This window comes from Gordionus sp. m RMFG-2023, chromosome 4, assembly GCF_954871325.1.
Source record: "Gordionus sp. m RMFG-2023 chromosome 4, tfGorSpeb1-WG-v2, whole genome shotgun sequence".
NCBI lineage: Eukaryota > Metazoa > Nematomorpha > Gordioida > Chordodea > Parachordodidae > Gordionus > Gordionus sp. m RMFG-2023.
Window position 1 is genome coordinate 14,512,476 of NC_088778.1, and position 133,421 is coordinate 14,645,896.

The 133,421-nt window shown below is 27.5% G+C and overlaps 3 protein-coding genes across 7 annotated transcripts; all 3 read right to left on the reverse strand.

Annotated features, from left to right (window-relative positions):
• Positions 1–14,045: 14,045 nt before the first annotated feature.
• LOC135927903 (uncharacterized) lies at positions 14,046–58,134 on the reverse strand. 4 transcript variants are annotated; one of them, XM_065464148.1, is made up of 16 exons: positions 58,051–58,134; positions 50,213–50,284; positions 50,044–50,110; positions 48,173–48,420; positions 43,683–43,751; positions 42,044–42,065; positions 40,788–40,964; positions 40,258–40,400; positions 39,507–39,629; positions 35,572–35,638; positions 35,303–35,347; positions 35,017–35,172; positions 31,799–32,197; positions 30,368–30,695; positions 25,163–25,291; positions 14,057–14,257 (listed from the first exon to the last, which is right to left on the reverse strand). In XM_065464148.1, exons 2-16 carry the CDS (start codon positions 50,246–50,248, stop codon positions 14,188–14,190), a joined length of 2,079 nt encoding a protein of 692 aa, XP_065320220.1. In that variant the 5' UTR covers positions 50,249–50,284; positions 58,051–58,134; the 3' UTR covers positions 14,057–14,187. The 4 variants fall into 4 exon arrangements, with proteins under 4 accessions (XP_065320222.1, XP_065320223.1, XP_065320220.1 ...); XM_065464149.1 differs by lacking the exon at positions 14,057–14,257 and adding an exon at positions 23,310–23,383; XM_065464150.1 differs by lacking the exon at positions 25,163–25,291 and having other exon boundaries at positions 14,046–14,257.
• A 5,742-nt stretch (positions 58,135–63,876) lies between these two features.
• On the reverse strand, positions 63,877–64,658 carry LOC135928650 (52 kDa repressor of the inhibitor of the protein kinase-like). Its single transcript, XM_065465106.1, has 2 exons — positions 64,646–64,658; positions 63,877–64,400 (listed from the first exon to the last, which is right to left on the reverse strand). Exons 1-2 carry the CDS (start codon positions 64,656–64,658, stop codon positions 63,877–63,879), a joined length of 537 nt encoding a protein of 178 aa, XP_065321178.1.
• Positions 64,659–101,806: 37,148 nt separating this feature from the next.
• Positions 101,807–109,876, reverse strand: LOC135929105 (putative uncharacterized protein DDB_G0282133). Of its 2 annotated transcripts, XM_065465613.1 has the most exons (7): positions 109,537–109,864; positions 107,974–108,794; positions 107,348–107,370; positions 103,710–103,820; positions 103,365–103,487; positions 102,966–103,022; positions 101,807–102,553 (listed from the first exon to the last, which is right to left on the reverse strand). In XM_065465613.1, the coding sequence occupies exons 1-7, from the start codon at positions 109,648–109,650 to the stop codon at positions 102,471–102,473; spliced, it is 1,332 nt and encodes a 443-aa protein (XP_065321685.1). In that variant the 5' UTR covers positions 109,651–109,864; the 3' UTR covers positions 101,807–102,470. The 2 variants fall into 2 exon arrangements, with proteins under 2 accessions (XP_065321685.1, XP_065321686.1); XM_065465614.1 differs by lacking the exons at positions 101,807–102,553; positions 102,966–103,022 and adding an exon at positions 103,150–103,246 and having other exon boundaries at positions 109,537–109,876.
• Between the last annotated feature and the right edge of the window lie 23,545 nt (positions 109,877–133,421).

Genomic DNA, 133,421 nt, shown 5'->3' on the forward strand with positions numbered 1-133,421 from the left:
ACGTATTTGCATAATCTTTTGCTGATAAAGAAAGCAACTCCCGACCAATTATTGGAAGTGGTGCCAGAACTATACATTTCAAAGTTATTAAAGGTAGCCATATTATTATCTTTTGAGTGGGTCTCCTGTATCGCGATCACATCCACATTATAAATATACCAGTGATATTAGGCGTCGACTTCATGAGGACTGCAGGGTTCATGCCCGCATTGACAAATTACTATAAATGAGGATAGGGGCTGAGTCCTGTTAAAAAAAGTGGAATCATCAATCAAAGATATATATCTTAGACATTCTTTAGACATCAAAATATGCAGAGGTCAATGTGAAATTCGCGATTTTATAGTATTAAAATCAGAGTTGTACATTTGCTCAAAATAAAAAGATCTTCAAAGATCGTAAAATTTGAAGATCTTTTATTTTTTAAAAATTTTGTGTAACGATCTTCAAAGATCTTCATGATATTTATTTTTTTACCCCTTTATTAAAAGCCCAGATGTTTTTCAATTTTATTAATATAATATTTCTTATATGTTTTATACCTCTCCTCCTGCCTTGATGAAAATTGAAAAATATCTGGGCTTTTAATAAAGGGGTAAACAAATAAATATCATGAAGATCTTTGACGATCGTTACACAAAATTTTTAAAAAATAAAAGATCTTCAAATTTTACGATCTTCAAAGATCTTGCTCAAATTTTTGAGCTAGATCTCGCTCAAAAATCTTCAAAGAAGATCTTTTGTACAACTCTGATTAAAATAGTATTTATTTTCGAGATTCTTTCAAACGCATGGAGATATTTCGTTCCAACCTAAAAGAAAGTGATGGTTTGACTTCTTTTCATTATGTCCTACAAGCTGGTGTATTCGTATAATATCGCTAATATCAATAGGAATAATGAAATAATCATTAAACTTTCATTAGTTTATGTTTCGCAGAGTTGTACAAAAGATCTTCTTTGAAGATTTTTGAGCGAGATCTAGCTCAAAAATTTGGGCAAGATCTTTGAAGATCGTAAAATTTGAAGATCTTTTATTTTTTAAAAATTTTGTGTAACGATCTTCAAAAATCTTCATGATATTTATTTTTTTACCCCTTTATTAAAAGCCCAGATGTTTTTCAATTTTCATCAAGGCAGGAGGAGAGGTATAAAACATAAAAGAAATATTATATTAATAAAATTGAAAAACATCTGGGCTTTTAATAAAGGGGTAAAAAAATAAATATCATGAAGATCTTTGAAGATAGTTACACAAAATTTTTAAAAAATAAAAGATCTTCAAATTTTACGTTTTTATTTTGAGCAAATGTACAACTCTGATGTTTCGCAAGGCTGCTACAAAAGCAAAAAATTTATTATACCAAATAAAGCGTTTTAAAACTTATTATTTATTAAATGATGATAGCAAGAAATCCTAATCAAAATTCTTGATGCAATAGGACAAGATGAGAGTTTCTTTAAATTTTGTAAAAGAGTTAAATTAACGGCAAGGAAAAATTTAGATGAGTCTTAAAGTGATAAAAAAAACGCGTTTTTAGAAGATGTTTCGAATTTATCCTACCATTATTTCGGGCCAGATAGTGAATATTATAAATTTTCATACAATTGCAAGAAACGTCTACATGACATGAGCGTGAGGGGTATAACATTTTACAACCAAAACTATTTGAGAGTGGGGTAAGGGGTAGGATTTATGGGTGGTGGATTAGGAGTAGGATAAATTTAATGGGGAGTTATCTATTAAATTTTTTAATAAAATAGGACAAAATGTATTGCTATAAATATTAATACATTTATTATAGACCTATAATAATGCTATATTGCTAAACATCAACCAAATTTATATATGGCACACAATCATAGACATTATTTTCAAAATAAAAATATTTTTAAATGTAATTTTAAAAATTCTATCAGTAAACTAATATTCGTGTCACACAATTTATGACACATTGACCAGAGTTAATGGAATTAATTTCCAAATTTTTTAATATATTTAAAAATATTTGATTTGCAAAATTTGTTAAAACATGTTTATATATTCATATCAATTTTTAGAAGTTAAATAATTTTATTTGCAAACGGATCGTCTATTATATTTTGGATATCCGATTTATAGTATGGTTTTTTTTAATATGCATGTTATAAATAACTCTTCTATTACATACACAATATTTTGATAGCTGGCAGTAGCACAGTAATCATTTAAATTCTTTTTTAAGTTAGTGTGATCAATATGGGGGGGGGGAGTAGGTATAGATTTTTGAGGGGGGGGGGGTTCAGCCAGTGAATATCATTATCATGGTTGCGCTGATTGCAAGTGTAAAACAGCGTTACAACAAACTAATAATGAATGATTTAATTAATATGGAACAATTTAAATTTATAAACTTTAAGGAAATAATCTTTCAATATTCTGAGATTATTTTGAAATGTATTTCTTTGTAAAGATATGTTTTTGGACTACTCGAAGTTGGGAAAATATACATTAAACTCTGTTGTGATGACCAAATTGGCGCTATCTATTAACTAATCGCGATCTATTAAATAAAAGATTTATTTTTTTTATTCTTTATATTAAATTAACTTTAACCTCGCGGACTCGTTTTAAAAATTAACTCAATAATTCGACATAAATTACTTGATAGATTTTGTAAACTATATAACTTAGAATTATTGTACTTACCAGTTAAAAAATATTTTAAAAATAAATTTATTAAATAAAGTTAAATATCTGTTTCTCATTTTTTGCCAACCTTAATAAACTCTTAAGAGGATGTCATGCCATAACCATATTAAAAGAAGGAAAATAAAATTATTTATATTTTTTCAGTTTGTAAAATTTATTAAAAGAAATGTTATCAATAATTTCCGTAAATGCTTGTTTAGCAGCAGAATGATTGTTTTCGCGACTAACACGTCTAAAATCTTATATTCGTTCTACGATGACACAGCAACGACTAAATCATAGAGCAATTATAGATGTTACATAGAAGCAATATAACTTGATTAGATGAGAAAATGAATATTATTAAAAATAAAAATGAAATAAGAAGGAACAAATTACATCTTAAATTATTAACTTGTTTTATATTTCATCATTTACAAATGAAACATGTATTAAATACTATTCAGTAATTTATATTATAAGAAACTTTAAAGGGAAATAAAAGATAAGATTTTCTATAAAAAATTAAAATTACAAGTTTTTTTTCAATTAAATAAAAAATTAGTTGGTTTTTATTTTCAGGTTTCCGCCTCTGGCAATTATTTAAAATTGAAAATATCATCCAGTAATTTTTAAATTTTATATAGGCGCCAATACATTTTCCATTTATTTTTTTCGACGCTTTGTAGCCAAAAAATACCAGTTCTGGGATCACACTTAAAAGATAATTATGGACAAGAATGGTCATCTAAAATCTCATCTTTAAATTCAGTGAAAATTTTTATTATCTCAAAATCAATTAATCTTTTGATTCATTTAGGCATAAAAGTCAAAAGATAACAAATAAAAAAAATCCATGACCTATAAGATTAAAATCGAAACCTAATTATTTGTAAAACAGAAAACTAAAATAAAAATTAAATGATAGTTCAAGTTCAAAGACATAGCTATGGATTCTTCAGAGAATTAAGAAATAATATTTTATTTTATGTTTTTTCCACGTCCTAATAAAACCAAGTTATACTTATATCACTACTCGAACGTTTATCTCATTTAATAATTCTCTTTAAGGGTGAACTTGATATGGATGATCTAAACTGATATAGAATATTTGAAAAACATTTTTATATCGGTATAGAATCTTTATAATTTTCTAAACGTTTAACTAGTGTTGTTAAACGGCTCGTTTTGAGCCAATTTTTCAAAACGGCTAACTCAATTTTTTATCCAGAAAAATATTGCTTAAGCCTCGAGATTTTGATATATATATTTAAACCTTTGTTCCTTCTATGAACAAAATCTTCAGACTTGGGTAATATTTTTCTGGATGAAATATTGAGTTAGCCATTTTTATAAATCGGCTCAAAATGAGTCGTTTAACAACACTATTTTAACAAATTATTTTTTAACAATCTCAATTACTAATCCCTCTTCAGTTATATTGGTTGCCAATAAAGGTTTTAATTTTATTTATGTCTAGAAAACTAAAATGGCTATTTATTATAAATTTGTTAATTAGTTTATACAAAAAAATTGAAAAAATCTTTTAGTCTTATGATTCTCATCTTCTATGTATTCTGCTATTATAATGTTTCTAAAGGTCCCTGTATACAAGAACTTTCATCCAGTTAGTAAAACCCGTTTTGGTATAGATTTGATTCACCATTCTTTAAGCTATAGATCTTACAAGGAAAGCAAAATCTGCATCAACTACAATTAATTATTCAACCTTTTATAAAACTTTAAAGAGAATCTTCTTTCATTATTAGTAAGTCATTTTGAGTGATGCTGGTATTGTTGTTAAAAAGTCCAATATGGGTTTTAAAAATGACCCGATTAAGATTTTAGCCAGAATAATATAAGTAAGCCTCGTCATTTGGCAAATAGATGTCTAAACCTTTCTGCCATCTTGGAGCAAAATCTCCAGACTTACATAATATTATTTTGGTTATAATTTTGATTAGCCGGTTTATGGACCCGAATCGGGCTTTATAACACCACTAGATGTTGGCCTATTTGGTGAACCTGATTTAAATCAGTTGTAAAATATTTGCAATAAGAATGCCTTAAAAATCTAATCGATCCATTTTGATTTTGCAAGCTCAGCCTCATTTTTCCTATTCTGAATCTAGACATATTGATCATTTTCATTCTTCCACCAAATTAACATTTCCCTTCCTCATTACAATATGAGGTGCGTTGGCGCTATTAGATATTTTAGCATAATGAATAGTTATATTTAAACTGATGGTGTTTGAACAATAGTTATTTCTCTCCTATTTATCAAAAAATATAAAATATTTAGGGGAGGGGGGGGGGCAGTTTAAATTTTTTGGAGGGGGATAGACACCCCCTAAAGAGGCATAGAATCAGGCCTGTTTCAATGTTAAATATTGTAAATTGTTATCTTGAAGAAAAATTACCCCGTTCTATTTTTATGTCCCATGCTGAGAATTATTGCCTTATAAAGATTAGGAACAATAAATAGAATTAAGGCTTTGCTCTAGCCAGGCCTTTAGTCGGGGAGGGGGGTTGGAAAATAGTGATGCAAAATCGCGTCATTTGAGCTGAGTTTTTAAAACGGCTAACTCAATATTTTTAGGCAGTAAAACATTAACTAAATCTCGAGATTTCACAAATGTCTAAATTACCATCTATAAACAAAATCAGGCTTTCGTAATATTTTTCGTGATAAAATATTGAGTTAGCCGTTTTTAAAAATCATCTCAAATGAAGCGATTTTGCATCATTACAGGGAACATAAAAATGATAAATCATAAATAACGATGAAATTGTGATGGGTCACAAATCAGGAGGACGAATCAGAGTTAAAAAACCATAATATAGGTATGGGACTGCAGAGGCAAATCGAAAAAATATTATCAATATATGTATCCACATAGAATGAATATATGCATTTTCAGTATGACTGAAATAATGCAGAAAAAAATGAAAAATTATACATATATTTTACAAATAAATAAGCATATCATGAAGCTTTATATAAGAAAGGTTCCTTATGAATTGATATAAAATATTATTAAAAGAATGAAAATTACCTACTATTATGTTGTTAAACGGTCAGATTTGTGTCGACTTTTAAAAATGATTAAAATTATAGCCAAAATAATATTATTTAAGCCTGGATATTTTTCTCATAGATGGCAGAAAGATTTAGACCTCTATTTACCAAATCTTGAATTCACAATATTATTTTGCCTAAAATCTTAATCGGACCGTTTTAAAAATCGACCCTAACAACTCATAAATATATCATCCATTTGTGATTTATGCAAAAATAATCAGACATAAAGCATGAATAGAAGGGAATTTTGTTCGGGGAGACCAATTGGCAATTTTCAAAGAGAGGAATAATGTTGAAAAAATTAATTGGCAAGCTTCAAAAATTTTCAATCCAAATAAAATCTCATTTAAATTAAAATAGCGTAAAATGTATATTTTTTGTGTAAGGGAATATTGTTTGGCAAAATGAAATGGTAAGCTTCAAAAAAAGGTAGGAGTCTTAAGAATTTTTTATAAATAAAAATATCTATATATTGTCCTTTCCTCAGTTGTGCAAAATATACAGAAGCAAATCATGAATAGTGGGGGATATTCTTCCCTGAAACCAATTGGCAAGCTTTAAAAAGTAGGATCCTTAAGAATACAATGACATAATTATATGTCATTGGAATAGATATACGATATTACTTAAAAATAACGCATTACGTATTGTCTTAATAATAGATCAATGACATAATTATATGTCATTGGAATAGATATACGATATTACTTAAAAATAGCGCATTACGTATTGTCTTTTGAGTTATGTAAAATATCAGAAGTGAATCACGAATAGTGAGGGATATTGTTCAGAGAGACCAATTGGCAAGTTCAAAAAAGTAAGATCTATAAGAAGTAAAAATATTATTTAAAAAAAATAAAAAAATATATGTATCGTCCTTTCGTGAGTTATACAAAATAATCAGAAGTCAAATGGATGGGGATATTTTTCAGGGATGGGGGGACTATTGGCATGCTTCATAAAAAGCATGATCCTTAAGAATAGAGAAGATATTATTTTTTTAAAAACGTAGGGAAGATAGGGGTTTTCAAATAATTTTATAACTTATAAACACCATAAATATATTTTAATAAGATACTTCATTGGTTCTAAAAATGCTTTGTAGAAATATGTTCATAAAAATTTTTAAATGCAAATTTAAATTTTAACAAGTCAAAAGCAACCTTTCAATTTTTTTACATTTTAACTAAATAATTTTTTTATAAAGGTTACACAGGCTAAATATTAATTATTAATGATAAAGTATTCTTAATTTTATCATGTATAAAAATATTTATGGAAATTTAATATCCTATAAATAAAGTAAATGTGAAGACCTGAGGTGAATTATGGCGGGTATTAGCCATTTTTAAGCAGGGATTTATTTTTAATAAAAAAATAAGAAAACACGAAACCACGAGATAGTCTAGGGTCACAAATGACAATATGTAGATAGCTGACATATTAACAATATTTAAAAAAATTATTTTTTTTAGACTCATTTATGCGTTCAACTAATCGCGTATGTCGGTTAAAACAAAATTCAAACCAATTTTTTAAAACATTAATGTTTAAAAAAATATATAAAATAGCTTATACTTTGAGGATTTAGATCAGGGATGTGAACCCTTCGACAAAAAAAGGGTCCAGGTCCGGGTACAGGAATAAAATTTAAAAGGACCCGGGTCCATGGTTCGGGTTCAGAGAACATAAAAATAATGATTCAAAATAGGATTTTTTTCATCATTTATTACACTGTGTGACAAGAAAAATGGAAGAAGAAAATAAAAACAAGTTTTGGTGCAGAATTTGAAGCTGAGTTCGAATCGGTTTTCCAAATTTTCCCTACACGTCAAGTTTTATAAATATTACCGTATAAAGACAACTTTTCGAAATTGTAAAATTTAGGTCTTTATATGGATATATTTTAAAAAGTATCGAATAAAAATCCCTGAAAATTGGTGATAGTGTTAAACTTATATTTCTTTATAAATTTACTAATTTTTATCGATTGGTTTTTGAGAAAAATGGTAAAGAATTTCGTTTTGGGAGTCTTAAGTTTTCTTAAATTACTATCAAAATTATTAACTTTAGAAGATAAATTTTATATAATTTTGCTTCAAATATGCTCAAGATTATATATTAATTCTAATTATGTTTCAAAAGTACTCTATGCCATGAAAATTCAACAAAAATCTATAAATTAAAAAAGTCGGTACAGATATTTTCGAACTTTTTAATTTGTACACTTTTATTAAATTTTCTCTGCATAAAGCATTTTTAAAGCAAAATTAAGGTAATATTTATCTTTTTTAGTTGTATCTAGTAATATTTTATGTATTTATGATCAATTTATACCAAAATCAGATATATGTACCCACTTTTTTAATTTGTAATCTTTTTGAATTGAGCATTTTTGAAGCAAAATTCATTTAAAATGCAATAATTGGTAATTTTTTCATATTTTTTATTAATATTTATCTTTTTTATATGTATTTAATAATATTTGTTTTTTTAATCAATTTATATCAAAATATATGATTTTCCAATGGAGTACCTTGAACCCGTAGTATGGGCAATAAATAATAATACCAAATAACAAGTAGGAAGAAAGGAGAAGAAATTTTTTTTTTCGCGCTTAATTTTTCATAAACATTTAATTTTTTTCATTAATTTTTTTTTTAAATTGGATTTTAAATATTGTTCAAATTCCCTCCTTATATAATATTCTACAAAAAATTAATGCCGAGGTCCCCTTGTTTAAAGTGTGTCTCTAAATTTTGTTACATCTGTGCGGGCTATATATTGCCCGCACAAAAATGTCCAATTTCTCCAATCATTCAAAGGATTTATGAAATTTATTACAATATTCCACTCTGCAATTTGGATAAACCAATTGCCCCTAATTATATATTTAAACATGTTATAATTCTTTTCATTCATGGGTAAATAAAAAACGGTCATATTTGCTTATTCGAAACCTGCATTTTGGCAGGTAGCAAGAAATCGTGGGATTGTTATTTTTGCTCCATTAGTGCAATTGGGTTTAACAAAAATAATAAGAAGAAAATTTGTTATCCTGAAATTTCGTCTGTTGTTTATCCGGTAAAATATAATATGCATACAACAGTTCCTTTTTTTAATAGTTCGTAGCTGGAAAAATTACGTTGCCAGGACAATGACAATATTAATCTTGAGTATCATCCCGAAGAGGATTCGCCATTTATGTCACAAGAGCAACTAAATGACAACCAAAAATTTACAACTTTCAAAAAGAAAGTCCGAATTTTTAGCCTCAAGGCTTAATGATTTAAAAATTTAAAAAATGGAGTTCGAACTTCATACCGATTCCGTGGAGCATCGTTTAAAATATCTTCTTACGAAAATTTTTTATACTATTCCAACTCTAGGTCCACTTTTTTTACAACTTAATATTGAATTGGTGCCCGATGAATGGCGCTTGTTCATCGATTCAAGCAAAAACAGCTTGAAAGCAGTTTTGTTTCATAACGGAAATTCTAAGCCATCAATTCCCATCGCCTATTCCAACCAGTTAAATGAATCATATGAAATATTTATTGTCAAAAATAAATTATTCCATTTACGAATTTAAGATATGCTGCGATCTCAAAATGATCGCAATCCTGACGAAAGTAAAATATGAGATAGGTTAGCTTAGCATAATATATTTATTTAAATATGAGAAATATAACTATTTCATTTAAAATAAATTGTTTGGGAATCGTACCGTGTGCAGTGTAGCGAAGAGAATGAAAGCCACAATAAATAAATATATTAAATGTAAGCTATATTAAAAAAGATTTTATAAATAAAGGAAAATTTAAAAAATATAGGTTGTTTAAAAATTGAGTAAGGATTTTATAAAAAAAAATGTATAATAATAATAAGGAAGGTTTGCTGCAAAAATTAAGATATTTTTTTATTTGTAGGGATCATTAGAACCGAAGTTATAAACCTTCAAAAAGTGCTAAAAATGACCCTTTTGGCCACTTTAACCTAAAATAAATAAAAAACCTGTCGTGCTAGAAAAAAACTGACAGCGGATTTAGAATATGCATAAAAAACTGTCTTAAAACATATGTATTTTATTTTCTCCCATAAAATCAAGTCGAAATTTGTCACACAGTGTTATTATTCAATATATACATATTCATAATTTACAAATGATTTTAAAATTTTATTCTCGCACAATCATAATATCTTCTAAAATATCATCCTTGAGATTTCCACGTAAAGTAGAAAATATATATTTTAAAGATGAAAATTCACGTTCTACCCTTACCTAAAATAGATAGTTATATTTATAAAATTATCGTACTTATGTTGACGGTACAGCCATGAAGATTCTAGATAAGTTATATAATTCTGGATATATTGAAGAATTTTCTTCCCAGAATTTTAAAATATTTATATCCATATTTATTTTCCTAACTTCTGAGAACTTTACTATTAAAGATGCAATAGGCATTTTTTGATCCTCCTTTCTATCTGATGATAATTTGATTTTTTTTCTCTATCTAAAAGTAAAATTTAAAGATCTTAATGTTCCAATCATTATTATTATCACTACAACCAATAGGTATTGTCGTAGCCTCCAATATATTGTAAATAATGGAGTTTTGCTTATGCCATAAATCCTTAAGATGGTCTTTAGCCATTTGTTTTTGCTCAATACTCAATAAAACTTGATATCGAGGGTCTAAATATATAGAATGTATACAACACTATTTTGCAAATATTGTTGCTCTCGAATTTTCATGTTTTCTAATTTTTCGTATAAAAAGGACTGTAAATTTTTCTAAATCTAATCGGCATCTAATCCATATGTCTTAAAATCAAATAAACATAATTGTTCTGATTGTAATCTTAATATTGTTATTTTTAAAGGAACTACACTAGTAAGGTCCTTTATTTGGCACCTCATTTTCCGACAAAATGACTTCACATGCTCCTATAATAAAATTATTACAGAAATCTTTCAAACTTAATAATCGTTAGCATCATACAAATTGAGGACCAACGTATTGTGCATTATCATTTAAATTAAAATATTATTACTTGTACTACAAAATAATTCACTTTCAAAATAATCAACGTATTTCTATAACATAGCATATTAATAAATTTACATAATAAAATATTATTACAGTGGAAAATAATTTATGATATCAATCTCTAAATAAAATGGAAGTCCAGGAAGAAAATTGAAAGAAAAAGGTGAAGATAAAATAAATGATTCCACAAAAAGTTAATAAAATTTAAAAAAATTATATTATTTTTTATGACACCTAGAACCCTTGGACCCTCCACTTTTAAAAAGGGTCCGGGTTCAACCAAAATACGAGGGTTCAGGGTCCAGGTTCACATCCCTGATTTAGATCAAGAATATGTTCAAATTATTCATATTGTTATAATAGTATGAAACTATTTTTGAACAAAAAGTACCCAATTTGGTCTCCTTTACATGTTTAAATGAATAAGTGACCAAATATAAAAATATAATGTAAGCTTACTTATATACCAAATGATTTACACGTTGGTGAGAATATAAATATATTTAAGCATAATTTATAAATAAAATGAACGTGAAAGAGGTTCCATTATTAAAAATGGGAATTTATTTTTTGGAACTTTTATATAATTTTTTTAATTCGGGACCAGTTTATTTCCTGTAGCTTAAAATTTACTCTAAAAAAATAAGTAGAGGCAGGCAAGAAATTTTTTTTTGGTTTACATAGAAGCATATATTGCCAGTTGTATATTGTATAAAAAATAAGATAATTTTTTGAAATTAGACAAATCGGAAGAAATGGAAAAATAACAACGTTATTTGTTTTAAATAATATAATAAAGGATTTTCAATATATACCCTGGCTGTTGTTCACTATTATTAATAATCTTAATCGAACATTAGGGATGTAACGATATTTTTTTTCGGATCGGGCCGATATTTCATCCATTTTAAAACGTTTATCAGCCAATATTATAAAATTTTCCGATCCGATCAGATAAAAAATGGCGTTTTTAACAAAAATAAAATGTTATAAATTTTTTTAAAAAAGTTAGATCTAAAATCATTTATTTTTATAAATAAAATCGAAATCCATTTTTATGTTTATTTTTTTAATAATAATAATTAATTAATAAACAATCTGCCATATTGTTATTTTTTTTGCGCATTCTGTTTATAAAAGTGTGCGATAATCACTTCAGAATCTGTTTTTAGTGAAGCTGGTGATATTGATGGCTGACCTCTGACAAATTGGAAATTTTGGTATTTCTAAAAATAAATCTTCGATATATTAATGTTAAATATTATTATAAATATTTATTTCAAATTTCATAATATATTTGTTTATTACTTATTATGTATATAGATTAATGTTATTACTTATTATATAAAAGTAATTTAACAATAAAAATATTTTATATACTTTTAGAATTGCAATTGAATTGTATATAAACTATAACTGATCATTATAATATATTTAAATAATATAAGTTATGGTTAGTATAGATGTTTTATACGAATAAAAAGTGTATTAAAAATTAAAACCATTGGTATCTTTACAGAATACAAAATTAGATATGATATCGGGTCGGTAATCGGCCGATATCAATTTAATATCGGGAATATTGTATCGGATCGGCCTCCAAAAAGTAGTATCGGTACACCCCTATAGCTTAATATATGTATCCTTCCAAACACAACGTAATAATGCCCCCCCCCCGGGTCTGAACCCCGCCCGATCCGTTTAGTCGTGTGAAAAATATCGACCGATTTAAAAAATGTATGTGATCTGGTCAATATTAAAAAATGGGTGCATCTTTTTAATTAATATTTTAGCTTATTAGTTCCACATCATATCTTTTTTCAAACTCAAGGTCCTTTTGTAATACATGTCTCCTTTTTTAAAAACAGTGATTTAAAATAAAAATGTTAAGTTAAGTTTTCCATGAATAATATTTATAAAATTTAGTAATGTGAAGGACACAGATCTGATTTGTCGGAACCATTGGTTAATAAGGCCATTATTTTTTAAATAAGGTTATATATTGCCAAAATTTGATAGGAACCCATAGGAAATATCGGATCGGCCTCCAAAAAGTGGTATCGGTACATCCCTATCAAACAATTTCTATGGTTATCGTTATCAGACCTGTGATCGGTCTGCCATTTTTAATGTATAAGATGAATTCTATTGACTGAGAAAAGGTCGGTTAACGTTTATCATCATTAAACTGGAAATGTTTATTATAAGACTTGCTAGCAAATACGTCATAATGGCACTCATAAGAAAGCCGCGTTCATGTTAAGCAGTAATTGTGTTAATACCATTTTGGAATCTTTTAAATCACGAGAATATTTATTACTCTCATTATTATCAATATATTTCTTCATTTCATATATTGCGAGATTTGCATGGAGCATTTCGATTGGATCCACTATTTAAGAACTAATTAAATAAGGGCTAGTTTTTAAATTAAAAATGTACAATTACATTAAAATTACATATTTTATATATAAATATTTCACGATATATAATATTAATAATATTCTAAAACAACATTATAAAATATTTCATATTTTTTGGAAAAAGGTTGCTAAAAAAAATATGAATTGGGAAGGGAAATTACAGCCATGGCCTCATCTCCTAAACGGGTCCGTAAATACACCTCTAAAAATGCGATAATTATAATATTATAGACCTTAAATTAAGATTATTAAGCGAATTAATCTTTTCATAATAAGCAAGGCAATAAATAATTTAAGCAGGGACCGAAAAGGTGGGAGTGAAACTTAATAATAATGAAAAGAGAACAGTTATTCTATTTTTTTTTGATCGGGGAGAAATATTCCATTTTTTAAAAAAAATTTAAAAATATTGCCCATTCTGTATTATAAATTATAATTATTAAGATTATAAAGAAATGTCTTTTTTTAAAACAAATTTAAAATAATTACAATTTATTTAGTTATTTTATTATTTAAAATGTTGAATTACAATGGTAACTTTTGTTATTAAGTTGGTGTTAGGTGTTTTTCTACTTATTAACATCAACCGATAAAATATATGAATTCCTATTATTTAAATCGAAAAATTATTTAATCGTTTTTGAATAGGCCTAGTTGTCAGTTGTATAAACCTAATCGCTGTTATTATTATGAATTTATATAAAAGATGATAAAAATTAAACACAATGAAAACTTATTTAGCGGGTAAAAGGGTTATTTATTAATAAATTCCAAATCTGTGGTAACTATAAAAATTGGGAAAAACCATATAAAGGTAAATATCAAAGTTTATAAAGGATAATATCTCGCACAAAAAATCATGGAAAAATTTTTGAGAATATAAACATTTAATAAATTCAACAATTTTTGCTATCAACTTAAATTCATTTTTTTAAACAAATTTCCAAAGAAAAAATTATTGCCGTCTTGATGCTCCGCCTTTTTTAATTAAGGTTTTGATATAGTCATCGATCTTTTGATTGATCCTAAATAATTTTGTGTAAAATAAAATGTCATAGCAGTTACTTAGGCTCCTTTTAACTTATTATATAAAGATATTATTTATACAGCCCGAGCCGACGGGTTAGGTAATTTATATAAGTATTTTTTGTTGGGCCACCAAAAATAGCTTAATGGACAGGGTTAAAAAATGACGGGTATAAAGGTTTTAACTAGTTAATTCGGGCCGTGTTGATCTCAAATATATAGCGCAAATGATCACCATTTTCTATAAAAATTGCGACTCTATTTTAAAATAAACTTTTTCAATAAGCTGCAATCTTATAACATTTTTGATTTTTTTTATTTAATTCCCTATTTTTATATTCAATATATTAATTTTCATATAACATGATAGTTCATAATAAAATTATATTTATAAAATAACTTTCAAATATGTATACAATACAATTTTAAGTTACAATTCAAGCTAATTTTTTGGATTAAACCATCGACTAGGCTCGAATAATGAAATTCATTATTAAGCAGTAGGTCTATTCAAAAAAAATGAATCGAATTGAATGAATACGAATAATAAATTATTTGTTTTATATTCGAGTAATAAATTGTTTTTAATAAATCTAACATTTGTCATTTCTATTTGTTAACTTGCCAATCTGACAAATGTGATTATAAAAAAGACTAGCACAAATTTAAAAAATCTCTGATGTGAAAATTGAAGCAATAACATTTTTTTATTTGCCATATTTTTTGAATTTCACGAATTTTTTGAATCTCATAATAAATTATATTTAAAAATTGCCCTAACCAAATGTATATAAAAATATTATATATTTCTACAATAAATTATTGTTAGTTAGCCTAATTATGATAGAGGAGAATGCTTCTGATGAAATAGTTCTGCTTGATGTTGAAGTTGACAACATTTCCTCACAAAAAGAGCGATTATATGGGATCAATATCAAATCAATATATACGGTGAAAAGGTTGCTTGCAATCATTGCAAAAGCATTATAAAATGTTATGGCAAAAACAACATCCCCTCTTATTAATCATAATAATAGGTTCCATTCACATCGCAGCAAAAATGTAATAAAATTGACATTTTTTTAAAGCATACATCATCAATTTTTTTATCTAAAAAAATTAATTTTAAAGATAACTTGTTAAAGCTATTTATAAATAATAATATACCTTTTAAAACTGTTAATACAAAAGATTTTATAAGTGATCTTGATTGTTCTGTAAAATCAAAATGCTCCAATATTCTTAAATTACATATGTATAGTACATTTACAGAAAAAGAACAGCTGGTAAAGGAAATAATATCCAAAAATAGAAGTCAGATTAATTTTTCATCTGACATTTAGATTAGTTTAACATAGGTTCCTTTTTGGGCTAACAGTATGGGTGGGACCAATACCAATATATTATTGACTTACAATACTAACCAATACCAATATTAAAAATAGATAAATACATATAATTATTTGGTTTTACCGTTAATGATTATTTTGGTTTTATCGTCGATATCGTGCTACTATAAAATTTTTTTCTCGGTCATGGGTTACTTTATTTGAATATTTACTGACTAAATTTATTAAATCCGATATTTCTTTAGCAAATAAGAAATTTTATGTACTGTGATATCAATATTGGTGTTTTTAATTTATTTTTATATTATTTATAACCCTTCATTAATATTAGTTTCTAGAAAAACACTAAAAATAGAAATTATGAAACATTATCATAGTTCTTTTAACAATCTAAAATCTGTACTTTCTAACATTACATCTAAATTTTCCTTAACAATGGACATATGGTCCTCTCCAAATAAAATACACTTTATGGGCACAACAATTCATTATATTGATAATGATTTTAAATTAAATAATTATTTATTAGATTTTATTCCTTTTAAATCAGCACACAATTCTATTAATATTTATAATTCTGAATTAAAAGTAAAATTTAAAATTGATTTTTTAAAATTATATTAGACAATGCAAGTAATAATTAGTATTTCTAAAAATTTCAAATCAAAAAGATAATTTTAATTTAAATAATGTGTGCAAAGGCTTTTGCCATGTTATACATTTGGCTGTTATGGCCGCCTTGGAAGTCTTAAATAAAATTTTAAATCTAAATACTCGAAAAAATACCTTAAAAAAATTCCAACCTTAAAATTTCATAACCCAATGGTATACCAACACGTTGGAATTTAACATACGATTTACAAAATATCAATGAAGAAAATTATATTAGTGCGTTAGTCTTGAATAATATAGAAATATATCGAGAATTTATGGAACCATTTAATTTCGCTACAGAGATGGCCTCATGTGCAAACACTCCATCAGTTTCAACAATCATTCCCTTTATATTCCAGCATTTGAGTTACAATAATATTCCTAATACTATTTTAAAGAGGGCTTCTTTAGCTGCCTTAGCAAAACTTGATAAATACTATAATTTAATCAACAACCTGTATAATAAACGATTAACCCAGGGTTTAAAATATCAAGTCACCTATTAATGCTATAATAATGCATTCATTGTAAATGAGGGGGTTTTAAATTGATTTCATGATATAAAAAATAACTCTTTTATATTCACAATATTTTGATAGTTGAAAGTAGAGCTAAAATAATTTGTTATTCTTTTTAAAATTTACGAAAGGAGTACCATTATAATTAAAAAGGCGTAATTAATAATGGGAAAACATCGCCGTCGAAGATGTCGATAATTTTTTAGGGAGTAAGCCTAGGTTTTTGAGGGTAGCTTGCATCCAGTGAAAATCCTGTCATGTAGACGCTGAATTAGTCAATGAAGTAATAACTAATAATTCTTCAATAGAAACAAATATCAGAGGTAAACTAAAATGTATAATTAGGGAATGATAGGAGAAATGGGAGGATCTTATAAAAATGAAAGCTATCCTGCCTTTAACTACAAATATGGTATGTGGAGAGAATTATCTTACTTATAATTTGGTCATACCTTATTATATTTTAATTCTTGAACACCTAAAAAAATGGAAAGCCTGATTTACATAAATCTAACAATGGTTTTAAAGCAGCATATGATACATTATTGGACTATTATAATTTAATTAATGATGATGCAATAATAACCACAATATTAGATCCCAGACTTAAAGTGGAATATTTTAAATTAATATTTGCTGATTATGATATTAATATATCCAAGTTAACGGACAAATTTAAAGAGATTTATAACAGCTATACAGGTATTTAAATTATGCCCATTTAAATAAATATGATTTGATTTTATAAGCTGATAATTATAATTGTCAAACAATAAGGATGAAATTCGATAAAGCAGACTAGACATCGTTTTTAAACAAAATAAAATTCAACGGTGTGAAATAAATTTTATCTGAGTGAGCCAACCAAGAGTAATACTGACCCGTGAATGTGGTGGAAGGCAAATGCATAATTCCCATACTCTCGAAATTAGCAAGTGATTACCTTTCTATACAAGGAACATCAAGTGCTCGTGAAAGGCATTTCTCAGTTGGAACTAATTTGTTGTCAAAAAATTGTCATACAAGGAAAAAAATATAAAAACTCTGCTTTAAAAATTTTCTTAGAATTATAAATAAATAATATACATTTTAATTTAGTTTATAACTTGATCACATATTTTTTAATATCAGATTATTGATTACAAATTTTATTATCAACCGATTATTATAATAATTTTTTCTGTTTGTTTAATTTGCAACAAAAACTTTCAAAATATTTGAGGATGGTTTATTTTATCACGAAAATTAATTCCAGTTATTCAAATACAAATAGTAAACGAATCGAATAAGGCACTATTCGATTCGAATTCGTTTTTGAATAGACCTATTTAGCAGGGCTGGATTTTTAAAATTAAATCTTCCAAAAAACAATTACATTTGACTCAACTTGGCTTAATGACACTATTATTCAAAAATGAATCGTTAGATTAGTTTCAAATAGTATTTTTAAATTATCTATCACTTTTTTTAAAAGATTTTATTGCGAACTTAGGTTTCATTTTTAAAATAAATTCAAACCTTAATAAATAAAATATTACAATGCATAAAATAAAATTATTTTGTGATAAACTATTGGCTAAATAATATTAAATTGAAAATAAAATTCAGATAAATAGTTTAATCATTTGTTACCGGGAATGTTTGTAAGATGGAAATGTGTATCTTATAGAATTGTCTGAAATTTCTAAGGTAGATATTTTACAAATGCTGAAATATTTATCTGGAAAAATAGATTTTTCAAATTAAAAAAACTAGATAAATAAGTGGCTTAAAGGAAAAAATAGCAAAATAATTTAATGAGTGCGTTTTAAGTGATTTCGCCTAAAATCCAGAATATATAAAATATCTATCCTATAAATTTTAGGCAATTTCGCCATCAACATATAATTTTTAATTTATAGACTAAAACTACGATAAAATTATATAAATTGACTGAAATATTTTTAAGGCAATACATGCATTAGAGGTCTGCAATGGGCGGGTTTTTAGCGAAAAGCCCGCCCACTCGTTGTCTTGATTTTTTTAACCCACCCGCAAGCTTATAGCTTTTTTAAAAAATTTACCCGTCAGACCGCTCATTTATCTATAAATTTTGTTTAACCCGCCCGCCCAATGCTTAAAAATAATTTTAATAGCATGTTTGGCTTTTTTGGTTTTTTAACCAAACATATATATATATATGCAATATTATTTTTAATAAATTGAAGTATGTTCTGCTCATTTCGCCTGAAAACAATAAAAATTTACCAGTCCGCGCTAGCCCATTATTTTATAATTTTTTTTAACCTATCCAAAGTTGAAAATATTTTTAAAAACCCCGTATTACGCTGGGTGCAAAAATAAAAATCAAACTGATTTTTCAAAATAATTATTAAAATTTATCACTAAATCATTTGACATTTTTCATATGTTTAAAATTTATTGTAATACTACATCTTTTCACCAATTTATTTGATCCTTTATAGCAAACAAATAATACCCAACTCAACTCAATTATATAATTAATATTTATTTTTATGCATTCAATTATAACTTTAACTAACAAACTATTTAAAATAAAAAATTAATTTTCCAGTCTTTTCTAGATCAATATGAATTGAACGGCAAAAGAGGGAAATATTCTTTCATCAGAAGTGGAAGAAGTTAATACACTAAATAGTTTATTTTTTTTAGTATTATTTTTTACAAATAGCATGTGCCCTAGCCTTTATTCGACACAATCTGCTGATATGTTGTATAATTTTTTTGTAATGCATCTAAGAATTTTATGATTAAAGTTAATATTATTAATAGATTATTTTCAAGTTGATATTTATAACTTTTTGTTAATTTATTTTGTCAATATTTTTCAGGCTTCTTAACAAATTTTATATAGTATCGACCATTGACTTAAATATGCTTAAGATATCATCTGTTATGAGTTCTGTATACCCTCACTATATTAGAATCCTTTTGAGAGCAAAATAATTATTCAAATATTCAATATGTGTTCAATTGTATTTTACTAGAAGTATATTTTTAGCAGAGTTGTTAAACCCTACTTTTAAAAATAGCGCGCCACCCATTAAAAAGGTGGCGCGCTATTAGCTACCATTTTTTAAAGTAGCTTTGTCTACCTTTTATAAAAAAAATTATAGAAATAAATTTGATTTATTCTTTGCTTATAATGTAATTGCATAGTATATACTAAATAAAATCATCATTTATATATTCAAATATAGTTAGTTTTAATTATAAAAAAATTTATGTAAAATGATTATGATTTATGCAATAAAAATAATTATTTATGGTAATATTCATTTTTTATTTATTTCTTTAAAATTTAATAATAAAATCATTTCTATACTATGATCCAGGGTTGGCATGTCGGTCAATTGACCAGAGGAGTATTTGACTGGTCAAATACGGTCAAATACTCTAAAATATTAATGGCGAATAAATATTTTGATATAATTAACTAGTATGCATTAAAAGCATGTTTATCAATCTTATTATTTTTTTATTAAAATATAAATATGTAATTTTTCTAAATATAGTAATATTTTTAGATTTTTTTGCCTAATCATTGCCGTTTCTCGCCTTCTTTATTTTTTTCAATTCATTTTTCTTAAAAAAAATAAAAATACCCGATTTATTATAATCATAATATAATTTTTTCATTCTTATTTTTTAATAAATTTAAATTTTATTTAATATTTAGCCGAGTATAAATTATATTAATTCTCATTTGTTTTACTTACACTTGCTATATTTGGTTTTTAAAATTAATTTTCATTTTAATTGTTCTGGTCAGATTTACGGAATATTATTCAATTCTGGTAAAAAGTTTATTATATTATATTTATAATATTAAGAAATTATTGGAATAATTGGTAGATAATTATAAAATAGTTAAGATTGATTAACTTTACAATAATCAAAATCATTTTTTGTTAAATTTTAATATATTAGGGATTATGGTCAAACCAAAGCATCATGTTTGGAAACATTTTCAAGAAGTACGCGATGGTAAATCAGTTAAAGCGGTGTGCAAGTTTTGCAAGATGTCCTATATCACCCACGTTGATAGAATGGTCAAACATTTATTAAGCAGCTGTACTATGTGCCCTGTTATAATTAAGGAAAAATTTTATTCAAATTCCAAAATATCAACCTCTACAAAAAATATCACAAATGTAATTTGTAATACTTCTAAGTCTAACTCTAATGAAGAATTGGGTGAAATTAGTGAGAATGATTATCAAATGAACAATATTTTGTCTTGTGACTCAGGAGAATTTGATTCCCTTATTTCTAATCAATCTACAAGCAAGGCAATTAAATATAAATCTCAATCTTGTATAACCGGTTTCATAGATAGAATTAATCCCAAAGAAAAAAATGAGCTGGATCAATTGTTTGCAAAGGCTGTATATGCGAGCAATTTACCTTTCCACATCACTGAAAATCCCTACATCCAAGAATTTTTTAAAAAAATACGTCCTATTTACACATTACCCAGGAGAAGGCAGCTGGCTGGATATCTTCTAGACAAAGCGTCAGGTGATATGGAGGTGAGAGTTGCAGATATAATAGATAAAGCTCCTTACTTATCAATTGTATCAGATGGCTGGAGCAACATTAGAAACGAGAGTATTATTAATTTTATGGTGATGACGCCTGTTCCAGTGTTCTACAAATTTCTAAATACTGAGGAAAATCGCCATACGGCAGATTATATTGCCCAGGAATTTAAAAATGTAATTCATGAATTGAATCCGGTAAAAGTATATTCTTTAGTTACTGATAATGCCGCTAACATGAAAGCAGCCTGGAGAATTCTAAAATCTGAATCTATTTATAATCATATACAATGTTATGGTTGTGCAGCGCATACATTGCAGTTATTCTTTCACGATTTTGAACGATTGGACGCCTTCAGTGACCATATTTTAATAATTAAAAAAATTGTTAAATTTTTTAAGAATAAACACATACCAGCTGCAGTATTTTCCCGTAATAAGAATCTTCATGGCATACCATCTACATTAAGTACAATTAGCCAAACAAGATGGGCATCGTCAATAAAATGTATGGAGCAAATTCAAATATGCAAGAAAGCTCTAAAAGCATCAGTTGTTGAAGAAGCTGTTTGTGATAATTGTCCCATAGAAATTACCAATAATATATTAAACGAAGAATTTTGGACGAAAAATTTAAAATTTTTAGCTATACTCCAACCTTTAGCTACCTCATTGTTGAAAGTGCAAGGGGATAAATGTACTTTGGCCCAAGTAAAAAACGAGATGCTTAATTTGGAAAAACACATAATACAATCATGCCATGATTCTATATTTTCTCCATCTCAAGAAAAAAAAATTAAGGTTATGTTTGAAAAGAGAAAAACTGATATAAATACATGTGCTCACAATGCTGCTTATTTATTGGACCCCCAATATCAAGGGGAGCATCTTACTAATACTGAATTTGATGAAGCATGTAATATAATACAAGAATTGGGTATTTTACAAGGTGGTGATAATCAAAATATTTTGAGTAATATAGTAAATTTCAGAAGCAAAAGCGGTATATTTAATAGGCATAATATGTGGAAAGTTGTAACTTCCATAAGAAACAATCAAATTTCAGCCTCAAGTTGGTGGAATGCATTTTGCCCACCTTGCCCATTAAGAGAAGTCGCTAATATTTTACTAACATTTCCTAGTTCGACTTCTTCTTCTGAAAGAAATTGGTCGGTTTGGGGCAATATTCACACGAAAAACAGAAATAGATTAAAGGCTTCTACAGCAGGAAAATTAGTAAGAGTGTATCATAATTTAAGATTGATTAAAAATATTAAAGAAAATAATGATATTGAATATGAATCGGAACAAGACTCTGCCACGGAGGGTGAAACATTGACTATAGAATGAATTAAAAAATATTATGATATTTATTATTATACATAGATTTATTATAATATTATATAAATGCAAAATAAAGTTAATATTGGTGTAAAAAACATTTATTTGAATTTGACCATATTTGACAGGTCAAATATCGGTCAATTGACCGAATTGTATTTGACCGGTCAAATGCACAACCCTGCTATGATCCCCAAGTCTAGAGCGAGGACAGAAAGTATAAGTTTCGCCTTACTAATAATCTCTTAACACTAGCACTTGAGCGCAAGGCAGTATTTATTTTATAAAAATATTTATAATATAAGAAAAATTATCAAAAATACTCATTTGTATTTTTAGATTGGGGATTTTATATTATATTACTATCCTTTATTTCGAAAAATTATCAGTGGAGGGTGTTTTTATGGTTCTTACTAAAGCATCTTTGTGTGCTACTCAATCACTAGTGTCTGACGACAAAAAATTGTTGTACCAGTAGATAGAGTTTTAATCATATTGGTAAATGCTGGATTATTAACCAATGACATTGGCTATATCAATTATAAATCGATAATAACTTTTTCAGCCAGTTTCTGGGAAATATTAGCATGTGCAATATTATTAATCAATTTAACTTGAATTGAATTGGTCTTTTTGGATGTAGTCTCCCCTATACCAAAATTATTATGATCCATCTCTTTAAAACTGTTGGCATGAACATTCTTACAAAATAAAAATACTATTAGAAAAGGTGTTTTTGAGGTTATAGCTACTAGATTTATTTTTTTTAGCTTGAACAAATAAATTTGTAGTCACCTTTTGTTTATATTTTCAAATTTTGGAAATGGAAAATTTGTATTTTTGTTACAAAAATATCCATTTTAAATAATTTACACCAGATGATTTAGGTTTATAATACAAATTGAAAATATAAACTTCAATTTCAAAATTAAATAATCAGCCTCATCCCACAAGATGATGAGTTTTAACTTCAGTACTTTTTGTGCCCCCTCTCCTTTTTTTCCTCTTTGTTTTCTTATTATTATTATTAATACAGTGTTGTGAGGATTTAATGACGATTAAATTAAAACCCATCCATATAAAATTAAATAATCACAACACTGTATATGTATATTGTTCATTGTATATTATATGTAATATTATATTATATATAAAAATGTATTTTTATAATAAAGATTTAAGAAAAAAAAAATTATGATATTATATTTAAATTTTCATGTTTATAGTTACATTCATTATATTTTTAAAAAGAAGCTAAGTGGAGCGCTACTTAGTTACTTTCAAAAAAGGAGCACGCTAAAAAAATAAATAATTGAAAAAAGCGCGCTACAAGTCTGATTTTTAGTATATTAAAATATTTCCAAATTATGAATTTATATTAATAATATTTCTCAATTTCAGCATGGTTTGTGCATTATTCATAACTATGCTTATAACCTCTTAATTAAAATCATTTTTGCATTTTATGAGACCTATCTTTTCAAATTATAAATTTAGGTAAGCGGAAGATAATTTCCCCTTTTCTCAGGGGTGAGGGTGATAACCTTAAAATTTTTTTTAGGTTGGTTGGGGAGGAGGGTTTATGTTTCATGAAATTTAATTTTCTTAAAGGGCCTTTTCCCCTGATTAAATAAAAATATGAAGGTATTCTTCTATTTGTCATAAAATTAAGATATCATATAAATAAGATGGAAAAATTTTATTCATAAATCCCCAAGTCCAAGTTTAAAGCTTTGGTGATATAAAAATCCAAACTTGTTTTTTTTTTAAAAAATCCGATTTAATTTTTTCAAAATATCAATGATTTAAATACACCCTGGTATGGCCTGATCACGCACATAGACGGTAACACATATATCTCTATGTATATTAATTCTTTATTTTACATTTAACTATAAATAAAATTTTCAAAAAAATGATTATTTAAATAATTTGTAGGAACACAAAGAGTAAATTATCGATAAGTTTCCAAACAAGACGTTTTTTAAAAGCGATAAAAAAACAAACAGCTAAAGATATATCCAAAAGCCATATTTTTATTGCATATAGTTCTGCATTTTTTTAAATATTAAAATCAAACATATAAAATCTTTAACAAAAACACTTCATGTTAACTAAAGCTTACCTTTTTATCAATAATTTTTTCTAATAATTTTATAAATTAATTAATAGCACTTTTCATTAATTCTTTTAAATTTTAATATTTTTTCTGTTATTAAATTAGTAAAACAATTATGGAAATTTAAAAATAAATGTTCAGGCAAATATTTGTAATTATAATTATGTAGCTAATAATAATATTATAACATAGTAAAAACAATTATTGTATAAATTTTTTTATTCTGTTATTATATTAACGAATGTGAATTTTACTATAAAAAAATATATGTAAATTTAATATAATAGTGTATATCAAATGGTTAATAATAATTTTGATAAAAAAATATATATAAATTTAACAATTAAAATAGTTTTTAAACCTTTCTCTTGAATTAACAAATGAGGAATATGTGTTACTACGGAGTGCCCCTATATATTCAGGAGTTGGCATACTTCCTTTTAAACTATACCATTTTGAATCACATACTTCTGGGCCTGTTCTTAGATATCTTAATAATTTATATATTTTAATAAGTAAATAATATTACTCCAAAACCCTCTGGAGATATAGTAGCCTTTGGGGATAAACTATTATTTAAATTTATGTCACATTATTTATAAATTATTATAATTTAATATTTTAATATATCTCAGTGAAAGAGCGCATTTCCAAGACTATTTTTCCAAAAACACCTGGAGCGACACTATTTTTCAAGACACGGAAGCGGAAGCCGGCTCCATTTTGGTCTGGAGTCGTGGAGTGCCGCTCCTCCGCTCTTTTAATGATTGTATAAATTGTTTAAAAAATAATCCTAATTAATGTATTTATTGAATAAATTAAATATGTAAAATTTATGAAACTATTTAATTATATTAAATGTTGAACCAAATTTTTATATTTTTTTTACTCTCGCCATTTTCTAAATTCAAATTATAAAGCATAATAACCAAAGATGATATCGTTTTAAATAAATACATAGATGAAATAAAATTTTATTTCTATCCTACAAGAAATATTTTTTCGTTTCTAAAAGAGGTGGAATGTTTGAGCTTAAAAGTTTTGAAAATGGATGAAGATTTCAACTTGTGAATATCGATTATATACTAATTAATAGAAAAGAAACTGATTTTTTACCAAAATATTTACCTTGTGTCTGCCATAATATGAATTAAAATAATAGAAAATAGAAGATTTAAAATTATAACCCAAAGCTCATTTCAAAAGCAAAAATATCCACAAATATGGCTGATAATATAATTAAAAAATTGGAGAGATATCAGATATGTTCAAATACTACAAGGAATATATTATGAACTCATGGTGTTCATAGATATAATATTAAGCAAAAAACTCTATGATCTTGATTAGTGAAGGTGACCGATTGGCGGACCGATCTTTTTGTTGAGGACCGTGGTCCGGACCGGTCTTTTATTAATATTTAAGTTTACTTTACTATTCAATTAATATAATTTTTTTGTATATTTTATTTTATGATATTTTTATAGAGGAGTTATTTTAGATTTTGTTAATTTTTTTTTTACAATATGAAAACCATAAGTTTGTCCAAGAAACATTTTACTTATAGTCCTAATAAAAAACATAGAATATGTGTTCGCTGTAATACCAAATTTAACATATCGTCAGCAACAAGTAACAAAATAATTGTTTATAATTTTTTAAGCAATAAATTAATCAAAATAAGCAGTATTATTATTAAAATATTTTGGTTATTATTTATATATCTATTTTTCTTAAGAAACTGTCTGAATAATTTATTGTCAAAATAATTTAACTTTATTCTTAATAAAATAATTAGGTACCTTAAGCAGACATTTGATAAAACATAAAATTTATACTTCTAATAATGAAAATGAAAATATCTCAAAAACACTATCTACTCTTAATTTAAATATGCCCTCCACAAGTACAAAATCACTTTCTTCAATACCATTGGATAAATTCCAAACAGATCATATGAACCAACTCATTATAAAATGGGTAATAATAGACTCTCTGCCAATGAAGACTTTTGAAAGTTCAGGTCTTCATAATTTAATCAAATATTTAAACTCAACTGCTACAATTTGGTCAAAAAACAAAGTTAAAAATTTTTTTACAGCTAATTTTGAGAAACTAAGAAATTCTCTAAAAGATATTTTAAATAAAAATAATTCTTTAAAAAACTTTACCACAGATATGTGGAGCAATATAAATAAAATTTCATTTATAGCCATTACTGCACATTATATTGATTCTTCTTTTACATTAAAAAATATTTTACTTGATATAAATCATATCCCATTTCCTCATACTTCTGAAGAAATATCCTTAGCTATAAAAGAAGTAATTGATGTATATCAATTGGAGGAGAATATACTGGCCTGTACTACAGATAATGCCAATAACATCCTAAAAAGCATGGATATTTTGCAGAATATTTATAAGGAACAAAAATTTAAAGGCTTTAGATGCTGTGCCCATATTCTAAACCTAATATCTCAGAAAGGTTTATCATATATTACAACTATCCTAGAAAAGTGTAGAGACATAGCCTTTTCTATAAATAAATCACCCAAAATAAATCAAGCATATGTACAAATATGTGAAAATAAGGGTATTACAAAATTTAAAATCCCTTCTGATATCCCTATTAGATGGAATAGCTCCTATTTAATGATGAATACAATTTATGAGGTATTTACATTTTTATCCAATTATTTTTAAAAAATATTTAATTTTTAGAACATGGATGCTATAGAAGAAGTACTTTTTTTGAATTACAAACAATTTAAAGAGGTTTTCTTTACTGAGTGTGAAAAAGAAGACCTTAAAGAGGTTGTAGATTTTCTAAAGCCCTTCTATAAAACCACACTTGATTTATCAGGATCCAAATATCCTACAGTTGGGATTTCCATGTTATATATGGAGAATATAAATAATGAAATTTTAAATAATATAAAAAAGGATAATAACAATACAAGAAAAAAAATTCTTAATAACATGCTGGTTATAATGCTGAAATATCTCAAAGAATTATTTTGCTATGAATCATATGTCTCAACATTATTGGATCCGAGATTAAAACAAGTTTACATGCCTAATACTCTTAATAGAATTGAGTATATGACCAAATTTTCAAAATATTTAAGGAAAATAGAAAATAAAAAAAATACAGGAATAACGGATTCTCTGGTATATTTTTAATATTTATTTATTAAATCCTAATTTTCAAACATTTGTGCCAGGAAAAAATCAATGAATTTAGTTTTTTAGAAAGAATTATATCCCAAAAAAGAAATTCAGAAGGGGATTATATATCGGCAGAAATCATTGAAGAAAATATATCAGAACTTCACACCTATTTGAATGAACCTCTTGTTTCATTAAAGGATGACATATTAGTATGGTGGAAAGCCAATAGTGAAAGGTCTTTTATATTTTTTAAATAGTCAATATAGTTTATTATATAGATTTCCAGTCCTCTCATTAGCAGCTAGAAATTTTTTAGCAATTCAAGCAACATCTGTCCCCTGTGAACAAATATTTTCGAAAGCAGGAGATCTTGTCACTATAAAAAGGAATAGGCTTTCAAACAAAACAATACAAGCTTTGATGTGTATGGCTTCTTGGTTAAAGAATGGAATAGATCTACCGCCTCCATTAAGTCCCTCTTCTAATTCCTTCCAAGGAAGTTCTACAAACAAAGACATTAGCATTTATTTAAATTAAATATTTGTATTAATTATTATATTATTCATAATTAATTTTATATTGTTTATATAATACTCTTATATTTAATAAAATGATAAAACAAATTGAATTAGGTTAAAAAAATATGTTTTTTAAACAAATAAAAAGACCGGTCTTTTTATTTAGGAGTACGGTCTGGATCGATCTTTTTTTAAGGACCGTGGTCCGGTCCGAGGGTATCGGTCCAGTCCGGACCGTGACCTTCACTAATTTTGATAATTAGGTGATTATAGAACTTATAGGCTTTAACTATCAGGAACGTAAATTTATTAAATAATATAGCCAAATATCAATATAATCGTTATTTTTCGAAATGATAAATTTCAGGTTATGAAGACTTCGGCATGAAGGCAAGAAACTCCATTTATTTATAGACTCACTTTAAAAATAAATGATTTTGCAGATTTAAAGTTTTGCTAAACCTATCTATTGTAGAGTCTATGCGGCATTGATAAAAGGTTTATAATTTATAAAAATAAGTGACATATTTCTCAATAACTTTGTTGCAGATTTTCATCTGTTTATAATGATAATATCATTGCTGCTATTATCCACTCTGCATTTAAATAGAATTGTGAATGGATAAGCAGGGATAAAAATGAAGAATTAAAATAAAATAATTTCAAAAGAAATCACAAAAATTTACAATTAAACCGAAAATATCCTCCAATTTTTTAGAATATTTTTTTGGGAATCAATCAAATTGAAGGAAGATAATGTACTAGAGAAATTTTTTTAACAAACAATAACAATAAATATATTGTAATTAAATAAGAATTTAAAAAAATATTTCTTCCCACTCGATTGAGCTTTGTTTAGTATTGCTAAACAGGTTTTAAGCGAGAGACGTGACTCTTGCCAGATTCAAATTAAAAAAATTTACTACTAAAAGCAAATAAATGATTATAAATTTTTTTGATGCATCCTTTTCTTTGGTTTAAAATATATCGATAAAAAAAAATTTGTACTATATATTATAAAAATTATAATTCAAAGAAGCGGCGGCGTTCCTTTTTTTAAAATTTGGAGCTGGAGCGGGCTTCTTAACTCAGAAGGGGGGTTGGAAGCTAGCTCCTATCGAAATGACAAGAGTGTGAGCAGGAGCTAGCTCCTTTTAAGAAAAAGCGTTAATAACTCTGATATATCTAAAAAAAATCAGCTGTATAATAAAAATTGTATGTTATTTGGAAATTAAATTTTTTTTAAAGAAACGTGCCATATAAATCTTTTTGGAAAAACGTCTTGTTTGGAAATGGTCTTAAAGGGTTAAGTAAAGGTGAATTTTATTTCATCTTTTTTGGCCTCACTATCAAAATTTATAACTGTTTCCTTTATAAATTTTTAAATAGAGAACAATAAAAATCATAATGAGCCTGTGGCCTCTAATATATGAGCACCATAAATAATCCTTGTTTATAATTATTATATTTGCATTTATTTTTTTTAAAAAAAGAAATACACACATATTTGAAATAAATAAAAATGTTTATTATTTTTCGGGTTTGAAATTTTAATAGTGGGAAATCTTTTGTGATGAAAGCTAATCATGCCAAAAAAATTATATATTCATTCTATACACTATTATAATAAAAAACAAACTAGGTCCCAAGCACTAAAATAGTACAATTTGAATCCGGGTGAGGCTTAAAAATAACAAATTATAACGCGGAGCAAGCAGTCTAAAAATAAGTAATCATAATTTAAAAAATTCGGGCCCGGCTTAAAATTTATTCTCTATAGGTCTTTGAAATTAATTCATCTGTCAATCTTAATAAATCAAATTAAAATGCAACGTCAATATGACACCTATAAAAATAAGGCAATAAATATTAACTGGTTTGCATTGATATTGCGATTTAGGCCGGAGGGTGTTGCTAATTGTGTGTTCGTATTTTTTTGGGTGGCTGATTCCACGAGGTTGTTCATCACGCCCCTCATGAATCGATTATTGGTAGTGTAATATGGATTAGAGATCATTTGCAAAGGAGGCGGAGGATAAGCTCTGCTATGTGCAGGAATGGAACATTCATTTGATGGTAGTGAATTCAAATTCGGTCTTGGATCGTAAATAAAGTCGTGAGTTGCCAAATTCTCACTACGACTGTTGCTTTCAATACGAGAGGGGGCAAATTTAGAAAGAAATTGCTCCATCACGGCATTTGCTATGATTTTCGCAAAAATTTAAATTGGACATAAGGTATATGAACAGATAATAAAATTGTCCTCTTATATAGTGAATTCCCAAAATATTAACTTATAATTTTGGTTATCGAATGTTGGGGTAATTTAAAAAAAGGTGCATGATTTTTTCTAAAATACTAAAAATAATTTCAGAGAAATTCCTTAGTGTAACTTTACTCATTCTATAATTCAACGATAGAATCTCAACTTGTTTAAAAAGGTGGCGTACCTGTTCTGGTAAAAAGTATTTGTCACATTTATAAAATATATCGGATTTTATTTATCTTTTTTTAAATTAATTATTAAATCTAAGTGTTAATATCTTTATAAAAAAATTTTAATATTTATATTTGTGCATTGTGGGCCCTAAAATACTAATTCTGAATCAAAATGGCGGGTTGTGATGACAAAGTTTTCGGATGGCCAGTGGAGTATAAAAGGTTCCCCGTGAACTGGAGTAAATTATGATCACCGTTTCCCAGGTTGTAAAAAGAAACTACAGAGGTTGTTGAAAGGAATGACATCTGATCGTAAAAAATCTATCTGTTCCAAAACCTAATAATTATTATCACCCTATAATGATTGGAAGAAGAAATGCAATATCATGATGGGAGTGCTGGCGGCAGGGCCTCGAGGAATTCCCAAAACCACATAGATGAAAGCGTTAAATTATGTGATGAAAATAATGTTTCAAAAATTGCGATCCTTAGGGAAATTAAATTAGGAGAGCAAATGACTTACTTCAATTTGAGTGTGGGAAAACACCTGAAATCAACTAAATGAGATGGAGAGGTTAATAAAATATAAGCCTAACCCAGTTAAAAGAACCGATTATGTGTCTAATTTATTCAAACAAACCCGATATATTTTTTTTATAGTAATGATTTATATTATATTTAGCCCCTCTTTAAATCAAATAATGAGAAAAGATATTAATCAATTCAAATTTATACTTATATCCCTCTTAATATGTGAATAGTTTAAATATATCATTCTAATGAATCATAAAATGTGTCTGTTGATAAAATACAAAAAAATTATGACTACATCCTGGTTACACTAAAAAAATATTATAATATTAAACTTTGATTCATGTTATTGATATTCTTGCAATTGTTATAAGATTCGTTTGGCTGATCATTATTATAATTACGATGGTATGTATCATTTCTATTCAGATTGATATTATGATTAGGTGTTGTATAATAATCACGAGGAGGAGGAATGCTTCCGGATGGTCCAGCTAATGTATCAAATTTCCTCTTCAACCGTTTATATTGTATATACTCTCTTAATTCTTGTTGATCCACTGCTTCTTCCACCAAAATCGAAGGTATGGGTTGAATAATAGAGGGTAATTTAATTGAAGGCAATTGAGGTAATATATGCCTATTTGCTATTTCAACTTGCCATGACTGAGCAACATTTGAGCGAGAGTTGCGTGATTTTTTTTTGGATTTGATGGGAGACAGAATACGAGAATCTTTGTTGGGGGAATAATTTGAAATAGTATATAATTAAAAATATAATTAATATAAAAAACCAAAGATATACCAGTCAGGCTCACTATTTTGATTCAGTACTAGCCTTCTTATTTGGATCTGGCCGGTTTTATTAAAACCGCATGTACTTTTAAAGACTATATATAATATTTATTTTTAAAATGAGGATTTGCAAATAAAAATATTATTTTTTTAAAAAACAAAGTACTTACAAAACATAAAAAAAGGAAATTTTTTTTAAATTATTTTTTAGAAATATTTTTTACACTATGATGGATGAATCCCTAATTAAATTTACAAACTATGTATAGAGTTAATAAATCTGCTTCAGTATCATCCAATACCAGACCCATCTGGGTAGTGTTGTTAAATGGCTCGATCTGAGCGGGTTTTTAAAAACGGCTAACTCATTTTAGCCAGAAAAATAATAGATGTCCAAATGTACCCCCTATGAGTAAAATCTTCAGGTTTGCATAATATTTTTCTGGATAAAATATTGAGCTATCTGTTTTTAAAAATCAGCATATATTTAAAAAATGCTGGCATGACAAAAGAATTCACATTCAAAAATAACCTGTGCAATTTACGATTGAAAAAAATATAATCATGTTGAAATGTTTTTAAAAAAAAGATAACTAAATCATCATGAACTTTATAGGCATTATTTTTATCATGATTAAATACAAGTCAACATATATAATAAATAAATTGTACCAACATCACTTTTTTATTCAATACCAATATCAACATAATATCGGCCAATATTGATATCAAAAATATTATATTATATTATTTGTAATTGTAATATAGTGTTATTTAATTGAAAAAAAGCTATGATAAAATTCATCAACATTATTTTTTTACATTTATTTATAATTTTTGTAATTAATTTATAAAATTTTAAAAGTAAAAAAATAATTAACATTCATCCTTTCTTGCCGGTTTAAAAATTTGTAGATAATTTTTTATATATACATTTTATATGGATGAAAATTTTTTTTTTAACTTATGAGGGTTAATTATCATTTTCGGTATGGTCACTTGTAGAAATGTAAAGATATGTAAATTTTCAGATTTTCCAAATATAATATTTTATTGCAAAAATTATGATTTATAATTTAATTTATTATATCATAAATTTTAAAATAATTTTTATTTTCCTCATGAGTCTTTAACTTATTTTTTTTATTAGTGCGACTCTTCAAATCTATAATTTTAAAAATACAAAAACAAAGGTAAAATGTTAAACAATATATTCCCATACATATTATTAATATGATGGAAGTTTTGCAAGAAATTGCAATTTCAAGTTTATTTATAGACAAACAAAGAAGGCATTTTATATTGGACAAAGAAGGATACTGGGATAAATTAGAGTCTGTACTGACTTTTTTGAATTTATTTATAACAAAATTATAATAGTAGAATCGGATACAGCAGTATTATCTGACGTACCAGAAATATTTTGGGATATAAAAGATAAACTCAATTCACCAACTTTTACTTTAAATGAAAATGATTTGAAAAGTGTTAAGGTGCATATTAATAAACGAAAGAAATTTTGTTGCCGAGAATATCATTTTGCAACAAATCTTCTGGATCCTAGTTATTAAAGTGTGAAATTCAGACCGCGAATTAATAGTAGCTTTATAATTTAACAAATATTAAAGGCCAAATTAATCTTGATATTGGAAAAATTATGGGTAATTTAGCAGAATATAGTTCAAAACAAGGTTTCTATAAAGGAGTTGACATATGGGAGAAATCCATACCAAACCATTCATATGGTGGAAAGGGTTAAGTACAAATCAACTCCTTTGTCAAGTGGCAGTAAATGTCTTTCGATACCACCCTCAAGTGTTTGGATAAATTCAATCAAAAACGAGAAATAATAAAAGAGTCGAAAAATTAATATCAATCAGACATAACATACATTTAAAGGATCACACAAATACATCATGTTCAGGGTATCATCAAAAGAGTTCAGATTTCGATTTATTAATATCATGATGATATTTCAATTGCATCCTGTTGTGTTTGGACCGATGGGTCCCCCAGTCTGAATGGAAATAATACAGTCCGTGATCGGGGGTCCGGGATGGTCAATGACTGGATCCAGGGGGCCGGGTTTTATCGATTTAGTCATGGAATCACTTGGACAACGTAATTTTCAAAGTTTATTCGAATAAGTGAAATTACAAAAAAAAAGAAATTCAATTTAAAACGCACGAAAAATAATTAATGATTAATGGTGTTTTGTTTTCCACCTTTATAATTTTTAAAACAAAAGGGGGAAAAAAAGTTGTTATTTAATCGCGATATATTCATTCATGAAACTGGTAAGAACCAGTTTCAAATGCAATATAAAAATAAGGTATAATATATTAATTTCATAACAAAATAAAGGAAGATGGGAAAACAAAAGAAACAAAAATAAAAGAAATAAGGGGGGGGGGGATAGAACATAACACATCCCATGAATTTTAAATGATAATACATGCTTCTTGTAATTAAGTTATTCAAAAAAATGAAATGTTTACATTGTATTTTTGTCTTATTTTATTTTCCCTTAGTTCCCCAAATTTAATAAAGTTATTCAATAAAAAAATTGAAAGGTTTATTTACATTAATTTTCCCGAGGAAATTTCCTCTAAACCAATTTTCTAGGGAAATTAACACCTATAGTCAACTGTCTTGGTTAAAATTGAACTGATACCGTTATGAAATATAGGTATCTGTGCTGTGTAATTATGATATAAATGTTATCCACCCAATTAATTGTACAAAAGAAATTAATTACTGTCGATATCCCCATAATTATGAGTGTGATGATGGAATTTTACATCTACAGTTCTATCCTTGGATACTTTGGTTAAGAAATGGTTGACCAAATCTAATTGCTGACTAGGACCATCGTTCTTTTCTTTGTCTAACGTATTATTGCTAGAACTTAACGCTTTAATTCATTATTCATATCAATTAATAATTAAAAAATTAAGAATTCCAAATATCAATAATAGACAATTAATTGATATATACGCAAAAAATATAAGATACCTTTAGCAAAAGGCAGACATAATATTTACTTTGAATCTTCATCTTTTCCGCAGATTTGTTAGGCTGAACCATGCCTATAATATGTTTTTTATAGTTATAGTTAATAATTTTGATATAAATATAGATTAACTATGTTAAAATAGCGAGTATTTTTAACTTTATTTATAAACCCCATTAATGTAATAATAATAATAAAAAAATTAAATTTTATTTTAAGTTTCGCTCGCGGCACCTTAAAATCAATAAATATTTTTTGAAATTAAAATGTGATTTTATTTTAAAAAAAATATACGCTCACCCGAACAATTCATTGCATCTTCGACAGTCAAGAACTTTTTTGTGGGGACCATCATTGATTTTTTTATCTTAAAAAATATATCGATATTTAAATATAAAACTCAAAAATTTAATTAATAAAAATTAGGTATTTTAAGAATACCAGTAACAAAATTATTCATAGCAAAATTCGAATCGAATATGAATTAAGAAAAAAAATTATTTGCCGAATAAAAGTATTTTCTATAGCAGATCGAATTCAAAATTATTTGCAAATATTCGAATTTAAAATGTTGCTTGTGGAACTTTTATTTTATTTTTTCTATGCTATATAATATTTTATGAGAAGATGTTTGTTATATTTTGTCAAATATAAATTTCGATTAATGAGGAATTTTCAGATCAATTAGAATTACTTTACAAGTCATAACCATAGAAATATCTCAATCCCTTTGCCTGGGAAATATTAATGAAGTTCTTCATAATATGATGGGCTTCCATTGGCAGCCTGTAGGAGAGTTATAGCAGGAAAATAATGTTATAGCTAATGAATTATGCTTAGCCCATCATTTTTAGTAGGAAATATGGTTTGTATCCAGGGCTATATTAATGAGGAGTTATTTATTTTTTCCGAATATCGAAATATAGACATGGATTTATGATCTCCATTGTTCGGTATGTTAAAAAATTTTTTTTAAAAATGGCGTTTAACCAAAGTCAATAACTAGAGCAATTCCATCATTTCCATAAAATATTCAGTAATCTTACAAGAATTATTATATGAACTAATTTTTACTATCAAAATTCTTCAAACTTAACCCAAATATCAACCTTCAATTATGTTTATTTACAAGTAAAATATTGAATATTATGGCTGTCCAATCATTATTTTAACTGGTTCGATCCGATACTGAATAAAAAATGTTTGTTAATGTTATTTTGGGCCTTTAAATTTTATTTTAAAACCGTAATTAGATTATTCACTCACTAACTTTTCTTCATGAAATAACTATTCCAAAGTGTTTCTCTTATTTTAATTCTATAATGGTCTCCTCTTAAATTATATTGGGTCAAGGGTTAAGTTAGAAAAAAAATAAACAACTTTTTAATTCATTTCACTTAAAAAAACCATAAATAATCGAATAAAATTAAGATTATCCCATAATTGGGATCATAAATATTTTATCGTTTTTTGGACAAAAAGTAAATAATTTTTGCCTTTTGTGTTAAATTAAGTATAAAAAACCAACTTATTCTTATTTATATTATCTACATCTCTTCCTACGCTCCTTCATTTAAAAAAATATACTGAAAAATAACAAAAATGTTTTATAAAAATGAGTGTACTTGCCAGGAAAGTTCATTAAGCGATTATTCTATTATTTAAAAAATTGGTTGGGATAGGGTTTTAAATGATATCGAGCCCATCCGATTTTTCTCGAAAACCAATATCAGTGCTAATCCGATTCCGATATATAGGACAGCCCTAATAAATATTGAATTTCTAAATAATTTTATAAAAGAAAATAAATGATAGCAGTTAAGAATAGACCTGTACCCATAGACTTTCTTTTGGCCTATACAAATCCGATATTTGCTGATAAAGACTAAAAACAATCCGATATCGATGTTTTATAATTTTTACCTTACTTATTTTAGACGAGTTAAGTCAAGAATAAATAATAATTACGAAGCAATAAATAAATTTTACATACTAAATTTCTAAGTTTGAATACAGTGTCATGCAAATTTCAACTCTTAAATAAATGTCATTTTATAAATATGCTGTATCTGATAAACTCAATATTATATAACCTTCGTTGACCTGATGTAATGTTATTTATCATCAGATATTATATTTTTAAAATTAGATGTGAAAAAATTCTCTTCGAATATGAATACTATTCGAAACGAATAATATTTAGTGTTGTAAACATTTCTAAAAAAATCAAACGCGTTCACGTTCGTTCAAAATTTTATGATAAATTTTTTTGAAAATTTAATTTAATATAAATAAATGTCTTATATTTTTTAACAAATCAATATATTAGACATGTTAAAAAATAATATAGTTTTATTTTGATAATATAATTATAAATACAATATAATATAGCGAATAAAAAGACATTTTTAATTATAAAAATTTTTCTTAACAATTGTTTTAAAAATTTTTATCTGATAGCCAGGAACGCTTGGCAGTTAATACGGCATTAGCTATACTAAAAACGCGCTCTACAGGAGCAGATGAGGGGATTGCGGTATTATACTTAATAAACAACTCTTTTAACGTGGGGAATTTATAAAAAACATTTATTGCTTTGTCCTTTGCTTCAAAAAATTGAGATAAGTTATCCTCCTCCAATCCATTCTCTACTTCCTCGTCAAAAAAAAGGATATCTCATAATTAACAGTTCTTGCATTATCATTTCTAGGTTTTCAATAAATTTTTTCAATAACGCCTTAAGTTTATTTTATAGGTTCGTTCTGTGGAAGTTATATCCATGGCCAATGAAACTTAAATACTGGATGTATAATTAGAGAACTTAATGATCTTCATATATATGTTCAAATTTAAAGAAAATAAAATATATGTATAATTAATTTGATAGCGTTAAGTTAAATACCTTTTATTAATCCCATTTAATACTTCGTCTATCAATGTTTAACCAAATTTTAGCCAACTAATTTTTTTTTTAATTTTAAAATAACTATCGTTATGGCGCAAGTAGCCTAAATGCATTTTTTCTTCAAATTTATTGATTTTACTTAATTATATTATATAAAATAATTAATATTAGAATAAAATGTCGTTTTAAATTGGAACTTGAAAATTTTGAAACTTATATAATTTTTGGGCACATTTTACATATGGTAAGTATTGAATTATTTCCTTCAATATAGAATGTTATGGGCCATAGTGTTAATTCATTGATTTTGAATTTTTAGAATCAGATAATAATGATGATGATGAAATAATAATATTCATGCTTATGCTAATCTATTAAATTAAAATATAAACAATATAATCCAAATTAATAAACTATAATAATGGCGTGTTAAAAAAATTGAAGTGTGAAAAAGGAAAAACAGTTAATTATAAAATATAAGACTTTTTTCTTAGAAAATTCGGATTAATATTAAATTTTTCAAATAAATAAAAATAAAAAGTGTTTTTAAAATTGAATGAACGTTAAATTCGAACGTGTTCGTCATAAAAAAGGAATGTGTTCACGTTCAAAGTTCGTCAAAAATAAGGAACGCCGTTGAACGCGTTTACAACACTAATAATATTCGATTCGTATATATTCTTGTATAGGCCTATTGGGTTTTATATAAAATAAATAGAAATTTTAGAATATTTATAATATTACACCACATTGTTAAAAAATAGAGAAATAATAAATCGAATTCTATAAATAAATGTTAAAAAATCGGTATCAGATCGGTGATTAAGAATAATGTGGGTCATCTGTCATGCATATAATCCAATAAAGGAATAAAGAATATTAAATTTCAGTAATTTACTAAAATACTTCATAAATATAATTTTGCCCTTTATTTTAAAATTATTGAACATTTAAAATAGAATTATTGTTAAATAAATATTTAGATAATTTAAATAATGTTTAATATAAAACATTAAAAAAAAGATGAATTCGGCTTCAAGAAGACCGATTAAACAGAAGAGGAAAAATCAAAAAATTCGTGGGAGAGGAAATAAAAAATTGGAAATACAAGATCAGGTTTAAAAAAATTAAAATACTCAAAAATGGATAGAAAAAGCAAAATAATAATTAAGAAAAATCAAGTTGAAAATAAATATATAATAAAAGCAATAGATGGGTATCTTGAAATTTTTTATATTAAAATATTCATATGTTATTTATAATTAATGACATTAATATTAGAAAAAAATAAATTATTAAATATTTTATAGATTTAAATACTAATTCATACTTTTCTAGAACAGTTTTCTTCTAACTCGATTCTAGTTGAATATTCTTCAATGGCTTCCGTTCTATCTTGCTTTCTTGCTCCATACTCTCGGATTTCGTCAGCATAATAAGTGTATTTCAATTTCTTTATTTAATGATATTACAAAACATCTAATTAAATAACTAGATTAGTAGCTGGCACGGCAAGCCCATGTAAATTTAATAATGAATTTTATAACAAGGTGCAAAGTTTATTTTACATAGTTTGTACTGCACGGCCCGTAATAATTTTTTATAAAGGAAAATGACATAAATTTGCTTTTAACACCCTTTTTAAAACAATTGTTAAGGCTAATGTAAAATTTGTTACAGATCGAAAAAAATATTTAAAATTTATTCAAAAGATTTTTATAAAAAATTATCAATATTAACATTTATAATGATTCGTGGATCATAAATAATAAAGCTTGCTCATTTTTGTTAGTCTTTAAAAGTATGGAATAGGACAGATTGTATATGACCATCCTAATTGATTAGATCACTCTCTAATATAGTAATCATTCTTTTATGTAGGTTTTGTTTTAAATAGAAACATAAATAAATCATCAAAAAATGCAAATATATAAAATGAAGGGAGTTCATTATTTTCATAGACTGGTGTAGACTCAAATTAGTCTGTGCAAGCTCGATCAGTATTTTAATTGGAAATAATGATAGCCAATGTCATCCAATCTTACCATTTACAAAAATTAAGGGTAATTTAATTTAATTACTATATATGACCATCGGTGATTGTATCCGATAATATGAAATTCGAGTGTTCGCATGTCACACTTTTTGTCACACAACTCACAAAAGTATTTGGGCCCACTTGTTATGTCTCCCTCATAATAGTATTCCACTACAAATTGCAAGCCTATATCCCAAAAAATAAATATAATTATTATAGATGTAAAACCCATGGAAATTTTGACAAAAATTTGTAAATTTTTCCTAAAAATGTTAAAAATAAAATTATATAAGTTTCTTATAGATATATATCACATTTTTTTACATTTATATATCATTTCATTTTTATTATTAACATAAAATAATGTATACAATTTATTTTGGGATTAAAATGTGAAATGTTAGGAATCTATTCCAAAATTTAGTTTTATCTCGGTATTGTTCAGAGAATAAGGTTTTTTTATAATCATTTAAAACTTTAAAATTTAAAAACCATCAAGAATTCATATCCATATTAGGATTACTAATAACTATATTTTTAATACTAATTAAAAAAAGGTTCATTAAATCTTACCAATCAAAGGCTGTTCAATTAGGCTCAACTTAGTTTCCATGTTTGGCTGTTCGGCAATTTTCTTTTGTTCTAGTGGGGGGAAATTAACCAAAGACTTAGTGGTATTTTGGTTGGAACCAGATTTTTCTGGAAGCGTTGGAAAATTTAGACATGGTAGTTGTGCCATTGCTAAATTGTCTTACATATTAAGATTAAAGATGTATCGAATTCATATGTTACAGATCAAAATTCTATTAATTTACCAAGTCCGATCCAGTATCAGGTCTTATAAAAAATACTTATTAAGTCTTCTATAATTATAGAATGCATTCGGGATTTATTCATCATAATAAAATAAATATATTTTTAAATAATAAGATAATTTAGGCTTACATAGAAATTGTAATTTTCGGATATATAAAAAAATATACACTTTAATCTAAAAAATATTTTTTTTCTAAACAGCATTGTATTGCCATTGGTTAATGTTGGTTAATAATAAAAAGAGAAGATTTAAAATCATAAATATTTATTATTAAAAATAGATATTCATTTTCAAAAAGGAAGCAAACTGGATGATATTCCTTGCTCACTTGAAAAAAAAATTTTCAAAGTCAGCATTATTTAAGTTTTAATTTTTTATATGGACTTAAGAAGATACGATCCTAAATAAATAATTGACATGAATGCATTTTAGATATAAAAGTGTCTAAACCCATATAATATAGATGCGATATTGAATTTCTTTCAAAGTAATAATTGTGGAAAATTCAAAACAAAACACTTGATGGATTAGATATATATAAGAAATATTTTTAGCCTTATCCACGAAATAAAGCAAACAATTCGAAAATATAAAATGTTTGTAATGAATTAATTTTGGAATAAGATTAGTATTCCTTCTAAACTAATTATTATAACTATTGGATTATTTGCACTGAAGACAGCAGATAGAGGAATTATTAATTGCCTTCCAAAAATTAAAAATACGTTTTAAAACCTATACAATATAAGATTTTATTGAGAGTCAAAAAAATACTGGTATTGTTGCTAGCCCTACATGCAAGTACTGTTTAATTTACACTTTTGTATTAAACAAAATTGAAAATCTTCATGTTTTTTAAATAAATACGTAAACCTATTTACAAAAAAAGCCCGATTTGATATTTCTGTATTTATAAGATGAAAAAACCACAAATCATGATGTAACAATAATTTAGGGGCAAGAATTTTAAAAATGAGAAATTTTAAAAATAACATAATATTAACCAATTTACTTTCTTTCGTCCTTTTCATTTTCTAAAAAAATTAACATAAATTTAAAAAATATAAATTTAATCATATATATAAGCAGGTAGATATACACTACCGGCCATAAATGACTGCCTACCCTGTATTTTTACATAAAAAATTAATAACTTAAAACTTTTTACTTATTTGGTAAAAGCGAATTGATTAATTAATTTAAGATGTCTAGACTTATTTTGAAAACAACATGTCAAAAATGACCAATTTGATATTTTTTTCAGCAACAATTTTAAGTTGCCCATTGTTTTTTGGAAGAAAGTCATTAATCACATACTAATCTGCTTATTAATACCTATTTTTTATTATTTAAAAAAAAATTCCTATATTTTTTTTGTTTTAAATCATTGTTTAAAGAAGCTTTTAGTCTTTTTAAATTTTAAAGAACATTCGATCAAAATGATTAAAAGAAAAGAAATTTCTATTCCAACTAAATGCAGAATAATTAATTTACACAGAAGTGGTAAAAGTAATCGCCGAATTGCCAGAGAATTAACCCTAGCTAGACGAACACTCGATTGTATACTTGAAAGATTACGCAACAATAATACAATATCGAATCCAAAGAGGCCTGGAAAACTCCGCAAAACGATTTAAAGCGATGATAGGTATATAGCAAGGATCAGTAAACGCATTCAACGCCTTGTCGTTTCAAAGATAGCTGCGGAGATTAATCTGATTCGGGAAAACCCGATAAGTGTCAAAATTATGAAAAGGCGCTTTAGGAACTTTGAACTTTATGGTAGGGTAGCGGTTAAAAAGCCACTCTTGAGCAAAAAAATAAACTCAAGCGATTAGACTGGGCACGAAAACATCAATTTTGGATATCTGCCAGCTGGTATCAGGTCTTTTGGAGTGATGAGTCAAATCTCGAAATCTTCGGTTCTAAAAGAAGGCAATATATCAGCCGCTCAGCTGGAGAGAGAATGAGGGATCACTGCATAATTCCTATCGGGGAAGGGTCTCTGTTATGGTGTGGAGGTGCTTTGGTGCCGGGGTAACCGGCGACATTGTCAAAATTAAAGGAATCCTTAACAAGAAGGGATACCGGCAAATCATTGAGGACCAGATTTCATCAGGAAAGCTTTTGATCGGAAATAACTTTTTATTTCAACAAGATAATGACCCAAAGCATACATCCAGGCTATGCAAAGATTATTTACAAAATCTACAACATGGTATTCTCGAGTTGATGACTTGGCTATCCCAATCTCAATCCAATTGAACTTTTATGGGATCACCTTAATCGACAAGCGCGAAAAAGCCCTCCAACCTCTCATTCGCACCTTTGGGAAGTATTACAGAGAAAATGGAACAATAACTTCCGAATATTTAAAAAATCTCATCGAAAGATTACCAAAAATTTGTGCAGCAATTATTAAGAATAATGGTGGTCATATTGATGAGACTAAAATTTGATCTTAATTAATTGCTGTCTTTTATTTTTTGTAATTTTATGCATTAATATGTAAACTTATAAATAAATTTGATAAACCTCATATTGTGTGTTATTTGTATTATTTTAAGAATGTTAAGAAAATGCAGGGTGGGCAATCATTTATGGCCGGTAGTGTATATGAAATATGAGTATTTAATTTAAAAGCATTTAACTTTAAAGTGCTTCGTTCCTTTGGTATGTGCTTCAAAACTTTGCGTGCCATTCATTCTTACGTCACATAACTGCAAGATAAAATATAACAAAATAATTAATTGGTATAATGAATATACCCAACAGGGGCGTCATCTCAGGGGCAGAGACCTTCATGGACCTTAATTTTTTGACTAAGCCCGGCCTAGGCCTGCAGTAAAAAATATTTTTTTAGGCCCAAGCCCGGCCCATATCTAATGTTAAAAAAAATTCCCAAGGCCGTCCCAAGCCCATGATAAGTTTCAAAAAAATTTCCCAAACCCGGCCCAAGCCTATATCCAACAATTTAATTTTTTTTATTTAATAAAAATAAACAATATTTAAATATATTTAAGCAATCATTTTGTTTACAATACTGAAATTTATTATTATTAGAAGAAAAAAAGGCAATATTTCTTTAAATTGGCAACTGTTTTGAATAATCTAAATTTAAAAATTTTAGGCCTAAGCCCATTAAAAAAAATTTTAAAAATCCAGGCCCGCTAGAAAATATAATATGCCCATGAAGGTCTTTGCTCAGGGGGCTTAAAAAATTATTTTCAAAATGACCTTACTTTGGAAATAAAAATATTTTTCTAGGACTCTTCAAATCTTTCAGGGTGCTCGAGCCTCTGCGTCCCCTCTAGCGATGCTGCTGACACAGAACCATTTTATCAATAGGGAAAAAATCTAATGGATATAGTTAGGGCTGAGTAGGCCTATTCAAAAATAATTCGATTCGATTTGAATAATTCGAATATAATCGAATAATTACGAATACGAATAATAAATTATTTGTTTTATCTGAATACGAATAATCATTTATTCGATTCGAATAAAACGAATTATTCGTAATATTTAATAAATTGTTTAATAAATCTAACATTTGTCATAGGAAGAATGGGAGGATCTTATAAAAATTAAAGCTATACTATTGCCTTTATATGAAACTACAAATATGGTATGTGGGGAGAATTATCCTACTTATAATTTGGTTATACCTTATTATATTTTAATTCTTGAACATCTAAAAAATGAAAAACCTGGTTTCCATAAATCCTTTAACAATAGTTTCAAAGTAGCAGTGATAAATTGTGGGGCTATTATAATTTAACTGCCGATGATGCAATAATAACCACAATATTAGATCTCAGGCTTAAAGTAGAATATTTTAAATCAATATCTGTTGATTATGATATTGATATATCCAAGTTAATGGACAAATTTAAAGAGATTTACAATAGATATACAGGTATTTAATTTACCCCCATTTAAATATGATTTTATTTTATAAGCTCATAATTATAACTGTCAAACAAATAAGGATAAAATTCAACAAATCAGGCTATACATTGTTTTTAAACAAAATAATATTCAACTGTGTGAAATAGATTTTTATCTGAGTGAACCAAGAGCAAAGAGTGATATTGACCCGTTAATGTGGTGGAAGGCAAATGCATATCGGATCCCCATACTCTCGAAAATGGCAAGGGATTATCTATCTATACAAGGAACATCAACTGCTTGTGAAAGGCTTTTCTCAGTTGGAACTAATTTATTGTCAAAAAACCGCATGTCATATAAGGAAGAAAATATAAGAAAAACTCTTTGCCTTAAAAATTGGCTTAAATTATAAATTAAATTAATAATATATATTTTAATTTTGTTTATAACTTGATTATATATTATTTATTATCAGATTATTGATTACATATTATTATATTTTTTTCTGTTTAAAATCAAATTTGTAATAAAAAAATTTGTCAATATATTTGAGTATGATTAATTTTATTAAAAAAATTAATTCGAATTATTCGAAAAATTCGAATCGAATACAAATAGTAGATTATATTATTCGCACGAATTCAAATAGTAAATTATTCGATTCGTTTAAACGAATCGAATATGAATAATGCACTATTCGATTCGAATTCGTTTTTGAATAGGCCTAGGGCTGAGTATTTCAAAAAAAACCGAGTTTTTAAAACAAATTATAGGTATATTTAATTCTTCTTTGAGCTGTTCTTTTATTGGTCGATTAGATGTTCTTGAATTATATTAGATTGAGTGAGAACTATTTTTATCTTAAACTAAAAAAGATACATATATTTTTTTTAAATTTAAATTAGGAGTGTATCGATATCACTTTTTGGTATTCTGCATCATTACTTTGAAGGCCAAACGAGAAACGAAATATTTGGTTTCTTTTATGAAAAAATAAGACATCTATGGAGGTGCCATACTCATTCGCAAGATAGGAAAAGAAAGTTTTATTGATGTCTTGACTCGGATCATGGTAAAAATTATTTGATATAAAACTAACGGCAATACTAAAAAAAAGTAACTATGTTATTTACTTTTATGAATATCGTTAGCAGCTCTAGTTACAAATTTTGATAATGGTAGGTTTTAAGGCGCTATTTTTTTGATATATAACCCACTACAATAAAAGTAATGTTTAACAACACTTCTCGTAACATGACTAGGTTGTTTAAGAAAATCATGTTATAAAAACTCGATTTTCAACCCCTCTGATTTTTTAAAATTTTTTTACAAGAGTTTTTATGTATTTTATAACTAAAAAAAAAATTTTAGTCCCTAACTGTCGAAAAAATGTGGCCTTTTGGACAAAATGCACTTCCTTTGATTTTAGAATACCTTTGGCTATAATTAGGCTAGAGGCTTCATTTATATTTCTTAATATAGCTTAATAGTAGGTCTTTTAGATAACATAATACTAAATATCGTTAAGGAATCTAAATGTCAAAAACCGGAAATAATCATAAAATCAAATAGGCATTTTTTTCTCAGTTTAGATATATATTAATTAATAAATATGCAAAATTTTAAAGGTTTAGGAGAAATGGGATTTTAATGGTTAGTCAATTGTAAAATTTTTTAAATAAATATTTAATATTAATCAATAATTGTATACAAGTCAAAAGCTATCAAATATTTTATATTTAAAAACAAAGTATTTAAGATCTGAAAAAATATTTTTTTTGTATGAAAAGAGGGGGGTGGTCAGTCTTTGGTTAATTTATTTGATGAATTTTTCTCCTCATAAATATATTTACGAATACAAATCAATTTTTAATTATATTTTTTGAAGACAAAATTTGTTTTAAAAAAATTTTAATTTATTTATATATATTTTTTTAAATTAAAATGTTTATTTTCAAATTCTAAATTAAAAGGCCACAATAAGATACAATTTTGGTTATAAATATCAAAAATAAAAATATACATATCTAAAAATTATATACCATATATATAAAAAATATATTTAAAAAGTTGTATAGATTTATATATTGATTAAATAATTTTCACAGCCAAATTAAATTCAAAAATCATCACTAAGCATCACACATCCCCAGACTTTATCAATTAGGTGTAGTTGTACCCGATGGATGTGAAGCGCTAGTACATCTTACAAGAATTCATCTTGAAAATAATCCAACAAATGAAGCACTAGTGAAAATCAACTTTCCTAATGCATACAACACACTTTCTCGCAACACCATTTTACTTGCACCCTTTCCCGCACTAAATTTCTTTTTGATTGTTACCAACTTTCCACAATCCATTCAACTCTAAAAAATATTTACAATTGAGGGCATTCAACAAGGTGGCCACCTCGAATCCTTACCTTTAGTCTTGGAATCAATGACATAATAAAATCAATAAATTCTTAATTGAGAAAGGCTGAGGATGTGTGATACTTATTTTCCACAAGAAGTATATTTCTTATATATTAGAAACAAATAACAAATTTTATAATTACGGCATTTATATTCCTAAATGGGTTTGATCTTTTGAACAAAATATATTTTTATATTCATCATCATTTATACATGCATTCCAGTGATATTTGCTTTGCAAAAATTAAATAAATATAAGGTCTTTAATATTAAATTCTCATATGAATGTTGAAGACTAGAACATTTACCATCTTGAACCAATGCCATAAAAAATGATATTTTTTATTTTAAAAAAACATACTAATTTTCACGTATGATTAAGTGTATTATTTTTTTTTTTCTAAGATATGTGTGGTGATGGGAAAATATAATGTTGTTAAATGGTTTGATTGAGTCAATTTTTAAAAACGGAGAAATCGAATTTAAGTGAAATTTTATTACCCAAGCCTCGAAATTTCGTCAATAGATGTCCAAACTTTCTGACATCTGCGGAAATAATCTCCATGCTTGGGAATAAATATTAGCTAAAATATTGAATTGGCTGTTTTTAAAAATCGGCTAAATGGAGCGGTTTAATAATACTAGCTAAAGCTGAATCGTTAGATATTTTAAAACCCTTTTCTTGTTGCTAATAATATAATAAATTTTTTTAGATATTCTATCTTTTAAAATGATTCATTTTGGTTCCTTTTATTATTTCATTACTATTAATTATTCATCTTTAAAGTACCCATAATTAAAATACACCCAATATTATACCATTAATTCGTTACTTGGCAATAAAATTCATTCTTGCCTAGGTCTTTCACCAATTCCGGAATAATATTCGAAGAAACTTTCCTCCTATTATCGACGCTCACGAACTCCCTTTCCTCGTCTTCTCCATAACGACGTCCATCGTATGAGTCACCATAATATTTTTGAATTCTTACAACATTTTTTGGTTTCTGCCTCTGTTCATTTACCCTTTGTTTTTGCTGTCTTTTAGATATAAAATCTGAGGGCAGTCCTAAACCCATATCTATGTTATATAAAAATTAGATGATGTTATTAATTTTAAAAATATTAAATCGAATACACTGAATTAATAATAATTGATAAACCCAAGGTCGGCCAAAAATCATAAGTATAACGAACGAGTTTAGATAGATGATTTAGGGGTGAACAAAGATAGTTTAACATGAAAGCTTAAATATGTAGATGAGGCGCTCAGAAATATGTAACGTAATTCACACCTTTTATTTTATAATTAACCCTCTATTGCGTATATCATATTTGAATACACATACCATAAAAAAGGTATAAATTTTAATATAAACTTTTTTACAGTTTAATACACATATATTTTACTTATTTCTTAATTTTGTCAAAATTGAAAGAGAGCTATCAATATAAATATTCTAAAATACATAAATAGTTGCATTTTTTCCATTTTATAAATTATGTTATTTCTCTTGAACAAATTTTTAAGGAACATAAAGTTAAAAATTAAATAAAAAGAAATGATTTATATATAGATATATTGTTATATTCATTAAGAGTATAAAAAATTTTAAGGTAAGTGTACCCAGATTCATAATGCGCACAAATGCAATATGAATTTGGGCTTTTTTAATTATTTTTTTTATATCATCTAATGTTCTTTATTTGCTATCTAAGTCAAAATGTATTGTATTCCAGAAGATAGTTCTGATTTTAGCTAGCATTTCATCAGATGAGGAAATTCTTGATTCAAGATCAGCAGATGTTGATTCTAGCGGAAATGCGGTATTTCAACTATTGGTACCACTACTTTCAATTTTAAATTGTGTTTTGATAATTGATTCTGTGGTATAGAACTACAAGTATTACTCACCCAAAAGGGTGTTACAGCGAGAGTTAATAGAATTTATACTTGCCAGTTTCCAACTGAAAAAGAATTCTAAAAGATGGAAAGTGGATTCACATAAGATCACGTAAATGGCATCATCGTATTGTATTCCATATACTTGATATGTTGTTCATAAATCTTGGTTAATGTATAGGCGAGATTTTATAGCTTTAAGGTACTAACAGATGCCATTATTAATATTTAAAATTTCAATAGCAGATACTCTGTAAATGTAACAAAAATATGAACGCTATAGCGTAAAAAAACGAATATCAATTGACACCAAATGTAAGGAAAAATCTAGCAAATTGCCGACAAGTCTTATTATGCAGAAAGAAATATGACAGGATTTAATATCACACTGGCTAAGATATAGTAAAAAGGCTGTGTAAATTGGTTACGAAAGTGATTTGTACCAAATATAGTGTATCATTATGTTTTACTATAAAAAACGATTGTTTTAAATTATTTCATGAAAATTAATATAAATTTGTTTTATTACATTATTTATCAAATAATAAAATTATATTTCTTTATTTTGTAATAAGTTTGAAATTGAAAAAATATACTTTTTACACGCATTGTGTAATTAAATACACACACTGAAATTTTTTTTACGGTTTAAATTTTTTTTTTAGTTTATTAAGGGCCCTTTAAAGACAAAAATAAGTTTTTTTAAAAATTATATCATTTATTAATATGTCGCGCAATAGAGGGTTAATAGAAATTTAGTAGTATGTATTTGTTTAAAGTAAAAGTATAAAAATTACATACTGTCATAACTTTCCTTGACTAGTTGGGTTAAAATTGTATGTTTTTTCTCTTTCTCCTCTTCCAGATCCTAAAAAGAGAGAAAAAAAACTCCTTTAATAAATAAATAATACATTTAAAACTTTTTTTTCAAATAAAATATAAAAATAATTTTTTCAATGAAATATTTTACGAATGTTTTGCCTCGTAATTTCTCAATTACATCCATTTTTTGTAGTTCTTTGTCAGCTTTAACATGCAATTCCTTTACGAGAATTAAATAACATTATAAATCCGTTTAATTACAATTTTATGTGCGAAAAAAATAAATATTTTAAAATTTATCAATATGATTAAAGATATTACAAATTGAATAACAATTATTAACATTATGATATGGTTTAAAACCTAAAGAGTTAAGTATGTATAGCTGCAACACAGAGATTTTAAATTGAGATTACAAAAAAACCTATTTTACTTCGGGTATCTTTGTAGCCTCCTATTTTATGTGAAATAATAATTCTGCATTTTTGCTAGAAATTTTTTAAATTTTGACTAAGGCAAATAATCTTATCATATCATTCGGATACTCTTATGTCATAACCAGGGGGGGAGGGGCGAAAAATTTACCTCACCTTCGCAGAATTTTCGTAAATATAATTTTAAGCTAATAAAAAAATTCCCCCCAACATTCTCCTCGCAGCACAAAAAATGAATATATGTCATTATAAACCATATTTTTTTTTTATAAAATAAGTACAAACATTTCTTTTAAATAATAACTATAATAACAATTATTGAGAAAAAATATTATATTTTTAAAAATGTAAACCGACCAAAGTTCAAAGAAGGGACCTAAAAGAATCCCGTAAATCTTATGAAAAAAACATATCCAAGATTTTATCAATGCCGAAAACAATCTTCCTTAAACACGAAATATAGGGTAGTATACATAATAAAGGCATTTACCAGAGATCTGTAAATGTAATATATTTTTAAAAAACCCGGCCAGGCCGAAATTTTTTTTAGCGGCAAATGGTACATTTGCAATAGCTAATAATGGCGATTTAAAATATACGGCGCGGCCCTGGTATTTTAAAAAATAATCTTAGGCTACCCGGGGGCTTAGGGCCGGGCCTAAAGGTCTCTGGCATTTATATATGCGAAGGAATTATCGTTAAATCAATAATAATTTTAGCAAATTTCTTAATGATTTATGATTCGGTTTGTGTGTTTGACTGCAAGTTGAAAGTTTAAAATTACATATTCTTCCATCGGGGAATTATAATATAAAATAAATGGTTTAATGACATCAGAATCTTTTAAAAAGGTAGAAAGAGGTAAAGCGCTTATAGATTTTAATATATTTGCGTTTTCTTGGCAAAATCTTTTTTAAATTCATTTATCATAATATCGAAAATTAGAAAAGACATGACACTTAAAAATTTCCTGCTTGATCCAATATTAGCAGAAACGACGTCATCTATTCATTGAAAATGGTATAAAATTGATTATTTTTCTTAATTTTAACAAATCTAACGGAACCTTTGTTCTTCGGCCTAGAAACAATTCCGAAGGAGTGATACCTCTCGGTTGCGAGAGTTAAGATAATACAACTGAGACATATAAATATGTTTTCCAGCCTTTTTGAGCCAATTTTTAACAATTTCTACCATCCTCGCAGCTTGTCCATTCGAGCTGGGATGATACGGTGGAGCAAGAATGTGTTGTGTCAGTAACTCAGCACAAAACTGTTTGAAATCATCACTTATGAAGGCTGGACCTCCATCAGACACGATTATATCCGGTAAACCGAATCGGGCCCATAATTCCTGTAATTTACTAATAACAATTTTTGTGGTATATCCATGTACCTCTGCATATTCTATCCACTTTAAATATGATTCAAACACGAAAAAGTATTATTTTTTATCGAAATCGAAAAAATCAACGTGGTCCCTTTTCCAAAATCTAATTGATTTGATCCAACTACTGCCTATTAAGGGTCATAGCGGCAGACGAATTACAGGGAATACATTTCTTTGTTTTTTCAATATTATTACTGATACCAGGCAACCATCGAGCCCAAGATTTCATTTTATACCGACCCTGATGTTCGGCATGTAATAAATCTATAGTTTTACTAAGTAATTTAAAAGAACCTCCTGCCCTATTTCCTCGCATAATACAATCATCCACCACGGACAATTCTTTTTCAATTTTTTTTATAAAAAATTTACAGTTATTTTTCCACGGTTTCTCCCCGTTTAGAATAATTTGATCTGGCTCAATTCCTTATCTTTTAAAGTATTGAGTTTAAGATTTTCCCAATTAGTAGAACCGCTTCTTAACATATGGAAAAGAGAACAAACCAATGATTTCTCCTTATTCATTACTTTATTCTTATTTAAATCTAGATCTTCTTCACTCCTTCCCAACCTGGATAAAATATCAGGCAAACAATTTTCTTTGCCTCGACGATATCTAATTTCCACATTAAAATTTTCTACTAATAACAACCAAGGTTGTAATCGTGAAGATAACATTTCGATTATCCTTTTTGAATAATGAATTAATGGTTTATAATCATTACAATTTTTTTATAAGTATTTACGACATTTGATTAAACCAAAAATAACCGTTAACGCTTCCTGTTCAATAACATAATACCTAGTTTCAACTTTATATAAAACTCTTAAAAAAAATTACAAATGCGTTATTAAGATGTGCGAAAAAAGGTGAACGTGCTTCAAATCCATCATGGGTCTCGAATATTGCGAGTAAATTGCCACCGAAATTTATACTTATATCAGGGCCCAGCCATAAACCTGGCTTAAAAATATATCCGGGCCGTGCCACGCAATTGGTACTTCTGCTGGTCTATGACTTATATTATTATAGGCTAAACCAAAAGAGATGGAATTTACCCCTCCCCTCCCACTCCCTTAATACATTTTGAAAGTTTTCTTAAACATTGTTTTTAAAAGCTAATAAAATTATCTAGCTAGTCACCCCCTCCCCTTCTGCCCATTTTCTTTACTCCATAAATGAAGAAAAAATCATGTAATTTTATACAATAATTTTATTAAAAAATAAATATAAATATATATAAGTTAATGATTTGTATATTATATAAATATTATTTATTCGTTTCAAGTAAATAATAAAAATAATAATCATTTTTAATTCTGATAGAGAAATAATAAGAGATTTAATAACAGCCAATGCTATTGATTTAGAGGTGCACATCACCAGGGTCTATTTTTTAAAAATAATTTCGGTTCGGGCCTAATATTTTTTAAAAAAATTTGGGCCGTGTTGGGCTTTAATTTTACATGAAATAATTTGATATATTTTAAAATTCTTGCAAGAAACGAGGCGCTAATATTTCTTTTAAATAAATTCGAGCGAACAAATTTTTTTAAATAAATTTCGGGCCGGAAATTAGGCCTGATTCAGATCACTAATTGATATGTTCGAATCCGATTTTTGCAAAAAATAATAAATATTTACATTGTTAATAATTTTTGAAATATGGAATTGTAAAATAATGTATAAAATTTCCCTAGCTTTAACCCTACTAAAGTCTATATTTTTAGGTATAAATGTAGGAAGGTCCTCGCCTCTACTGTTCCAATATAGGGTTCCCACCGTGTAGAACTCAGGGCATCAATCAATATTTTTACTAATTTTAATAACCGAGTAATCAACTTGTTATGCTATTCAGAATTAGAAAGCATGATGCCTTCTAAAACATTTTAAAAAATTTGGTTGATTGAGGTATGCAGGCAGAGTTCAAGATAATGAGATTATCGCATAGCAATGCACATAACCATTTTATGAATATTGGAGTATATTTCATCGACTCACTCTTGAAAGATGTTCTTTCATAAAACTTGGGTCATCATATGCGCATGAGAGTTGGGCAGTAACGCGAATATTTGTATTTAAAATACTACGTAAAAATACTTTTTTATATCTGAATATTTAAAAAATATTTATATTTTAAATACTAAAAAATAAGAAGCGTACAGTATTTATTACGACTCCTTTATTTTAATACGAATAAAAATATTTTTTCACTATTTATAAGTTGAATTTTAATTGTAAATCAACGATTTACTAATTAAAATGTTAAATTCTTGACCCGAGTCAGCGAAAAAATTAATAACACTCTCATCCGATTGAAAATGAAGGAAAATATATATTCAACCAGTTCGGCGTTTTTTTATTAAACTATTATTTTATAATATATATATTTTTTACAGGGAACCTGTTACAACATCAACATCCTTTTTCTATATGTAATTTAACCATCTTAAAAGGCAATTTTTTTAGAATCACCAGTATAATAAATAATTTAAAGCTAAATGTAATTTATGCTCAACTAAAAATAACACAATAATAAATAAATGGAGCGATTTCATCCTCCATTTAAAAGTATTAAAATAATTATATATATATCCTAAATTTATCTATATTTCCTTCCAATTACTTGCCCATTTATTTTATTCATCAAGTTAAAGTTATGATATAAGGAAGACTGGCATAATAAATACATATGAATGAATATTTTATTTAATATAAATTATAATTTTTTATATTATTGAAGGATAGATAAACTACTTAATATTGTTATATATCATTTTACACATTATTATAACTCTGTGGAGACTATTTTCCTTATAATTTTCTGGTTAAAGATTTTTCAGAACCAAACATAGTTCTGTTTATTTATGTAAGATTAAACAACTTATTCATATGGAGGTAGTAGATAATAATATTTGACACATGAACATGGATATTTAAATTTATAAGCATAATTATTTAATAAGAGTTGTTAAAGTATCTAGATATAAAAATGTGGTATCTGTATCTAGAAAGATTTTTTTATTAAAGTCTCTGTATCACTTTTAAGATATATTTTGATATACTTTTATTTAACGCTTTTTTATATTAGAAATAAAAATACTTGAATGCAAAATTTATTTTCTTTTTTTTTCTTTTTAGATTTCACCTTTTCTGGTGGTAGAATATCTCTCCACTTTATGTTATTCATGCTATATCTTTTATCTAATTAATACTTCTTCATATTGGCTCTAACTTTATGGGCCCATTGTAGTTATGGCCTTCCTCTTTTATGTTTGCCCATCACTTCCAAATCTCTACCTTATTTCCTATATAGTTCATAGGCCTTCTCATTGTGTGCCCATACCACCTAAGTCTGTTCAGCATTATCTTAGTCTTAATAGGCACTACCTTTAAACTTCCTAGTATTCTTGTACTTCGCACCTTATCTTTGATACCCCAGCATTCTCATCTCCATAGTTTGTAAACTTCTCTCATCTAATTCTTTGGTTGGCCATGTTTCCGAACTATATAGAATAGTTGATTGCACTATGGAACTGTAAATTTTCCATTCAATTTGTGCAGGATTCTTTTGACAAAGAGCACTCCAGATAAAGATCTCCACTTTAACCACATTGATTAATTTTACTCTTTATTTCTTTCTCTACTGTGTCGTTTGTTTGTATAGTGGGCCCAAATATTTGCAGCTTTCAAATGCCGATATCTGCCATTCATTTATATCAATGCTCTCTGTTTCATCACCTCCTATCACCATATACTCCATTTTTTCTCTGTTTACTTTTAGTCCGTGCTTTTCTAGGATATTTATCCAATTTACCAACCTTTCTTCCATTTCATCCTTGGATTAGGCAAGTATCACAATTCCATATTCCACGGGACTGTTTGCAGTATAGACTGTGATAATACATCTATTACTGTTATGAAGAGAAGTGGGCTGAGAGCCTACCCTTGATGAACTCCCTCGGCTATTGTGATGCCTGCTGAAGCACCAGTTGTGCTACGGACCATTGTTGTATGACCCATATACATATCCTGTATTATTCTTATATATTTTTCGGGAATCTTTTTGTAGGGTAGCACCCACCATATAAGTTTTCTTGGGATTCTGTCAAAGGCCTTTTCTAGATCGAAAAAGACCATGTGTAACTTTTTGTTCTTTTCCCTGTATTTTTCACATTTGCCTAATTGTGTGGATTGCATCAGTTGTTAATCTTCCAGGCATAAAGCCAAACTGAGTCTCTCCTATTTCGATTATGTCTTTTAACCTTTTTTCTATGATTTTTTCGTAAAGTTTAAGACAGTGTGACATTAGTTTTATGCCCCTGTAATTTTGACAATTGTGTGGATCCCCTTTATTTTTGAAGATAGGAACTAAATAGCTCTGCCTCCATTTTTGAGGAATCTCTTCGTTTCCTAATATTTTATTGTACAGATTTGTGGGAAATGTATTGCCATCTCCTAGTGCTTTAAGGCTTTCTATATGTAGGGGAGTGGGTTGGATTTTCCAAAATTTGAAAATAAAAACAAAAGATGACTACAAATTTATTTGTTCAAACTAAAAAAAATATATCCTCAAATAGTAGCTATAACCTCAAAAAACACCTTTTCTAATAGTATTTTTATTTTATAAGAATGCCAACAGTTTTAAAGAGATGGATCATAATAATTTTGGTATAGGGGAGACTACATCCAAAAGGCCAATTAATTTAAAGTTAAATTGATTAATAATATTACACATGCTAATATTTCCCAGGCTGATAAAGTTATTGTCAATTTGTAATTGATACAGCCAATGTCATTGGTTAATAATCCAAAATTTACCATGATGATTAAAACTCTATCCTCTGGTACAACAATTTTTTTCCGCATAGTGATTGAGATAGCACATACTTTAGTTAGAACCATAAAAACAACTTCCACTAATAATTTTTTTGAAATAAGGGATACTAATATAATAGGATATCTCCTAGACATCTTTTTTAAATCTAAAAATACATATGAGTATTTTTGATAATTTCTAAAATCAAAAATAATATAAAATTAAATATTGCCTTACGCTCAAGTGCTAGAGATTATTTAGTGTAAAATTTATAGTCACTCTAGACTTGGGGATTATATTATAGAAATGATTTTATTATTAAAATGCAACAAAATAAATAAAAAATGAATATTACCATAATAGTTATTTTTATTACATAAATTATAGTCTTTTTACATAAATTTTTTATAATCAAAGCTAACTATATATAAATATGATTATTTTTATGTATTATATACTATGCAATTACATTATAAGCAAAAGATAAAACAAATTTATTTCTAATTTTTTTTATAAAATGTAGCCTAAAAAGAGCTACAAAATACCTTAATAAATTGAATGATAAGAGAGTATTCTGAAATTATTCAAATTGTTATAATTTTGAAGGCTATAAAATATTTTTAAAATAAAAACCTAAAAAGATATCATTATATTTAAAAAAAAACAATTAATATAACTTAAATATTACTATTTTTATACCATTTACTATGCCCAAGGGGTAATCAGATAGTAAAATATAAATAATATATTCAATTCCACTCTATATAATTCATATGATTACTTGATAACAACGATGAATATATATATATAGACAAAAAATCATATAATTAAATTATTTAATTTGTATATAATGGTAAAGTTTATATGCCAAATTATAAAATAATAATAATATTAATTCAAAATATAAGAAATAAAAACAAATTACTGCACAATGAGAATCTATGAGGGTTAAATATAAAAAGTAAATTTTAACAAAATGTATTTAAAACTTTTGTGCCAAATAATAAAGAATCTTTGAAAACTAGAGTATCTTAGAAATAAGTATCTTATTTAAAATTAGATATATATATTGAGTACTGCTCAACAAAATTTTAAATAATTTATTATATTTTTATGAATAATTTACATTTAAAAATAATAATTTCAAAATTAGTTTACTTAATTTTATAAGAAAAAGTTGCCTTTTAACTGTTGCCCATAAACTTTTATAAAATTAATTTCATAATTATTGTTTTTTTTATAACATTGTTTGCTAAATTGTCTAAACATATCTTATTAAAAACATAATAAACATTCTAACTCATGTTTAAAAATTATTCAAATAAAAATAAATTATTAATTACATGAAAAGGTGCTGCAAATATTTTCGATTCCAGTTCAATTTAGAAATATCGAATTCAACAAATCATACGTTTTTATTATTTTACATTTTATAATTGTATAACTCTAACTTAACAGCTGTGCTATATTGCAAAATAAGGATTCGAATGTTATAATTAAATGGTTTGTAATATTCTAATTTTAAACTTAAAAGTTAATTAAAATTTAATTAATAACATCGCAATAAGATTTTTAGATGCATCTAAAAAAATACATATATAATAAAATATATTATTTCATAAATATAATAAATATATTATTTATATGCATATTTTTATTTTAGAATTATACATTCCATTTTATTATTATGTAAAAATTGTTAATTTTTAATAAGGTTATATTATATGTCAAATAAAAGAATTTGAATAGATAATTTTGGCAACGTTAACGTTATGAACAATATTCTTGGTGAGATCATAGTGGAATTAGAATGATTTAAGTCATACATATCAAATTTGAAAAATATAAAATAAATTCTGATTTCATTTGTTATTATAAATGTTAGGAAAGTTTGATAGATTAAAAAAAATTATCCCGTTAGATCCAGAATTAAGGTTTGTTTTTATCCTATTTTGATAATCATATTATAGAAAATATTAAAAAACAAGCTTTTCAACGGAAATTTGTTGATTTTACATTTGTGGAAATAAAACAATATGCGAGAAAACCTATAACTGACAATTCGTTAATAAACAGACTTTACTGGGGGGCCAATTGTAACTATAGTAAGGATGTTGATAAAGTATTGAGAGATTAATCTATGTGCCATAGATTTACCTAATCTTGAAAGAGATGTTTGGGCTCAATGTCAGATGGGTATAGAAGAAAAATATATTTCTTTCCATATTATACTCAAACTTGCCCTTGCGTCAGGAAGCAGATAATAAAATGATAAGGAAGTTGGACTCAAAAGTCGCTATAGTATCAGAACAATATTCTAGTTGCGATAACGGGTATAATAAAAGCAGTAATAATTAAGATAATTATATACCAAGATATTACAATAATAGATTTGAGAAAAGAAAATTATATATAATTAAAAGAGTTAAAAATAGGTTTCTACGTTGTAACAGAATACATGAGGGAAATGATAGTGTCATGCTTTTAAGAGATATGTTTTAAGTGCAACAAGATAGGCCATTATGGCGGATGTTGTAAAGTTATTTTAAATTATGCTAAGGAGGCACAGCATCTACATGGCAAGATTTTCACTGGATGAAAATCTCCCTCAAAAACATATGCTAGAAAATTCCCATCGCCTTCTGCGGCGATATTTCCACATTATTAACTTACTTCACCTTTATAATTATAATGGTACTCCCTTCATAAATTTAAAAAGAATAACTTAAATTTTTTTAGCTTTACTAACCAACTTCAAAATATTCTGAATATAAAAGAGTTCTTATTTAAATCATGAATACAACTAAAAACCACCTCATTTACAATGAATGCCTTATTATAGTATATATATATATATGTTTGGCATGAATATGAGTTTGATGAGAATGTTAAACCCTTTTAAATTACTTCAGTTTTCTTTAGAAAATAATGTCCATGAATGTATGCAATATATAGATTTTGTTGATTATTCAATATATAGATTTGGTCGATGATTATCAATATTTGTAATAAAAGAACTATAACCTTAATATAGTGGAACACCCTGCATTTTTAAATATGATAACAGCGTTACCCGCCCAACCCTTGTATCAATAATATCTAAAGAACAAAATATCATGCTAGCTAAAATAATAACCTGTTTAGCCCAATGACATATAATATACCTAGACTGACGATTCATTCATTAAAATGAATAATAAAGAGTCGTTAAAAGCAAATCAGCTGTACCCACCATTTTGGTAACCTATAATAATTATTTTCATGTTAAAAACTACTGTATATTTTCTAATTTTTTGAAATTAAAACATTTAATTCTTTAATAAAGCTTGCATCAGATATACGAATAAATTAGGCTCTCGTTTAAAATTTTAATAATAATTACTGTAACCAAGATGTCGTCTCCAGATGATTTGCATTGATGTACACTTTTAATAAATAAATCGTCAGTCTAGGTATATTATATGTCATTGGTTTAGCCAAACAAACAATTCTTTGTATAAAAGCAGATTCATGGTCTATTTTTTACATAATTATTGAATCTATCAATTTGTTAAAATATATTATTAGTTCATTTTTAGGCATGACTCTCCACTGGTAGGATTCAGTCACTTTAGAAAGAATATCGACATGTTTAGCTTTCCAACGGCTAAAACATACATTTAATATTTAGAAGAAACAATTTTAACCTTCTCAAGAATTAAAATTACATAAAGTCTTCAACTCTAATCTTTTATAAATTATAATAATGCGCCCATTGATATTAAGTATACAATTTTTTATGGTATTTCCTTTTTAATGAAAAAAAATTCACCTATTTTACAAATTTTTAATTAAATCAATTAACTCGTGGATTTTTTTTCTTACCTATTTATAGAATATACTTACGACTTAATAATATAGGTATATTTATATCTGGATTATAATGGATATACTAATATTTATAAGGTATAGACAAATTAATATTTTAGAAACTGCGATTTTGTTTTCGGTGTCCAACTACTACATGCCATAATTCAAGTTTGGTTTCATCGGTAGCCAGCTCGCATTCCATTTTTTAATCAATACCCAGATTGATGGGTGTTAATTTCCAACCAGATTAGAAAAACGATGATTCAACCATCGTATTGATTATTTGTGCGTTCTTCGTCGGATAGAGTGCTCTGATTCATGTTCCAAGTTTCTGGAGGAAATCGATCAATTCGACTTGTCTGGGATTGAGAATTGCTTCTTGTGACCCCCCCCCCCTCTTGATACTCCATTAATATAATTTTTAACAAAATAATCAAGAATATCCTTACCATTGCTCGGAATAACTGATCTCAGGAATGCCATCATTTCATTGCCCATATCACATAAAGGAACAAATGCTAAACGGTCCATTATGCCACAAAGAAGCTAAGAGATTTATCGGTCCTGTATTGGCTCTAGCTTCTGAATTTTTCTATGGGTACTTTGATACAAATGGTAAAAGTATCATCTGATTACGATGTGATCCCCTAATTGAAAAAATAAATATAAATAATTAAATATATAAATCATACCAATAATAGTTTTAACCGCGCTTATAGCAGACTTTTCGAAATCTATGTTTATATATAATGGATCAGGAAATAAATCCCTTTCCTGACATTTAGATGTTATTTCGAATATTTTTTCCTAAGTATTTTGCCTTTTTTCGGAGTACACAATAAACAGCGATAAAATAGTGTTTATTGAAACTTTAATGACATATAATTTAAAATAATTATATAAAAATAAAACAACATGATAATTTTCAAAACTTAAAAGCCTTTTTATTCGATTCGATTTAAATAAATTTCTATCTAAAAATTATCTCTTGAAAATTAATATCTTGATTCCAATATCAGAATTTAAATAATTCTTTTTATATAAAAAAATAAATTTAAAAAAACTATATTTTGATTGACATTCATTAAAAAATATATTAGTATTCGAAGTATTCAGTGGCGTAGCCAGGATTGATCCATGGTGGGGGGGGGGATTTGAAAAATTTTTGGGGGCTTCGCCCCCAAACCCCTTATCAAAATTTGCCAATATTTTGTGTATTATACCCAGGCCAGCATAAATATTAAAAAATATTAGAATTAAAATTTTTGCCAAATTTATAATTAATAAGCGACTGAAAACATTATTTTGAAAATGTTATCAATGTTTAGTAAATTGTATATTAATTCAATCTATTCGATGTAAAAAAAATTTGCCTCCCCCCAAACCTTCCAATTTTATGATCAACTCAATATATCTTATTCTATGTTAAAAATAATTATTTTAATTAAATTTTTGCATATAACAATATTTTGCAGAGATTTTATTTATTATTAACTTTATTTATTTAACTATGTATTTATTTTAATAATATATAAAAAAATAAATTTCAAAATATATAAATTTTAAACAGATTATTATATTAAAAATTGAATGTAAATAACTATATTTTAAAAAAATAAAATTGCAATAAAATATGTAATTCTTGCTAAAAAAATACAATTTAACAATTTTATTTAGTATAAACCCTTTATTTAACTATGTGTTTATTTTATATACAAAAAATAAATTTCAAAATTAGAAATTTTATACAGATTACTATTTTAAAAATTGATTGTAAATATCTATATTTTAAAAAAATAAAATTACATTAAAATATAAGTAATTCTTGTATGCAATTTAAAAAAATATAATTTAACAGTTATATTTAATACAAATGATAATATTATATAAATAATTCTTATTGTAGGTGCAATACTATTATTAAATATAGTATAAAAATATCATGACTAAAAATTCATTATAATTAAGTTTTACATATAAAAATTTTATGACTAAGAAAATATTACAATTATATGATTTGAATTTATAAAGAGAGGTCTACTTTTCTCTGAGATTTGGCTAATTCATCTAGAATCAAATTTTTATCTAGAATAATCTCCTTATAAATATTTAATAGGGCTAATCCATTTAAACGGTTTTCACCGGTGCTATTTCTTAAATAGGTTTTTAACCTTTTCAAAGTTGAAAAAGACCTTTCATTAGTGCAGGTACTAATCGGTAAAGTAGCTAAAATAAAAAACAATGTTTTGATATTGGGCAGGGAATCTAAAGTGCAATTACACATGGAAAGGGCCTGCAAAGCATTTATAGGTCTCAAAGAGTACTCTATTCTGCCAAGATTTTTATACCAAAATTCGACATCACAAAGTAACTTATCATACGACCCTAATAAATCATCAGAATAAAACTCTGAGATGTTCTTAATATCCTCTCGCGTTTCAAGTGTAATCAACAATTCAGACTCAACCGGCAAAAGAAAATAAAAGCTTTTTAAAATAAAATTGTGACTTATAAATCTTTCCTTTAATTGAAATAAAAATGTATCATAAAGTGGAATAAAAATGTTATATTTTATAAAAATCCTCAATCGTAGATGCATCAATATTTGAGCGATTGGATTGTCTAGAAACTACTCTAGGTTTAAAAATTTTAATCCCAAACATATTAGCGATCTCCTTTACTTTCTCATATATTTCGTGAAATTTTTCATCCACATTATCTCTGATATTTGTTAATATTTCAACAATATCCTTTGTCCTATTCATAACCTCCCTTAAATCCAAATCAATTTTTTGTAACATTTTGCTAAAATCATATGTATAATTAAATAAAAAATAAACACATTGAATTGAAATTAAAAATTGAGGCTTCGTAATAGCCTGTAAAAGATTTTCCGCATCTGCGGAATCTTTTTCTTTGCGTAATATGTATGATTCCAGTGCCGCAAAAATAACCTCATATAACTCGATGAAAACCTTCACCGATTGTTGTCTTTCAATGAATCTTGTGGGACAAAATCTTTTTAATTTTTTTTTTGAATTTTTTGAATCAATTTCATCGAACGTTTGGGTAAAAATCTCCCTCTTCTTGGGTGGGGTAAAGAAGTCACAAACCGACGATATTGTTTCTAAATTTTGAAAAATATATAAAAATTATATAAAGATATCTATAATACATAATAAAATCTAATAAATTTCAATTAAATCAAAATCTTTTTACGTAAACTGTTCCGGATGTCTCTAATTTCACTTGCCTCAGTTATCATCAAATTCAGGCAATGTGAACTGCAGTGAACATAAAGAGCTGTGCTATAAAGCTCTCTACTGGACCCCTTTAACATGGCCACTCATCGAGGGAGCTCCATCGTACCTTTGGCCTCTCAGTAGATTTAAATTTAAATCCAGGTTTTGAAGTGATTTAATAATTTGATTAGCAGTCATTTCTGACTTAGTGTCAGGTAATTCAATAAATTGAACAAATAGTTCCTTCATTTTATAATTACCTGATTCCATATCAATAAACCTTATTGCTATGGATAGTTCTTCAATATTACCAATATCGGAAGTTTCATCCGCTAAAACACTAAAAAATGGTGATGCTTTGACTTTTGAAGAAACTTCCTTTAATATAAACTGATTGCATATTGATATTATTTCATTTTGAATAGTGGGACTTAGGTAAGTAGCATTTTTAGAGGAGCTTTCAAAAAGCTTTAGGTAGTTGTCATTATTATTACATAAAAATTTCAATAATTCCTTGAAATTTCCTTCATTGTGAGAAGGGGATGTAAGTGTTAGGGGGCCAGGAGATATCCTATGAGCTCTTAACGCCAAGCCCTGCCTCCCTAACCAAATGATAGCATCAATAATTATAATTATTCTTGATCGATTTTTTGTAACAATATCAAAATTTTTTTTATTCAATACATTTGATATTTATATCTTTTGATTCATTGAGATTTCTTTTAAAGAATCCATTATCTCACAGGAATTAAGATGATATTTATTTTTTTGATGATAATTAAAATTTTCGAGCGCATCTTTCCATCTTGTGTACACCTGACTTACCAATGTTTTGAGTTTTTGTAACCCATTTCCAGCATATCTTGGGGAAAATATGACGCAAACTTTACAAAATGCGTCCTTTTCATCGGCTGAGTAAGCAAGCCACTTATATTTGTTAAGCCAGGATGCTTGAAAGGTTAAATTTCTTTTGCCCAAGGGCAATGGAAATTTATAACATTTGTCAGGTATCCAAATATTTTCAACAGCTAACAATTTTTCATTATCATTTTTAAAATGAAAATTTAAGTAAAGTGAAACATCTTTTTGAGAACGGTGTGGTGTTTCTATATTTTTTTTTAGATTTTAAATGATATATTTCAATATGAATTTCAATGTTAAGAGCTGAGCAGCACAAGAAAAAAATCTGGATTATAAAAAATGTATCTCAGATAGATATCAAAGTTTCTTAATAAAAATTTAAAGACAGATACAAGTAGAAGGAAATTACTATAAAATATCATTACCAATTTTAATTAATATTTTTATATTTGTAGGATGATTTACACTCATGGAAGTGAAGAAGGTAGTAATATTTAAATTATGAAAATAAGTTCCTAAATATTATAAGCTGCCCAAGATTGTATATACAAAAAATTTTAAGAAAATAATTATGTTCTTCACAAATAAATAATAAAAACTGTATTTTATAAACTTTTCTAGTTTAATTGGTAATGATAAATCATCTGTATCTAAGATTCATTTTTTCACAACAAATCTGTATCTAGATTATTTTTCTGGAGGGCCTGCCCAACTCTGTTTGTATTGTAGATACAAGTTTTCAATACTGCTCAACTCTGTTTGACTTATAATGTACTACCTTTTGCAAAATAACACAAAAAAATGACTAACTTTAAAATTATAACTAAGTATCGTACATTGCAAAATTTTAATAACTCAAAATGAAAATAGTATAATTTACAAATAAAAAAAATGGAATTAAAATAAATACTATACCATCATTTGATGATTTTCCAGCCAAATCAACTGATAGCTCACATGCTTTTGTAACACATAATGTTTCTATTTTTAATTAAAAAATATTAGAAATTATAAATAATTTAGAATATATACCATCATTTGATGATTTTGTAGCTAACTCATCATTGGTTTTCCCATGGAGATGGAGTGGTAATGGTATGTCTGGTATTTCTAATTGCAAGATTTAAATAAAAGATATTGATAATACCATTACCTTCGAACTCAACTGATGGCTGATTTTCACTAGCAACATCCATATATATTTCTAATTCAAATTACATAACTTAAATTTTATAAATAAATTAATATATACCTTTTTCTTTTTGTTGTTGACAAAAAATTTTACGGATATCCATATTTAAATATTATAAAAACTTAAAATTTACAAACAAAACAAACTATCTAAATAGTTTAAATTTAAAAGTATATATTTAATAATTAAATTTATAAATATCTAATTTAACTATGCCAAGCCAGAAAATATTTACAAAATATCTTTATTGTTATTTAATATTCTAATTTAACTATGCCAGAAATTATTTACAAATACAATATATCTTTATTCTTATTGTTATTTTCAATACTTCTCAACTCTGCTTGGCTTATAATGTACTACCTTTTGAATAACACAAAAAAATGACTAACTTTTAACTATCGTACATTGCAAAATTTTAATAACTCAAAATGAAAATAGTATAATTTACAAATAAAAAAAATGGAATTAAAATAAATACTATACCATCATTTGATGATTTTCCAGCTAAATCAACTGATAGCTCACATGCTTTTGTAACACATAATGTTTCTATTTTTAATTAAAAAATATTAGAAATTATAAATAATTTAGAATATATACCATCATTTGATGATTTTGTAGCTAACTCATCATTGGTTTTCCCATGGAGTGGTAATGGTATGTCTGGTCTTTCTAATTGCAAGATTTAAATAAAAGATATTATAAATAATACCATTACCTTCGTCATCTGAGGATACAACGAAAACCAACTCAACTGATGGCTGATTTTTACTAGCAAGAGCAACATCTATATCTATATATATTTCTAATTCAAATTACACAACTTAAATTTTTATATACCTTTTTCTTTTTGTTGTTGACGAAAAAACTTACGGATATCCATATTTAGAAATTATAAAAAATTAAAATTTACAAACTATCTATATAGTTTAAAAATATATATTTAATAATTAAATTTATAAATATCTAATTTAACTATGCCAAGCCAGAAAATATTTACAAAATATCTTTATTGTTATTTAATAAATTTAACTATGCCAGAAATTATTTACATACAACATATCTTTATTCTTTTATTGTTATTTAATATTTTAGTTCATATAATTTATATATATTTTTAAACGATGTGATCATTTAAAATTAAAACTCCTTTTTTTATAAATATATTTCATTGTGATATTCATATTCATATTCATATTGTATTATATATAATATATTATCTTATTTCTCTAAATTGAAACCGTTTTTATTTTATAAAAAAAAAAATTAAAAAAAAAAATTTAAAAAAAAAATTTCCTTTTCTATGTGGGGGGGGGGGGGTCGACCCCCCCCCCTTGTCTACGCCACTGGCAGTATTTAATTGAACAACTGCGATACGCCCACCCCTCATAATCCCAGTGCATATACTTCATATTTATCCATTTTTGTAGTTTGGGGCATTGGTCAGGGCATTGATCATTTCTTTTGTCATTTATCGAATCGTACCTTTGAATTTTATCGACTTTTGACCTGTTTTATGGTTCATTTTAGAGACCTGCAAAGTCGTTCGGGCCGGCCCTGGAATTTTATTAAAAATAATCGAGTTCGGGCCGGGCCTGATTTTTTTTAAAAAAGTTCTGGCCGGGTCTGATATTTTTTAAAAATATTCGGGCCGGGTCAGGTCGGACCTTGGAATTTTTTTTAAATATATCTAAAAATATCAATTTTATATTGAATTTTTATGTAAAATAAAATTATTTGATTTTATTTTTTGAAACTAAACGACATATAACATATCTCTTTAATTTTGAGTAAATAAAAAAATTAATTTCTATAAATAAATTCGGGCCGCGCCGGGCCGGTAAATTTTTAAAAAAGAAATTACGAATTCGGGCCGAGCCGGCAAAACTTTTTTAAAAAAATTTCGGGCCGGGCCGGGTTTGAAAAATTAGGTCCGATGCAGATTACTAGTTCATTGTACTATTTAATTGAATTTTGACATATGAAATATGGATTATAATACATGTATTTATATGTAAATTAAACTTTATGGAATATACTTATTAAAGTCATTTATAAGGTAAACCATTATATATATTATATTGAATTCTATCCGTGCTTTGAATATAATTTATTTTAAAAGGCTTATTCGTATAATTTTGTTTAAGAAATTCCTGTACATTTATAATTGTTTTATACAAAAAAAAACCATGAAAAATATATACTCTGATAAGCGTTTCCAGGGGCGGACTGGGAGGCTAAAGGTCCCATGAGTGATTTCGAAGAGAGGCCCCATAGTTGGGGACTTCGCCTTCTTGCTGGCCTATGGCCCGCTTTTATCCGGCCTGCGGCCGGGAATTATAAGATTTTATTTGAAATATATTACACTAAATTAAAATTTAAAATAATTTTTATATTTTTAATATTTATGTATGATCCATTTAAAAGAATTACTCCTCCTTTGAGTTGAATCATTATTCTTCGTTAATTTATCAACTTTTGTGATTATTACATATATTATTTCATTCATTTAATAGCCGACAACAAGTCAGTAGTAAATAAATGATTTAAATAATCTTCCCATATTTTTTATACATGGATTTTATATCATAATTCTTATTATTAAAATCAGGGATGTGAAGGTGAACCCTTCGACAAAAAAAAGGGTCCAGGTGCGGGTTCGGGTCCAGTAATAAATTTAAAAAGGACCCGGGTCCAGGGCTCGGGTTCAGGGAACATAAATAAATCAAAATAAGACTCTTTTTTCCTTCATTTTTATTATAATACAATATTACTCATAATTCAAAATGAAATAATATATATTTTAAATATTTTATTCAATCGCAGAATCATGATATCTTTTAAAATATCATCCTTAAGTTTTCCACGTTAAATTTTACAATATATATTTCAACGATGAAAATCCACGTTCTACCCTTACTCCGAATAGATTGTCATTTTTATAATACATAAATTATTGAACTTGTGTCGCCGGTACACCCATGACGATTCTAGACAAGGTATATTCTGGATATATTGAAGAATTTTCCTTCAGAATTTTAACATATTTTTATCTCTATTTATTCTCTTAACTTCTGAGAAATTTTCTATTAAAGATACAATAGATATTTTATGCTCCTTTCTATCTGATGATAATTTAATTATTTTTTTCTCTATCTAATAGTAAAATTTCCAGATCATATATATTGTTATCATTATCATTGTTATCGCTACAACCAGTAGATATTGTCGTAGCCTCCAATATATTGTAAATAATAGAGTTAAGGGTATGCCATAAATCCTCAAGATGGTCTATAGCCATTTGTTTTTGCTCAATACTTAATAAAACTTGATACCGAGGGTCTAAATATATTGAAGCATATACAACACTATTTTGTAAATATTGTTGCTATCTAATTTTCATATTCTCTAATACTTCACATGAAAAAGAACTTGTAAATCTTTTTAACTTTAATCGAAATCTTATCCATATGCCATAAAAATCCGATAAACATAACGGTTCTGCTTGCAATCTTAATGTAGTTATTTTTAAAAGAACCAACATACTAGTAAGGTCATTTATTTAATTCCAATCATCTTCTGACAAAATGACATGCTCTTATAATAAAATAATTACAGAAATCTTTAAACTTATTAATAGCTCTAGCATCATACAAATAGAGGCCCAACATGTTGTGAAATCTAATATTGCTATTTGCCTTCTCATTTGTAATATTCTTACAATTGTGGGAGTTCTTAAATATTTTACAACATCCCTTGCTTTATCAATTATAGTTTTAAAGTGATTATTTTTTAGGGAATCATTAATAGCGAGTTGTAGCGTATGGGCTGCACATCTGATACAGTATATTTTTGTGGAGAAATCTTTTATTATCTCCTGTAAATCAATTTCACTTATGTCCTCATAATTATCATCATCATCATCTATATCATCCATTTCTTCCAGTGAACATTCTAATAATTTGATTGATTTTACTAGATTAGCACCATTATCCGTAGTAATTGTATAAACGTTTCTTATAGGTATATGAAATTTATTTAATGTTTCTAATATCATTCTTTTTATATTTTCAGAAGTTGAACTCTCTTTAATCTCCTTCATAGGTAAATTTCTTAATATTATATTATTTCCTTTTATATACTGTATATTTATTCCTAGAATATTTCTACCTAATCTTTGGGCGGAATCAATTTTTAATGAAATTAATTTGTTTTTTGTTTCTTTTATTATTTTTGCTTGTATTTTTTTCGATTCATTATAAAATATTATTATTTACAAGAAAATAATTTGGTATCAATATCAATCTCTAAATAAAATGAAATGAAGTCCAGGAAGAAAAACGAAAGAAAAACGCGAAGATAAAATAAATCATTCCACGAAAAAAATTAAAAATTTTATATTATTTTTTAAAAATAATATTTTAACATTATTCTTTTTAAAAAAAAATTTTATGTTAAAATTTTTTTACCCTGAACCCTTGGACCCTCCACTTTTTATGAGGGTCTGGGTTGGGGTTTAGCCATAAACGAGGGTCTAGGAGGGTTCAGGGTCCGGGTCCGGGTTCACATCCCTGATTAAAATTTAATTCTGATTCGCTTTTTAACACTTCATTTTGGTCCAACTTATAAAAATCGTAAATTACCAAAACAGAAAAAGAAGCAGAATTAGAATGAATAACTGTGTTATTGTTATACTAAATTGCTAAATAATATAATATGAATATTATAAGAAATTATTGAACGTTTACTTTTAAATCGGTTTTAACATTTTGAAAGAAAAGGATTTGATGAGATTGTGATTAAGGTTAAATTTTCATAAAGGTTAGCTTAACAATTTTCTCATTTACGCAGATATTCAATCTCACTTAATTTTATTTCTTCTAATAATTTCCTTTCTACCGACATCATTAAAGCTTCTAAATAATCCTGTCCAATATTTTCTCGGAGTTTATTTTTAATTTGCTAATTCTTTAATAATTTACTTGTGAAAAGATAAAGCGAATAGATTATATTGTATAAAAATTTTATATGCAGATGTATTGTATCGGCATAACGTCACATATACAATTTGTTTGCATTTTATATTGCATTTGGATAAAAAATCTCCAATGCAACTTTCTTTCATAAAATCTTAAAATTCTTCAATTTCACTGTCTGACGTGTAATCACTATGAAAGATGAAATTTTCTGTACTCTTCTTCAAGTCAATGAGTAAATTGCTATATATTCTAGAGAATGAAATTGGTTCTTCTCGCAGTTTATCGGTATCTACCTTTGCTAATAAAGAGATTCTTTTCAAAGCCTCATTGTTATACCTTTCCTTATCAAAACTTATAGGATAAAAATATTGAGCATTAGTTATTAAATGTTATTTTTCGAAAGTCTTTCTGTAAAACTAGTTACTATCTAATCAATGATATCGCGAAACACTTCAATTCTGTAAATTTGAAGAGGGTCATTTGGACGTTCATCCGAGCATTCCTCAAAACACGTCATCTTTTTACGACTAATTCTACTCTGCGGTATTTCAGTTTCCATGCATATGTCATCAGGTATCATCAAATCAGCCAAATCTTTACTGATTGATAATACCATATTTGTAGCTTCCATATGTATTGAGAGAAAATTTATAGAATTTAAAGAAAATTTATATCATCAACCATTATCCAGGCAGTCAAAATGTCTAAGTTTTTTGTTTGTAAATATGTTGATAAAGGCCCAATTATTTCAAAAATTTGCAAAAAGATTTGTGCCGTTAGGAGGGTTTTAAATGCATAACATTTCTAATAAAGCCTCTCGTTTTGGCATAAGATTTTTCTTTATATATGTAAGGCATTTATTGTAGTAGATATTAGTGCATCTTTTCCATTAAACATCCAAAAAACCGCTTTCTCGCGTGCCCACCATCTTGTTTCCCCAATATCTTTGTATTCACATTTGCATTCGTTCACCATTCTTTTATAAGATTCATTAAAAATGTCGCAAGCCTATTTAGTAATCCAAATAGATTTTTCGCCTCGAGATTACCACATGTGTCGCACAAACACATAAATTAAGAATGTGGCTATAGCACCAAATATACTGTCGGTCACTTTTTGCTTAATTTGAGTTTGCAAGCCACCAAATTCACTTCTAATGTTAGCTGCACCATCAAAAAATTCTCCAATTATATTATTTAATTGTAGCCCTTGTTTAGAGAAACAGGAACTTAATAAAAAAAACCGTGAACAAATTGTAGCTTGATCATGCATGCTTATATCTTGAGTGCTGTTCATCTGTATGCTGAATCTTTTATTTCCTAATTTTTCTTTAATTCGCTTTCTAAGCGTGTATAGAATTGTATCAATAACCTTGCTAACGGTCGTCTTGGATAATAAGGTAATTAGAACCTCTTCCCTTGGAATGCGCCTGAGAGTTTAAGTTTTTCCATCCTATGTTTGCTTTTTTGAATGGCTTTATTTAAATGATCATTCAGGATTGGATCATAATTAGGTAACGTATCAGTTCTGGGGAATTTCCATGATTTAAACTTGTATCTTCAAAATTTAAGGTTTCATTACAAAGAACCTCTATATGGCATATTTAGACACCCTAATAGCTTAACAATTTCAAATATATATTTTATTATATTACTTGAAATCTGCTTTGCTCTTTTAAATAGAAGTTTATTATTATCTTGTATGCTGTTATCACTGGACGCCTTAACAAAGTATTCCACTGTTTGGATATGAACAGTTTAATTTTCACGAATTTCAAAAGCCGAATATATATGTTTAGAATTGGTACACCCTTTGAAAATGAATTTTCATAGCAAAAGTTATACAAATTGAGCAGTAAATAGCTTTAATTTTATGACTAATTATAGCAACTGAAAGCCACTTTCGTGGTACTTTATCTTCCGTAACTACTCTATAATACAAACGCGATGTATTTAGTATCAGGTCCACAGGTTGGATTGGATGTTGCTATAAAAAGGCAAGTTTTTGTGGAATTGTTGCATTTGAATGAAATAAATTTGACTTAATTGGTGAGATCTTTTCGTTTAAATTTGCATGAAAAGCCAGATATTCAATTAGATTTATAGATGTAGGTATTTGTAAAGTAGATAAAGATGAAGTTTCATTTAAAGTTAGGGATAGAATAGGTATGCTATTATCATTTGAAGGAAATGATATTGGAATATTTTGTAAAATTGTATTATCATGTAAAGGTAAAGAGAATCTGGAGTCTCTGAGCATGTTAAATATGCTAATTTTTTTAAATTTGTGGTTTGAGCATGGGAAAAATCAGATGTTATATTAGAACATGAACCAAAATTTATAATGGGTGAAGATACTTGTAATAAACATAAAGATGGATGATTTATTTTATATTTGATTTATGTGGACTTTTTATGGTATGAATTACAATGTCAGACAACTTTGTATTATTAATCTTTTTTGGAGCATAAAGGAGAGTCTAAAGAAGTTTCAAGAAATGAAGATGTTTTTGATAAGTTTGTAGTTGTTATACTGAAAAAGGACAACTTTTGCTGTTTTGGATTTTCACCAGCTATCTTAAGTTCTTTACAAGATTCATCATGAAGTATTTCTGCTCCACTTTTGTATTTTCCTTTTATACTATATATTTATATGCATGTTAATATAAAAAATATAGATTTTAATTTAAAATTTATATTTAATAAGATAGCTATCAAGATTGTCTATATATTTTTTCTTTATATTTAATGATCTACGACAGATGAAATGTCGATGTTATGTTTGAATGATAAGATAATTAATAATCAATATATTTTAGGTAAAGATTCCACTCTAGTCCAGAAAAATCCGATTATGTGTGTGAAACAAATATGCATTTTAGTTAGAAGGGGGGGGGGAGGATAAATTTCTGGGTTAGAATAGTTAATTTCATTTTAACTTAAGATAAATAAAATATGAAAAAATTATAAATTATTTTTATGGGGTTTGGATTTACTTGTGTTGTTTATTATTTTCATTTTGGTCCATTAATAATAATGTGTTTTCTATATATAAACATCAGAGTTGTTAAAAGATACTTTTTAAATGGATCTAGATACAGATACATAGTCTCAAAAGTTATCTAGATACAGATACAGCGTCTAAAAAGTTATCAAGATACAGATACAATTTTTATTATGCTCTTATAGGTTTGCATAAAGCTAAATTAATATTATATTGTGAAAATTCATGAAATGAGCTAAAAAATTTATTAACGCGATATAACATTTATCAGAATATAACTAAAATAATGATTTTAATATAATATATGATTAAATAATTATAAATAATTATTAGATTTCAGTAATAAAATATTTTCAAAATTTTGATCATTTAGGCATCCTCGTTTATCTGTAAAGATATTTTTAGAAACACTAAATAGTCTTTCCACAGGGGCGCTTGAAGGAATTGTAGTGTTATATTTAATAAATAACAATTTTATATCAGGGGTATTCTTTGAAAATGCTAAAATCTCTACATTCATTTTATAAAAAATTATTTAAAATTTGTTGATTATCAAAATTTAAATCATTATTAGAAATTATATCTGCTGTAGGGTACTGAAAAAAATCTGAAATTAAATTATTTGTTATTTTTGGCAGGTTATTTGCTTGCAGTCAGTTGATGACTTTGATAATTCACCAGCTTATCTTTGTATCAATTGTTTTTTTTATTAAGATTTTCTTCCATTTGCAACCATGTCCAATCAAGTTTAAAAAAAGGGTGGAGCATGGTTGCTATAATATTATCAACTTCAAATAAGGTCACAATAAACCTAGAATTATTAAATATTTTTAATTTATTATATTAATTTACCTATCCTCAATCCCTTTAAGTAAGGCATCTAAGAGTGGTAAACAGATGAAATAAAATAAATTTTACAGTCAAATATTTTTATTTATAATAAAAAAGGGGTATATAAAATGTATCTTAAAAAGTATCTAAAACAGATACAGATACCTCTAAAAAAATATCTAGATACAGATACCTTTCTAAAAAATCTATCTAGATACAGATACTACATTTTTATATGTATCTAGATACTTTAACAACTCTGATAAACATAAACTTTAAATAAAATGAATGAATTTTTTTTATAGTGCTTATAATTCCACCAGATAATTAAATTAATATTAAATAATTATTTAAATTTCTAATATTTAAAAAAAATTTTGTATTAAAACACATTTAGATTTTATGCCAATTTAATTTTAAAAAAATCTTTTTTCTTTACTAAGGAGGCCCCCAAATTTGTAATTTACTAAGGAGAGGCTCTCAAATTTGTAAAATCTAGGCCCCGTGGGAGATTTTCCCACTAGGTTTACTGGCCAGTCCGCCCCTGAGTGTTTCTACTTATATTTTAATTGAATAGGTAAATATAATAAAAAAATTTTAACAATATAAATATACATAATAAGCAAAATAATATAAATAAAGGGGAAAAAAATTACATTCATTTAACAATTCCAGTCACATCACTTATCATCCATCACTGATAAAAGACTGGTGCTTCAACATACTTTGTTTTATTTATTTTTTACTTTTCAATTACAAAAAAATAAGTATGGACCACAAAAAAATATATAAAAACATGAAGTGGGGTAAAAAAAATATAAATTTATAATTATATCTAATAGAAAAATAAACATGGAATCTAACAACAAAATATCATTTCCATTTGTTTTTTTTTAAAAAAAAATCTATTTTTTTAATTAACATATGTTATAATTTTTAATTTTATATATATTTACACTGTTGATCTTAACAAAATTACAAAAATGAACTTGTTTACATTAGAAGTACATTTATAATAAATACCACTTATCATTAAGTACTATCCTTTTACAATATACATGTCTAAAATTTTGTTCATTGCCCGTTCAATATTTTCACTGAAAATTAAAAAAATTTTTTTTTTATTTATTTGGTCCACCTTTAAGCATATGTGATAAAGAACAAACCAATGCTTTCTCATTAGTCATTACTTTATATCGAGATTTTCATCATACGATCCCAACCTGGACAAAATATCGGGCAAGAATTTTTTTGCCTCGACGATATCTAATTTCCACATTGAAACTTCCCACTAATAACAACCAACGTTGAAATCTGAGAGATAATATTAATTATTTGTTTTTTTTTAAAAAATGAATCAATGGTTTGTGATTAGTATAGTTTCAACTTCATGAAAATCTCTTGAAAAAAAAATAATTGGTCTCTCTAAACCATCAATTAGAAGTAATAATGCGCTTCCAACACCTATTGGATGTATCTACAACCAAAATTATTTCTAAATCATTATTAAAACATACTAAAATCAGTTCCTTACTAATTTTTTCTTTTAAAATTTCAAAAGCTTTTTGTTCAATTTTTTACTCAAAATGAACACTTTTTTTAAAATAAATCATACAATGGAGATACACTTTTGCAAAATTTCCACAAAACGATGATAATTAATAATTAGCCATGCCAAAAAGGGCTATACTTTAACCTTATTACCTGGCTGATTCATATTAAATATATTTTTTAAATTTTTATCAAGAGGCTTCACTTCAATCCCATTAATTTGATGACCCATATAGATAACATATATTACCCCAAGAACACCCTTCTCTTTACTGGCCCTCAGGTCTTTATCACTAATTCGTTTGAAAACTTCTTCCAAATGTTGATTATGTTGTTCCGGTGTTACACCAGTAACCAACACATCATCCATTTAATAAAAAACTCCTTTAAGGCCTTGGAAAACTGATGCCATAGTACGCTGAAATATCGGCGCACCTTAATCCAAATGATAACCTACAAAAGGCAAATAATCCTTTAGGAGTTGTTATTGTAAACAATTTTTGAATTTCTTCTTTTAAATTTGGAACCCTTTAAATATGCCAAAATTTTTTCAATCCTAGGCAAGGGATATTTCACTTCAACAACCCACCGGTTTAGTGTTACACGTAAATCTGCGCAGAGTCTCAATTTTCCATTTGATTTTTTAACAGTGGCCCACTCACTATATTCCACTGGAATAATGATGCCATCTTTAACCCATCAATCCAACTCTTCGTCGATTTCCTTTTTCCATTCAAAAGGAACTCTTCGACAAGCCAAGAAAATGGTTGAAAACCCCTCTTTAAGTTTAACGTCTATTTTATAATCATTTAAACGTCCTAACTTTTCTTCAAAATTATACCATATTTTTTAATATAGCATGATTAATTTTTGTAATTCATATCAATTTCCCTATTTATTTTGGAGTTATTTGATTCTGTCATTACATTTTTGGGAGATTCAATAAAATTATTATTAACGACAGTTTTTTTTTCGTTAAATAAATTAAACATTTCTCTTTCTTGAACTTTATTTCTGATGCTATCCGCAATTATTTTCTTTCAGCATTACCTTTAGCCAATTCACTATCAATAATGAAAAAATTTCAATAATTATTACTAGGTCCGATTTTTGTAATCCAATTTCACCCCATAATAGTTTCTTTCTAACTTACTTTCTATTCTTTTTCTTTTTCTTTTTCACTTACTGCACTTTTACAATACTTTTTTATTTTTGATATGGAATCATGTGTGACTCGGAATCCCAACGTGGGGATCTTGAATCCCCACGTTTTATTCGGGATCTTTTTTTTAATTCCTAATCCCCATGAAAAAAAAATATATAATTACTTTTTCTTCTCTTTTTTTGCGGCTGATACCTTATAATTAAAAGGCAAAAATAAGGGATTTAAAAAGAGAATTTAAAAAAAAGTAAATAGTATAAAATTAAGGCATATAATGAATGAAAAGGGATGGGGTTAAGACTTTTTTGTTTTAAAAAATAAAAAAATTTATTAATAAAAAATCCGAATTATTGCAACAATTATTCAATGCAATATGGCATTTCGTTGAAATTTAAACAGGGACCCGAACAGTTATTTATAACGGTTCAGTTTGGTTACGGTTCAGTTTGGTTACGGTTCAGTTTGGTTACGGTTCAGTTTGGTTACGATTCAGTATGTAAAAAACTATAATGGTTACGTTTTGGTTACGGTTCTTGAGAAGAAATTTATAAAGGTTAGGTTCGTTTCAGCTTATAATAAAGGTTCATTACGGTTAGAAATTTTTTTTTTATTGAAACAACACCATCTTCTAATTTATTTTTATTATAAGCATCTAAGAATTATATATAAAAAAAATATATAAGATTCATAATAACTCATTTTTAAATATATTATTTGAACTTATAAGTTATATATTTTCAAGTATAAATGGATTCCTTTTTGTTCGTTGTGACGATAACACAAAAAGCCCTTTCTACATAAACTGTTGCGGGAACCGCCAGTACTATAAGAGCACGTTTATATAATTCTGGATATTCAAATTATTTCCATTTCTAAAATATAAAAACTGAACCGGTTTAACCGTTTTTTATAAAGGTTCTTTTTACTCCTTCAAAAAATAATTATATCGGTTCGGTTACGGTTATGGTTCAGATATTTATAACAAAAATAAATTTTTTTAAAAAAATATTTAAGGGGATTCGGAATCTTTTTTTTTAAAAAACAATTTGTAATAGAAACAATTAGCCTCAAAGGCAATTAAATATATGATGAATTTAAAATATATATATTACTAATTGTGTACGACGATTAATTGTTTGTTTTGTAAAATATATATATACTGCGGTACAAAAGGTAAAAAGATGTTAAATTTATAATAAAAATTGGTTTCATCACAATGGCGCAGTCGTTTCAAATGGAGAAATATAATATAAAGGAGTGCAATATGGAAGTTTATTTATCAAAAATGGAATTCATATTTAAAATCGCAAAAATAGAAGACAAAAAATCATTTTTATTAGCGAATATTGGATTAGAGGTTTATTCTAAATTATTTAATTTGTGTTTGCCAAAGACATTAGAGGAAATATCATATGATGACATAATTAAACTTTAAAAAAATTATTATATGAAGAAGACAAACTTCATGTTAGAAAGATATTATTTCTTTAAAATGGAACAAGAAAAAGATGAAACCATCGTAGAGTATATTAATAAATTAAAGATAAAGGCAAAGACGTGTGAATTTAAAGAGATGTATAATACAGTATTGCGGGACAAATTAGTGTCAGGAATTAATAATGGAAAAATATTAATGAAATTAATTAACACGCAGGACTTGACATGGGAAAGTGCAATATAAATCGCGACCGCAATGGAGACTACAGAAATGATGTCGTATGAAAAATTATCTGCAGGGAAGGGGATAAATAAAATCTCAAAAAGAGTAACAAGGGAGCAGTATGACAAGTATAAACCAGTATCAAAAATTATTTGCTATTGTTGTGGATTAGGAGATCACATAAAACCTAAATGCCCTAATTTGAATGCCATCTGCCATAATTGTGGGATAAAAGGACATTTACAAAAAGTATGCAGAAGGAATCGTGGGAAGAAAGAATATATTCGAACGATCGATGTTCCAGAAAATGAGCGAGAAAGTTTTGAGGATTGGGAATTTCCAGAGGAGTCTCGAGAAAAATTTGAGGTGAAATTATTGATAGATAAAATTTTTATTAAATTTTTAATTGACACAGGATCGGCAGTCTTATTTTGAATATAGAAGACGTTTACCGTTTAAAAATACCAGTAACAAAAACGGATATTATTTTAAAATCTTATAATAATGTAATGATCAATATTAAAGGTAAGTGTAAATTACCCGTTAATTATATGAATAAAGTTATATATCATGAATTTATTATTGTAACCAATGGGATTAACTTGATAGGTAGAAACCTAACAAACAAATTAAAATTAATAAAAATAAATCAATGTAAAATAGTTAATGAGGTTTGGGAGGATAATATTGTACATAAATTTTCCTTATTATTCACTAAAAAAGAGGTTTTAAGGCCAGTTTAGCTGTAAAATCCAACCCACAGTTTCAATGTATGAAAAGTAGACCGATACCATTTGTGTGGAAGGCAAAACTCGAAACGGAATTACAACGACTGGAATCCATGGGAGTTTTAGAAAGACTAAAATACTCGAATATCGCTTCTCCGATTGTACCCGTATTGAAGAAAGATGGATCTTTACGAATTTGCGGTGATTTTAGACAAACGGTTAATGCAAATATTTTGATAGATAAATATCCTTTACCCAGAATTAATGAATTATTAGCCACACTAGGTAATGGGTGTAAATATACAGTATTAGATTTATCCGAAGCGTATTTTCAAATAGAGCTAGATGAGGAGGCAAAAAAGCTGTTAGTAATCAACACGCCTAGTGGATTGTATCGTTTCACACGACTTCCGTTTGGGGTAGCCTCAGCGCCAGCGATTTTTCAACAAGCAATGGATTCATTATTAAAGGGATTACCTGAAGTAGCAGTATATTTGGACGATATAATAATTACGGGGGAATCAATTGAGAGTCATAAGAAAAATTTGGTAAATGTATTAAAGATGTTAGAAATAAACGGTATGAAATTAAATCTAAAAAAATGTGATTTTTTTAAAGAAAAGATTGAATTCTTAGGTCATACCGTTAGCGAAGAGAGAATTACGACAACAAATAAGAATGTCAATGCAATTTTAGACGCACCATTACCAAAAAACGTCAAAGAATTACAAGCTTTTATCGGTAAAATAAATTATTATCAAAAATTTATAAACAATTTCTCGACTATTGCCGCTCCATTATATAGGTTTTTAAGGAAAGATGTGCCATGGAAATGGACAAATAATGAAACAATTGTGATTAATAAATTTAAAAAATTAATATCAGAAGCACCAATTTTAACACATTATAATCCGGAAAACCCGATAATTCTAGCTGCTGATGCGTCTCAACATGGAATAGGATCAGTTATATCTCATATCATTAACAACGAGGAAAAATCGATTGGATACGCGTCTCGAACATTAAATGCTGCCGAACGAAATTACAGTCAGATAGAGCGTGAGGCTTTAGCAATTATATTTGGATTAATTAAATTTAAACAATATTTAATTGGCAGACATTTCATTATCATTACTGACCATAAACCCCTAATATCGTTACTTAATCCACATAAAAGAATAACAGATATGTCATCAAGATTAGTAAGATGGTCATTACTACTAGCAAATTATGATTATGAATTGCAACTTCGAGGGACGAAAAAAAATAGTAATGCGGATATGCTTTCCCGGTTTCCAATTGACGGTAAACCATCTGCTTGGGAAGAGTTAGATATTAATTTAATAGTATCGGATGCTCCACAATTTATTTCAGCGTTAGATATAAAAGCACACACAAGAAATGACCCGATATTATCAAAGGTTTCACTTTACCTTACAACTGGATGGCCAAAGATAATAGAGGAAAATCTAAAACGCGTTTTTCCAGCGCTGAAATGAACTCACGATGGAGGCAGGGTGCATATTATGGGGATTAAGAACCATAATTCCAAAAAAATTACAAGTAAATATTTTGTCTTTTTTACATATGGGGCATCAGGGTTATACTAAAACAAAATTATTGGTACAAGAGAACGTTTGGTGGCCGAATATTAACGAAGATATCGAATTACACGGTAAGAATTGTGAATTATGTCAAACAAATAATCCTGGCAATAAAACGATCATAGGGAAATGGCCCTCCGCAAATAAACCATGGGGAAGAATTTAGATTTTGCTGACCAATTAACGGAGATACATATCTCGTAATAATAGATAGTTTTAGTAAATGGCCTGAAATACAAAAAAAGACGACGAATAATTTTACTGAAGTAAGAAAATTGTTTAAGACTTTTTGCTATTTTCGGTTACCCCAATACGATTGTTACGGATAATGGCCCCCCATTTCAAAGTAGAGAATTTCGTTTATTTTGCAAACAATTATCAATTAAAAATGTATATAGTGCCCCATACCACCCTAGAACCAACGGAGAAGCGGAGCGATTAGTTCAAACTTTTAAAAATTTTTTAAAAAAACATAATGATTATAATAAAATACAAGATTTTTTGTTTAATTATCGAAATACGCCACAAATAACCACAAAACAATCACCAAGTTCAATTATGCTTAAATTTCAATCCATAGGACCTTTACAATTAATAAAATCAATTTATCCTCATCCATATATACCTCAGTTACCAGGTTTTTTTTAATATAAATGAAAAAATATATGCAAAAGATTTTAAAAAAGATAATTGGATACCAGGTATCATCGTTAAAAGAACAGGACCAATGACGTTTTTAGTTGAAACGAAATTAGGGGTATGGAGAAGACATATTAATCAGTTAAAACATAGGTTCGACAACTCCGATTTAAAAAATAGAGAGGAGGGAAGAGAAGAAGAAACGGCAAACTACACCACAAACGAATGAAAATGATCATATACAAAATTCGATAGCAAAAGACATAGATCCTATACACGAATTGGTGACCAAAGACATGGACCCAATACAAGACTCAATAAACAAAGACACCATCATAAATGATAAGATGAAAATCGACAATAATGAGCAAACGGTGGTAGAGATCGAAAGTACATGCAGCCGTTATCCAAAACGGATAAGAAAACAATTTATACCGTTTCAAATCGAGAGCCCAAAAAAGGAGAGAATAGATGTAATAGAAACAATTAGCCTCAAAGGCAATAAAATATATGATGAATTTAAAAATATATTATTAATTGTGTATGACGATTAATTCTTTGTTTTGTAAAATATATATATACTGCGGTACAAAAGGTAAAAGATGTTAAATTTATAATAAAAATTGGTTTCATCACACAATTATATTATATTCTTTTGCCATCTGGCTGGCACCAGAAAATTTTATTTTTTAGAGATATTTAATATGTATTACTTTTATGCTTTATAAATCATTAAATAATCGTGGTGTTTTTAAATTTTTCAAAACTTTAATGCTATAATTTTATACACTTTTTTGAATTTATTCTATTTATTTCTTTAATTCCATAATCCACAATAACAAAAAATAAATACATTATAAATCCAAATTTTTACTTAGAAAAAGAAAGAATGTCGTATTTTTTTATTTCAATTGTGTACGCCTTTCCTCTAATAGGCGATTGGCAGAAAATAACTTTTCACTAGAAGCCGAATTTGCCAGGGCTGACAAAATTTTACTCTCTAATTTTCTCAAAAAAGGAAATAAATTTTCCTGCTTCCAAAACTTCAGAATATTGCCATTGTTATTTGTTTTATTTTTTAAAATTTTATTTTGATAATATTGATATTGGTATAATTTAAAAAAAAATGATAAAACACTTAAATATTAAAACTATATAAAAATATGTAAAAATTTTCATTCGTTATATGCCTTAATTTTATACTATTTACTTTTTTTTAAATTCTCTTTTTAAATCCCTTATTTTGGCCTTTTAATTATATAGTGCCAGCAGCAAAAAAAGAGAAGAAAAAGTAATTATATTATTTTATTTTTTATTCATGGGGATTCGGAATATTTTTTAAATATTTAAAAAAAAAGATCCCGAATAAAACGTAGGGATTCATTCAAGATCTTGAATCCCCACGTTGGGATTCCGAATCCCACATGATTCCATATCCCAATACGACATATATAATTCTTAGATGTTTATAATAAAAATAAATTAGAAGATGGTGTTACTTCAATAAAAAAAATTTCTAACCGTAATGAACCTTTATAATAAGCTGAACCGAAGCGAACCTTTATAAATTTCTTCTCAAGAACCTTAACCAAAACGTAACCATTATAATTTTTTACATACTGAACAGTAACAAACTGAACAGTTATAAATAAAGGTCGGGTCCCTGCTTAAATGTTCAACGAAATGCCATATTGCATTGAATAATTGTTGCAATAATTGGGATTTTTTATTAATATATTTTTTTATTTTTTAAAACAAAAAAGTCTTAACCTCATCCCTTTTCATTCCTTATATGCCTTAATTTTATACTATTTACTTTTTTTTAAATTCTCTTTTTAAATCCCTTATTTTAACCTTTTAATTATATGGTGCCAACTGCAAAAAAAGAGAAAAATATTTAAAAGATCCCGAATAAAACGTGAGGATTCAAAATCTTGATTCCATATCCCAATACGACATATATATTTTTTTCTTACTTGATATATTTTTTTTCCTTACCTTTTTTTTCTTCTCTTTATCTTATTCTTTTTAACACACTATTGAACATAAACTTGAATTTAACAAAAAATAAATAATAATTTTATTTGATTTATTTTCTACTTTTTATAACATCGCGAAAAATAGACTCCGTGAAGTGCGGAACATTTGGAATCACTAACGATGAATCATATGTCATTTTTAATTGCTTCGTTAGTGCTTATTAGTGCTTCAATCCGTATGGTAGCCGAATTTAAGGAAAAAAAGTTATAAGCAAAAATAAAAATACTTCACGCTTAAAAGTTGATTTGAAAGCACTAACGATGAAACTTATATCATTCTTTAGTGCTTCGTTAGTAGAGGTTAGTGCTTCAAACACTTTTGTAGCCGAATTTAAGAATAAAGTTATTGGCGAAAACAAAAATAAACAAATAATGGCGACGTGCCAAAACAAAAACTTTATTAATACCAAACATCCGGTTTTCGCCATTATTTAGTGCTCAATTAGTAAATGTGAATTCCATAATTAATTTGGTCAACCGTTTTTATAAAAAATTGTAATACGCTAAAGAAATATATAGAGGTCAAATTTTGGCCAGAAAATTATTAAAGCACTAACGATGAAATTTATATTCTTCTTTAGGGCTTCCTTAGTAGAGGTTAATGCTTCAATCATGTTTGTAGCCGAATTTAAGAATAAAAAGTTATTGGCGGAAAAAATAAAAATAGACAAATAATGGCGACGTGCCAAAACAAAAACTATAGTAGTACTATACATCCGGTTTTCGCCATGCTCAATTAGTAAATTTGAATTCCGTAATTAATTTGGTTAACCGTCTTTATAAAAAATTGTAATACGCTAAAAAATTGTAATACGCTTAAGAAATGTTTAGAGGTCAAATTTTGGCCAGAAAATTATAAAAGCAATAACAATTAAATTTATATAATTCTTTAGAGCTTCCTTAGTAGAGATTAGTGCTTCAATCAGTTTAATAGCCTAATTTAAAATAAAAAAGTTATTAACAAAATAAACAAAAAATATATCAGCGACAAACATCTTATTTTCACCATTATTTAGTACTAGTTTCGTAAAATTTAAATTCCCTAATTAGTTTGATTAAAAACCCCAAGTAATTAAAAAATGCATATTGTCTTTTTACACTTAGCCTATCAATTGTTTCCGAAGATCATCTGCCGTATTAGAGTTATATAATGTTTCAGAAGATTATATATATTAAGGTTCCCAAAATACATGAATAGTTATAACCAAGTCACAAAATTATTTTCACTACTGCCTAAATGGGTCCATTGAACCCCATTCTTGTGTAATAATTATATAATTTTTATTATTTTATTGTAACAACTTCATTTTTTCTCCAGCATCTATTATTCTGAGGTGTCATTGAATGTTATGGTTTAAAAACATTCTCAGAAATTTTTTATTCTTAATTCAAATTGTTCTTTTTACATAGTTTATTTTGTTCGAAAAATTATGCATATATATATTTCTATCATAAATTTTAGTTATATTAAGATCACATTTTATCAATATACTTATTAGAGATTTGCACCAGACCTGTCGAGCCGTGCTCAGGCCTAATTTTTTTTTAATAAATCGGGTTCGGGCCTAATATCTTTAAAAAAATTCGGCCGGGTAGGTTCGGGTCTAGAAATTTTTTAAAATATATCTAAATTTATCAATAATTTTTATGTAAAATAAAAATATTTGATTTTATTTATAGAAACTAGACAACATATAACATATGTCTTTTATTTTGAGTAATTTTAAAAATTATTTTCTATATTTAAATAAATTCGGGCATAACCGCGCCGGGTTTAAAAAAATTTCAGGTTCGGGCCAGGCCGGCAAAACTTTTTTAAAAAAATTTCGGACCGAGCCCTGCTTGAAAAATTAGGCCCGATTCAGATCACTAATACTTATGCAGGAATTCTGAGAGTTACCCTGATTCGATAAATTTCTGTTATATCAATCCTTCAAATTTTCTGACATCTTTCTAGACGCCTAAGAAAATTTTAGACCAAAACATTAAAAAATTATATTCGATTCATAAATTTGACGTTCGTCTTTAATCAAGTTTTATTATTAAAAAAATTTTTTAAAAAATTATATCAAAATCAAAATGTTTTTTACAATAATTATGGAAAGTTATTTAACTATATAAAAATGTTTCACATTATGGAAATGTGTTACATACTATAAAAATTTACAAGTAATCAAAAAAAATTTGAATTATATAAAAAACAGAATTTCCCACATGTGATTAATAAATCAATTACATATTTTATAATTATATATATTTTCATAATCTTTAGCGTATTACAATTTTTTATAAAAACGGTTAACCAAATTAATTACGGAATTCAAATTTACTAATTGAGCACTAAATAATGGCGAAAACCGGATGTTTGGTATTAATAAAGTTTTTGTTTTGGCACGTCGCCATTATTTGTTTATTTTTTTTTTCGCAAATAACTTTTTATTCTTAAATTCGGCTACAAAAATGATTGAAGAATTAATCTTTACTAAGGAAGCCCTAAAGGATATAAATTTCATCGTTAGTGCTTTAATAATTTTCTGGCCAAAATTTGACCTCTAAATATTTCTTTACAATTTTTTATAAAGACGGTTAACCAAATTAATTACGGAATTCAAATTTACTAATTGAGCACTAAATAATGGCTAAAACCGGATGTTTAATACTACTATAGTTTTTGTTTTGGCACGTCGCTATTATTTGTTTATTTTTTTATTTTTCGCAAATAACTTTTTATTCTCAAATTCGGCTACAAAAGTGATTGAAGCACTAACCTCTACTAACGAAGCACTAAAGAATGATATAAGTTTCATCATTAATGCTTCCAAAAGTTCGGCCAACTTCACGCTTAAATCGTGACGTCATAATTTTTATTTAGCTTATAACTTTTTTTCCATATGGCGGTTAACCAAATTAATAACGGAATTTAAATACATTAATTAAGCAATAAAATGGCGAAAACCGGATGTTTAGTACTACTCTAGTTTTTGTTTTGGCACGTCGCCAATATTTGTTTATTTTTGTTTTTTTCGCCAATAACTTTTTATTCTTAAATTCGGCTACAAAAGTGATTGAAACACTAACCTCTACTAACTAAGCACGAAAGAATGATATAAGTTTCATCGTTAGTGCTTTCAATAAACTTTTAAGCGTGAAGTTGGCACAAATTTTTATTTTTGCTTATAACATTTTTTTCTTAAATTCGGCTACTATACGGATTGAAGCACTAATAAGCAACGAAGCACTAAAAAATGACATATGATTCATCGTTAGTGCTTCCAAATATTCGGCCAACTTCACGGAGCTCGAAAAATAACACAAAAAGTAATCTACAATAATTAATATATTTCTCTTTTTTTAACACAATACTAAAAAAAATCGATAAATAAATAAATATATATTTTTACAATATTAGACCAATTATAATTAAATAAAAAAAAATATTTTTTATAATATTAGACCAATTATATCATGCCCCCATCACAAAATCTTCATTACCCCGGCCCATCAAGATCTGGCCCTAATACGAATTCCATCATCAGTTACCGCACATTGTAACCAATCCAGAAACTCGGGCGTCAAATACGCCTCTAGCGCCTCCAACTCCCCTGCGTTTGTAGGTTCACCATCATCATTTTCCCCAAGGATCACTTCCGTGTTCTCTTGTGTCAGCTCCTCATTCTCTTCCTCATTCGGCGCTTCCAACGCTTCTCTATCCCAACCTCCTCCGCCCTGTCTTTCCCACGGCCAGGTGATCCCTCTCCAAGTTACTTCAGAATCCTCCGTCTACTTTATGATGTCCGCCAGTCTTTCCTCCTCATACATCGGTCGCTCCCGGAATGGACATTGACTTGCTATATGGTCCCGTCTCCTGCAACAATAACAACGTCGGTGCTCTACTCGGGTCGGTGTTATCTGCTCAAAACTGCTTATTCGTGCCCAACAGTCCATAAATCTGCTTAGTCGTATTGACACTTGTACATCAAAATCCCGGAAGATCCAACACTGATTCATTCATATACATAATTATAGGTTTACTGATATATATTGTATATATGCCCCTGCCCCTCTACCCCCATTTCCCTATAATGATGTTCCAAAAAAAATAATTTCTCTTATACTTTATTAAAAGCGAACCCCTCCAATTTACCCAACCAAAAAAAATATCCTAACTCTCCTTCCTGTCCCATAATCTATAAAACTAGTTCTAAACTCACTTACTTATCTAATAACTAAATTAATATACATAACAAAAAAAAATCTATACTTCAACAAAATTCTAACTTCCATATTTACCTAATTATTAAACTAATACACACAAAAAAACATAAACTCACATATCATCTGATTATAAAATAAACACAACATTTTTCCTTTTTTCCTTTTTATGAATTTATAAAACTTTACTTGGATTCTTTGAAACAAAAAAAAATCTGTAATTCCAACTTTTCCTCCCTCCCCTTTTGTACTTTTTTTTATCCAAACTCTCTAATCATCTTTATTTAATTCAAATCTAATTTTAACTTAACTTACTTCTTTTTCCCACTAATTTACTTAATCAAATTGATTTATGACTCTTTTTAACATTTCTTTTTTCCCAAAACCCAAATTTTCGACATATCATTCCCTTTTTTCCTTTCTTAACAATTTCATTTTAACTTACAACTTTACTCTAACCTAACTCTCCCCAAATTTTTTTTTTTGATTTATTACTTCTCCCTTATTCCTTTTGTCAAAAGATGAAACTTATTCTTTAAAACCTGAATCTTAAAATGAAACATTATTAATATTATTTATATAAAATGCATCATAAAACAATTGATCTTCTTATACATACTTTATTTTTCATTACACATATTTTTCATTACACAAATATAGTGTTGTTAAACGGCTCGTTTTGAGCCGCTTTTGAAAAACGGCTAACTCTACATTTAAGCCAGAAAAAAATCCCTTAAGCCTTCAGATTTCGCTAATAAATGTCTAGACGTTTGTATATGAGCAAAATCTTCAGGCTTGCGTAATATTTTTCTGGATAAAATACTAAGTTAGCCGTTTTTAAAAATAGGTTCAAAATGAGCCTTTTAACAACACCACACAAATATATAAACAAAGCAACATCTGATATCTTCTACATTCATATCCACTAACAAAAAAAACTAATTCAATAGATCACTTTTGATTGACATTTCATATATATCATTATATATATATATTATAAATATATAACAAAAATACAAAATTACAACACCTGTCCCTTGTAAACTTTTATCTTGACACTTTTTTAACTTAACCCTATATTTTATCTTGTCAATTTTTTTTTTCAAACTTTTTAATTAAATTCCCCTCCACCTGTTGCGAACATCTCCCAACTTATTTAACTAAAAGTATCCTTGTCTCTCAACGAAAATGTTTTTAAGTTAATCTACAAAACTAAAATTCTTTACTATTACAATCATTCAACAAATACATGTTTACGAATAATACTTTCCTTAAGATTATTAACGAATAAGATTGTTAACTATTATTATTAACCCCGTCAACCTTATTAAGCAACTTATTCGGGCAAGCTAAACCATTTTATTAAGAGGCACATGCATTAATTGCAATAATTATTTTTTAATTAAGAAGCTTCCCTGGGAAAAGGGACAATCTATTCTTCTCCATTGTCATTTAAGATAACCTCTTTAAGATAGGCAAAGTGATTAAAATTTATTAATATCTTTTTTTTATTTAACCCCAACTGGTATTCTTTAAGTATTTACCCCTTAATCTCCTCTTGCAAACCCTCTCAATTTTTCTGGTTCACTCTGTCTGCGGAGCTGATCCCTGTGTCTAAGTCCTTGTCTCCCTTCGGCAAATCACCTATTTACCTTGCTTCCTATATTTTTCAAAATCATCCCGGGCTCCCATTTTTTGTTGCTTCCAAATATTCTTGCCCATATTGCTTGCCCTACCATAAATTCCGCTTCGTTCTCTATTTCGAACCGTTTTTCTTCCTGACTTACCGGTTTCAATGAATCCAACCAGATCCGAGTTCTCCGTCCTAAAAATTTCTCCGCCGGCGACGGCTCCTGCATTTTTCTACTTTATGATATGCCACTGCCACCCATATCTCTCCGCCCCCATCCTTTTACTTTCTCAGACAGTTCTTGACTACCGCTACCATCCTCTCCGCTTGTATATTTGAACTCGGATGATACGGCGGCGCTAAAATGTGTTTCGCTCCGGTTTCTGCACAAAAGTCATTGCATTGTCTACTAATAAAAGCAGGACCCCCATCAGACACTACTGTCATAGCGACCCCAAATTTAGCCCATAAATTTTTCAATACTTTTATCACGACTTGAGTGGTTAATCTTTTAACTTCCTCATACTCTACCCATTTTGAAAAAGCATCTACCACCAATATATATATTTTATTCTCAAAGTTAAAGAAATCCAAGTGGATACACTTCTATGGCTGTATTGCCTTCGGCCACACACTTTCCTTATCTTTTCGAAGCATCGGAGCTCAAGAATTACATCTAACACAAGCCCAACTGATATTTTCAATGTCTTTGTTCATTCCTGGCCACCAAACATATTCCCGTCCCCATTGTTTCATTCTTTACATTCCTTGATGTCCAGCATAAATCATCTCTATTACGGCTTCCCTTAACTTGGCCGGTATAACACTCCTAATATATTTATGATTCTTGTCTCCATCTTTCGATGTTTTCCGTCCCTTAAGACACGCTTTGATCCGTCTCAGTTCCCGATCTTTCAAAGTTACCCTTTTAATCTCTTCCCATGTCACTGGCCCGCCTCTGGATATTCCAGCCATAGTTCTAATCAGTCCTTGCTCATTTTCCTCTCCTCGTACCACCTGTTCTTGCTCCCCAAAATCCTCCCCCGCTCCGCATTTAGATAAAATGTCCGGTAAATAATTTTCTCTCCCTCGTCGATATTTCACTTGGACGTCAAAACTGCCCACTAGCAGTAACCATCTTTGTAACCGGGGTGATAATATTAATTCCTTATTGTCCTTTTTGAAAAGATATACAAGCGGCCTATGGTCCGTGTAAATAACAAATCTGAGTCCAATTAAATATTCACGAAATTTTGTTAATCCAAAAATAACGGCCAATGCAATACCTAGTCTCTGCTGCTCTAAATATTCTTGAGAATAACACAGGCCTCTTTACACCATCAATATAATGTACTACGCTCCTCCAATACCTTTATTAGATGCATCTACAGGTAATATCCTTTCCAATTCATTGTTAAAACACAACAGGTTCATTTCCTATTCTACATTTCAATTCTTTGAAGGACTCCTCTTGCTCATCTGACCAATCAAATTTTATCCCTTTCTTTAACAATTGATATAAGGGCGCTGCTATCTGAATCCTTCCACGAACCTATGATAATAATTTACCATCCCCAAAAAAACCTGCACTTCTACTCTATTATTAGGTCTTATCATATTATTAAATCCTGTCATATTCTTATCCAAGGGTTTCACCTCCTTTCCCGTAATTCTATGCCTCAGATATACTTCCGTAACCCCCAACACACTTTTCTCCCCGCTGGCTCTCAATCCTTTTTCTTTGATTCTTCGAAACACTTCTTCCAACCTTCCAACTTCCGTTCATGTTGTTCGGAAGTTCTTCCCGTTACTAACACATCATCCATATAGTAGAAAACTCCCTCCATCCTCTGGAAAACAGCAGCCATTGTCCGTTGAAAAATAGGAGCTGAGACACTAAGTCCGAACGGTAATCAACAAAACGCGAACAATCTCTTCGGCGTAGTATTAATTAATAATTTCTTTACCTCCGGTTTTACCCGTAGTTGCAGATATGCATTAGACAAATCCACTTTTGAAAAATAAAAGCTTCCTTTTAAACTAGCCAGTATTTCTTCAATTCTTGGCAAAGGATATTTAACCTCCACCACCCACGGATTTACCGTAACTCGAAAATCTGCGCATAAACGGTTTTCCATTGGCTTTCTTTACAGGCATTAAAGGGCTCACCCATTCATTGTATTCCACAGGACATACAATACCTTTCCGTACCCATTGATCTAACTCAAATTCCACTTCCTTTCTCCATTCAAACGGTATCGTCCGTAACGCACAAAACTTTGGAACACAAGGATCTTTTAATTTAATGTCCACTTCATAATCTTGGAGGCATCCCAAATCTTCGTTGAAAATTTCCTGGCACTCTTATACTAATTTCTGAACTCCTTCATGCACTCTGATCATTCCCCATTTCCCTCCATCTTCTTCCTTAGTTATCATCTCCTCTACATTGGGCAATGTCTTGGCATCGAAAAACTTTAAAAACAACGATTATGACAATTGTCACTTATCTATGGTATATGTTTACTAAAATTTTACTTAAACATGTTAGCAATGCTTATTTTAGCCCATTTACGTCAAAAAAATTCGAAAACTTTAAAAACAACGATTATGACAATTGTCACTTATCTAGGGTACATCTTCACTAAATTTTTATTTAAACATGTTAGCAATGCTTATTTTAGCCCATTCACATTCAAAAAATTCGAAAAACTTTAAAAACAACGATTATGACAATTGTCACTTTTCTACTGTACATCTTCACTAAATTTTTATTTAAACATGTTAGCAATGCTTATTTTAGCCCATTTACGTCAAAAAAATTCGAAAAACATTAAAAACAACGATTATGACAATTGCCACTTTTCTACTGTATATCTTCACTAAATTTTTATTTTAACATGTTAGCAATGCTTATTTTAGCCCATTTACGTCAAAAAAATTCGTAAAACTTTAAAAACAACGATTTTGACAATTGTCACTTATCTAGGGTACATCTTCACTAAAATTTTATTTAAACATGTTAGCAATACTTATTTTAGATGCCAAAAAAATACGAAAAACTAAAACAACATATTCTTATTATAATTTTGTTCACATTAATCATTTTCCCAAAATTTAGCAATTTACCAGATTTTATAAAAAAACAAAAAAATTGAGCAGACCCAACGAGTCGAATACACGAGCCGACTAAGCGAGCCAACTAAGCGAGCCGACTACACAAGCCGACTACACGAGCCGACTACACGAGCCGACTACACGAGCCGACTACACGAGCCGACTACACGAGCCGACTACACGAGCCGACTACACGAGCCGACTAAGCGAGCCGACTACATGCGCCGACTAAGTGAGTCGGCTCATTCGGCAACTTGATCGGCTTGAGTCGGAGCCGTTTCTTACGACTACGACTCGAGTCGCAATTCGTAAGAACTCGACTTTTTAACAAAACTAGTTTCGCTCTTTAAATTATCGCTCCTTGGTTCGCTCCTTAAATTATCGCTCCTTGAATTATCCCCCCCCCATTTCGTTCCTAGTGTTATTTTCCCTTGTTTCCTCATTAAACATGGTCTCAATTCCCGGTAACACATTCTCTCTCAAGATATGGCATATTCCTCACTCGTTACTGGTACAAATATACTCCACCACAAAAATACTCCCCTAAAACTAGACCATGGACCAATTCTAGTGATCCAATCCCATCCCAAAACCGCTTCTATATTCCGATTAATAACCCATAAATCTAATATTTCAACCCTTTCCTCCAATATTGCTACTATCTCCACCCTACCCATTGCTGCCAACAGGGCCCCATCAAACTGTCTTATTCTCAACCCCTCATTCTCTATCCTTTCCCCGGGCCAAATACTCTGAAATCCATTTTATCCAATTACCGAAATGGCTGCTTCTGTATCAAACAACATGGGAACCATTCTTCCCCCTAAATTTATTATCACTCTCGGGACAAGGATCATGTACTACCTCCTCTTGTAGGATATTTACGCATCCCTCTTTATTTGTTTTTCGCTGATAAAACCCCTCCCTTGTCCCTCTTAACTTGGCCCCGACCCGTACTGCAGTTTTTTGACTATCATATAGTCACAAATTCTCACAGTCCCTCGCCACATGCCAACCCTTTCGGCATCAAAAACATTCCATATTTTTCTCCTCCAATTACTTGACATTAACTGCCCGAACCCTTTCCATTCTCTCTCGCTCAATCGTTCTCACATTTGAAGCATTATGACTCACCCCTCCCTATGGAAAACCACTTTTGTTATTGTAGTTGTTCGTATTAAATTCCTCTTTATTATGCCCAAACCTTCCACAACCCGCACATCTTAATCTCTCTTGCTTACCAGGACAATAAGGGGCTATATGTCCCAACTTTCCACAACCAAAACATTTCGCCTCACCGGAATCTTTAAGCATATGACCTGGTTTACCATAATTATAACAATTCATTACTCTTCTACCTCGAGACTCAAAATTTTGTCTTATTTCCAATCTCCTTCCCCGAGAATTCTCTCTGGGCTTTCTATACGGTCTCAACACTTGAAACTTTGTTTATCAGAACCAAATACATTCCTGCTTATATCGCTGTCCGTCTACCCCTTAATTAACTCCTGAACCGGTAACCAAGTTACTTTACCCATCATATCCTCTTCTCCATTATGTCCCTCATTAGTCAATGTTTGCCCTTTTATTCTTATGCTGCGACTCCTTCTCATTCTCCTGCCCCAAACTAAACTACATATACATATTAATAGTATAACCAGCGCTCTAAAAATATTATACTGTATCTCCCAGTATTTAACAAATTTTAAACTTTTCATCCTGGCGTTATAAAAAATTTATGATTAATTTCAAGATAAAAATCTTGGTATTTGTAATTTCCAACAAGTAAGATATTATAAGTAGCTTAAATACAATGATGCACATATACATGCACACTTAACAGGTTAATATATGACAAAATCCGTGGAAATTTTTTGTAACAGATTTATGCTTAACAAAATTTGGGTAGCAATCCCCTGTAATTGGCTTATTTACTAAAATTCTGGGTAAATTTCGTCTAATAGATTTATACATGCAAAAATTTGGCAGCACTTCCGTGTAACTGGCTTATTTATTAAAATTTTGGGTAAATTTCGTCTAATAGATTTATATACGCAAAATTTGGGCTGCACTTCTGTGTAACAGGCTTATTTAATAAAAATTTGGGAGAATTTTTAATAGGTTTATATTCGTAAAAATTTGGGCCCGTATAACAGGTTTTTGGCCAAAATTTGGGCAGCACTTCCGTATAATATGTCCTTTTAACTTAACGCCCAACAAATGGGTAACTAAACTCTCAACTATCGCTTTCTCAATGTAACCGCCCAACAAATGGGTAACTAAACTTTTAACTATCGCTTTCTCAATGTAACTGCCCAATAAATGTGTAACTAAACTCTTAACTATTGCTTTCTCAACTTAGAAGGTCGACTGTCCTTGGCCACCACTTTTTAACTTACTATCTATTCTTTTTTTTCTTTTTCTTTTACTGTACTTTACTTTCTAACTTATTATCTATTCTTTTTTTTTCTTTTTCTCTTATTGCACTCTTACAACACTTTTTCAAATTAATTATATATATTTTTTCTTACTTGATATATTTTTTTTTTCTTTTCTTTTTCTTATTCTTCTTTAACACACTATTGAACATAAACTTGAATTTAAGCAAAAAATAAATTTTATTTTGCTTTTTTTCTACTTGTTATAACATCCGAAAAATAACACAAAAAAATAATCTACAAAAATAACAATAATAATATATTTGTTTTTTTTAACAACACAATTACTAAAAAAATCGATAAATAAATAAACATATATTTTTTACAATATTAGACCAATTATATCAGTTTCCCACATTATTTTCTACTATCCATAAATTCAAACTTATGGTAGTATAATGGAAAATATCATCCTATTGAGTTTTACCCAAAACTTCAATTTCAGAACCAAACTATTTTAAACACATATTTTCACTTTCAATAATGCCATTCGGGCCAATATTTATAAATATTTTTACGAGACATTAATGAAATGCTCGCTCCAGTGTCGAAATCAATGTACCTACGGTCAATTCTTAATTTAACCCTAGGACACTTACATGGTTCTATTATTCTTTCAATCATTAAAATTTCATGTTTTAATAGGTTGTACTATTGATCTATCTGAAATATCAATTTCATTAGAATATAATTTTTTGCATAAATTCAACTCGTAATTTAGAGGCTCAATTATATTATATTTTTTTTATAATATCACTAGGATATTTTTCCCATTTGAAATTATTAACATCCTTTTTATTTGGATATTTAACAATACCCATAGGATATTTTTCCCACTTAAAATCTTATTAGCTATATTATATTATATTATATATTATATTATATTATATTATATTGTATTTATAATTATATTATCAAAATAAAAAAATATTATTTTTTAACTTGGCTATTATTGTGTTAAAAAATATGACATTTATTTATATTAAATTAAATTTTAATAAAGATTTATCATAAATTTTAACGAACGTAAACGCGTTCATGAACGTGAGCGCGTTTCTTATTTTGAAAATGAACATGATGAAGAACATAGAATAGCTATCGGTCTTTGATTAAGCTATGAAATCATAACATAAACATCATATGTCCTCTGTGAAACTCATATCGATAACCCGGGCCACCACTCCACTGTCATTTAAGGCAGATTACCCAGGTCATGCCATCTATTTAATCATCAATAGAATATTGAAACCCACAAATATTCTTTCCACGCTGGAACTCTCTGGTTTCAGTTCTGATCAAACCAGCCCCGATGGGATGACCTTAGCTCCCTGGAACCAAGGTAAACCCCTCGATTGGGACTATACTTGTGTATATATCGTTTTGCCAGATCTTTCTCTTTCAACTCCATTATGAGAGAAGGAAACACAGAGACAAATAAATATAGCCACTTAAAAAAACTTTTGTTCGTTCCGGTAGTTTCAGAGATCTGTGGATTATTTGGACTCCAAGCCCTAAAATTATTCAAAACAATAGAGCAAAGATTACGTTTAATCACAGGTAAAAGAGGGCTTTTATTGGTGACAAAGAACATCGATCGAAATTTGCCGAAACTGTATATCATGGGATATTAAGCCCCACCCACCTAACCCAAATATTTATTAAAGATTCTCTTTAAATATATTTTTTTTTATAGATATGGTATGTTAATATTTGCAATTGTAAAAAAACGAATAGATATAACCATCAGGGAAACTAGGGATTTTTTATTCAAAATTAAGAGTATAGCCGCTGATGGCGATAACCTTTAAATAATTTACTATGATACTCCTTTTATTTTTTAAAAAATAAATTCGAATATTAAAAGTTCATGAATGATAAAGTGACCTTACAATTTCTTTTTTAATGCACTAAATATCAATCCGCTATTTCGAAATGAATACATCAGTTAAAATAAATCACTCTATCAAATAAAATGTACATTTTAAAAAAATGTAAACTACAACATATTTATAATAAAAAATATATTATATTGTAATCTTTTTTAATATTGAATTTGAAAATAAAATGATGTTCGTTCCTTTCATAAAGATATTCAAACAATTTTACAATATGCGTTGGATAGGGAAAACCTTTGCTTCCGGGGCGATGTGATGCGAGTTCAAAGCTGGTTGATGCAAAAATAAATATCAAAAGTAAAATTTCACCCGAAAGCCGATATTCGACTCAATCCGAGAGCGAACTCGATTTGATTCTGGGTCGACCGGCCGCATACATCAAAAATTTAACATATGATTATATAGTCTTTATCAATTTTATAACATTAAGATTTTTAATCAACCGGATTGGCTTGATAAAATAAACCGATTTTTGTCAGATAATTTTAACATTATATGATTCGTTATGTAAAAAGTACATAATCTGCAGAAAAAGCCTAAATAGACGATAATTTTTACAAATGGAGAGCATTTTTTTTTTAAAATATAATTTCTCTAAATTATATTATATTTTTATTGTTACCATTTATTATTTTATTCCAAAACAGGGGCGGGACTGGCCATAAGACCAGGTGAGCATTTTGCCCACGAGGCCCAGAGAAAATGTCGATTTTTGAGGCCTATCAGAGGAAAATATCAAAAACGAAGTCGATTAGAAAAAAAAAAATTATTATGTCCACATTATTTTTTCTTACCATTTATTTATTTTTAATGATATCTCTATTATTTGAATATCACATTCCTTAAGAATTGTCACGTCGTTTGACGCTATACATCATTACCACGTGATTTTCCTTGTTTTTTTTTAAATAAAGTGAAAACATTTCCTTTTGAGCTTTAGTAGGGTGAAAGCTAAGTTTTGATTAATTTATTATATTATATTTTTATACATTGATTTATTGTAGAAATAATATAGCAAACTTTTGTGATTGTATTTCTTGCTCTTAATTTATTGAAAATAAATAAAACCCAGGTTTAATAATTTTAATAAAATAAATTTTTGATCAATTTGATTTTCTAATGTTTCTTTTAATATTAATTGATTGTTAATTTGTGTTATTTTATTATTACTAACTAAGCTCAACTCAACGAACACAGATTGTTATAATCTCACCTAATATTTGGATTACAACGATTTACTTATCATTTCCAAACAAACCTAATAAAATAATCAACTTTATATAGCTATTTTTACACTTATTTATATTCTCATTGAATTGAGATGTAAAAAAGTCAAAAGTAAACAACTTATTTATATTTCATAACCCATAGATAGTAAATTTTTTTAATTATTACTGGCTGGTTCATCATATTTTTAAATATAAGTAATTTTATATAAATATGAATTTTATTTGAATTTCCAGTTCACATCTTGAGATATTATTTTTAACCTTAAGTTATAAATTAATATTAATAAATCTTTTTTGTAACATCATATGAGATAAAATAACATGATTACTTTAAGCCTTATATCAAAATACAATTCTTTAAAAAAATTATATTAAATTTTTATTTCATACTAATATATTATTTTTAGTTAAATTGATATATTTTTAAATATTATACATAGAGGTGCCAAAAAGAAATTTATAGGTGGAGCTGAAAAATTAAGAGAAAAAAATGTTGCTGGTTTCAAAGCAGCTGGTGCTGATCCAACTTAAATTATCTTTCTTTGATAAATCAATTTCTAATACTATTACTTCATGTAAAAAATCTATTTTTTTATGAATATCAGCAACTACCTCCCATCATATCTACCTGAAACAACTACATTATCTGCAATATCTTCTTTTATTATTGCATCAGTTCATACATTGCCACACCCACCTAAGATTATATTACCTACCATTACTGCAGATAAATTATTCACACACCCTGAAAATACATTATCTACAATTAGAGCAATTCCATCTTTATTATCCTCACACTTGTCAGAAGCAATTACATCAATAATGCCTTTGCATATTTCACAAAGTGGATTATCAGAATTGGATATGCATAAACATGAAAATTTTAAGTTGCAATTGACAGTTACTATACCTCAAAAACTTGCATTCTTAATGCAACATCCTATACAACTAATAGTAAATATGATAAATATATTCTCGAATAGTGATGAGTGAAAAAATACCTAGAAAATGGATTACAATAGAACTAATATGCAATAAAGCCAAAGCTGTGTACTGCTCAATCTGCCTGGCATTTGCAGTATGCGAAAATACTTTCACAACAGGCTCAACAAATTTTTGTCATATGCATTCAGTAATTAAAATAGATGAAATTCAATAGTACAAATTAATGCTGTCGAGGCCTACCTCAGAGCATCAAAAAACCAGTCATTTGATAATTCAATTAGTGTTAAAATATTAAATGAAAAAAATCGATAAATTTATAACAATTGTCCACATAATGATAATGAAACAAATATTTTATATAATAAAGTTTTTAGGCAAATAAACTTACCCTATAGAGAATCAAGACTGAAACACATAGCCACTTTGAAAATGAAAATTTGAATCATGGGAATTTCCTGTAAATGATTCGTATTATATCAAAAAATGATCAAACTCAGAGATCATTTAAAGAAGGCTATTTTAAAAAGCAAACGTAGTAAAGGAAAGCTTAAACTCTCTGACAAATTAAAATCGAAGGGAAGAGGTTTTTTCATAACCTTGTTGTCGAAAACAACTGTTAACAAAGTTATTCATGTTGTTCTTGATCAAATCGGAATTTAATAAAAAAAGGAGATTGGTAACAAACGGTTTAGTTTATAAATGGATAGTACTCAAGACATTAGCGTTTATGATCAAGCAACCATTTGCCTACGATACATATATAATGATAAAATAACAGAAAGGCTTTTTGCACTTACAAAAGTTACATACTCTTCTGGAAAAGGATTTTTTGATATCTTGAGTGAATTCTTTTTAAAACATAATAATAAATAAATTGGAAAATCATTTGATGGTGAATTTATTGGGTTGCAAGCTCTTATTAGACAAGAGACTCCAAGTAGTTTGTATATTTGGTGTTATAGTCACATATTAAATCTTTGTATATGTGATTCATGCAATATTGAAGGCAAAAATTTATTTGGATTATTAAACAGACGCAACTTTCTTCGGTGAATCATATAATAGGATGAATGCTTAGGTGAAACAGAATAACTCATAAAATAAGTTGAGAAGGCTGCAAAAAATAGATGAGACAAGGTGGTAGGCACGTGAAAAAGCCCTTAGATGGCTATATGGCAAAGAGAGCTTGCTCCCAATAACGATAAGTGTACTTCAATTTATAATAGATAATAAATCATTTGAGGCAAAAACCTCATCAGAAACGCAACTTTGATCGATAATTTATGCAAATTTAAGACTCTAAGTACTGCTATAATATATTTGGAAATTTTTGAAATAATGGGGCCATTGTTAATATCTTCAAACTAAGAATTTAGATATTTTGTCACCATGGAAAATGATAGAAGATGCTAAGTCTTCTGTATCATCGATAACTATTACATCGATAAAATAAAGCAATAAAAATGGCTTTTAATTTAAATGAAACACTTTCATATTTAAAGCTCCCAGAGAGTATCTGGGTACAGACTGCTCTGTCAAAAAATCGAATAGGACGAGCGAAGAGAATATATAGTGTCGAAGGCCAAGATGAACGTCCTCATATATCGATTGACCTTTATAGGGTCGAAGTATTTCGTCCTATAATTGATCAAATTATAAACAGCTTGTCGGAACGGTTTTCTGCGAATAAAGAGCTTATTTTATGTGCAATATTTGCATCCAAGGCATTTTGATGAAATAAATAGTAAAGGTATTTCTTCTGAAAAGGCCTTGAAAAAAATGGCACAATTGGGAAATATATCGAGTGTTAAATTACGTAATGAATTGTGTTCATTTGCCAGGGTATTCAAAATTTAGTGGCAGAATTAAATGAAATAGACGATGATATCGTATGTACAAGTGAGGAGTCATATGAAGTGGAATATTACAAAATGATAATAATTCATAGTGTGATAATAGATGTAACAAGTGTTTAATATGCGTGTATGAAATTCTTAAAAGATACAATATGCATATAAATGCATACGCTAATTTATTTTTGGCATATGAATACATTTTAACTTTATCATTTACGCTGGTTGATTGCGAGAGAACATTATATATTAATTCTTTTATTTAAATCTTATTTATATCTATAATATGATCGGTGTCTGATTTTATAAGTGCAGCAATTTTATTCTCTGTGCAATATTGTATTATTGGAATAATTTTATATGTGCGATTGATTTTATTTATTAAGTATGTATTATTCTATATTTAACATGTGATGTATGATTTGATTTTATAGTGCAATATCGTTGTAAATCTAATATAAAATATATATGTGCGATGAATATGATTTTAGATGTGCAATGTTTTAAAATAAAATATATGATTATCGTTTCATTATTCTTTTTTTAAAAAAAATGTAAATCGTTTGCCTATTTTCAAAAATAAGAAGTAATAAAATTCGAAGAAGCCATTTAAAAGAACCCGGCCAAAGGCAGGCAAAAGCGGGCAGAAGACCCGCCAAATAAAAAATATGGGGGCTAAGCCCCTATAAAAGTGAGGCCGCTATAAAAAATGCCCACGAGGCCGTAGCGTCGCCAGTCTGCTCCTGTTCCAAAACGCATGTTTTTAAAAACTATTTGCCGAAAATGTATTCTACCTTGTGAAGTACCTAACCCTATGAATTTCCGACAATTTTGAATTAATTTTAATTAATAATAAAGGGTTAAATTAATATTGATTCACAATTTCATAGCAAAATTTCGGAGTTTATTATTAAATATAATTTTTTCAAGTTTGAAATAAATACTATAATTAAAATCTCGAAAATTATATATTAATATGAAAATAATTATACATTCTACCAATAATATGCACAATATAAATAGAACTAAATTTCAAAATAGGAATTTGATGCGAGATTTACCATTTACTATATGTTATATTGTTTGTTAATGATAAAAGCTTCAAAAATCAGTTGTTCCTTCATCCATAATTTGTCTAGGACTTATTTTGTTATAAAAGTATGCGTCTCTCCCAACATTTATAGCTTTATCAAATTTTTTTTTAAGAATAGGTATATTTTAATATAAAACAGTTATTATCTAATTTAAAAAAGTTTTGGTTATTGATATAAAGTCCCCTTGATTCAAAAAATAAATTTTTTGGGTGTGGAAGGGGAGAGGGTGCCATTATCATTAGTATACAATATAATCTGGAGTTTATTAATGAGTCCTCCTATCTTTACTAAACTCATATATAGAAATTAAGTTAATAAAATATTACCGTTTAGGCCCATAAATAACTTAAAATGAACCTACTCTCTCCCCAAATATAATTTAAGATTAATGATGTTTATTGTGCAGGCAATTTTTCCTACATTTATAATCTTCTTAAATTTTCTCTAACTGACTTAAAACATGTGATAATAATATTCAGTATAATTATTTTTTAAAAAATACCCTGATGTGGCTCACGATTTCTTTGATCTTCATGATAATGATTATTTCCTGGATTAACTAAATAAATAAAAAACTCAAATTATTAATGATTGATTAATTTATCCTAAACTATCACTGGTAACCAGATTTTCACATAGATGGTAACTAGGTGGAAGGAAAACTATTTTTTAAAATTTATATTACAATAATAAAATGTTTATCTTATTTATTATTTTCATGAAAATCAGGCCCCAAATGTGCATTCCATAGTTTTCTTTATACCAGATGATATTTATGATACCCTTGTTAAGAAATTATAATCACTCTTATTTATAATGTTATAAAGGTTTACAAAGTATTTAAATTAAATAAATTACCATATTTTTAAAATTAAATAATAATAATGAATTATTCAATTACTATCAGATGATATTTTAGTGATGTGCCATAACATGTCGCCGTTCTTGTCTGGTATAAGACTAGCTATTAATTCGTGCGATTTTGCCCTTTTCAATACATCGGTCCCAGAATCATTTTTAATAACTGAATTAGACAACGAAAAACATTTATTTATTAAAAAATAGGAATTTATAATTTAATAGTTTATTATATAAGTTTTAAAAATAATGAAAAAAAAGTAACTTGCATAAGACCTTTAAAAAGAGGGACTATAATTCTAATAAAATCAGAGGAAAACCACCCAAAAATTTCCCTTAAGGAAATCCTGCTACCCCTATAAATAATAAATATTATAATATAATATACCTTTAGTTGGAATGACATTGCAGGAGCTTGTACCTATTTCCTTGATAATTTGAATAGGTATATCACGTTCACAAGATTTAGGACTTAAATGACCTTCATATGGCTCAGAGTCTATTTATTAGTTAGTGTTAATGGTAAAAATATATACAATTTTAATATTAAAAAATACCCATTAAATCCCAATATTTCCGAAATATATATTTTTTATTTATTCATATTAAGCATGTCATCTGAACAATAAAATATCAAATCAAAAACAAAAAAAAAACACTGATAAAAAGCAATAAATATTTTATCCCGAAAAATATTACTCAAGCTTGAAGATTTTGATCATAGATGGCACAAAGGTTTGTACTTCTATTAGCGAAATCTCGAGTGGCTCAAATAATTAGTCATTTTTTTATTAAAGAAATTTTCTATAGTTAATGACGTTTTTGATGTATTGTGGCTATCGTATCTTTGTTTGGTAAAAGATTATTCAATATTATCATTGGCCTATCTAGTTGCCCCTTTGGATCCTGCTAAATTTATATAAGGCCAATTCAACTTAAAACTAAGGTGAATCATGCCAGCTAACATGTTATCAAAATCGTAAAAAAAATTAATTTATATAATATGAGGGCATTTATTATAAGAAAAGAATACTCTTTCATCAAAAGATAAGAAATCATTTGTTTTTTAAGTAAAAAAAAATTTATTACAGTATATCACCTTCATCTTAGTTTTAAAAATATAATATAAACCTCATAAAATTATTCAATCAGGATTGCAAGATCTCCCGCCTTTGGAGTAATTTCCCTATTTTTTACATTAGTTTATTCCAAAACACGCCGTCTATTGATTTATGCTTTTCCCCGATTTTTCAAAAAAAATTCTCCCGTTTTTTTATAAATCGATCTCCAAAACTTATCAATTTAAAATAAGGTAATAATATTAAATCTTTTTATTTTAAAATAAACTATTATGATAAGTCATATAATAATTACTTCCTCTGAAACTGATAATGAAAATGATTCTATGTAAATGTGCAATAAGTATTTTAAAATTTTTTAAAATCAATCTATATAAATAATATTTTAGAAGTAAACAATTATTATTTAAAATTTTAACAGTTTTATATGCCCTAATAATTTTTGATTTAAAGTTTTCACCTGATATTCCATTTTTTGCCAATTTTATTCCATTAATTTAAATTATATAAAAATTTCAATAAACAAGTTTAACATCCAAAATAGTTTTTAAATCACATCTAAAACCTCGAATTCCATTTATTTTAATATGCAATACAAAATTTAATATCCGCCATGAAAGAGTCCATGTTGTAAAAAAACATTCAACAAGGCAAAATATATATTCAATTTAAAAAATAAGGATACATCAAATAATATCCAACAGTATACTTAAAAACAATCAATTATGTGATGATAATACTGCAATAGTAGAAACGGATCACACGATAAAACATTCACTTAAACTTATTGCCTATCATCTTTCCTTTTTCAAAAATAGCCCATAGCATAAAAGGTATAAGAATAAAAGTCTCAAAAATGGTGTTAAATATGATAGGTCCTGAAACTAAGAAACAAACCATTCGGAGAAATTGAAGGATATTACGTCTATACTTGTGCTGAGCCATGAAAATTGCAACCTTTTACTATCAAATACAAATGTCTTTTTAAGCTGTAAGTGTGAATTTCGGAAAAGGCAAAGTGTAATGACGGAATTATTCGTTTTGAATGAAAATATCATCCCTGTCTTTGCCATACAATTCACAATACAGAAAAAAATAGACATGCTTCATTATCAATAGACATAGAAATAATTGTTATGAAATGTAATGCCGAATTCAGCAGTTTCACAAACAGGGTATATGTTTTAAAAATTTTTATAGATTCTCGATATTGATATTGAATGGTCAGAATTTCTATGAATTGTTCCAACTATGCCTATCATTAATACCGGCTCAAATAATTTAATAAATAATTATTTAGCTGTTAAATCTTATTTTTTATCTCAAAAAAAATCCCAATATTAAAATTATTTTTTTCAAATGTAATGGCCGAGGTTTATTTAAGCCTAGTTATTAATAACGTTGTAAAAAAATTGCAATCAGAAAATTCAATTGCAGTGACATTAGTAGTGAATAAATTAGTTACAACTTTAAAAACCCAAGTTATCAATATCTTTATGACTTTGTCGAAAGACAAAATTTTATAAAGATCAATCGCATCATTTCAAAATGAAGTTAATAAATTCGTTAAAATAATCATTTCGTATTTAGAAAAAAAATATGAATTTAGGGAATCTAAGTATTAAGAGGTTCGATAATGAATTTAAATTCGAGGAAGTTGAATTAATAATAATCAATTTTAATATAAAAGATGTCAATTCGATGAATTATTCCAGGAATTCGTTGCTATAAATATATTTATAGAACAAAATAATAATATATTGAATTTGGTTCGTGAAAACAAATGTGTACATTTTTTCAAAGAATATTGCAAATTTTGTTATAATATGCAATATTATGATCTCGTAACCACATTCAAACGCTGGTTCAGAGCGCATATTTAGTTTAATGATAAATTTCTAGCTGAAAGACTTATCTTTATCAGCTTTAGAAGCGGAATTAATGATCAAACATTATTTTAATAATACTTGTAAAGAATTTAAGATTTATATAATAAAAAATAAAAATTTAATTATTAACATAAAATCTCTGAAAAATATAAATAAAAATATTTACTTAAAAAAAATATATACTATCCTTCCTTTATTTTACTGAAAGAAATATTCACCAGGATTATTTGTTATAAAATTTTTTCTTTTGAATTATAGTTAATTCTCCCGCTTTTTGTTTGAATGAATCTGGCAATCCTGCTTATTTTAAGCCAGAAGTTCATATTTTTTTAAAAAATTGATTTACAAATTCTTAAATAGACAATAAGTAATATTTCTTTTTATTTTTAAAATTTTGTCGCGGAATTAACTTTATTATAAAGAATTAGAATACAAAAAAATAAATTTCCACTATTGATATTGAAAGGTATTTTTTGGTATTTGGAGAGTGGGAAAAATTTAATAATATATATATTTTTTTCTGCTAAACTATTTCCATTTCCATATGTCATGACCAAATGTCATCACCCTTACCCTCTTCATCCGCATTATTACTTATATAGTCTAGTGGCAAAAGGATAATATTCTCATCTGGACTAACGATTAGGTAATTGGTCTAAGACACTTTTTAAATGAGAAAATCTCAACATATAATTTGAAAAAATAATCCCAATGTTTATTTTTGGAACAAATGAAATATTTTACCTTATAATTTTCGAACATGCTGAATGATGATATCCGCAATAAGCATATATTGGATTTTTTTGTTTTAATTGGATGCATTAAAATTTTTATTTAAAAATGATCAATATTTTTAATTTTTACAAAAAAAATCTATTAGAAATCTAATAAAAAAAATTTTTACCATCATTTTATAAAAGTGATTTCTAAAGCTATACTCACTAAAAATGAAAACATTCCTCATCCTTAAAAGTGTATTATTGGAACATTGGGATTTAATGGGTACACGTTATTTTATGTCTGCGTATAATAAATGTTATTGTTAAACAAAAATTTACTTGACTTTGTAGAATTAGAATCCCTGAAAGGACGGAGTTTCGTAATTCGCATTGGCATATGATGATTTTATTTTTATATAATTTTTCGTTATTGTTAAAAAATGAATATAAAATATATTTATTTTAAACAATTATTACTTTCTTTTTAAAGTAAATATAATTGTGTTAATTAAAAATATTGAGTTATTTATGAATGCTGAAGTTTTTGATTTATTTTTAGAGATATGTTATGGCACGAGTTTTACCAAAAGACTAAAGATCCAGGCTGTCAATTTAAAATCGAAAGCTCTAAAATATTTATGATAAATGGTTAAAATCGAAGGCTTAATTGCTCTATAAATTGGAAAGCTCAATGATAAGCAGAATGGGTTATATAATTTGAGTAAAAACTGGCCCGTATCGGCTGGGCAAAGGGGCTGCTTCTCATAAGTTCGATAACTCAAAAATATAAAAAAATTAGTTCAACAAGCGATTTTTTTTTCAATTATTTATTTTTCTATTTTTAAAATTTTCTATCTGAATAAGGACCTGTCAAAAACGCCTGGGAACCCTCTATAGCCGAATGCTTAAGACTAACTGACATAAAATGGAATCTGATTGTAAATAAACATTTGTATAATATTTACTTATTATAAAATGATGATCGATTATTATTCTCTTTATTTTTAGTGTCGTCGTATTTATTATCGAATTTTTCAATGAAAAATGGTTTAACTGTGTATGTTACATTTATGGGAACGTTATAATAATCATATTTGTTTGAATCTTCCTCTCTATCCTTTTTAAAAGTTAAAGGATAGTCTGGGTTGTAAGCCGATTTAATGTTGAGTACATTTGTATTTGTATCATTGGGTGTATAATAAATTTCTTTATTTAATTGTTTGCTATTGTCATCTATAGAGTATTTATCATAATGTAAAAAATTTAATGATGTTCCTGGATTATTTAAAGGTTTTTCGTTGAAGTAATTGTATGTTATATCTTTATCTGCATGCGCTTTATAGGGTTGAGCGCATATATTCATATTGTTAGGGTAGATGGAAGGCTTATTATTCATTAGAGTATGTGTTCTTGTATTTAAATTATGGTTTTCTTGAACATTTTGACAATTTAAATATATATTATTATCAGGACTATATTTATTAGAATATGATGAAGCTGACCCACCAGGAAAAACATTTAATTTTAAAGGAATATGTGAAGGTTCGTTATGATTATATTTATATGATATATTATCGGGTGTAGCTGTTGAATAATCTTCATCTGAAAACTTTTTCCATCTTTTGCTTACAGCTTTTAACTCATCTAAATGAGGGGTGTAAGTAAAGGGTTTATGATCAGGTGGGGCTGAAGCTGCTTTACTCAAAACTTGTTCAAGAATTCTTTGCGCTTTTTGGGTAGAATCTCTGTTAAGTTCGTCATTGTCGTTATAATGAGTATTCGAAGGCTAATTAAAAAAAAATCAAAAATAATATGAAAAAAAAGAATATAAAAATAACTCAAAAATATTTAATAAATAAAAAAAAATTAATAGGTATAATACAAATTTAAAACCACTTTGCAAGTTATAAAAAATAGATTTTCCGGCAATTATATACAATTTATAGCAATAAAATGCTTTTAACTCTCTAGAGAGAAGGATATTTAATTTAGCGTAAGCCTAAGTATACTAAAATCAATTATAGTAACATTCGGCCATGTATATCAAATCAAACCATATAATCGATATAATTGTGATTATAAAATATTTTTACTTGGTTATTAATTATTTAAATAAAATGAAAAGAAAATTAGCGAATCAAATCATTATTTGAAAAGTAAGAAAGAATGTTGTCAGAACATAAAGTACAACCAAAAAAAAAGATCGAAATAGGAACATATATTTTTATACAAAATAGTCTGTACAATATAATATATTTAAAAAACGCATACCATTTAAGAATAGAAAATATTTTATTTGTTTTGGGGAATAAAAATTGCCAACTTTGAATACTTTCAAGTTAGAGTTAATATATAATTTTATACGCCATATGATTCACTTTTTATTATTATTGTTGGAAACCTCTCATTAAAACTATCAAATTTCTTAATATTAAAAATAGTTAAGTCATCACTTTTATTTTTAAATATGACAATTTTTATTATAATATAAAATTCGAATTAGGAAATGATAAATGTTGATGTTTTACTCGGAATTTAGCCTTATTCGGTGCTCCGACTGTTCCAGGGAGTGGGGGAGGAATTAATACGTTAGATATAGTAGCTACACAAGCATCAGAATTGTGATTATCGACGTTTTGCATGGTTTTTATGATTTGAAATTAGCATTGACAAATGAAGAGTTTATTTAAAAAAATATTTATAAATTTGTGGTAATCTAATGAACTTATTTAGAATGCTTTTTTTATTTATCCGATTATCAATTTAATACATAATATAAAATGAGGAGGGAATTATTATTGATGAATGAAGTCAACATATTATTCATAAATAAGTTTGAGTTTAACCAAACCAACAAATTATCGTATTAAAATTAATCCATCAAACATAATTAAACAACTGCCATACGAAAAGTATTTATTTCCTATTTATTTCTGAAATCGTAAAAGTAAAGATCTCAGAAATGTTATTGATCTTAAAACTTTTCCAATAAATCTAAAAAGATTAGATTTAAAATATAAAAAACTTTTTTAAAAAATATTTTCCTATTTTAAAATCTTATAAAATTTTAAGACAAAACAAAACACATGTTTTTTATTTAAAGTTTTTTAAAATTTATTTGTCATATGATATTTGGCCTTAAACTTGAAAATAAATTTGAAAAGCTTTTAAAATATCTTTTAAAACGCAGCAGTAGTTAGCCTATTTAAAAAAGTATACAATTTATTTAAAAGCTCACCAGGGCAAAACGAAATAGGCTATCTTAGCTGAGCTAGATATCTAAGATATCGATGGAATAGACGTCTGGTTCCAATCCAAAAAATAAAATTTATTTACAAGCATGATATGTGAGGTTTAACAAAATGTAAGAAAAGTGATAAATGTTTTATGTATCGGGCAGTTTTACTAGTGAGCTCCAATAATAAATTAAAAATACTTTAAAATATCGCATTTTGATTGTTCCTCTTTATTAGGTATAAAAATAAAGCTCGCCTAAATCGAATAATGAAATTTAGAGTCAAGTCCAAAATTTTTACGATTGAATTCTTTCAAATGAGTTGATCCGTTTATGATCCATAGGCTGAGCACATGCTTGGGGTGTTAAATCTGTTAACAAATAATAATTATATTTATAAATTTTAATTATTGGAAAAATATACTATAAAATTACATTTACAGATATAATTATGAAATTATATATTAAAGCATTAAAAAATTCCTATATGTTGTCCAATATACAAATTGTAGCCGCATATGCATTATATCAAGGCCGTAGCTACGGGCAAAAAAATTTTTTAGGCCCCAAATCTCGCCTCCAGAACATTGACCCCAAAAATGATCCCCAAAAATTTTTCCGGTCCCCCAAATTTAAAAAAAATGGGCTGCTATAACATGGAAGCTCAAAAGCTCATTTAAATTTAATAATAATTTGGCATGATAAAAATTTTAATATAAATAAGGGTAGAGATAACAAAAATTTTGGTAAGCCAACAAATTAACCGTAATCGTTATTATCTTAAATCAATATTTAATTTGATGCTATTTCTAAACATACAGAAGCTATCTTTTCGTGGGACGGGTTCAACAAAAATTACGGATGCTGCAAAAGATGAAAACATAATTTATTCTTCTGGACTATTTATAGCAATGTTTTCATACAGTAAATAAAAAGATCCTGAATTAAATAAAATTATCAAATAAATACCCAAAATACATCACCCCAGATTCAAAACGAAGTAATATCTATTATAAAGTAGATATGATGCTTGAAATACCTCATATAAATATAACAAAAGTGAGTGCCTTTTTTGTCTTAAGGCTGGTGTGACAAAAAATTCAGATTGCGAAAACATAAGCATAATTATTTGCTATACTTTTTCTGGAGAAATCCAAGAAAATTTAATAGGAATTATTAATTTACAGTTTTCTACTCAAAGCATTTCTGATTGCATTTTAAAGCAACTTTAGTTAATTATTAATTCAATGAATATAATAAGGCAGGCATATGATGGTGCAAACGTCATGTCTGATCAAAATGAAGGAGTGCACCTAATTCAAAAAAAAAAATTAATAAAAAAAAGTTCCTTTTATGCATTGCTACAACCACAAGTTGCATCTTGAGGTTCAAAATTGGTATAATATTGTTATCATTTCAATTTTTTTAATGCATTGTTTAATTTTTTTTTAGACATTTTAATGTATCCTGTAAATATACAGGTCATACTCTTAAGATACTTTTAGACCAGAGTTGGACTGGTCATTTAGAAACATCTCGCAGCATTTATGAGAAATTTGAGGCTATTGTTGAAGTATTTTTTTACTTTTCTGATAAAAATCTTAACTTAGAGGTTTTCACTCACGATTCAGTTGAAGCCTCTCCTCCTATTATCTCAATGCGTTAATATAATTACGTTGTATTAGCTATTGTGAGATATTAATAACAATAGATCCACTAAATACGTATCTACAGTCAGTAGGTACTAATCTAGGAATATAAAAATAAAATAAGCGATAATTCTTTTTATTTAATAAGAATTAAGGCTGAAAAACTTTTAACAAATTTTAATCTCTTCTCCCAAAAATTATCATGGGTAGGTAAAACGCTTACAAATTTTCAAGATTGTTTAGTCAAAACCAAATTACGATTGCGAATTATACTCCAATTGAAGTTCTTTATAAATAATTATTATAAAATTATTGATTACTTTGTTGATCGTTTTTTAGATAGATTACACGAAATGATTATAATCTTCTATCATGTTTTAATACATTGTCCCACCTTGACCTTTATTATTTTATACCAGATAAAATGGCCCCATTAGAATCATTATCAAACTTAAATATAAAAACATTAAATCATGAAATGAAAATAGCAAAAGGGTTAATAACTGCAGAAAGAAACACATAATTTTGAAAATATCTTAAATATTATGTATAAAAATATATCATCTTGCATTTAAAGAATTGTAAAAATGCTATTCAGCAGCCATCATCAATGGTACAACGGATTCTTGTGAGGCTCATTCTTTACACTTAAGAGTTCTATCAAGCACTAGAGAATCGAAGAAAGATAAACGCAAACAAAATTTATTACTAATGGCTTATGAAAAAGAATAATGCGGAATTTATCTATTAATTCACATATGTTAAATAAAAATTAAAATCGTCGATTATAGTATAGTATTATTTTGTTTATTCATATTATACTATTATTTTGTATTCAAATTACATTTACAAATTTTTAAATAAAAATAGCAAAAAATTTATATGAATGCTTAATTATTTGTATTATTTTTAAAAAATAGTGCCCCCCCCCCCCAAGTAAGCAACTGCCCCCCCCCCAGCTGGAATTTCCTGGTTACGGTCCTGTATTATATAAAATGATAGATTTTTGTTTAAAAAAACCCCCTTTTAGAAAAAAGTCTACCCCTCTTTATAACCTCGTGGTCATTATAATCCCGATCCATATATCTATAAATGCAAAAAAATCATATTTTGGAAAAATGATGAGTTACGGAGTTTTCGAGGGAAAACTACGATATAATTTTTAAAATGCTAGAAGTCTGAGACTTATTTGAATATTTGAATGTGACAAGTGTCATAATTGAGTGTAAATATTTGTAAAATAATTGTTAAATTATTAAGTTACATTTTATATTTAGATTTATAAAATTTGATTTTTTGTGAAGTCATTATATTATGTATTGCAATTTTTGAGTTATTTTTATTTTATACAGTTTTATTTTTAATTATAATTATGATTCTCTTCAGCATGATTTTGGGGTTTATAATTTTAAAAAAAAATATATTTTTAACCTATTATTGTTTTGAATTATTTTTTTATGAGTAATAGCTTCCCTATAAAAGGGAAGCAAATTGAAATGTAAATTTTTTTTCCTTTTTGAATTAATTTTTTTTCTCTTTTATTATTATAAAAATTCTTATTGGAATTTAATAAAGATTATCATTTATTCTGGTGTAATTATATAGAGTAAATGGAAATAGGTTACCTACCAATATTCTAGAGCGAAGCGGGCAACTCAAGTGGGTACCGTTGACCAAAAATAAGGTAAAAAAACCAATTCTTTTGATAACATATTTTATTTTTATGGAAATATTGGGGAGCACGGTAGTTATTAGACGTGGTAGTGGAACAAGTGACCGTCATTATTGGAAGTAGTCGTGTAAATTATGAAGCAGTGTCATTATTAGAAGTATTAGTGAAAAGTGTGAACAGTGGCCATTATTATTGGAGGGAGGTGATAGTGAAAAAGTGTGGAACAGTATTATGTACTGTTGTATCTTTTCAGCGTTAATTTTATTATCATATAATATGGTTTAACTTTACACGTAGTTAAAATCTTCTTAGTAAAGTTAATTATCAATTTTTTTAAATAATATTTAAAAATGTTTTTAAAAAAATATTTAGTGCTATTAAATTATATATAAATTGGCAAAAATCATTGATATTTAAATATTTCATAAACTTCAATGAAGAGCTTTAAAATAAAAAAATATGTGGAGTTACAGTACAATATACTGGGGGGGGGATTGTATTAGTGATATGGATGTGCAGTTTATACTTTGATAGGAAAATATGGAGAGAGAGAAGTATTCGAATTCGTGGGCAGTCGTTATTGGTGGAAGAACATAATGGAGAAGTTGATAGATTGGCTAGAGTAACGTGGTTTTGGTGTAAGAGATAATGAGAGGATGAGTGAATGATGATGAAATTGGGAGGATAAAAAATGAAAATGATGATGAGAGAGGTATGACCGTTTACAGAGGACGTCGAGATGTGTGGCGACCGTTTAGTATTGAAGCGCAAAGGAGCCAAAATGTGGTTTGTTTTAAATGTGGTGTCAGAGGACATTGTGATGAATTGCAGAGATGTCAAATGTTTTGCATGTGGAGAAAAGGGTCATATTTCAACGTATTGTCCGGATAAAAGAAATAGATTACGATGCGCAAAATGTGAAAGGTTCGGGCATGCAGAAAATGATTGCAGAGTTGGAAGGGTAGAAACCAGAGGAGGCTTTTCACAGAGGGGAGAAAGTTCAAATGCTATCAATGTGAGGAGTGTGGGGAAGTAGCAGCAAAAGAAGAAATAGATGCCGAATACAATATCGTGTGTTTCAAATGCCAAAAAAGGACATTGGGCGAGAGATTCCGATAAGGAATGATTATATGGTTGTGAGAAAAAGAGAATTCAGGCCGAGGCGTTGAGAACGGAGAGGAAAGACATGGTAATGAAGATGTTGCGGGAGGAGGTTAAAGAGGAACAAGTATATCTTCAGAGTCCGTAGGTGTGGTTGAATATAAATGTGAAGATGGTGTCTATGTTGTTTGATATGGGTGCGACAATCTCAGTAATGGGTTATGAAGATTTTAGGAGACTTTGGCTGAATAACGTGATAATTAGGGAGACAAAGGCAATTTGATGGATCCGAAATGGAGATGATGGGAAGAGTGCAGATAGGCGATGTAAGGAGTGAAGGATGCAAGATGTTGAATTTGTGGATAATAATAGGAGAGTAGAACCGGTAATGGGGTGGGACTGGATTACGTGTGTGGGCTCGGAATATGATTTTTGGGGAGTATTTTTGGCCGTCCAGGAAGAAACTAGATAGGAAATTATAAGATGGACAAGGAAGATGTGGAGGAGGAAATGTCCGAGAGTAATGATGAATAGATGGAGGGTAGAGACAATATAAAGGTGGGTGAGGGAAAATCCTTGTTTTGGAGTGAAAGTGAAGGAAATGTGAAAGACAGACGATATGTTTTGGGAAAGTCCAAGTTATGTCGACGGAGAGTTGGAAGATATCCAAGAATGGAAAAACGAAGTAGTGAAGTCATAGATTAGTCAGATGTGTGAAAACTCAATAGAATCGAGAGATGCTGATAGGTGAGAGGGCTTGGAGAGGGAATGGAATGTGTACAAAGGGAGGTTGAAAGGTTAGTGGAGGAGTATGGAGAGATATTTGGTGAAGAACTGAGTTGTTTGAAGGATTATGAAGTAGAAATTCAGATGAAAGATAGATGTGCCGAAATATCATGCTGTGCGCCGAGTGCCTTTGAGTGGAGGCAGGAGGTAGAGCAAGAATTAGATCTCTGGGTGTAGGAGGGCATAGTATGCCCGGTTAAGTGCAGCTGGTGGGCGACGCCTTTAGTACCAGTGAAAGAAGCTAACAAGAGGTTGCATTTGTGTGCTGATTTCCGGGTAACCTTAAATCCATGGGTGGTTAAGATGAAGTATCCGTTACCCAGAATAGAGGAAATATTGACTAATTTGAAAGGGGGCAGATATTTTTCGGCAGTGGATTTTTCGAATGCACATTTGAAATTGCGGGTGAGGAAGGAGATGCAGAGATTGTTGATGATAACCATGCCAAAGGGGTTGTTCGCTTTTCGAAGTTTGCCATTTGGGTTCATATTTCTGCAAATATTTTATCGGACGATGGCGGCTGTGTTTCAGGGATTAGAAGGAGCATTTTACTATATGTATGATGTGTTGATAACGGGGGTCACGTCGGAGCAATATAATCGAAGATTGGAAGAGGTGTTTTGAAGGATTAAAGAAAAAGGTATACGGGCGAGTCTAAAAAAAGTGTCAGAAGTAACCAGAATGTTAGAGTATTTTAAGCGTGTGCGCGGAAATAGTGGAGTATTTCCAGCATGTATTGCCGGAAATGGTGGAGTATTGGAGGTGGATGAGTATTTTCAGTGTGTCACTGGAAATGGTGGAGTCTTTTCAGCTTGCGTCGCAAAAGTGAGGAAGTATTTTTACTGGGAGTTAAAACTAATTTTTTTGTGTAATAAAATTAAAAAAAGGAAGTAATTATTTTAGGTTCACGTTAACTCATATATGAAGAAGGGAGAAGAACGGTAATTATGGAAATATGTCGCATGCAGTTAATATTCAGTTGCAATCAGAATATTCTTTATTAAAAAAGATTCACAAAATCATGCTACTGTTTATCTCTACAGTTAAAAATTGATAATATATTTTATGGCGCTATTGCTAAAAATAATATATTAAAATGTTCAAATAATACTTTAATTAATACATTTTTAAATGAAGCAGATATTTTTATTAAGACAATTTTAGAATATTTACAATCAAATTTGATTTTAATAACTCTATTTACAAATGTATAAATATTATGACCTTAGAACAGAAATAAATATATTAAAGATGCCGAAAGACATTGATGTCTTGGAGGAGATTGTAATTCTCTCTATTTTTTATGATTCGCCAAAATACTTAGAGTTAGATGGTCTAAGAGCAGAGGAGAAATGGGTAGAATTTTTTCGTAATAAAGATAAATCTCCATGCTTGGGAAAAATATGCGAGTATGTCTTCTCCTTACCTCATTCTAATGCTCATCCGAGCGCATTTTTAGCCTGATGAGGACTGCATGAAAAAAGGAGAGAAATCGGATTGCTTTAACAAAATTAGAGGCCGAGCTAATGGTTAAACAAATATATAATATGTCATGCTAGGAATTTTATAAATATCTCATAACGACGGTAAACATTTAGTTATATTATTTAAATCTCAAATAAAATATAATTAAGTTTTAGCAATGGCGCCATAAAATTTATTGCCAATTTTTAACTGTAAATATGAACACTTCTGCAGCATAATTTTGTGAATCTTTGTTAAGATTCTTCAGATTGCAACTACACATTAATAGCATGTAGTAGATTTCCTACATGTGAAATCATTCCTAAATATACCTTTGCCATTCTTTATGGAAAAAAAATTTCAAAATGTTAGGACAGCTTTTATAATCTTTATTTAAGAAATATTTTTTTAAAGGTTCAAAAAATTATAAAATTCTATCGATGGCGGGTATTAGGAACATATCGCAACCAACATTGTGCTGACTCAATTCTGTAAATACACTCTGTTTTTACCAAATTCACTGAGGCATTATCAGATCAGAAAGCTGACATGCAATTTATTGATAATCTCGAATCTGCTATATTTACCATCTATGTCTTTGGATTTTTCACTATTTGAGGGGAAAAAATTTAATAGTTTTATTGAAACGATTTTTATTTTGTTGAAATAGCGGAGGATCAAGGGAAATATTTTAATATTTCCCTTATTAGATGCATCTGTTAGAATTGCATATGTATGGTCATCTTTCAAATTGTCAAGAATTGACCTTCTGGATTTAGGTCCTAAAACATTTATGATAGCCTTGCTCATTTTTGTTCTACAAATATAGTTTTCTATTAGAGTCATTAAATATTATGGGGAAAAGATTCTACCAACATTGTGATGTTAAGTATCTCTGTGAATGTTGTATTACAAGATAAGTGATTACAATTGTCATAAACTGTAGTTGCATCTGTATTATTTCTTATTTTTGGAGTACCTTATTATGTATTTAAACGTGATAATTAAGCGCCTATCCCTATAATGTTATACACACACACGGTAGATTACCAATTGCGGTCCTTTTGCGGGACATTCGCATAAAATATATTTTTAATTGTAAAATTAAAATCGTTTTTTTTTATAAAATTTTATCTTGTTTACATTCTTTTATATTTAAAAAAGATCGTTGGTTTTTTTAAATAAATTAATATATTTTAAATAAATCAAGATGTTATATTATTTTGAAAATAATTAACGAAAAAATTTTTTTTACCAATTTTTATATCTCTACCACAATTTCTATGTTTCTCCCGCATAATACCAAATTTCTCCCGTAATTTGAAAATTTTGACCTGGTAACCCTGTTATGTAGTGTTGTTAATCGACTAAAACGACTAATTAGTCGACTAAAACGACTAATTTAGTCGACTAAAACGACTAATTTAGTCGACTAAAAGAACTAATTAAGTCGACTAAAAGAACTATTTAAGTCGACTAAATTAGTCATAATCGTTATTTTTGAACTTTTTTTAAATTTTTTCAAAGTAAATAGGTAAAAATATATATTGTAAAGATGTTAAAATAAAATTTTAGTGAAGATATCACAGAAAAGTCACAATTATCATAATCGTTATTTTTGAACTTTTTTGAATTTTTTCAAAGCAAATAGGTAAAAATATATATTGTAAAGATGTTAAAATAAAATTTCAGTGAAGATTTACCATAGAAAAGTGACAATTGTCATAATCGTTATTTTTTAACTTTTTTGAATTTTTTTAAATTAAATAGGTAAAAATATACATTGTAAAGATGTTAAAATAAATTTCAGTGAAGATGTACCATAGAAAAGTGACAATTGTCATAATCGTTATTTTTTAACTTTTTTGAATTTTTTTAAAGTATATAGGTAAAAATATATATTGTAAAGATGTTTAAATAAAATTTCAGTGAAGATTTACCATGGAAAAGTGACAATTGTCATAATAGTTATTTTTTAACTTTTTTTAAAGTAAATAGGTAAAAATATATATTGTAATGATGTTAAAATAAAATTTTAGTGAAGATGTACCATTCCCCGAATACTACGGTGCTCCCTTGGCCGATTACATAATCCATCAAAGAGGAAGGAACAAAAAGGATGATTCAGAATTAAAATTTAAAATTATAAAGCTACTAGAACATAATAATGGATTGACGATAAAAAATATAGTGAAAAATTTACCACCTCATCTCAAAATGAGTGATTCGGGAATATCTAGATGCCTTAAATCAATGGGATGGAGTAGAAAAGGGTTGGAAAAGAACCCGATAGACGGAATTCCCCAGATGTTATAAATATTCGTAAAGAATATTGCCTAAATATGATGAACGTGCCATTTCAAAATTATTCTATTTAGACAGGCTTCAATTCCCAGGTCATTTCCCACTATGGATGGGCACCTCTAGGTAAGAGGCCATCCGTCAAACTCCCTCCTTCAAAAAGGAAAAACGTATCGGTTTTATGCACCATAGGAATTAATGGTTTCAAAAAATACATGATTATAGATGGGGCATTTACATCAATAAAATTCAAAACTTACCTGGATGAATTATCATACATTTTACAGTTGAATTTGCTAATAATAATTGATAATGCGCCCATTTACTGAGCTCATATAATAACAGAAAACTATCAAAATATAGTATATCTTCCACCCTATTTCCCTCAATTAAACCTCATTGAGAATTTTTTTGGCGTTTTGAAAAATCAGTATCGTTCTATATATCCTAAACCCAATAACAGAATTCATATAATTGAGGCAATTACTAGCCTATCACTTAATTTCACTAATTTCAATTTCACAGCCTTTTATTCACATACGATACGATATATCGAAGAAGTAATCCGATCTATTCCTTTGAACAATTAATTTAATAAATTATTACACTAGATTATTATATAATATAGATATATTTTTTCGTTATATATATTATGTGCAATACAAATAGAAAAATAAATATTTTTTGATCTTTTATTATGTAAATAAAATATACATTAAATAAAGATTTCACAAGTCATTTTCGAAGCTTTAATTGGTTGCTCGCTGCGTTGAAACTCTCTTATCTAGCATGCAATCTACCGACCGCATCCTATTCTCTTCCCTGCTCAATGGTACGGGACATGAGTTTCTTGAGGCCATACCATCTACCAATCTTCAGCTTCAACTATCCAACAATGAATTTACCCACGCCATCGGCATTCGTCTAAATTGTTCCATCACTCACCCTCACATCTGCTCAGGGTGCAACTCGCCAGTTGACTCGAAGGGTAGACATAGTTTACATTGTCGCTCCTGCAATGGACGATTCATCAGACACAAGCAATGTAATACAATCATCCAACATGCACTGAAATCCGCCCAAATTCCTTCCACTCTAGAACCACAGGATCTTTTTAGATCTGACGGTAAACGTCCTGACGGGATCTCTCAAATCTCATGGAGGAGAGGCCAACTTTTGGTATGGGACTATTCCTGTATTGACCCCTTGGCCCCATCCAACCACGCCATCAACATCCTTGACCAGAAGGAACAACTTAAAACTTCTAAATACACAGAAATAATGAACGATCATTGCTTCATCCCAATCATATCAACCACTCTTGGCACCTTCGGCAAACTCGCCTTAGCATTTTTCAAAAACTTAGGATCACAAATCAGCAAACTCTCAAAAGAATCTCGAGAGGGTTTTTTTCTTCGTCAACGATTATCCATAGCGATTCTCAAAGCTAATTATATCAGTTTCAATGGTAGTCTTCTAGCCAAAGAGCTATTCTAGACAACACTTACGTCCCTTTTTCATTTTTGTTTCCCTGCGTCACACCATCTCCGTTCTTTTTTAAAAATAGTATTATTATATATTTTTCAAACATTTTTAAATATATTAAAACATAAAATATTATATTTTCGTTTTTTTTAATACTTTATATTATTTATTATAAGAAAGGTAAATTTGATAGAAAATAAAATAAACAATGAAGAAATAAGTTAAAAATGGGTAGGTCTATAAGTCGAAAGGCTGCATGATACGAAAGGCTAAAAAATAATATTGAAAATAAAAATAACAAAGAAAATGATTAATGTGTAATTTGATTGATTTATTGCTTTTTTTACGAGAAAAATATTATAATAACATTACATTATAATATATTAAAAAATGGAAATTTTAAGATCTTTTCAATTTTTTTATTAATTCTTTGAAATAAATTGCGGTTTTAATTTTATTTAATTTTACTAATTTTTAATTTATATTTTTAATTAAATTATATTTATTTATTTAAAAAAAATGGAATATAATATATTAAAAAAATGGAAATTTTAAGATCTTTTCAATTTTTTTATTAATTCTTTGAAATAAATTGCGGTTTTAATTTTATTTAATTTTTAATTTATATTTTTAATTAAATTATATTTATTTATTTAAAAAAAATGGAATATAAAATATTAAAAAAATGTAAATTTTAAGATCTTTACAATTTTTTTATTAATTCTTTGAAATAAATTGCGGTTTTAATTTTAATAATTTTTAATTTATATTTTTAATTAAATTATATTTGGTTATTTGAAAAAAATGGATTATAATATTTCAATTTTTTTATTAATTCTTTGAAATAAATTGCGATTTTAATTTTATTTAATTTCATTAATTTTTAATTTATATTTTTTAATTAAATTATATTTGTTTTAAAAAATAATGGAATTTTTAAAATTATATGTATATTCTATTTAAGTTTTTTTTCAAAACTAAATTGATAGTAAGTATAACGATATTGTGAGTGCTGGATTAGAGAAAAGGCTAACATCTTAAACGTAATTTTAAGTATCTTTATTTCATTCTACTCAGAATTAAATTTCCTATCCAATTATGCTTAGATGTATTTTTTTACGTTACCGGTTCAAAAAATAATATTTTTGTCGCGAAAATGTTCGAAGGGAAAAGGCTAACATCTTAAGTTTAATTTTATAAATTTTTATATCATTGAACTCAGAATTAAATTTCCTATTGAAATATGCTTTGATGTATTTTTTTACGTTATCGGTTCAAAAAATAAATTTTTTGTGGTAAAAACGTTGGAAGGGAAAAGGCTAACATCTTAAACGCAATTTTGAATATTTTTATATCATTCTACTCAGAATTAAATTTCCTATCCAATTATGCTTAGATGTATTTTTTTACGTTTCCGGTTCAAAAAATAACATTTTTGTCGCGAAAACGTTCGAAGGGAAAAGGCTAACATCTTAAGTTTAATTTTATAAATTTTTATATTATTGAACTCAGAATTAAATTTCCTATCTAAATATGCTTTGATGTAATTTTTTACGTTATCGGTTCAAAATATAAATTTTAATAATTTTTTTGTGGTAAAAACGTTGGAAGGGAAAAGGCTAACATCTTAAACGCAATTTTAGGTATTATTATATCATTCTACTCAGAATTAAAATTCCTATCTAATATATAGTTTTCCTGTTCCGATGCTGTAGGGGAGGGGCCTATCGGATATCCTCCCTTAGCGATTTTTAATTGTGGGCCTCCTATTGGGGCACCACAGTTTTTGAGTTATTACTCTTAAGCTAAGGTTATGTTAATAAGCTTATCAGCTATATAATTTAAATGAGATATTATCATCCGTTAAGCGTTATTTTGCGTATAATTGTATTGATTATTATCTTTTATAAACTTATTGCTAAATATAAAAGCGCCGGTATGAATAATATATATGTATATGTCTGTGTGTTTGTGTTATTAAGGGGGGGGGGCGGGAGGGTACGTTCCTCAGGGTCTGTGATGCGTTCCTCGTTGGCTAATAGATTATCTGAGGTGATCGCATCCTCCACGTTAGATAGAATTAGCGTATCATAGAAAATTGCTGGGTCGAATTCCTCTGACATGCCATCCAAGTTGGAGATGTTGGGCATATAGACTTCATCATCCAATCGAAGGGGCGTCGACACCATCATCCAGATATCGCTTGATCGATTGGGGGTAAGCCCTCCACATCGATATCATGCAGGATATTATGCGCCGACTCGTTGAGCAACAGTATTTATACATAAAAAGATACAAAATCCCTTAATTTATTTAATAAAACTTTAAATTATTTATAAAGTGATCAAATAACAATACAGCATTATATTTATTAATTAAAATTAAAATATTAAAAATTTCTCGTTCTTTCTGCTTTAGCTCTTTTAGCTTGATGAGGCTTTCTCGATCCTTTTGGCCTCAAAAAACTTAATTCTCCCCCTTTTGAAGTTATTAACTTACTTTTCATTTTTTTACAACCTGTAATTAAAATATCTAATGCTTTCTCTCGTTCATACATATTTAATTCATTCCACTTATTACCTATTTTATACTTCTTAAATTCATCTGCCAAATAAAATTCTCCCATACCAACTAACGATCTTTCTAATTCGTGTCTTTGCATGATTGTAATTTCGTGTAATTTATTTATTAAATTTAAAAGAGGGCAATGTTTCCAATTTGTTATAGATTTAAAAACATAATTCATAGACTCACAATTATTGTTGGTCCATAAATCACAAATTATTTTATTAAGGGATTATAAACATATTCAAAAAGATTAGATTTATTTAAATAATTAAGAAATTTATTATAATTTAAATTTTCACAATATTTTACTAAGGAGTCCATTCTATAATTAAATGTTTCATCACTATCTGCAAAGACTACACTCTCTCTTGAAAATAATTTAGAAATTATATTATTTATCTTGGTTGCATTCACACCTTGCTTATTTTGTAAAAACGATTTAATATTCTTTTTAAGATGCTGAACACATAATAAATGGGTAGATTTTTCAAAAACTTGCTTTAAACTTTTAATTAAAGATAATTCTTCATCAGAACCGAATATTAATTTATTAATATTTATTTTATTTTTTAAAAAAACGGATTTTAATTCAGAAATTTTTTTAGAAAAGGTAGACGTATCCGAATCCGCATGTAAAAAAATTGGACCTAAAAATATAGGAATCCCACCAGTTTTAGCTCTTCTGACACATTTATGCTTAAAAACTAAAGATGTAACGTAAAGATCGCCAAGATTAAAAGTTTTATCAATACCTATAATGCTCTGATTATCAAATGAGCACATGAATTTTAAATTTTTAATCATAAAAGGAGTGTATAATATTAAAGACGGGACTTTATCTTTATCATGTATAATTACCTGGATAAAGGGGTGGGTATGAATTTGATTAATAATTTCTAACATATTATCTGCAAAATTAGGATAAATTTTATTTGATAAATTAATTTTATTTTTAATATTGTATATTTGTTTAATATTTCTTGGTGAATTAAAAATATTATTATTTCTTATTAAATCATTATATATAAATCTAGTAGGTTTTTGCATATTTATAGAATTTTTAATATTATCAATAACACTAGCTGGAGTGCGAATATAAGAATTATCAGATTTTTTTAAGTTACCATGACTAGCGGGCCCTGGATAAGTCCCTATATATTCGACAAGAAAACAATTATAAAAAATTAAATGTGATGATTCCGAAAAAAACTACATATAATAAAAAGAACTGTTGCATCATCTTAATATTGTAAATATTTATATTATTAAAATTATATATACGATCCATCATTATTTACACATTATCATACGATGCTTAACGCGGAGGAATCACCACCTATCGATTATATTAGAGCCTACCCGAAAGGAGTAGTAGCGATCACGGCATTGATGAAGCCGTTTCCCTTCGTCCCAGCCAAGCATATAATGAGTCCTCAGCGAGTCGGCGCACAATATCCTGCATGACATCGATGTGGAGGGCTTACCCCCAATCGATCAATCTATGCCCTGGATGATGGTGTCGACGCCCCTCCGATTGGATGATGAAGTCGATATGCCCAACATCTCCAACTTGGATGGCATGGCAGAGGAATTCGACCCAGCAATTTTCTATGATACGCTAATTCTATCTAACGTGGAGGATGCGATCACCTCAGATAATCTATTAGCCAACGAGGAACGCATCACAGACCCCGAGGAACGTACCCTCCAGCCCCCCCCCCTTAATAACACAAACACACAGACATATACATATATATTATTCATACCTGCGCTTTTATATTTAGCAATTAGTTTATATTAGATAATAATCAATAAAATTATACGCAAAATAACGCTTAACGGATGATAATATCTCATTTTAATTATATAGCTGATAAGCTTATTAACATAACCTTAGCTTAAGAGTTATAACTCAAAAACTGTGGTGCCCCAATAGGCGGCCCACAATTAAAAATCGCTAAGGGAGGATATCCGATAGGCCCCTCCCCTACAGCATCAGAACAGGAAAACTATATAATAGATAGGAATTTTAATTCTGAGTTCAATGATATAAAAATTTATAAAATTAAACTTAAGATGTTAGCCTTTTCCCTTCGAACGTTTTCGCGACAAGTTATTTTTTGAACCGGAAACGTAAAAAAAATACATCTAAGCATAATTGGATAGGAAATTTAATTCTGAGTAGAATGATATAAAAATATTAAAAATTGCATATAAGATGTTAGCCTTTCCCCTTCCAACGTTTTTACCACAAAAAAATTTTTTAAATTTATTTTTTGAACCGATAACGTAAAAAAATACATCAAAGCATATTTAGATAGGAAATTTAATTCTGAGTTCAATGATATAAAAATTTATAATATTAAACTTAAGATGTTAGCCTTTTCCTTTCGAACGTTTTCGCGACAAAAATGTTATTTTTTGAACGGAGAAGTAAAAAAATACATCTAAGCATAATTGGATAGGAAATTTAATTCTGAGTAGAATGATATAAAAATATTCAAAATTGCATATAAGATGTTAGCCTTTTCCCTTCCAACGTTTTTACCACAAAAAAATTTTTAAAATATATTTTTTGAACCGATAACGTAAAAAAATACATCAAAGCATATTTAGATAGGAAATTTAATTCTGAGTTCAATGATATAAAAATTTATAAAATTAAACTTAAGATGTTAAATTTTTCCCTTTGAACGTTTTCGCGACAAAAATGTTATTTTTTGAACGGAGAAGTAAAAAAATACATCTAAGGATAATTGGATAGGAAATTTAATTCTGAGTAGAATGATATAAAAATATTCAAAATTGCATATAAGATGTTAGCCTTTTCCCTTCCAACGTTTTTACCACAAAAAAATTTTTTAAATTTATTTTTTGAACCGATAACGTAAAAAAATACATCAAAGCATATTTAGATAGGAAATTTATATCTGAGTTCAATGATATAAAAATTTATAAAATTAAACTTAAGATGTTAGCCTTTTCACTTCGAACGTTTTCGCGACAAAAATGTTATTTTTTGAACCGGAAACGTAAAAAAATACATCTAAGCATATTTGGATAGGAAATTTAATTCTGAGTAGAATGATATAAAAATATTCAAAATTGCAAATAAGATGTTAGCCTTTTCCCTTCCAACGTTTTTACCACGAAAAAATTTTTAAAATTTATTTTTTGAACCGTTAACGTAAAAAATTACATCAAAGCATATTTAGATAGAAAATTTAATTCTGAGTTCAATGATATAAAAATATATAAAATTAAACTAAAGTTGTTAGCCTTTTCCCTTCAAACGTTTTCGCGACAAAAATGTTATTTTTTGAACCGGAAACGTAAAAAAATACATCTAAGCATAATTGGATAGGAAATTTAATTCTGAGTAGAATGATATAAAAATATTCAAAATTGCATATAAGATGTTAGCCTTTTCCCTTCCAACGTTTTTACCACAAAAAAATTTTTAAAATATATTTTTTGAACCGATAACGTAAAAAAATACATCAAAGCATATTTAGATAGGAAATTTAATTCTGAGTTCAATGATATAAAAATTTATAAAATTAAACTTAAGATGTTAAATTTTTCCCTTTGAACGTTTTCGCGACAAAAATGTTATTTTTTGAACCGGAAACGTAAAAAAATACATCTAAGCATAATTGGATAGGAAATTTAATTCTGAGTAGAATGATATAAAAATATTCAAAATTGCATATAAGATGTTAGCCTTTTCCCTTCCAACGTTTTTACCACAAAAAAATTTTTAAAATATATTTTTTGAACCGATAACGTAAAAAAATACATCAAAGCATATTTAGATAGGAAATTTAATTCTGAGTTCAATGATATAAAAATTTATAAAATTAAACTTAAGATGTTAAATTTTTCCCTTTGAACGTTTTCGCGACAAAAATGTTATTTTTTGAACCGGAAACGTAAAAAAATGCATCTAAGCATAATTGGATAGGAAATTTAATTCTGAGTAGAATGATATAAAAATATTCAAAATTGCATATAAGATGTTAGCCTTTTCCCTAATCCAGTACTCACAATATCGTTATACTTACTATCAATTTAGTTTTGAAAAAAAAACTTAAATAGAATATACATATAATTTTAAAAATTCCATTATTTTAAAATAACCAAATATAATTTAATTAAAAATATAAATTAAAAATTAATGAAATTAAATAAAATTATAATCGCAATTTATTTCAAAGAATTAATAAAAAAATTGAAATATTATAATCCATTTTTTTAAAATAACCAAATATAATTTAATTAAAAATAAAAATTAAAAATTAAATAAAAATAGAACCGCAATTTATTTCAAAGAATTAATAAAAAAAATTGAAAAGATCTTAAAATTTCCATTTTTTTAATATATTATATTCCATTTTTTTTAAATAAATAAATATAATTTAATTAAAAATATTAAATTAAAAATTAATAAAATTAATAAAATTAATAAAATTAAATAAAATTAAAACCGCAATTTATTTCAAAGAATTAACAAAAAAATTGAAAAGATCTTAAAATTTCCATTTTTTTAATATATTATAATGTAATGTTATTATAATATTTTTCTCGTAAAAAAAGCAATAAATCAATCAAATTACACATTAATCATTTTCTTTGTTATTTTTATTTTCAATATTATTTTTTAGCCTTTCGTATCATGCAGCCTTTCGACTTTTAGACCTTGCGGTTAAAAATGATCATATGAAAAAAGTGTTTATAAATAGTTTCGGGATAATATTATATTTTATTTATTTTGTTATTTTTTTATAATTTTTATTTTTTTAATATTAATTTAATTGTTTATATTTTTAATAATTATTTTTTTCCAAGATAAAAAAAATAAATAACTTATAATATTTTTTTCTTATAATTATAGTCTAACTGGCACCATTTTAATTTAAGAAAAGATATAAATTTTTAGAATATACTGATGGAATAAAAAGATTAATTTTAAGAATAGTATTGTAATTGTAAAATTTTAAATCATGATTTAAATCAGAGACCTGTAGAGGTACCATGTGCAAGGTCATGCCGGGATTTTTTAAAAAAATTGGATTTGGATTGATGGGGCCGAACATTTTTAAGAAAATTCGGGCCGGGTCGGGTGTTTTTATATAAATTTATCAATTTATGATTAATTTTTTATGTAAAATATTTTATTTTATTTATAGAAACTAGATACCATATAATAAATATCGTTTAATTAGAGAAATTATATCAATAAATTTCTGTATTTAAATTAATTCGAGCCGGGCTGGTAAATTTTTTTTAAAAAAATTTCGTTCCGTCCGGGGTAAACTTTTTTAAAAATATTTCGGGCCAGGCCTGGCCTGAAAAATTAGGCTCGATGCAGATCACTAATTCAAAGCTATTATTTGAATATTTTGTTATACAATATTATAACCTTCTTATAGCAATTATATTGAAGTCAATATAATTGCAAAATATTAGAAGTTAAATTACATAATTATAAAATAGTATAGGGGAGACTAGGGTTAGGTAAACCCCGGGGCTTGGAAAACCATTTAATCTCATTTTAAAATTAAATACACAGAAGGTTAAAATTTTATCCTAATATAGTTTTCATTTAATTGATCATATTACAAAAAAGTATAAGAGTCGGTTATTTTTATTTTATTTGTCATGATTCTCTAATAAGTGGTTGCCCAGGCCTTCCCAGTTTCCCTTAATACGGAATTTACATGTTTTTTTTCCATATTAGACTATTTGGTAAATCAGATATTTCCCGTTCATGTCATGATATTAAAAATTTAACTATCTCCGAGGCGGGAAAAAATTTTCAAAATTATAATGGGTAGGACTGGGCTTGGAACCTCAAAATTAATATTAGCTTGCACCTGACTTGGGAATATCTTTTACAAATTATCAAGGGTTGAGCTGGGCATGATAAACTTTTTTATAATTATAAGATCTTGGATGCTTCTTAATATTGTGAGCTTGAACCTGGCATGACATCTATCGTAAAAAGTGAATAAAAATCTCATTCCCCGTCATTTTTGACAGGCTTTCTACTAGTTAATATAAAACCCGGCCGAAGGCCGGCAAAAGCAGGCCGAAGGCCCGCAAATGGGGGATATGGGGGACGAAGCCCCCCACAAATTTTTTCAGTTGAGCCCCCAGAGATTGTAAAGGTTAGCGACGCCCCTGCTTGCATACTTGATTTCTTCCTTGATTTCCAATATTATGATTATCGTTATGTCTTTGAATAAATGTTGAATTGTTATATCTGTTATATCTGTATATAATCATAATTGAATCTATAATTATTATAGTTATTGTTATTATAACTAGCTCTATTATCAAATCTTGAAGAATTATTCGATCCTGGATAGTTTGCCCTGACGTTGTTGTAATAATTCGCGTTATATTTCTGATATATAGGGTTGTAATTATTTAATTGATAATTATTTATTTGAAAGTCATAGCCTCTTGTTGTCCATCGTTGTCTGTTATCGTAATTAGATTATAAATTTTGCCTTTCGTCATGGTCTCCATATCTCACCATCTGTTTATTTTCTTCTATTTTCCTACCTCTTTGCCTCTACATGTTTCACGGTTATTTCATCTTCTGTTTTTTCGTTTAAAGAAATATTTTCAACATTAGCAATTATATTTTTTTAAAATTCTAACTCCAGAAAATTATCTCTTAAAGTAAGAACTTCTGCTAATGTAATGTTTTCTTTTAAAATAATTTACTGCCTAATACTTTTGCTGATTGACGAAATTTTTACTTTTTCAATAACTCTATTATCATTTAGCAAACATTCATTTTTTAAAATTCATAATCTACTTACCCAATTGATGTAACTTTCATTTTTACCTTGTACAGCTGCGTTATATAATAATAAGTTGGAACTTGTAGAATTCCTCGGATGTAATAACCTGAATTTTTCAATCAATATCGATGGATTGATGAAGTGGGTAGGTGAACATATTGATTTGAGCTTGATATATACTTCATCTGGTAGTCTTCTTGTAAAAGATCCTGCTTTTTCGATGTCCGAGATCTGAGTATCTTTGAAGATGTCTTCGAATCTACTCAAAAATAGATCGCCATTGCCTGAGTATATTAGAAATTCAATATTTATATTATCATTATTATTGGGAATCTGTTTCATATTTATTTACGATTTCCTCGAATATGTAGCGGAAATGCCACCATGAAGTTTTCTAAATTTATTATGCAATTGTCCATAATGTTTACTGGTAATAGGTATAACAAATTTAGGGATTTTATTTATCAATTCAAATTACAATCATATAATATATTTTCATGCTTATATAGCTTGTGAAAATCAATTTATATAAACCAAAAATCAATTTAATAATTTACATAAACGAAAAATCAATTTAATAATTTACATAAACAAAAAATCAATTTAATAATTTATACAAACGAAAAAAAATTTAAATCAAACTATTGAGTTTATATCACAAAATGAGTCTGCAAGGTTAGTATTAAGTTAATAACGAAAAAGAACAGGTCATCTCAACAATATATTTGGTGAATTCCATATCAAATCAACCAAGGTTTCAACCCGACCCCCTTCAATTTTTCTTAAATTTTGTACACTGGTAGTATATACTATAACTACCTTCCAACATTGTTTACCCGCTAAGATATGGCCGTTTAAAGCGCGAAAAAATGGTACATTTTTGACAAAATGCACCTCATTTATTTTCAAATATCTCGAGAAATAATTAAGTTAGAAAAATAAATTTTATTTTGTAGCTTAATAAAAGTTCTTTAAAATGACATAAAAATAAATATGATAGACATTTGATTAATAACCAGATGTGTAAAACCCGGAATCGCCATAGAAAAAAAAAGTATTTTTTTTTCAAATTTTTTTTCCTGTAGATAGATATCACACTGCTTTATATTTGTACAAAATCCTAGACTGGGATGAACATGGGTTTAGGAGTTATGGCTCTTTGTATGGCTAATAAATTTAACATTAATATCATCATATTTTAATTTAATGAATAGTTATATTTAAAAATTATGTCTAAATGACAGGCCCTTACTTTTTTTTTATTATTTATCAAAATTTTTGAGAAGTGGCTGCAATAATGAGCTTTGTTTAACACTTTAGTTAAATCTTGTCCCGAAGTTACTTGACAAAATAATTCTAAACATATTTATAACTTTCTTTGCCTCAAATTGCATTACATATAATACAATCAAAATTTATAATTAAAATATATCATATATTATAATCATCCAAGGAATTTTAATAAATTATGACTTTTGTTTTCGTCTAGGGGAATAAAAGCTTGGAACTATGTGTTCCAGAAATTATCTTTGCTCTCATAAATCTGCTTTCAAAATGACTTTCTATGTTCATATATTCATTATTGCTCACAAATATCCCCATAGATATTATTTCTTGCATAGTTAAATAAATCTATTGTTGTCAATATGTGATGTTCATATGGACGTTGCAAGCTTGCTCGAGCTGCTAATCGTTTTGTAACGGCCCCCAAAATGTCGCATGGACTCTTACCTTGTGCGGTTTCAAAAAATGTCACTCAGCCTTTATCCCAAAATCATTTTCATGATTGTAGAGATTAATGAAATCTTTTATTTTTATATTGGCTACTGCTTCATCAGAAAAATAATAAATTTTATGCACTCTATTAAATCTTTCCTTCAAGAATACGATCAATTTTTAAAATAAATAAAACACATGCGTTATGCTTTAAACAATCTGATATAACCACTAAATTTTCATGTTTTATTATGTTGTTCTCACGGTAATAAATTATAAAAAAGTTAGTGGCTTGATTATTGATCTGATTAAATCCTTGTGCATGGTTCTGCACTACAAATGAATAGTTTTCTAAAAAGTCTGCAATAACTAAGAATTCGCCAACATTTAAATTGAATTTTAAAAAGTTTCGAATTAATGATTATCGTGAAACTATAAACAAATGAGGAATTAAATTGTTTTATTCAATTAAATAATCTACAGATTCGTCACGGATTTTGTCAGTGTTTCGAGGGTAGTTCGATCAACTGCTATCCATTGTTTGAATGTTTTATGATCTATAGAATTCTCGTCAAAATATATTAAGCCTTTCTTTTTGGTAGATTATTTTATGCTAAATAAAATATTTAAAATTATTTTGTCAAGTAATTTTAATTTCGAGATAAAATTTAACTAAAGTTTTAAACAGCTCATTATCCCAGCCACCTCTCAAATTTTTTTTATAAAGATAAAAAAAAGTAAGGGCTTATCATTTAGACATAATTTTTAAATTAACATTATTTCATACATTAAATTAAAATATGATGATATTAATGTTAAATTTGTTCAATTTTAGCCATATAAAGAGTGATAATTCCTAAATCCATGTTCATCGCAGTTTAGGATTTTGTACAAATATAAAGCAGTGTGATATCCATTTACAGAAAAAAAATTTTGAAAAAAAATCCTTTTTTTTTCTATGGCCATTTCAGGTTTTACACATCCGGCTATCGATATTAATAAGATGTCCATTATATTTATTTATATGTCATTTTAAAGAACTTTTATTAAGCTACAAAATAAAATTTAAATTACTTTTCTAACATAATTATTTCTCGAGATATTTGAAAATAAATAAGATGCATTTTGACAAAAATGTACCATTTTCCGCGCTTTAAACGGCCATATCTTAGCGGGTAAACAGTGTTGGAAGGTAAAATTTGATTTTTTCTTATTTATAGTATATACTACCAGTATACAAAATTTAAGAAAAATTGAAGGGGTCGGGTTGAAACCGACTTTTTTTGTTGATTTGATATGGAATTCACCATATGTATTTTTGATGTTATAAACGATAAATTGCCTGCTAATACAGTTTGCAAACATTTCAGGTATATTTTTCTTTGATGTTAATATAGCTATATAACAGGTTATACTAAATTGTTTACTTTTAATATTTTTTCAGATTGGTCAGAGTTTGTTATGATAGACTCAAAATCAAATCCCTGGAAAAAATTTAATAAATTATTTATTATTCTGTAGCCTAATTAAAATATTATATCTCCACTTTTGGTAACTTTACATGAGAGCAATTTAAAAAAATATATTTCTATTGTTTTCAAAAGGAAGGTTTTTAATTTGA

Excerpts from the sequence above, each read along its gene's own strand:
- LOC135927903 (XM_065464148.1), bottom strand. The coding sequence starts at position 50,248 with ATGGATGTAATTGAGAAATTACGAGGCAAAACATTC. Across the intron at positions 40,401-40,787 it reads AATTGAACAGCCTTTGATTG|GCTTGCAATTTGTAGTGGAA; the intron begins GTAAGATTTAAT and ends TTTGGGATATAG. Across the intron at positions 35,173-35,302 it reads GGAAAAGATGAAGATTCAAA|CGTTAAGTTCTAGCAATAAT; the intron begins GTAAATATTATG and ends AATGAATTAAAG.
- LOC135929105 (XM_065465613.1), bottom strand. The coding sequence starts at position 109,650 with ATGCAAAACGTCGATAATCACAATTCTGATGCTTGTGTAGCTACTATA. Across the intron at positions 103,821-107,347 it reads TTCTAATTCTACAAAGTCAA|ACTCTGAGCCATATGAAGGT; the intron begins GTAAATTTTTGT and ends ACTAATAAATAG. Across the intron at positions 102,554-102,965 it reads AAATCGTGAGCCACATCAGG|CTATAAATGTTGGGAGAGAC; the intron begins GTATTTTTTAAA and ends AATTTGATAAAG.